This window comes from Marmota monax, unplaced genomic scaffold (genome assembly GCF_021218885.2).
Source record: "Marmota monax isolate L192 unplaced genomic scaffold, Marmota_monax_Labrador192_F-V1.1 WCK01_AAM20220418_F8-fsc00190, whole genome shotgun sequence".
Lineage (NCBI taxonomy): Eukaryota > Metazoa > Chordata > Mammalia > Rodentia > Sciuridae > Marmota > Marmota monax.
The window spans coordinates 1,887,851-2,028,374 of NW_026693010.1; the positions used below are offsets into that span (position 1 = coordinate 1,887,851).

General features: G+C 43.5%; 3 protein-coding genes across 5 annotated transcripts; 1 reads left to right on the plus strand and 2 right to left on the minus strand.

Moving 5' to 3' along the window:
- Positions 1 to 7,381: 7,381 nt before the first annotated feature.
- Tdrd9 (tudor domain containing 9) lies at positions 7,382 to 105,782 on the plus strand. Of its 3 annotated transcripts, XM_046453246.2 has the most exons (36): positions 7,382 to 7,688; positions 27,511 to 27,617; positions 33,387 to 33,484; positions 34,849 to 35,070; positions 35,578 to 35,700; positions 38,910 to 38,990; positions 41,880 to 42,044; positions 48,904 to 49,007; positions 55,952 to 56,016; positions 58,429 to 58,483; positions 58,630 to 58,714; positions 59,524 to 59,581; positions 61,919 to 62,023; positions 64,493 to 64,590; positions 65,988 to 66,119; positions 67,021 to 67,186; positions 67,266 to 67,329; positions 67,402 to 67,465; positions 68,260 to 68,304; positions 69,180 to 69,233; positions 71,453 to 71,569; positions 72,549 to 72,656; positions 74,670 to 74,770; positions 77,695 to 77,868; positions 79,711 to 79,822; positions 80,818 to 81,030; positions 81,263 to 81,352; positions 81,843 to 82,103; positions 83,096 to 83,251; positions 83,855 to 83,925; positions 85,359 to 85,468; positions 85,963 to 86,059; positions 93,461 to 93,599; positions 99,849 to 99,967; positions 104,106 to 104,178; positions 105,082 to 105,782. In XM_046453246.2, the coding sequence occupies exons 1-36, from the start codon at positions 7,480 to 7,482 to the stop codon at positions 105,181 to 105,183; spliced, it is 4,143 nt and encodes a 1,380-aa protein (XP_046309202.1). In that variant the 5' UTR covers positions 7,382 to 7,479; the 3' UTR covers positions 105,184 to 105,782. The 3 variants fall into 3 exon arrangements, with proteins under 3 accessions (XP_046309202.1, XP_058438249.1, XP_058438248.1); XM_058582265.1 differs by lacking the exon at positions 7,382 to 7,688 and having other exon boundaries at positions 27,277 to 27,617; XM_058582266.1 differs by lacking the exons at positions 7,382 to 7,688; positions 38,910 to 38,990 and having other exon boundaries at positions 27,276 to 27,617.
- Positions 16,116 to 17,673, minus strand: Rd3l (RD3 like). Its single transcript, XM_046453249.2, has 2 exons — positions 17,372 to 17,673; positions 16,116 to 17,019 (listed from the first exon to the last, which is right to left on the minus strand). The coding sequence occupies exons 1-2, from the start codon at positions 17,668 to 17,670 to the stop codon at positions 16,722 to 16,724; spliced, it is 597 nt and encodes a 198-aa protein (XP_046309205.1). The 5' UTR covers positions 17,671 to 17,673; the 3' UTR covers positions 16,116 to 16,721.
- Positions 47,047 to 47,524, minus strand: LOC124098299 (protein yippee-like 5). Its single transcript, XM_046453101.2, has one exon. The coding sequence runs from the start codon at positions 47,416 to 47,418 to the stop codon at positions 47,047 to 47,049; it is 372 nt and encodes a 123-aa protein (XP_046309057.1). The 5' UTR covers positions 47,419 to 47,524.
- Positions 105,783 to 140,524: the final 34,742 nt, after the last annotated feature.

The window sequence follows — 140,524 nt, forward strand, 5'->3', positions numbered from 1 at the left end:
GCGCCCCCGGCGGCCGCGCCGGTCCTGCCGGCAAGGAGGAGGGGCACGGAGGCCAGGCGCCGCGCCGAAGGCCCGGCCCCGCGGGAAGCACGGCGCCCGGGTTGTGTCCGCGGGTCCTATCCCGTGACCAAACGTCCGGATCTTCGGAGGCCTTGTAATGCTGAACCAGGGAGGTTCTGGACAAACCAGACGGCTTGCCAACCTGGAAGAAAGGGACCCTTGTTTTTAGTCGTCAATGGACCTTTATTTTCCTTGTTTATGCCCTGTGCTGAGGATGGAACCCAGCGCCTCACGCGGGCTAGGCCGGGCCCTACCGCTGAGCCGCGGCCCGGCCTCTTGACCTGACTGGGAGAGGGGCGCCGTCGGCGGGCTACCCGGCCTCGGGCCAAGCGGCCTGGCCTGAGCGGAGGCTGGCCTTGAGCGTGGGAGCCGTCGGCCTCAGGCGCCCTAGGGCTGGGCTTGCTGGCTAGTGCCACTGCGCCCGGCCAGAAAGCATGTCTTAGACCCGGAAGGACCGAGAAAACCGGACCGAAAGGAGCCGGGCCAGCGAAATGACGGGCGAGACCAGAGCCGACGACAGGGCGCGGTGGGGACTGTTGGGGGCAGGCCAGGCTTTGGAGCGCGCGGGTCCCCGAACGCGCGGTCCCAGTGCGCCCTTAAGGGTTGGCTTGGTGTGAGGACTGGTGAGCCTTTCTCAGAGCCTCTTGGCCGGGAAGGGAAATTTTTCTCAAAATGGTGACTGTCACTTAAGACGGCCATCAAGATGCTAAGCAAGGACCTTACAAAGACAAGGACAGCGTTTAGAAAAAATTTAGCATCATTGTAAGGTCTCAAGCTAGACTTGAGATCAATAAGCTATTTTTGGGGGGGGTACTGGCGATTGAACCCAGGGACAGTGACCACCGAGCCCCGTTCCCAGCCCTATTTTGTATTTTATTTGGAGACAGGGCCTCACTGAGTTGCAAGCGCCTTGCTTTTGCTGGGGCTAGCTTTGAACTTGCCATCCTCCTGCCTCAGCTTCCTGAGCCGCTGGGATTACAGGCCTGTGCCACCCTGCCCACCAGATCAATAGATTTTTAATGGCTAGTTTCAAATCCAAAATCCTAAGAAAAACACTTCAAAAAAACCAAAATGTTTAAGGAAAGCGTCACCCTAGCACATTTGTTTGAAGGATCTAATGCTGTGTTTTGTGGCTGGAAGGTCAGAGAAGACACACAGTGCCCCAAGCACAGTTTCTCTGGCTTTTTGAGAGGGCCACTTAATGGCATCAATAGCATTTGTAAATGCTTTCAGCTGTTGGTTTTCCCTTTAGGACAGAAGTTCACTCTGCTCAGTGAATTTGCCAAGGCTCCCTTAAATATCAAAGCCCAGAGGCCTTCAGCAATCTTTCCTTGTGCTGTGGCCTAAAGGTCTACAATCCTATTAAGAACTGCCTGATATCAAGCTGTCCCCTTTAACTCTGAACATTGGCCAGGAATGCAAGATGAGCTGGGCTAAGTGAGTGGGGAGCACCCAGAACCACTGAATCACATGGAGGAATCTGGGACTGTCTAGGGTAAAGAGATGTCTCTGGAGAAGGGTCCTAGGAGTTCCCAGAGGAGGAGGAGAACTTAACTCAGGACCAGAGGGATTCTTGGCATACCCGATGGAAAAGAATTTCAGCATGAGCCAGACAAAGGCACACAGAGATTTATTTAGGAAAGTAGGTACCCATTTAAGGGGGAATATGGGCTGTCTCCAGAGTGAGAAGTCCTGATTTGGGCTGGGTGTCCAATGTTTATAGAATGGGAGTATCAGGGGCTGGACTAGTGGTGGATCTAGGTTGGAGCGGCCAGTTTTCCTGTGTTTGCATATTGCCTTCATTTTACAAGGGTATGGGCCAAGGTCTACAACTGTGTTTTCTGCCATCTCAGTGGCTTGATTCTTCATTTCAAGCTTGAGAGTGTTTTCCTTAAGATTCTGAACCCCCCCCTCTCTGTTTCTTTCTTTCTTTATACTAAATCCCTATTTTAGGACCACACAGAATGTTTAGTTAGGAAACTAGAAGCAGATTCCAAACTGAAAAAAGCATCAAGACAGTGTCCTTATGAAATAGTAGCAAAGAGGATAAAGGTGCCTCCCAGAAAATGTTTGTGTGAAAAGAACTCTCTTCAGAAGAGCACCTTATAGCCCGCCTGTAAACCCAGCAGCTGGGGATGTTTTGGAAATCACACTCAGCAAGAGACCAACCACCCATTGGGAGGATTGGAGAACTCGGTGGACTTAGATGAGCTAGTGCTCTGGTCCCTGAGCTGAGGTTACATGGGGCTTTTATAGGAAATTTGACATCATTTCTTAACCATTAGGACATTGGTGGGTTTGAATTCTTGGTCTATGTGACCAAAGACAATGAATGCACAGGGAATTTATGGTAAGTAGTTCACATGTGCAGAACAAAGGCAGTAAAATACTTGCCAGTGTTATCTTTAAGTAGTTTTTCTCACAGTCAGCAGCAACTCAAGATGACTTGAATTTACCTTCCTAAGAGCTATATTTCTAAGAACTAAGCCTATGAGGTTATAATTTAGACAGCAATTAATTGACCTAGCAATTAAATGATGTAGCTACATTCCTAGAGTTTAGAAAGTTACAGAAGAGAAGATTCTGTTCACACTCATCAGTTGAATCTCTGGCCTTGAAAGCCTGGCACAGGGGTGTTTACTTTTCAAGTCTAGTCAAACTCCTAGGGACAGGTATTTACAATCCAATGGGTAGGGACCCATGGTTAATTAGGTTTCCTGAAGAAAGGTTGACAGAAGGGGAAGGGAATTAACCGTTTTCTCAGGCATTGTTTTTTCATCATAAGGTTTTTTTTTTTTTTTTTGAGAGAGAGAATTTTTTAATATTTATTTTTTAGTTGTTGGTGGACACAACATCTTTATTTTATTTTTATGTGGTGCTGAGGATCGAACCCAGCGCCCCGCGCATGCCAGGCAAGTGTGCTACCGTTTGAGCCACATCCCCAGCCCCATCATAATGTTCTTAAAATTTCATTTTATAATCAAGTCTTTGTTTTTCAATCACAGGGAGGCTGAAGCAGGAGGATAGAGAGTTCAAAGTCAGCCTCAGCAACTTAGCAAGACCCGATCTTAAAATAAAAAATAAAGAGGGCTGGGGATGTGGTTCAGTGGTTAAGTGCCCCTGGATTCAATATCTGGTACCAAAAAAACAATAAAAATCAAAACCAAATCACCTTCCACTTAAAAACACTTGTGACGTGGACAAAGGATGATAACATGTTGGAAGAGCAACACACCAGGGGTACAAACGTCAGCGAGTTCTGGAATTGCTTGATGTGCTTTTGATGTATTTAATGAAATTTGGAGTTGTGTCTTAGCTTTCACATGAAGCATGAGTTGTAATATTTTCCAATCAGTGTTGAATGACCTACTGAGCCTCAATTGCTTTGTACGTTGGGAGGTAATTTTGAGAGACCACAGTGTTTGGAAAAGTGTTTGAATCTCTGGCCTTGAAAGCCTGGCACAGGGGTGTTTACTTTTCAAGTCTAGTCAAACTCCTAGGGACAGGTATTTACAATCCAATCACCAGTCACATGGTCAGAATATGAGACCCCAAAATTGTAACATAAGTTAGTGGCAGGACTGGGACTTGGAGCGAGGACTCCTGGCTTGGGAGGAGGCGGGTTCATGTTTTGAGACACTAGGCGCTCCACTCTGCCTAGCCTGGCTTCTGTCTGCACTGTTTGCAAGCTGACTTCTTATTTGCCTCACTTTGGGACATTTTCCAGTGTACAACTGGGCTTCACAGTAGTGATCCATGCCATCTGCATGTTCTCTACATATTCATACTTGTGGCTCTTTCCTGAGAGCCCACATACCAGCCTCTGCACTGGGCACTGAGGATGTGATGGTAGTGGGCAGTTCTTTCTGTTGTCTTCCTCTGTATACCTTTGCTGGGGTTTTCATCCCGTCCCATCTTTGAGGGTATTTCTCAAGGTGCGTTGGAGTGAGCCATGGCATCCATAGAGACTGGACACATTTTTATCTTTCTACAATGTGTCTGAACTTAATAAATAAGAATAAATTCATAAACTACATCATTTTCAGAGACTTTAATTCACCAGTTACACATGGTTTCACTTGGTATCATGACCGAAGCAATCACAAGTTCTTTTATCCCATTCTGATCTTAATTACTAATATCCATAACACTCAAGTCCCATGTCACACTTCACATAATAATATGTGTGAGTTACAAAAAGGTGAAGAAAGTTTAAGATGGCCACAGGGGCTGCACTAAGAGCAAAGGCACAGATACAAGTACAAGTCACCGCAGGTGGCCATCAAGGGATTAAAAACTGCTGGGGTCCAGCCTAGCGGGGGAGTCCAGGGGTCCTGAAGGAGGAGTGGTGTCAGGGAAAGAAGAAGAGATGGGACAACAGGTTGCAAGTTACGAGCAGTTTCCAGAAGAAATCTGCTGCCCGTAGAGGGGGCTTTATTTTAATACCTTTTTTAAAATATTTATTTTTTAGGTAGATGGACACAACACAATGCCTTTATTTTTATGTGGTGCTGAGGATCGAATCCGGGTCCCGCCCGTAGCTAGGCCAGCACTCTACCGCTGAGCCACAATCCCAGCCCTTCATACCTTTTTTACAGGTGTTTTTTCAGATAGTTAATGGATAACTTCAAAGCCAAAACTTCTTTGATTTACATAATTTTCAGAGTTACAATGTTTTTGACATACATCAATTACCTAAGATGTTGAGTATATTGTTCAAAATATTTTTCTATAACCTTAGCCAATCATGATTAAGCATTTACGTTTTCACCTCAATCACTAGGTGCTAGGTGACGCAACTAGACTACATGACTCCTGACCTATTATTCACTTTAAATTTTAAAGCATAGCTATAATTATTTCATTAACTTTTATTTTTTAAAAATATTTTTATAATTGTAGATGAACACAATATCTTCATTTTTATTTATTTATTTTTATGTGATGCTGAGGATTGAACCCAGGGTCTCACGCTTGTGAGGCAAGTGCTCTACCATTGAGCTACAACCCCAGCCCTAACCTTTAACTTTAAAGCATACTTATGATTATTGGTAAGCTTTCTTCTAAACTAAAATCTCAGTAAAACACACTTAAAGTAGTGAAAGTTATTACTTAAAAAAACCTACTACTCTGAAGTGCCTCTAAAATATATCTATGTTAATTTTACATTATTTTTAATTTCCAAGGTAATTTCCTTTTTTCATATGACCTATTTGACTGCTTTCTTACAGAATTTTCTTGATCCTTGGTCAAAGCACACCAATTCTTATGTCTTTGTAATCTTTAACAGAAGGGCAGGCTTTACACCTCAACCCATTTGTCATTTATATTAACTATGTGTTTTCCACTTTCATCATAAATTTCTGTGTAAGGCAAAGGAGAATGTGTTAGTGGGGGGAATGTATTTTTATTAACCTCTTGTCCTTGAGGAGGATAACATAAGCTACATATGGTGGTCCTTATTGTTGGCACAGCAATTGTTTTTCCGTAGCTAGATGTTGTACAGGTTGAGGCTTTAGGACGGGGTTGGGGGGTAGTGTAAATTGTTAACCATGGGATAAGTATTTCTTGTTGCTTAGGCTTGGGGAATAACACTATTGTCTGTATCCTGAGAGATATTGAAATGTACCTCATGGCATGTCTCCATCATATCCTTAGTCTCATTCTGGGAATTTTCCTGCAATCTCAGGCAATATGTACTTTTATTATTGATTGACATATGCCCTGTTATCCATATCATGAGTATCATAAACAAAACACTTAACATTCCTGATGGTTTTGGTTTCCAAATGGTGCAGCCCTGCTGCAGCATCCCCCATGTTGTGACCCTGTCGGACAGCGGATGTAGGGTCGCCTTCACTAAAAAACCAAGTCTGGAAGGTGTCAAGGGGCAGAGCTGTCCTGATGGCAGGCAGTTCTAAGTGAGCTCGTGGTGGGATATGTGCCACAGGCAGGAGGAACAGTGATGAGCTAAAGCCTGGGCAGAATTGGAAGTTTGTCACTGTGGTGATTTTCCTGGGCAAGGCTCTTGACAGGTGACCAGGTGATATGTCAGTGTGCTGCCATGCCAGTTTGAGATACCTCCTTTTAAGGGTCTTAAATGGGGGCAGGGTGTTTACATCTGGCGTGATTGGTAAGTTTGTGTCTGGTGTTTCTGATGATTTGATTATGCCCAGGTGTCCATGTGCTTCTGATTTAATTTGATGTGGTTTCCAGGTGGTCATGTTTTATTGGTATAAATAAGTTAAAATCTGTGCCTTATGGTTGTGCTGGGCAGATGGCGGTGTAGAAACAAGGTTTCGTCATTCCACCTTGGCACTTGTACTCAGAAATGGAGAAACTCATGGCAAACCGTTCTATGAGATACAGGGCAACTCAGAGGTAGGCACAGCCTGGAACTGCTGATCTACACCAGGCAGTAACTCGGTGCAGGACCCAGCCTGCCCCAGCCGCCCTCCACCCGACTTCCTGGAGCCAGGCTGGACCATTTCGGCTGCTCTACGGGGGTTACATCTGCCCACGCCTGTTTTGTCCAGCTATGTCAGGACACTGCCACCCGAGACGCAGGTTTAGTAAGGATGAGGATAAATCCCATTGCTTGTCTCAGCTGGGCAGACTTGAAGAAAGGACACAAAGACGGGCAGAAAGCAGCAGGTTACTGCAAAAGCAACCAAGTGGGGAATTCTCCCAGGAGAAGGGCCGTGAGCCAGACGGAGGGCCTGACTTCCGCTGGTGCGCTTTGCGTTCCTTGGTTTTCCGTCCGGTCCCCGCTCTCCGGTACCGTGCCCACACGTCGATATTAGTCTACCGGACGCCCGCAGGTGTCCACGAGTACGCAACTGCACCTAACTGCGCCGCGGGCCAACGTCCAGGGCCACTTTGCTCGGCCAGGAAGCTCACATACCGGGGACCTTCTGGGATGGGTCTGGACGAGGCCCACCTCGCCCGCACTGGGCGCCGTGCCAAACGGCCCCCGTGCCCTGCCCGAGACCTCCTTCACTGCTTACCCTTCAAGGCCCCGCCGAAGAGTCCTTTCTTCACGAAACCTTCCCCGACCCCCTCTTTGTCCCTCTCCCCAAAATGGGTGTGCGGAGGCCTGAGCCCAGCAGCCAGGGGCAAAGTCCCTGCGCGCTTGCGGTCCAGCTCCCGAGGGCCGAACCTCAAGGCCGCCCGCCCTGCACTCAGGGGCCTCGCGCCTGACCCGCGGGCAGCGGCTCCCGACACGCCTCACGCGGCCGGGGAAGGCTGGCGGCAGGAGGCCGAGGGCGCGGCCCCCTCTCCCGCCGCGCGTTCTGATTGGAGGGCTGCGGGTGGGGCGGGGCTTCCGGAACGCCGGCGGCGCTGCGCGGGGAGTTCCTGCCTCTGGCTAATTCCCGCGCTCGGGCAGGCGGTTGAGGAGGCGCGACGCCGGCTTCCACTATGCTGCGGAAACTCACGGTCGACCAGATCAACGACTGGTTCACCATCGGCAAGGCCGTGACCAATGTGGAGCTGCTGGGCTCGCCCCCCGCCCTCCCAGCCGAGGCGGGCAGGGATGAGGCTCAGCGCAAGGACGTGGCCCCCAGCGCTGGCCCCTCGGCCCCGGCCCCGGCCCCGGCCCCGGCCCCGCTGGCCGGGGCCCTCGGGAGGTAGGGCGCGGGGAGCGGGGCAGGCCGCTAAGCCCTCAGGAGCTGCCTGTGCACAGACAGCGCCTCCGGAGCGTTGCCGGGCGTTTCTGCTTTACCCATGGGCTCTGCCCTCAGAACCTGCTGTGGGTTTCCAGAAACGTCGCTAAGTGCCCGTGGGTCCCGCTTCCCAGCGCCCACGTGACCGCACGTGCACCGGCATCGGCTGCGGTTGGGGAACCCGCCCGACACTTCGCGGTCACCTGGGGTCCGTGGCGTACATTAGGGGTCGCGCTTGGTGCCTTGCGCTCGGTGGCCTGCGACTAGCGTATGACGACTGGTGCCCTGCCGTGGGGGGGGGGGGCAGCTTCATTGCCTAGAAATCGGCGCTGCCTGGGTTCCTCCCCCCTCAGCCCTTCGCGCTGGTCTTTTTTTCTGTTTTCCTGGTTTCCTTTGCAGAACGCCCTGCGGTGGCCAGCAGCCGTGTGCCCCCTTTCGCCCTGCCTCCTTTCACTTAGCCTCCTGCGCTTGACCTTCCTGCCTGCTCTCGGCCCGGTAGCTTTCCCCTTTTTAGCACTGATGGGTCATCCATGGGATGTACCACATTCACCTGCTGAAGATTGGCTGCTTCCAAGTTTGAGCAGTTCGTAAAGATTCTATGCAGGTTTTTCTGTGGACATGTTCATTTGGGTAGATACCAGGGTTTGTGAATGCTGGATCTTCGTTCAGTTTTGTTAACCCTCCTCTCAGGATTCTTTGGCTTAAGTAGCTGCTGTAAGTTATTCGCTTCACGTGAATTTGTTGGAAACAAGGCAGGAGGATACTCTTTGATTCAGAGGAGACCTAGATCTGGTGTCTTTAATAAAAACAGCCTGAGAAGTCCCCCTAGCTGAGTGCGGGGAATCTCCATTACTCTGCTGCACCCCGAGTTTAGCACCTTTAAAGTTGGGAGTGTTTTTTTTTTTTTTTTTTTTTTTTTTTGGTAAAGTTATTCTTGTTGGCAGGTTACATCTGATTTGATGGTTAGGCCCAGACTATGGGTCAAGTTCTTGTGTGTTGCTTCAAGCCTTTTTTAGGGTCCTTTCAAATGCAATCTTGGGATCTTTGGTAATAGTTTTCTTACAGCCATGGCAGGGACAAAGTGACCCCTTGTGCAGCTTAGAAGTGGCTGCTGTTTGTACTCTCTTTTCTTGAATGACTGTGGTGAATGATCCTTCTCTACTCAATAAACTGGTGAAACTAATTGCTTGAAGTAACTCAATTAAATTATTAAGTTATTATTGACCTTGTCAGAAACTAAAAATATATATTTAAATGTCATTTTAACTATTAAGGACCATTTTTAAAAATTTACAGTTCTTGGGACTGAGGGTATAGCTCAGTGGTAGATCCTGGCAAATGAAGCCCCGGGGGTTCAATCCCAAGGACTGCAGAATAAATAAATAATCCAGTTCTTCATGGACTAAAATGTTTATAAAAATCAATCAAAATGAATTTTCAGAGCAATAAAATGGGAAGACAAAAGCCCCATTTTATTCTATTAAATTTAATGTGTAAAATTAATTTATAAAATGGCCATAAATGTTTTAACTTTTGTACTTAGTCATCGACAAACAACATCTTTCTCAGTAGTGCTAGCTGAGATGATATTCCTCTGTAAGTGCCTTTCTGGGCTTTAAACATGTATATCCAATGCCAGAGTTTCTATCATATAGTAGACACTCAACTAAATGCAGCTACATTAGTTAATCATCATAACAATTGTTTGGCATTATCATTAATCACCTATGATGATTTTATAGAGGAAGAAATAGACTTGGGTAGCAGAGTAACTTGCCCAACTTCATGTAGCAAATGGTCATAATGGGCAGAATGACCCCCAAAGATGTATGCTATACCCTCTGAATATGTAATGTTACATGGCAAAAGGGAGATTACTTAGATTACCTGAATGAGCACAATATAATCACATGAGCACTTAGGGCTGGGGACATAGCTCAGTTGGTAGAGTACCTGCCTCACTTGCACAAGGCCCTGGGTTCAATCCCTAGCACCACAAAAAACAAAACAAAACAAAACAAAAAAACACATGAGCCCTTAAAAGCAGAGAATTTTCTGTGACTGAAGTTAGAGGTTTGAAAGATTTGAAACATGGCCAGATTCTTTTTTATGAAAACCATTTCCAGTAAGGAAATGAGTACCTTAGTTCTACAGTTGCATGGAACTGATTTTGGCTGACAACCTGAGTGAGCTGTCAGTAGGGAAGGCAGTCTTGCAAACCCTTGATTTTGGCCTACGAGACCCTAAGCAGAGGGCCCAGGTGAATTTGACTGGACTTGTGAGGTCAGTCTCTGTTTTCTTTTTTATACCTTTATTTTGTTTATTTAGTTTTTTTATGTGGTCTGAGGATTGAAACCAGTGCCTCACGTGTGCTAGGCAAGTGCTTTATCGCTGAGCACACCCAGCCCAGTCTCTGTTGTTTTAAACTGCTAAACTTGGGATCTTTTGTTAGAGCACCATTGCAGTTAGGAAACCAACACAGTGGTAGAGCTGGGTTGCAGATTTTGGGTGAGTTGACTCAGGAAGCCTGGCCCATAGTGTGGTTCAAATGTTAGTTGAACTATGTCTTTCCAGTAAAGGAGAGTTCTGGCTGCAATTTGGGCTTCAGTTAGAAAATATTTGACATGGGAAGGTGGCTTTCACAAGCTGGGGCTGTCCCACAGTACTGTGTGTGGGCTAGTTACTTAGTGGTTGTTTGCAGTGAGTGACTGGTGTCCTGTCTGTGAGAATGTTGGTAAATCAGTATAATGAGCAGTGGCCACCAGAATTGAAATAGTGAACAGAAAAATACTTGACTGTATCTCAGGTAGTTCAGAGAACTGCTCTGGGAGGGATATGTGTGGGTGGTGAAGAAAGGGCTACAGTTTAAGTTTATTTTCAGTGGGTAAAACATTGCTTGCTTTCCTTCCATGGGAGGTTGGCGTGCTGGGCTCATAGGGCTTGGTGCAGTGTGTGTGAGGGTGAGTAGTTTTCAAATCATGCTTCCCTCAGCCACGGGGCTCCCCCTTTCTTCTTTTCGTGGTGCTGGAGCTTACTTGTTTTGATTGTGGATTATGCCCTGTTGTCCTTACTTTCCTTGGCATATGAGAAAGGAAACCCTGGAGGCTGTGCGGGGCATTTTGAGCATTCTTCTCCAGGGCTGTTGCTCTGTCTGCCCTCAGCTGTGGCTCTTATGCCCAGTGCTGCTTTGTGCCCTCTGAGTTGGAACCTCCTCTGTCTTCAAGGCTTACATTAACTCCTAGTCCATGACATTCTTGAATAATTCTCACTATTGTGCCTTTGACTCAACATCTTAAAATTGTGCTCTGACCCAGAGGCTTCCCTGAAGAGAGCTTTCACCCAGATTACTTCCACATTTTTCCTCTTTTTGTTTTACCGAAAGCTGAATGCCTGCTGTGTTGGACATTGTACCAGGTTGCAGTCCTTCCCACAGATAGAAGTCTCACTCTTTGAGGGAGTCAAACATCAGAGAAGTTGAGAAACTGAACTCGACCAGTCTGCATACATTGTAGAATACATATCTTTGACTCCAAAGTATATTGCTTTTTTTCTTTTTGCCTTTTGGTATTTTGGCCTCACACAGATGTTAATGTGTACCTCTGTTACTTCCAAGAATTCCTGTGTTCTATTTACTCACTGTTGTAGTTTGGATCTTAAATATCTCCCAGAGGCCCATGTGTTAAAGGCTGGGTTCCCAAGGTGGTGCTTTAGAGGTGGTGGAATCTTTGAGAGGTGGAGCCTATTGGAAGGTCCTCAGGTCATTGGGGGCATGCCCTTGCATGGGGTAATGGGATTCCAATCCCTCCCTCTCCATTTCTTTTTTGCTTCTTGGTCATGAGGTGAGTGGTTTTGCCCTGCCACGTGCTCCTGTCTTGGTATGATGCCATGATGGGGCCTATTGATCATGAACTCAAACCTGCAAAACAATGAGTCAAAATAAACCTTTTCTTTTTATGAGTTAATTACCCCAAGTATTTTGTTATAGCATTGGATAGCTGACTAACACACCACAAAGTCCATGTTTTTTAGATCAAAAACAGATCTTTTGTCTAACAGATGGTTTATTAGGTAAACAATATTCCCTATTGATTAAAAAAGCACTGGAGTATCCTGTGTGTATTAAGTGCAGCTAGAGTAGATTGAAAGGGAGGTAAAAGTTGAGATGAGGCCAGAGAGGTAACAGGGATTATGAGTTGTCTCTTAAATCATTGTGAGGACTTTGTTGCTTCATCTGTGGGAGCTGGGAGCCACTGGGGGAGACTTGGGATTTTGAGTGGAGCTGTACTATGGTTTGACTTATGGCTGCATCAGGATCACTGCTGCATGATTTAAATGGGTAGACATAAAATCAGGAAGGAGTCTGTGGATATTATCTGTGATGGCTAATTTGTGTGTCACCATGGCAGAGTCACAGTGTCTAGACACATGGTCAAACACTGCTCTGGATTTCAGTGAAGGTGTGTTTTGGATTAACATTTGAATTGGTGGACTTTGAGTAAAGCAGATTACCCTACATGATCTGAGTGGGCCTTCTCCAATTTTTTGAAGTCCTGCATACGTCAAAGACTGGCTTCACTTCAGCAAGAAGAAATTCTGTCATCACATGAACTGGTACATGAGATGTGGGCTGCAGCTCTTCCTGGGTCTCCAGTCTGCCCAACAGATTTTGGACTTGCACCTCTATGATGGTGTGAGCTAATTCCTTAAAAGTAAATCTCTCTGTACACATGTCCTGTTCTGGTTCTCTGGAGGACACTGACTAGTACATCATTCAGGCAAGACATAGGATGGTGTATTGGACCAGAAAGGTAGTCAGGGGTGGTAAGCATGGTTGAACTGGGGATATGTTCTTAAGATAGAGGTGAGGACCTTGTAGCTGGGCCAGATACAGGATGTGAGTGGGGAAGTTGTAGGTGGCAAGAAGATTTCTGGCTGAGCAACTGGAAGGTGTTGCTATCAATGGGGAGGGCAAAACTGCAGGAGGATCTGCTCTGTATGGGGGTGGGGGGCTATACCAGAAGTTTGACTTTGAAATGCCTGTTGGCAGTAAATGCAGACAGTCTAGGTTGAGTCAAGTCTGATTGGAATTAAGACATCTGAGGGTTAGGGCTTTGGGCTTAGTGGGGTGAGACCACTCAGACTGCAGGTGCTAAATCCTGGTGGGTGGGTGTAGAGTGAGAAGAGGTCCACAGCCCATGCCATGGTGCTTGGTGTTCAGAGGTTGTGATGGAATGAGCAAAGAAGACTGGGCAGGAGCTAAGGGAAGGGTCAGGAAAACCAGGGAGTGAGACTCCCAGGAGACAGTGGCTTGCTTTATATCCTGAGTGTGAATCTCTTTGTACTTTATGGGAGTATTATATGGGTTGTTTCCCTGCAGAAGAACTTATTTAAGACAAGTTGTCACTAAATCTCTACCACTTAGTGCAGTCCCTATCACATAGTATTAGTGCAGATATTTGTTTGAATGAATGAGCTGCATTAGTAGGTCCTAGGTATTGGGTGCTTACAGTATGCCAGGAGAGTTGCATTGTGCCTTGATCTTTGGCTGTATGTGTGAGTAAGCCAGTGAAAACTAGGGGATCCTGACGACTGTGCTGTACTTATTTCCAGAATTACAGTGCAGCTCACTGTTTCCATACCACCACCCTAGGCCAAACCATGGTCATCTCTTGCTTGGATTATTATAAAAGCCCACCATTTCTGGCTTTTTGTTTTTGCATCCTTGCTTACTAATGATCTGTCTAGCACTTACAAGAATTTTTGGCATGAGGTCCATGTGGAATGATCACACTAGCCGTCTTTGAGTACCTGTGTGACTCTGGTGGGGAGACTGCCTTTCCCAGTGTTGCTTAATTGGTACCTGTGTCATCTGCCGCTCTCTTTCCTGCACTAGGGCTATACTTGCATTTTTCTCTCTGTCTTGAAGATTCCAACTCTATTCCCACCACTCAGCTTGTGCATTTTCTCTTCCTACTGTGTCGATTGTCCTCCCTCTTTATTTTCCCTGTTTTTTTTCCCCCCCATGACAGGCTCCTTGCATCATTGGGGCCCTGTTCAAATATCTGCTCGTTAGAGAAATTTCATATGACTCCCATATTCTTTAATTCCTCCACCTTCTTTTCCAATCTCTCTAGCTTGTTTCACCTTTCTTCCTCTAAGTACTTATCACATGCCAAATGCTTGTTTGTGATAGCCAAAAACTAGTTCTGCCAATCATCTTTGCACTTGTGTGATTATGGCTTGGTGTCCCCTCCCCTACCCAGGGAGACCAGAAAGATTCTGGCTTGTAGATTTGGATGGTTAGAGAGTGTTGTCATTTACTAAGATGGACAGGGCTATTTTTTTTATATTTATTTTTTAGTTGTTAGACACAATACCTTTACTTTATTTTTTTTATTTTTATGTGGTGCTGAGGATCCAACCCAGGGCCTCACACGTGCTAGGCAAGCACTGTACCACTGAGCCACAACCCCAGCTCTGGACAGTGCTACTTGATGAAGTGTTTGAAGAGCTGTACTTATTACTGTGTGTGTCCTGGGCATTGTCTTAATGGTGTATGTTTTGGCTGATTTCTCCCTTGAATTTTGTTCTTTTAGAAAAGAAACCTTTATGATTGGTGGTTTTGAGCATGTTGATTTTCATTTTGTTTTAATTTTGAGACAGGGCCTTGTCAAGTTGCTGAAGCTGGCCTCGAGCTTGCTATCCTCCTACCTCAGCCTCCCAAGTTGCTAGGATTATAGGCCTGGGTTACCTTGCCTTATGGTAATTATGTTGACTTTGAGGAGATGTTGAGTAGGCAACTTGTTATTTTACATTTGGATCACAGAAGGTAGGTTTGGGCAGGGCAGGTGAGATAGAGTGCTTCCCTTCTGTTAGTTAGTTAGCTCTTGCTGGGTGAGCCACTTAATCCCTCTGAGGCAACTTGCTCCTCTCTCAGGTGAGAATAATATCACTCACTGATTTACAAGGGTAGGATTGAATGGGAAGGCACACATGTTCCTGGTATGTAGAGGACTTACTTTAACATTATTTCATGGGTTGGGCTGGTCAGGAGTGCTGTGGTTGGAGAGTCTGTTGAGTCCTGTGTAGAGCTCTTTCCCGTGAATGTCTTCACTTACTTCTCATTGTTCCCTAGCTAAATGCTTCTGTGACTGCTCACACCACCTTCTCTTGATAAAATATACCTGCAGAGTTCCTAGTCATCCTCCCCCTTTGTTGTCCTTTGTATTTTTTAATATTTATTTTTTTAGTTATAGGTGAACACAAAGTCTTTATTTTACTTTATGTGGTGCTGAGGATCGAATCCAGTGCCTCATGCATGCTAGGTGAGCACTCTACTTCTGAGCCACAACCCCAGCCCTGTCCTTTGTATTTTTGACCCTAATTCCTTTGCCAGCTTTAGGTATTATAAATAGTCAGTGAATAAAAACCTTGATCTATTAGTATTCAGGAAATTATTTGTGTTAAAATTTCTATTTTATTTGTTGATTTTTTTCCAGAAACAACTCTATAGTTTTAAATTTCATAAGCTAAGACTTTCTTAAGAAGCACTGTTATTAGGTTATTGCCAATTACAAAATGAGAGAAACTCAAAACAGAGTGTATTATTCTATTCCCTTCTAAAATCTGGTTGTAAGATGGATTTTGGGTGACAGGTGGCCTGGCATGCATTCTCATCCTGGAATGACACAGCTCTCTACCTCTTCAGTCATGATGGTATATACCTGTAATCCCAGCTGCTCAAGAGGCTGAGGCAGGAGGTTCAAGTTTAAGGCCAGCCTGGGCAGCTCAGTGAGATCCTGCCTCAAAATAAAAAATGCAAAGGGTGTGGAGTCGAGTATCCCACACTGATAGAGGTCAATCCCCAGTACCTCAAGGTGGGGAGGAAAGAAATGGTACGGGTTTTAATATTCTAGGTTTTTTTTTTTTTTGATTTTTAGTTGTCAGTGGACCTTTACTTTGTTTATATGCAGTGCTGAGAATCAAACTCAGTGCCTTACATGCTAGGCAGGTGCTCTACCACTGAGCCACAACCCAGCCCCAGGGTTCCAGTTCTTTAACGAAAGAATAAATTTGACTAATGCATCATTTTCTACTTTAATTAAATTATTAAAATGTAAAATTTTTATATATTAAATAATTTGCTATTTTATTTTTTTTGAAGAGAGAGAGATAAATTTAATATTTATTTTTTTAGTTTTTCTGCGGACACAACATCTTTGATTGTATGTGGTGCTGAGGATTGAACCCTGGCCGCACGCATGCCAGGCGAGCGCACTACCACTTGAGCCACATCCCCAGCCCTAATTTGCTATTTTAAATGAGTATACATTGTCAAGATTGAAAGTTTTTCTGAAGTAGGATAAAAAAATCCATTTATTTTTACTGATACACTGTAGAGATGTTTTTAATACTTTCCTTTAATGTTAAGATAGAAAATAAGTAATTAAAAATGAATCTGAGTCAGGATAAAGCACTACTTTGTTTGTAAACTGCAGGTTATTTCCTCCCTCAATGCCCCCTTCCCCTGTCCCCAGCCGAGAATGATATCACATCATGGGATATTTACATCATTCCACTGTTATATTGTATAGATAGGATTCACAGTAATCATTTATTTTATACATAGCCTATTTTAGAATAACTAACTAAGCTAACTAACTTAGAATAACTAACTTAGCTAACTAAGTTTCACACAGAATATATAAAAATCCATACTAAATTGCCTTGGTTCCTGTGAGATGTGTTTGAAGGATAAGAAAACACTTTAAACATTTTAAAAAAATATTTAGGAAATAATTTAGTTAGAAGCATACTGTTCAGTGAGAACATTACATGTTTAGAGTGGTTAAAAAAGAACAGTTTAAAACAGGATACTCATCCATGGGAATTTTAACTTCTGACCTCATGACAAAGAAAACTGAAGTCACATCGCTTTTGTTTAATGTTAGGAGTATTGGTTCTTGGATGGCACACGGAAGCTTGGTTATAGGAACCTTAACTTGGTGGGTAGTAGTACGGTAGGTTCCATGTTCTGTACGAGCATGCTGGGAACCTGTTCTTGCTGTTCCTGTCTACGTAACTTGAGATGGTGGGTATTTCATCTTTTTCTGGACTCTTGGAGCTTTCACCTGGGAGTGCTGAGGTGGGGGGACAGCCTGTGTCCCAGGAGTGCTGTGGGCCCTCCTGCCGAGTCCCTTTGTCAGGACTACTGAGGAAGTCTTTCAGAACTTGCTTGAAGATGTAGACTATTTCCCATGGCAGCACATCATTTTCTGCTAGAACTTCTCGAAATCTAGGGGGAATGCAGGAATGAATATCCAATTCAGACAATTTTTTTTGTCACGTCCCTGCAACTCCAAGTATAGCTTACATAATGTGATCGAGACTAGTTACCCACCTTTTGAGTAATCTGTACGTAGCTCTAAAATTATGCTTCTAAGTAAAGATATTTTGATTCTAATTGAATGTCCTACCAGAGAGATATCCACAGATATTTTTATCCAGCTTATCTCTAGGGATTTTGGTATGTGGGTATTTGGTATGCATGATTAAAGAATTTATGCATTAGGTTACAATTTCTCTAAATATGTGAGGAGCTTAGACCTGGGTGTAGCAAATATCAGAAGAGAACACAGTATATTTACCTGCTGAGAATAGTTCCAGTTTGGCAAGGATGAACTTGTGAACAAAGAACTTCGAGTTGTCTTTGCTCTGCAGCTGGGATGGTTGTATGGGGACTCTGGTAGTTTCTAAGCCAGTTATAATCCACACCTGTTTTTTTCACTTTTTGCTCATTTTCAATCTCTTGTATGAATCTTTCTCGCTCCTTTAGATGCCATTTTAATTCCCGAAGCAGAGTCTTTGTCACTATATCTGAGTCAGCATAGTGTGTAGGTTTGTAGGAATTGTTTTTTGGCCATTTCATCCAACCAAAGAATGGCATTTTTAACCTGTGGAAATAGTCTCACTTGTTTATGTTTATACAGTTTTATAGTTCTGATCAGCAAATATTTGTTTGTTTATTTGAATAATAAAACTGTCAAAAAAGTGCATAAGTTTTTCAGTGGCTAGATATGCAGGTCAAAATAAGATTAGAACATGGATTAAAGTCTTCAAATTTCTAACTAGGCCAGTGCCAAAAATCAAGCTTTGAAAATACTTTTATGTAGCTAAGCAGAAGTTAAATACATAAAGTCAGAGATAATCTACAAACAATAATATCTGAAAGTAACACTTGCTATTAAAAGTTCTTCAGAGGCTTTAAAATACCAATGTATTGGAAAGGGCTGTCAAAGACATACTTTTGGTCTATGCTTTATACAGAAAAAGCTTAAAGCTTACCTTCCAAGTTGATGGATCTGATGTGGGGATGCTGCCACAGTGTACTCAAATTGATGATGAAGCTGTGTCTCATTCAGGCATATCTCGTTCTCCTGGATTTTCCTCTGTCGAATGAGCCTCCTGATTTGCCCCCTGAAACTGTATTTGAAATAAATAACTTTCTGTGTTAGGAATGAAGTTGTGATGTCTTCTTTTGGAGAGACTGCTCATTAATTCACCTTGTAAGTAAGCTAGAAGAAATGACAAAAATAACTTACTATTTAATTTTCCCAAATTATATAATGGCCTGCCTTTTGAATGCAGCTCATTCTATTTGAGAAAGATGCCGGCAGCTATGGATACTGGTCCCAAATGCATTCTGACATGTCTTTGGTAGTGACGAAGAACATCGTCTGAAGCACCACAGATGCGCTCCTAGCTGGAGTGAAGACTGTCGCATGATGTGATGCTTTGCTGTGCATAGCTGTAGGTCACAGTTTAGTGCTGTATTTTTATGCCTGTAGAGCTCTAAAAATAACCATGTTGCTTTTATTCTTCAGCTTAACTTTCAGGCCATTTAGAAGCCAGGTCACTGTCCCCTCTAATGAAAGCAGGAAAAATAGATCAGATTTGACTATCTGCAAAATACACACTCCGAGAAGTTTTGTTGTAATTGAACAAAATAGGTAAAGCATGCTGATATCAGTCATGTGAAATATTTAGCAAATGTTATGTTCAATATTACTTTTCTTGCAGAATAGTTAGATTTGTATACTAAAGCAAGTTTAAATGCTAGAGGACATTATAAACACTTAAGTAGGCAACTTTAACATGCACTTGATAATCTCTGGATATAACATCATAAGGCAATAATCGGTTGTTAGGAAAAAAAGAAATAGATGTAAGAATATTTAGTTTAAAGTGAAATCTTATAGTTCCTCATAGAAAGCATTTTGGTGTTTTGTCTTAGAGCTGCCGATGAAGCATGGGTTAGGTGAGTCTTGGTAGGCAGTGCTTTTTATTGTGCTGATTTTTTCTATTCAGTATTCATCTTGGGGAAGAGTAGATAGAGAAGAAAGGTCTCTGGCTCTTTGTTAAGCAACTACACAGTGATTTTTTTCTTTTGTAATTTTTGTTTTTTTTCTGTTGCTTTTGTTTCCAATGAGCCGTGAAGAACAGACACTGTTCACATCAGACCTCCGTGTGTGGGATGGTCCTGAGAAGCTGGATGTCAGGATCCATTACCCTCACTCAGGCTTTACCTTGTGCTGCATGCAGCACTCTGAGAAGGGAAGAATGAAGTTTATCGTGATAGAAACATCCTGCCTGATTTTGTACTCAAATTGCAATGACCCTTGCCTTCTTCCTTTGAATCGCCTTCTTGTTACCGCTTTAAAATGTCTTTCTTCTGAAATGGTGATGAAAATATAACAGTATATTGAATATGGACAGAAACCAGGTTTCCATTTGAGGCTCTATGCAGCCTTGTTATCCCTTCCCACCTGGCTCTTTCCTTGCTACCACCCCAGTGCCAGGCCTGACTGTCCCACACTTTTGCTTGCTTTTGATCCCTCAGCTCTAATTACACTGACTCTTCTTAAATGCTTATTCTTTCTCAACTATGTAGTCATACCATAATTCTTTTTCAGGGGCCAGTTTGAATACCAAATTCCAATTTAAAAAATTTTTTTGTCAGTACAGGGGATTGAACAAACGCAGAGGTGCTCTATCACTGAGCCATGCTCCTGACCTTTTATTTTTTTTTATTTCAAAACAGGGTCTAAGTTGCTGAAATTGGCCTCGGACTTATGATCACCTTCCTCAGACTCCCAAGTTGCTGGGAGTATAGACGTGTGCCACCATGCCAGGCTCACAGTTCTTTTCTTATCACCTCAGCTCACAGGGAGTAACCTTCTTTTGAACTTACTCATATAAACCAGTTTTTGTAGCACTTGTTGTATGCTACTTGTATTGTTCCAAATTAATTTCTTTCTTTCTCCTGATGTTATATTGAAGTAGAGACCACATATCAATCTCTAGTGTTCCTCCTACTAATATGTAGATCAAGAACGTGTGTGTTTGAAGATTGAAATAAGGAAGTACTTTTAATGAATATTTTCTGTTTATAAGGGTAAAATCAGATTAACATTGGAATTTATTAAATATTTTATTGAGTTAAATGAATTACTTCTAATGAATTATAACACTATTAGGATATTTTATGGGAAGACAGAGCTTGAACTATTAAAAAAAATCAGCTTTTGGTTGTCACAGTTTTCTAGGCATATCTTGTTAAGCTAAATGGTATAAAATTTTTAAAGAGTCCAAGTAAAATAGGGCCATGTTGTTCGTGCTGGGTGTATATGTAAAATTTCTAGAGGTATAAGGAATTATACAGAAAGGTAAGTCTGGAAAAATAAAATTAGGGAACCTTGCAAGGCAAACAGGAACAGCTTTTTAGATGGTATAATCAAAGTCATTAGATAAAGTATTCAATTGTTAGATTGCAAATAAAGAATTTTCATTATGGGGAGACTAAACTTCTGTTTTTTAATTCCTTTGCTATGGGATTAAAAGTTCTGGATTACTTTTTTTTTCCAAGTTAAAAATCATATTTCTGGGCTGGGAATATAGCTCAGTTGGTAGACCGCTTGCCTCACATGCACAAGGCCCTGGGTTCAATCCTCAGCACCATAAAAAGAAAATATAACCCCACATTTTTATGAGGGATTGTTTTTATAAAAACACTTTAAACTACAAGTATAAGGAAATTCAACATAAAAAAATGCTACATATGAAGCCTCTAATTTATGTCGCAATCAATAATGAATGACTGAAAACTTTCCTCTGAGATCAGGAACAAGGCAAGGATGTCCACTTCTACCATTTTTTAAAAAATTTTTTTTGTAGTTATAGATGGAAAGTATGCCTTTATTTTATTTGTTTATGTGGTGCTAAGGATCGAACCCAGTGCCTCACATGTGCTAGGTAGGTGCTCTGCCACTGAGCTATAGCCCAGCCTCTGCCACTTCTATTCAGTACAGTACTGGAAGTTCTAGCTAGATCAATTATGCAAGAAAAAGAATAGAGAAAGTTGTTAATACCAAGAAGGAGTCACTGTATCAAACTCAAAGAAAGTAGAGTCAGGAGGTTCTGTATGAAGGGAGAGCCCTGGTGCACATGCCTACAGATAAGAACTATAAAAGATTATCTGAAGGGCTCCTATGCATATAAGAGCTTTCGCCAAGGCTTTTCCAGATTTTAGCTTGCTACACAAGTCACAAGGACGGCTAGCCAGATACACAAGAACACACACCTGAAATGAAACACTGTCTTCACTAATGAACTAAGTCACTTCCTATGATAAGTGCCTGTAGCCCATGTACTCTTTGTCACAAAATAACTTTCATGTATTCTTCTTTTCATCTTTAAAAACCCTTGTCTTGGGCTGGGGGTTTAGCTCAGTGGTTGAGTGTTTACCTAGCATTCGTGAGGCCCAGGATTTGATCCCCCGTGCCACCAAACCAAACCAAATGAAAACAAAAACCTTGTTTTTCTTCACCTCCCTAAGTAGACCCATACTTTGTGTGTTCATTTTTCATTTGCACTTGCTATGCTCATTTCAAATTGAAATCATTATCATTGGAAAATCTTTTTTGTTATTTATGTTGACAAAATGAAAGTCATTGAATTGAATAGTAAGGAGTAAAATTATCTCTCTACAGTTAATGTGATCTTACATGGAGAAAGCACTAAAGGATCCACACATACAAAAACCAGTGAGAACTAATAACAGGTAACAGGATACAAAGTTAACACACAAAAATCAGTTGTATTTGTATACACTAGAAATAAACATAAACAACACCAAAAAGCATAGAATACTTATGAACCAAGAAAGCAAAAGATTCATCTGATGAAAAGTACAAAAGATTGCTTAAAGAAGGAACACAAGTGGAAATGCCCCATATTGATGGGTTGGGAGATCTAATATTGTTTAGATGTCAGTTCCACAGCTTTATTGCAATCTCTTATCAAAAAATCTTGTGATGTATTTTGCAGGAATAGGAGAACCCATCTTAAATTCATATGGGATCTTAAGTGACTTTAGATAGCTAAATCTGTCTTGAAAAAGAGTAAAACTGGAGGTACTCACATTTCCTAATTTCAAACCTTACTACAGAGCTATAGTAATTAAAAAAATGTAGTGCTAGAATAAAGGCATACATTCCAATGGAGTAGATTAGTGAAAGCCCAGAAATAAACCTTTGCATATATGGTGGAATGATTTCTGTAAGGATGCCAAGACCATTTAAGGTGAAAAGACAGTTTTATTTCCCAACAAATGAAGTTAAAAACAAAACAAAACTGGATATCCATAGGCAAAGAAGGAAATTGGATCCTTGCCTTTTGCCATATAAAAATTAACTAAAAATAGATGAAAGACCTAATGTGAGACTTAAAACTGAAACTCTTAAGACTTCATGTCATTGGATTTGGCAGTGATTTCTTGCATATGACACTGAAAACCCAAAGAATAAAAGAAAAGAATAAGTAAGTTGGATTTCAGGAAAATTAACATTTGTACGTCAAGAGACCGTTGGCAGAGTCAAAAAGCAGTTCCTGGAGTGGGAAAAAGTATCAGAGTCATCAGATTAATACACACACTAAGAACTCCTAAAACTCCATAGCAGCAGCAACAATAAGCTCAATTCAAAAATGGGCAGAGGATAACTGGGGCCTGGGTTTCATCCCCAGCACTGCAAACAACAACAACAACAACAACAACAACAAAAAAAAAACAAATGAAATTGAATGGATATTTCTCCAAAGATGATATACAAGCTCATGAGAAGATGCAGATTTTAACTTAGGATGGCTGTTATCAAAAAGACAAGGAGGTAGAGAAACTGGAACCTTTGTGTGCTTTTCATGAGAATGTAAAATGGAACAGCCGCTGTGGGAGATGGTATGGTGGTTCCTCAAAAAGTTTAAATAGAATTAGCCATATGATCCAGCAATTCTGCTGCTGGGTCTAAATCCAAAAGAGTAGAAGGGAGGGTCTCAAAGAGATGTTTTTACACTTACATTCGTCAGCAGCATCATTCAAGGAGCTAAGTGCAGAGGCAACCAGTGTCATGTCCATTGACAGTGAATGGTATTTTAGTCATCATTTTCAGTGCTGTGACTCAAAGACCTGACAAGAACAATTTTAAAGGAAGAGAAGTTTATTTGGGGCTCATGGTTTTAGAGGTCACAGTCCATAGATGGCTGACTGTGTTGCTCTGGGCCTGATGTGAGGCAGGACATCATGGTGGAAGAGAGTGAAGGAGGAAAGCAGCCCAGTACAAGACAGCCAGGAAGCAGAGAGAAGTAGCTCAGCTCCCCAGGGTCAAAATATAAACCCCAAGGTACACCCCCAATGATCTACCTCTTCTAGCCACGCCCTAGCTTCCAGTTGGGATTAATGTAGTGATTAGGTTAAGGCTCATATAACCCAATCATTTCACCTCTAAATTTTCTTGCTTCGTCTGACATGAGCTTTTGGTGGATACTCATCTCTAAACCATAGCATAGGTATGCAGAATGTGGTTTCTCCTTGCAGCGGAATACTGCAGCCTTAAAAAGGAAGGAAATTATGACCTGTGACAACATAGATATTTTGCTAGGTGAAATAAGCCAGTTGCAAAATAGTAATATGAGATTCCACTGAAATGAGATAACTAGTCAAAATCGTAGAAAGTAGAAGGGTCATGCCAACACTGTGGTAGAGGCAAATGGAGAGTTGCTGTGTAGTGGGTATGGTGTTTGTATTTGTAACATGGGAACAGTCATGGAGCTGGATGGTGGCCACAGTTGCACATTATGAGAGTCCTTAACAGTCGAGTGGTACATTTTGGTAGATATACCACAACAGGAAAACTGAAAACTATAGTTAATGTTTGATAAGAAACCAATTTTTTCAGTATTATTTCCTTCTTAAGATGTTTTACTTGATACCAATATATTTACTTTTTGTCATATTGCTGTGGGGTTGTTATATATTCTTGATTTACAGGAGTTGATGGTGTGCTTCTTTGTAATGTGTGGCAAATGGGCATGTGACCACAGTTCTTGCTTTTTATGTTTCATAGAGGTATTTGTCATAAATTTTAAATTACAATATAGCTTAGCTTACTCATATCTTCCTTTGACTTTCTGTCTCTAGAAGCATAATCTATTACAAATTATCAAATATAGAATATTGGTTTTATGGCCTTAAAAATGGAAGTACCTGGGCATGTAGTTGGTTTGCACTTGATTTGAAATTGGTGTGATGATAGGGGTTAGACTTTTTTGGTCTCCAAATTGGATAACCAATATGCAAAGCAAGTGATCATTGCTCCACCCAGGAGAATTTCCTGGTCTTCATATGCCAAGTAATTTTGACATATATTCTGGGCATTGTGAATATTATATCAAGGGTCTCTGGGTCTTGTGGAAATTCTGTGGGGAGTGCAGCTGACCCATTTGTGTTCAGGCTAAGGTCTCCAGCATCTGGCTGGTTTTCATTGCCATTGCTATGCAGCCTACCTCTTGTCCAGCACATGTGCCCCCTGGTGGTCATTCTGCCCTCAGCCTTGTTTTGAGTCTGATGGCTCTTAAGGGTCAGAGCATGAGCAGCCCAGTGCTGACCCCAGCCTTGGGTTCATTTTCTAAGCCCTTTCCTTCCTGTAGCTGTAGCCAACATCATCCAACTGCACCTGCACCCTGGGCCACACAGGGGGAGGGCTGAACAGGAGAGGGGCAGTAGGAACTGCCCATCCTCCGTTAGCACAGCTGTTCCATGGGAAGGGAGGCTTAGGTTCCTGCTGGCCCCGTGGTGCTGCTGTTGCTGTTGCCTGCCATGGTATTGCTTGTGGGCCAGAATGAGAGAATGGAGAAAAGAGGCAAAATGGCAGTTGCCCTGGTTGTGAACCCTTGGCAGCCTTTTGCTGCCCCTTGAGGCAGAGCTGAAGGTTTCTCCTGGCCCTCGGCCCTGGGCAGTGCTCCTGTGTGGACCTTGCCCTGGAGTGAGTACAGGTCAGGAATACCAGAAGAAACAAGGGACAAACACCCCTGGCTTGGTGGGGCTTTGCATCTTGGCCTTCTTCCCTCATCTGCCTGCTGCTGTTGTCTTGTCAGAGGCCCCAGATCATTGGGAAACCGCTCTGTACAGGGTATTAGGTGCTAGCTTTAATTTTTCCATGCTCTACTCTAATATGTCATAAGTGTGGTTGGCCCTGCCTGTGCAGTCTTCCCAGGGTCCTGTTTCCATTGATCTTTGTGCCACTCTGGTTCATTGCTGCAATAGTTGGTGTTGATGGTGGGGGTCTGCTGTGTGCCTCTTCACCTGTTCACCCTTAAAGCAGGAGTCAGATATTTACACCTCTCTGTGTGCTCAAATCCCATCTTACTCAGAACAGCAGTCAATATCTTTCTAGTTACTCCCTGACCCTCCCCAGGTATCCCCAGTCCTCCCCTGTACCTTTCTGGGTATCACCTTCCTATTGTCCTTTTGCAGGTTCCCTTGACCACATTGGGTATACTCTGGCCTCAGGGCTTCCCAGGATTCTTGGGGAGGAGAGCTTTCTCTGTGAGTAGCTGTACAACTGTCTTCTTCAGACTTTTGCTTCAGTGTCATCTGTCACTGTGTTTAATGTTGCAGTCTTTCTTGCCCAATCTTTCCTTCTGGTTTTATTTCCCCCTATGCCCTTATCTAACCTTCTTTGGTTTTACTCATTTACTCCTTCCCCAGCTGGACTATAAGTTCCAGGAGGGCAGTCTGTGCTGGTGACTGTTCCCAGCTTAGGTGCTCAGAAGAGTGCCAGGCACAAAGTCAGACTTCAGTTACTTATTGAGTGAACTAGTGAACAAATATTAGGCAAACAGTAACCAAAAGAATGGTGCTATAATTATTAGCATTAGGCAAAAGAAAGCTCTAAAGTGAATAGCATTTTATTAAAGTGTATCAGGGCTCTCCAGAGAAACAGGACCAATGAAATGGATGATTATGGTGAGAATTGGCTCCTGGGATTATGGAGACTTGAAGTTCGGTGATATCCTGGGGAACTAGGAAAGCCAGTGGGTGTAGTTCAGTTGAAGTTTGAAGATATGAGAACCTGGGGTTGGGGGAGGTGCTAGTGTGTGTACTGGAGCCCAAAGGCCAGGTACTTCTGCGTCTGAGGGCAGAAGAAAATGGTGATCCCACCTCAGGGGACAGAGATATTATACCCTTCCCTTCATTTTGCTCTGTTTGGGTAGGCCTCATGTGGATGATGACTTCTCACCCATGTTGGGGCGTGTCCGCTTAGTCTGTTGGTTCAAAAGCTGATCTCTTTCAGAAGTGCCTTCACAAGATGAAGCTGGAGGGCTGGGGATGTGGCTCAAGCAGTAGCGCGCTCGCCTGGCATACATGCGGCCTCCGTTCGATCCTCAGCACCACATACAAACAAAGATGTTGTGTCTGCCAAAAACTAAAAAAAAATATTAAAAAATTCTCTCTCTCTCTCTCTCTCTCTCTCTCTCTCTCTCTCTCTCTCTCTCTCTCTCTCTCTCCTCTCTCTCTCTTAAAAAAAAAAAGATGAAGCTGGAAATGGTATTTTACCAGCTATCCGGGCATCCCTTGGCCCAGTCAAGTTACCCATCATACTGAGTGAATCAGTAGCATACACACTCATTCTCTGACAACAGTTGCCTTAAATTAGTCATTGGGAACAAAAATACAATACAATTTAGCGTGCATATTGATAGCATGTTATGGATGTCAGTGTACTTGCCATTTTTATGATACTTAATGTCCTGAGCATTTTTATCAACTGATGTGAACAGAGCTGTGGTAATCTTTAAACACCATGCACATTAAGGATGATCATGAAAAGTGCTCTTCCTCCCTGGAGTTCTTCACATTCTGTCAGTTTTACTTTCTCAGCTGCATTCATAGCATCTTCCATATTGGGTCTTATTCACCAGGATGGTAGTTCTGAGAGGGCAAGGATGTGGCTCTGTTCACTGTGCTGTACCTGGTGTCTTGAGAGCACCTCACACATGCAGGTGCTCAGTTGGTGTTTGCTGAATGCATGTGAGTGTTTACAGGTGTGAGTATTTCACTCAGGGAAGTTTTGATTGTAGGAGCTGTTTAACATTTTAGGAGATACCACAGATTTCCTTTTAGGATAAATGGTCACATTCTACTTACCCAACCTCCCCCTAAATATTCTGAGGCTGTTTGCTCTTTTTGGCAACATTAGTGTGTGAAAAACAGGTTCTCATTGTTTGAATTTGCATCTGCCTGGTAGCAGTGAGTTTGAGTGTATCTTAGTTTGCTTCTTGGCTATTTGCATGTTCCCCTATAACTTAGTGTAAACTAAGGAGACAGGAACTCTGGCACACAGAGGTCTGGTGGTTTTGGGGAATAGTATCCAGGTTTTACTATTCTTTTCAGGTCACTTAGCCAGAGGAGCTCGGAAATGGAGTATATTAACAAATACAGACAACTTGAAGCACAAGAATTTGATATGTATAACAGCGACCAACCAACCTGTGGGCCAGGTAAACAGGCATCTTTAAATATGTATATTTAAAGTATGATGTGTTAGTGTTCACACATTATGTTCTTAAAAGTTTAAAAAATATGGTGTTTTTGTTAAAATAAGAAATCACATTACTTGTTAATGTTTTGAGGCATGAGTGTATGATAGGTTATAGAATGCTCACTTTTTTCTTATAGTTCCTAAATTGTCTGTTTTTTTGAATATTAATAAGGATTCTTTGCTTTATTATTAATTAAAACTACTTAATTTTTTCTATTACTGTAGGAGTTGCTTTTTTTTTTTTAAAAACAATGAACATTAAAATGAAAATTTAACAAAGCATCATGTGTAACGTTTGGAACAAGTTGCTTTAGTGCTTTTGTAGTGTCAGGCCCTGTTCGTGTGCTGGAAGCTCCCTGTTGAGTTTTTGCTTTGTAAAGGTTGACTGTGGTGCACTTCCTATTGATCCAGCCAGGAAGCTTCTCCTCCCTTTTCCTATCTGGTGTACTCACACTCTGACTTAGGAATAGAAGTTGGGGTTACATGAATATTTCTCTTTTCTTTTCTTTGTTTTTTTTTTTTGTACCAAGGATTAAACCTGGGGTGCTTAACCACTGAGCCACATCCCCAGAACCCCCACTTTTTTAAAAAAAAATTTTTTTAGTTGTAGATGGATATAATACTTTTATTTATTTATTTATTTTGATGTGGTGCTGAGGATTAAGCCACAGTCCCCATCCCCAGCACCCCTTTTTAAGATATTTTATTAAGAGGAGACAGGGTCTCATTAAGTTGCTTTAGGGCCTTGCTGTTGGTGAGGTTGGCTTTGAACTTGTGGGCCTCCTGCCTCAGCTTCCTGAGTTGCTGGGATTATAGGCATACACCATAGTGCTTGGCCCCTTTTCTTTTTTAAGCCTTTTTAATAATGGTGATATCTCATCCGTACAATGAGGGTACTACTATATAAATCCTTATCCTTCTTGGGATTTATTTGTATTTTTTATCAGTTTTAGAAAATTCTGAACCATTATCTATGACACATTTTATTTAGTTTTGTGTTTTTAATTTTTGAGGGGCATGGGTCATTGTACTCTAGTCTGATTAATTCATTTATCTTTCACCTTAAGGCAAAAGCAGCCTTGGCTCCTTTGCCTTCCTCTGTGTTCTTGCCTTAGTGTAGACATTGGCCTGATATGTGTTCATTGGATCATTGTCCCTGCAGTGCCTTTAAGGAGATGTTTGTGTATGTCACCTAGCATCTTTAAGTGGCCTCAGGAGAGAGATTTGTCTGAATAGTTGAGTGCATTATTATTAGAAGTGATAGTTCAGAATACCTGTGCCCTTTGATGCAGCTTCTCCTTATGCTAAGAGCAGTACAAGGTTGTGCACACAAGAATGTCTGTTGCATCATTGCTTACTTATGGGAAGTCTAGGAAGTCTTGAACTTCCTCCTCAGAATAGAGGGGTGATGAGGTGCTGTGTAGCCTTGTTAGGGCGTGGAGGAGCCCTGTGAGTTACTGTGGAGAGAGGTCTGTCATCTAATGCTTTAATTTGGGGAAGCATGCTGGTTAGTTTCTAGACAACTCTATGTGATACAGTCTTTCCTATTACACCTCTGCTGGCCTGGGACACACACACAGTCCATTGCATACTGCATGTGATCCCGAAGTCTGCCATCTGGGATTTCAACTGTTAAGAAGTTGCTAGATTACAAATGAATGCCTGCAGTTCAGAGTGTCTGTTCTCCCAATTTATGATTTTGACTCTGCTTATTTGAAACTGCTCTTTGCTTTCTGTCTGTGGCTTTTTAATACACTTGGAGTTTTTCACTGGGCAGTCACTTGACCTGCAGCTTTGGCTACCTGAGGAGGGTATGTTCAGCCACCAGCTGAGGCGTGTGTGAGCCAGCATGGGAAGTCAAAGGAATAACTCCTCCTCCAGACCTTATTGAGGTCAAGGAGTTGCATAAGTAAATGTTTTGGGAGTTAAGTACTTTAAAAGAGCTCTGGGGGGCATAAAATGCTACCAGTAAAGGGACAATTGGGCTTAGAGTGGAAGGGCAGGTAGAATTAAGCTCAGTGGCAATGTGGGGAGAGGATGGAGGGAAGCTTGTGATGGGAGGAAGCCTGGTGCCAGCCCTGAAGGAGGAGGCCGTTATTGCTGGGAGTAGAGAGTAGGGAGGGATGGGAGGGCCAGTGGGGTCAGCTCTGTAGGTTAGATACTAGTGCCCCAGCGAGGTCCACACCCTACTCCTAGAACCTGTGAAAGTACTGCCCACATGGTAAAAGAGACATCGCAGATGTGAGTTGCAGATCTTGAGGTGGGAAGGTTTTGCAGATAGGTATTGTTCAACCCAGGGATTTCCTAAGAGGGAAACAGGAGGGTCAGAGCCAGTGGGGGAGCTGTGGGTGAAGTGCTCTGAGGATAGGTACCAGCAAGCAGTGCAAGGCAGCCTGAGAAGCCAACAAGCCTTCCCCACAGGCATAGGAGGGCACGTTCATGCCTTGATGTTGCCCAGTCAACTGACTGTGGCTCAGATCTCTAGAACTGTGGAGGAAGAATATGTGTGGAAGCGCATTACAGCAGCAACATAAACTCTTGCAGTTGCCTTGGATGAGGTTGTGCAAGATGGCGTGCCCAGAGATGGGACCCATAGCCATGGCCAAGAAGTTTGGTCTTAACAGGCAGAGCAGTGGGAAGCTACTGAAAGTTCAATTTTTTTTTCTTGTCAGGGGAGATGAGTGGGAAGGGAGGAAGGGTGTCACATGCTTAGGTTTGTGTTGGGGAAAGAACATTGTGGCTTTTTCAAGGCTTGATTGGAGTGGTGAGAGTGGACTTGAGCAGCTGGGAGATACTACCTGGACCGGGGGGACCTTTTGCGGACATGCAGTGTGGATAGACACGTACATAGACACAGGGCGATTTCTATTTCTGTCTCCTTATATGAAAACCATGAGATGACACTGCTACCCCTAACTCTAGCCAGGCCTGCAGGCTTCAGCTGAACATTGTGTTATATCTCGTTATAAAATACTTTTGATTTGGTGAAATATTGCTGATGTTTCATTTGTAAGTATTTTAAAAATTGTTTCTAAATAGAAATTCAAGGAAAGATGCTCAGTGAGTTTCTGTAGATTACATTAGAATCATTTCCTGTAGTTAAAGGTCGATCAGTTTTTAGAGCTGGAGCTGGAATGGCATTGGTAAGCAGAAACTCTCCTGTCTGAAAAGCCCAGCTCCAGGTTCAGATCTCCTTGGGGGCTTTTCTGCTCTTGCATGGCAGTTGAGTTTGTCCAGGGTAGTATCTTTGGGTGGTGATGAAAAGCCACAGTTCTGCCTCCTTTTTAATTTGGGGTGTCTTTAGTGGTTGTTCACCCTCCAAGTAGCTCTCTGAGCTTTTAAGAGCTTGGCCTCTGTAGAGTGTCTGAGAAGGGAACCCACCCCCCTGTCAAGTTGGGCTAGTTTTGTGTGCAGAACCATTCTGTCCTTGAAGAACTTGATATGTAATTAGCTGTTTCTAAGATTTAATTTTATGGTTAAGTTAGAAATGCATCAATCTTTTTTTCTGTAGTGCCTACTGTTTGGATTTTAAAGCAAATGCCATTATATTCTCCATATGGCCTGGGGTGCCACTCATTAGTTAAAATCTTTTGTGTACTCTTTGGAATCTCTAATTGTGAAACTTTGGATTATATTTTAAATTGTAGGATTGCTTTGGAAAGAGAACTAGTGATTTTTAGGATTTTCCCAGTTTATATAAACTATTTTAATCTTATCAAGTTAGGATAAAGAGACAATGGAAAAAGCAGAGTAGCAAATTTTGAGGCTGTAGTCTTTGTCCTGCTACTTCTGCACTTCACTTTGTTGCATGTAGTCTGTTAGTTGCCTTAGATTACCCTCATTGCTTTTCCTTTCTGTTCTGATGCTGAAGCGAAGCTGATGGAGTCACGTGTTCTCTGGCTTCTGCCTGCCCTGGAGCTGTGTGTGCAGAGGCGGCTCCCTGTGTGCTGGGTCTGCTTCAGCCAGTGACCTGAAAACGTCAGGTGGTGTTTTTGTGGCACTGGGAGAAGGGCCATAGTTTAGACAGTGCAATGAGGGCTTTTGGCATTTTTTCCCTGTGAAATTTCTATCTGTAAGTAACAACCTTCAAAATTCAAGTAATCAAGTCATATAAGTCACATCAGTATTGTCAGAGTAACAGGGTTCGTTTAGCAGCACAGTGAACTAGGGCTTCAAGTCTCTAAGCAGAAAGATAGTCTCTAAGTCTCCTGTTTTTTTCCTCCTCAAAGAACCTTTCTTCTTTCTTCTTGGAGAGCTCTTCCCTCAGCCTCTGGCTCCACTTTGTCCCTAGCTTGTTTGCTTGTTCCTCTGCCCCTGCTGTGTGTGTCCTTACTCAGAGTGTGTGGCTTCTCCCTTTCCTGATTGTGTTCCAGGGCCTAGGCACATAGGCTGGGAAGGCAAGAAGTATCGGTGACCCTCTTAAAAGCCGGGAGGAGTACTGGATGAAAGCGAGGTGTGATAATGAGAAAAAAAATTCCCTGCTTTAGAGAAGCCTAGGAAGCTGTGCAGGGTGGGACTTGGAGAACATCCTCCATCAGTGCAGGGACCCCTTAGGAGGAGTACTGTTTTCCACAAAGGAGCATTTTTTTTTCTGCTGCTCTGAGTGATTACAACAGATCTGCCTCCTCTCATTGCGGAGTTAAGATGGGTAGAGCTGTTCAGTGTGGGGAGGCCTTGGACTCCATTCCCAGCAGGGCCAAAAATAAAATGAAGAAAAAAAATAGCCACATCTTAATTGTATGTTATTAGACCAATTATGAAAGAAAAACTTGGGTCCATGTTTATCAGGTGGGACAGTGATAGGGAGGAGCCGCTGGAACAGAAAGGAAGAGCCAGCTTGGGGAAGGAGGAAAAGGGCTCCATGAGGAGGGGGCATCCAGAGAGGGGAGCGATTTAGGAAAGAGAGAGTAAGCCTAAAGAGTTTATTTATTTTGGAGATAAAATTTATTTCCCAGTGAATGCTTGTACTCCAAGAATTTGATAGTTGGTCAGCTTGCCAAGTGATGGCCAGAAGTCGTTCAGGGTTTTAGGGCAGCCACAGCAGGGCATATATTGAGAGGGGCACCCTCAGCAGGGTGGTGTAGTCCCTTTCACCAGGCCTGGAGTTTTAAGTTGTGTGTGATTTATTTGTTGGCTTATTTTAGTAGTAAAGTGGGTGTATTCTATTAAGATTCCATTTCAGCACTTTTTTTTTTTTTTGGTTATCAGGGATTAAGCCCAGGGGTGCTTAACCACTGAGCCACATCCCTGCCCCACCCCAACATTCATCCCCCTTTAAAAATTTTTTTGAGACAGGGACTTGCTAAGTTGCTTAGAGATTCGTTAAGTTGCTGAGACTGGCTTTCAACTTGAAATCCTCCTGCCTCAGTCTCCTGAGCCATTGGGATTACAGGCGTGTACCACCAAGGCCAACCATTTAAGCGCCTTTTAATAAGTGACTTGTCCTGTTTTGCAGGAGATTACCTTGGGAAGTAGTATGATTTACTGTGATGGAAGTGTCCTCGATGTTCTAGGTCCCTCCCTCTCTCCCTCTCCTTCTTTTATTTTAATCTAAGGGAAGTTTCTAAGGTGCCTGCTGGCCGTATTAACCTGTAGGAAATGTGCTTTTTTTATTTGCATGTGTACATATACATGCCATGTAGATAGATCAGAATAACATTGGGTTCTGTACTTTGTATTTTCTCAGATAAGCTAGTCCATTGTATTTGTTTGTTTTGTCTGAATCCAGGTCCAAGGCCACCTTTGGCTAAATTAAGCAGTGCAACATGCATCCCAGAGACAACTTATAAATACCCTGATTTGCCTATAAATCGATGTAAGGAAGAGGTAAAATCATTTTTGTCATAATGTAATTTTGCTTGTTGAATAGATGCCTGGGCCCAACACTGTTGGTTTACCATGTGAGAGTGAGCAGATGAACCCACCTATGGTGTGCAAGGCTCTGTGGGTAGAGGCTGAGGAGCTTAGCCTGGGGCTCCATGGAGGTGGCTCCCTGGGACCATGCTGCTGATTTTCCTGTTGGCTTGTGCTCATTGTGCTTAGCCTTCATCCAGATAGCCTTGTCAGCCTCTGCAGTAGCTGTCAGTTATTGTTGGCCCCGCCCCAGCAGAGCTGATTTAAGAAACTCACCACCAGGTCTCATTAGAAATGAGTTTGTGCTCAGCATCTCTATTGGGTTCTCCTTGTAGTATTGGCCCATTTTTGTGCCTAGGATTGATTTTGTCAGTCATTTACAGATCATTTTGTTATGGATGCCAGGCCAGTTCTAGCAGGAGGATGGTTAAGTTTCTGATTACTTACCTGTTATTAAATAAGGTTAAAAGGAAGTATATTGAGACCATTACCAACTAGCCTAGTGGATAAAGCAGTTACAAGGGAAAAACAGTGAAAAATGTTCCAAATTTCATTTTTATTTTGCTTAAGATTCAATCATGTAACTTTTTATTGAGTAGATATACTTTACTAATTTTTAAAAATTTTTAAATTGTTGGTAGACCTTTATTTTTTTATTTTTTATTTTTTTGTTTATTTTTATGTAGTGATGAGAATCAAACCCAGTGCCTCACACATGCTCGGCAAGGCACTACCGCTGAGCTCCAGCCCATACTTTACTAATTTTTAGAGGCCAATATTCAGATTAATTTGTATTCTTTTTTTTTTTTTGGTGGTGCTGAGGACTGAACCCAGGGCCTTGTTCATGCAAGGCAGTCACTCTACTAGCTGAGCTATATCCCCAGTCCTAATTTGTATTCTTTAACGATATATATTGCTAGAAGTGTAAGAGAGCTTCAAGTGGAGGGATGGTGGGGAGGAATCAGCTTGGAGTTTAGAATGTTCTGTATAATCTGTAAGTGGAGATGTAGATGTTTATTTAAAAATTCATCTTGAGTTTTAAATGAAAATTTAAAACCACTTGAGTATAATAACAGCTTTGTTTTCATGTAGAATCACATTTAGATTTATGACAAAATTTTGAATCAATAGCAATTTAGACTTAAGAGCATAGAAATCTAGTTTGGGCTTAAAGGTGGCAACCATTTATAGCTTTCTTACTCTCTCTTGTGATGTCTAGATGGTTAATTAATAAATTTTATTTAAAGGAAGACAAAAAGTCTTCTTAAGATAGATAATACTTTACATTGTTGTCAATTTTGTGCCAATTTTGAAAGGTAACTTTTTAAAAATTTCAGGTTATTTCTTTGATAGAAAGCAATTCTGTGGTAATTATACATGGTGCCACTGGAAGTGGTAAGAGCACTCAGCTCCCACAGTACATCTTGGACCATTATATTCAGCGCTGTGCCTACTGCAACATTGTGGTCACCCAGCCACGGAAGATAGGTGCCAGCAGCATCGCCAGGTGGATCAGCAAAGAGCGTGCTTGGACTCTCGGTGGTTTGGTGGGCTATCAGGTGAGCATGGGAGAGAGAACCGAGCTCTGTCTGCTGTGTTTTCTATATAAGTTGATGATAGTATGTGACTGTTTTCTATTAGCACTGAAAATGAAGCCAATTTACTTAGAGTGGAACCATGGCATAAATTAAAAAAAAAAAGAATTTCTTGAAAGTAATTTTTAATTTCTTACCCTGTTGAGCAGGAGAGAAGTGAGGATTCTCAGGCTCTTAGCTTTTATAATTTTATTCTTTTAATTACACCACTGTTGTCTAGAAGGTGTTTTCATACGCAGTAGTCATAACATGAAAATGTTTTAGGCAGTATGACTAGATAAACCAGCCCCCCTACCCAGAAAGGAAGAAGAAATCAAATTGAGGACTTGACTTCAATTTGGACCCTGTCTTCTGAAATATAATCCTTTTAAATTCCTTACCATCCTTATAAAATGGACATACCCTGTTTTGATGGTTAATGGGAGCCATTTAAACCTGACCTTTCCCCCCATCTCCCTTCCCCAATTTTAGGTAGGACTAGAGAAAATAGCAACAGAAGATACCAGGTTAATCTACATGACCACTGGAGTCCTGCTTCAGAAGATAGTCAGTGCCAAGAGTTTGATGGAGTTCACACACGTCTTCATTGATGAAGTGAGTTCTCTGCCCTTTGTGGGCCTTCAGGTGCAGAACATGGGCAGGTCTCCTGCAGTGTGTCCTCCTGTAATGGGGCCTCGAGTACTTTGTGTCTACAACTGCCCTTTCTACTTATGAATGTGAATTTTTAAATTCTTCCCTCTTTGTTTCAAATTATGGGAGCAGAAAGTTGAGGACTAGGAAAAGATTGCTTGTCGAGGATTGTGGATTGGCAGGCTGTAGCCTAGTCAGGCCTGGAACTGATTTTGTAGGGGAGGTTTTACTGGAGCTATTTGCCTTGTGTGTTGCTCTCTGTGGTGCCCTGGCTGCGGGGGCAGAGACCATCCACATGGGCTCCAGGCTGGGGCTATTCACCGCTCCCCTTTTGTAAGGGGAGACACCTGCCACAGAAAGACAGTTAGGAGAACCATGTGGTGTGTGTATGTTTTCAGTCACATCACAGGCATTTTCTATCTAGTAAATCAAGGACTTTTTAATAAATTGGACTGGGTGTGTAGTTCTGTCCTAACATTTGTAAGGCTTGGGATTCAGCCCCTAACAGTGCAAGCAAAACAAACAAACAAAAAACCACAATAAAATAGAAATTATTGCTCTCTTTACTGTTCATAAAACAAAAAACCCAAAACCCTAATAAAGCACTGTGAACCCTGTCTTTGTGCCTGGTTTAGCTTTCTTATTTTTCTCCTTCTCAGTACATTTTGGATTTCTCAGTAGAATGGGATATTTTAATCGATGTTTATATTTCCAATACCACAATTTTCCCAGGAGCTTTGGAAATGGCTCCACCAAAACTTCCTGTGTTTTAAACCTCCTCAGCAATTCTGTCCTGAGAGGCTTGGCTCATTTCTAGAGGGTAGAAATGTCTGCTAGTCCATAGTTCTATGGAAGGCATGAGGGGAGCCCGGCGCTCAGAAAGTGCAGCTGACTGGGCAGCCACTGCCACCAGGCCCTGCCACTCTTTGGAGGTATGAAAACAGTGGGTACCATAGGTAGGGCTGTTTGGTGTGCTACGCTCTTGCGCATGCTTACTTGGCTTTATAGCACCGTGGGTGTATAGGAGAAGGTGGAAATGATTGGCATTCCCTCAAAGTAGTGTCGTGGACAGCGTGATCCAGAATTTTTTTATTGACAATTTTGAGTGTCTACTTATTAAAAAGTGACTACTTATTAAAATTCAGATTTAATAAGTAGTCACAATAGGCTGTCCCTTATTGGGCTCTACTATGGTCGAGAGCTCATTTTACATGAAAGAAACCTGAAGCTTAGTAATGCTCAGTGATCAGGCTGCTGGAACAGATGGTGTTGCAGGGTTCCCCTCCAGAGCGTCCTCCAGAGCCTGTGGTGCTGAGGCCCACCTTTGCTTTTCGTCTGATGTCTGATCACTAAGTAGCTCTCTCTGCATATACATAGGTGAGTAACAGACACACTGCATCCTTGACCACATTCTTTTCTAATGGTTGAACAGAGGTGGCTGCTCTCTGCAAGAACTCGCCCTGCAGGAGCAGTGGAAGGGACGGCGGGGGTGTGCTGTGCCATCACCCCATGGCCACAGCTGCCTGATGCAGCACCGAGTTGCCAGCATCCAGGGTGAATATACTGAATGTGCCTGGAGAATTAGGTTTATAGATAAAATTGATCACATTCTCTGGAATGATTTGAGTTTTAGAAGCAATGTAAGCGCCAGAGTTGAAGATAGGCAGTTTAAGATGGAATGATAACATTTTAGCTTCCAGCTCTTGAAAAAGAATAAGCTCACTTTAGGCAGGTTGTTTGTTCAGGGAGCATGTTTTGAGTTCCTGCTGTGAAAGAGGGGTCTCATTGGTGCCTAGTTTCTGCTCTCAGCCCCTTGCTGCCTAGGGAGATGGGTAGCTCCTGAGGGGTGTGTTTGTGTCACGGGGAGAGCCCTGCGGTGGGGGACCCCAGGGGCTTGGAGATGGGGTAGGTGAGGTCTGTGGGCAAATGGTAAAAGATGAGTGTCAGAGTTCAGAGGGGAAAGGTTTCCATGCTGGGAGCAGTGGTGGACATAGCAGTGGGGCTGGGGTTGCGGGGGAGGTTGCTCTGGGGGTCCTTTACTGGCTGTAGCCTTGGTTTTTCTTTGTCAAGTAAGATATGGGAGGCTTGCAATGAGATGTCTCAAGGTTGGTGATAGGACAAGGTGAGAATGAAACTTTGTGGTGGGCTGAGGACTTCCAGCTGTTATACATGCTGACAAATGCTTTCCAGCTGCCGAGCTCTTCTTTCTCTGTAGCACTTCCCTGCACATCTGCTTCAGTGGGGAGTGGTGCCAGGAGTCTGGTTGTGAATAGAAGTGCCTATGAAATGACATATTGGGGCTTTTATCCTGAGGAGAGTGCCCCCTTCTTCAAATGTAGTGGCCATCTCTCTTCTTTGACAGAGAAGTGTCTTCAGATGGAAGCTTGCCACCCCCTTGTGTGCAGACATACCCTGACCAAGTGTAGGTTAACTGGATTATTTTTGTGAAGGGGCCCTTTGTCCCTGGCTTGTTCGGAAGGGCCAAGGGGAGGGTGGTGGCGCTGCCATGGATTTTGGGGTGGCTCAGTCTGCACATTTGAGCAGGGCTGGAGGCAGCTGTCTCCTGGAATGCACTTCCATGCTGGTGTTGTTGAAGTTCTGCTGTTGGCCTCACACCCTAACCTTGCTCTGACCAGCCCAGCTTTTCCAGGGCCATCCCTTGCCCACCCTTGGGAGTTCTGCACATCATGGAGCATGACAAGCGGTTCTCCAGCCATCATTAGACTGCTACGTCTTTGTCCCTGTACTTGGCCAAAATAGCAGTGAGCCTTTAGACCATGGCTGAGGGGAGGCAAGGAGCATGAGGGGTTGTCTCAGTGGTTCTCTGTGCTTGGGGAAAATGGGAATATTGTTATTTGTCAGTGACCTGGGGGCATTATTGGCATTCAGAGGACAGGGCCAAAGATTCTTCACATTGTTCTGCCCAAATGCCACTAAGTCCTCAAGAGCACACTGAGGTAAGAGTGGCCTATGTGGTAGCCTCTGGCTTGTGGGCAGATGTTCTTTGCCTTCTCTGAGCCAGGAGTGCTGTCACTCCCCTGAAGAGCTGTGCTGACAGACAGCTGGGTTAGCCCATCTCCCAAGGGTGCACTAAAGTCCCCTCTCCCCTCTCATTTAGTAGTGACATGTTTGCTTGTTGCCATGTGGGGACGCCCCCTTATTTTATTTTGTAGGTACATGAGCGAACAGAAGAGATGGATTTCCTGCTGTTGGTAGTCCGCAAACTTTTAAGAACAAATTCACGTTTTGTGAAGGTAAATTTCATTTTATGAGTAACAGGAATATTTATAAAGTTAAGACTTATTGTTTATTTGTGTTTTTCCCTGTCCTATTTTAGCAGAAACAGTTAGATCCAGCCTCTTAAAACTCATCATTACGTGTAGTATATTCCAGGTCTTCCAGGAAGTGGACTGAGGGGCATGCTGATGTGCACAGTGGGGAATACTTTTTGGTTATTGAATTGTGTTGAATTCTCACACTTTCTCCAGGCTTTAAAAAATGACCTAGTAGTAGTTGGCTGCAGTGAAATGCTGGGTCCTTGAACGGGGACTGTGGTTTAAAGGTGTGTGAGTTACTCTGAAGCCCTATTTTGGAAACAGCACTAAAGTCCTGAGGTGCTAGAGCTGGAGGAAGCAGATGTGCTGCTGTTCAGAGGTACTGACGGCTGTGGGGAGGGAAAACACCCTTTTTTATTTGAACCCAAAGGAGGAAGGTGTGTATGTGGGCAAAATATTGAAGGGTTTAGAATAACTATGCCATCTGCACCTGGTGCATCTGCTGGCGCATGGCTATAATCCCAGATACTCAGGAGGTTGAGGAAGAGGATGGCCAATTCTAGGCCAGTTTGAGTAACTTGGTGAGACTCCATCTCAATTAAAAAAAAAATAAAAGGAATAATTATGTCATCTAAACAAGTCTAAACATAGATCACCCTCTGTTCAGCTGTGCTGAGCAGAGGTCTTTGGGAGACACCTTGCAAGTGTTTGGGATATGCATGTATTATAGTGTGGGACTGCTAAAGGATTTGCTGTTACTGCAAAACAGTTGCCTTCTAAATCATGAAGTGTTTGTCTCCAAGTCTCAAATCTATTCATTTTATTAGGAAAGCATTTCTTTTCCTCCCTCACCCCCAAGGTGACCACACCTTAACTTGGTGACTTTTTTTTTTTTTTTTTTTTAGTTGTAGATGGACAGTACTTTTATTTTATTTATTTATGCTTTATGTGGTGCTGAGGATCGAACCCTGTGCCCCACATGTTCTAGGTGAGTGCTCTACCACAGAACCACAACCCCAGCACCAGCGTGGTGATTTTTTTAAAGAAATGCAACCTGACCTTCACTGTGGGTTTTCTTGGTGCTCTGAGTGACTGGAGAATGAGTGAGAGAAGGGGCTTTTGTTCCTGTTTAGGAACCTTAGGTTAAAAATGGCATTGAAGATAATTCAACAAATTGAGGTGTTGTGTGATTGTCATCTGAAGACTTTTCTCTTTTACTCAAATAAAAATAATGACTAGATTATATAGGTTTTTTAGTTTTCAATGGCAAGGAGAGTTAAGAGTGTTGGTGGATTTAAGAAGAAATTCTGCCACACTGTGGACAACAGTGTTGAGGAATGTGCAACCTGTCCAATAAGAAACAAGAGGTTTTTCAGCTTCAGTGTGTTCATGATTTATTTAAAAATATAGGAAGCAGTATATTTTCCAAACATATAGACATGTATGTGTGCCAAATAATTAGAAGTCAAGTCTAGATTGTTCTGTAAAGTTAAAAAAAAAAAAAAAACCTCATCAAATCCTTGGTTATTTCCTTCTTATGTGAGTGCTGCTGTTAGAGAATATGGGTATAAGAGAAAGGGTATCCAGATTGCATCCCCCTACCCAGACTGTAGAGGTCCCTTGGTTCCCCTGTCAGGGTTCCTCCCTGTCCCCGCTTGCTGTCCTCTGGCCCGCCCATCCTGGACTAGCATGTCTTGAGTAGGTTGCCACCTTGTCTTGTCTGCAGGAGGGGCTGGGCTGCTTGGGGAGGCCAGGGCTTTGCTGAGTCCAGTATGGCTGGGCACAGTGTGCTCCGCCAAACAAAAGCGGAGTGTACCCAGTGATAGAGCACTTTCCTGACATGGTCAAGGCCCTGAGTTTGATCCCCAGCACTGCAGGACAAACAAAAGACAATAACAGAAACCAAAAGCACTGCAGTTCACTAGCCTGCCCTCCTTAGATGACGGCTAGGGATTTTGTGAGGTGACTGGGTGTGTCCCTGGGGGCCACTCTTTTACCCCAAGTGGCCTCTCAGAACATGCTTTTCTAACCTTCTCAAAATGAGTTCTGAGCAGTATGATTTTTACCATTTGTGTCTCATGTCTAAGGGGGAAACCAGTGTTTGTCCACCAGTAACTGCACCAACTTGCCCAGGTCAAGTCTTTACTTTTATGCCAAGATTCAGACCCCTTATTGCCAGATGCAGCAGGTAGTCAGCTGGCAGCCAGAGAGCTGTGTTGCCCACTTAGTCTGTGGGTGCTGGGGAATGGGCAATCCTCAATAATGCTGCCACATTCTCCAGGCACGTTTGATGTGCTGTGGACACTGTTTCTGGCATTTGGGACCAGGATTCTTAAGGGTATCATCTGACATTTGCTTTTTGGCAAACCTTACAACTAGTTGTCTCCTGAGTGTCCATCATCTTGCTCTGGCCTGGGCCAGTGCCTTGTGTCTGCTGCACAGCTTTGATGCAATTTCTTGGGCTATAGTCAAGGTATTCTGGATCTCTTTCTCTTCCTCTTTGCTAGTCCACTGCCTCAGTTTTCTGGAGCATATTATCTAATAACTTATTTTTTAAAAATTCCTTGATGCAAAATTTCCTTTTAGATAAATACTGTAGCTTTATGGAGACATATGATTTCTCAATTGATGAAATAATATAGGAGGAATAGTAAAAGTTAGTATCTGAGCATTCTTTATAATATTATGTATAATACATGACATTAGATAAAGGTTATTATTTAATATCTAAATGTTATTAAATATAGGAATGAAGCAGAAGACAAACCTGGACTTTTAGTTGAGCTTCATTTCAGTGATTGTTATTCTCATTGTTTGTTACTGGAATGACCTCTCTCATCTGTAGGTGGTTCTGTCTTTTATCTGTAGGTGGTCCTGATGTCTGCTACCATCAACTGCAAGGAGTTTGCAGACTACTTCGCAGTTCCTGTTCAGAACAAGATGAATCCTGCATATATTTTTGAAGTGGAAGGCAAGCCCTATTCAATTGAAGAGTATTATCTTAATGATTTGGAGCACATTTATCATAGTGTGGTATGTTGGAATGATTGTTTCTTATGCAATGATTGGACTTTTGTATGTGATCAAACCTGCACTTACCATCTGTGGTTGCAAGGCATTATTAGAATTTGAAGTTAGAGCAGAGGGGACAGAGCAGGTAGAAGAGCAAAGGAGGGAAACTCCCAGGTGGTTGTTATAAACTGAGAACCATAAATACTCATATTGCACATCCCTGTGAAAATTAGTGGGGCTGATTTCATACTTTGTTGATGTTGAAAATAAAATGTTAGATTTTGGTCAGTACAAAGTTGTAGATTCACTTGGGAGTCAGAGGTAATTTTATTTTAAATAAAATTTTGATTGGACTTACATTTTCTAGTATGAGTAAGGTGTATTGATGTGACCGGGAAGAACTGGGGCAAACATTCTCATGAAGGTTGCCATGGATGCAAAATTGCTTTCATTTGGTGGAACATTCAGAGACTCTGAGGTGAAAAAGTGAAAGCAGGCCTGACACTTCTCCTTCCTATTCCTGCTGGGTGCAGCTCAGTGTTGGAGCACTTGCCAGTATGCATGAGGCCTAGGCTCAGGACCCAGCACCATTCATGTGCATGGAGGAGGAGAGACGTTCTCATTCTCCTCACTTTCTCACCTATGTCTTCAGGCACCCAGCAGCGGAAGCCACTCTGCATGACCTCTTGTGAAATCTCCCTCAGGCTTACTCCTGAGGATGAATAAGAGCGTGCTGCCGTTACCTTTCACTGAAACAGGAGCATTCTGTGCTCATTTTGCTTTCTCATCTACTTGTTCGTTTCTTTTCATATCAGTGTGTGTAGTGTTCTTGAGAGCTGCAGTAACCTTTGTTCACGTGGATGTATGCCATTCTTTTTTTAAATAAGCCCTAATGTTTCTGGTCTTGGTACTGGAAGGGAGTTTCCACCACTTGGCTCTACTAAAGGTTGATGAAGGAAAGCAGGTTTATTCAAAGTTTTAGAAATACCAGGGTGCTGCAAGAAATCAAATGTGCTAGGAAATGAGTTGGCAAGGTACCCTGCAGAAGGGTGTGCCCCCAGAGGGAATTCTACAAGCAAGCACACCTGGCCAGGCAGTACGCCCCTTGTTCTGATAGGAGTTCGGGGTTCTGCCCTTGCTCTGGTAGGAATTCTGGTTTACAGTCTACATGATTAGCTAATTTACAACTGGGGAGAGTATGGTGAAAGGCTACAGCTGTGATTGGATGCCCCTTAGGGAATTTAAAAATGGGTACATTCTGACCACATGGTTTCTTAACTTAAAATGGCTCTATTATACATTGTCAAATTTAAGTTACTATAAAAATGTTTGTGGGTTACATTATAGATTTAACTTTTAAAAAATATTTATTTATTTTTATGTTGGGATGAGGAGTGAACCCAGTGCTTCACATGTGTGAGGCAAGTGCTCTGTAAGTCAAGTGCTCTACAACCGAGCTACAGCCCCAGCCCCTAGATTTAACTTTGATAGAAAAGAAAACACTAATCTTCCAAAAGGCAACCTTGAGGAAGATAGGGGAGTCCTTTTCTTTCTCAAATCTCCATGTTGGGGGTTGCTCAGGGGCAGGAATAGCTTTCTTAAGAGGAGAGGGGGCAGTGAGACAAAAGGCAGGGTTTATACACATGTAGATTCAGTTCTGCCATGCTAATAAGAAATATGTTCGTTCCAACATGTTCCAACATGTTTCCTTAGGGGTAACTTTGGCCAGGGGTTAGTTTTCAGTTTTCATTCTCAGCAGGAGGAAATGGAGGATGTAGAAAAGCAGTTATCAGGAAGTTGCTTTTAACTTAAAGGGGTTCAGTTTCAGTCTTAGCACAAATACTGCTGCTCACACCTTAGTGCACCCCTGAGAGCATGTTAGTGGGCCGGGGCTTCTTACCCTCAGCACTATTGGCATTCAGGGTCAGGTGGTGGGGGCAGCCTGTCCATCGTCAAGAGTTCAGTCCCAGCCTCCATGCCCAAATGGAATCAGTGCTCCTCATGCCCTTACACCATGACATTGCTAAATATTCCTGGGAAATAACCCTGCCTTGGTCCTGGCACTGAGGACCCTGCTGGATCAAAGACACATGCATTTGTGGTTTTGGTGGATGCTGCTCGTTGCTCTGTGTAGGAGTTTGATCTGTGTTGGAATATTTTTGATGTTGAACCATGCTTTCTACCACAATGACGTGGTTGACTAGGTTTCACCTGACATAAGAGACAGTTTGTCAAATTGAATCATGTTGGAGGCAGGCCAGCACTGGCTGTTAAATGTAGCATTCCTATTCATTCAATTTTAAATTGACAGTATTTCAAAAGAACAGAAAAGTGGAAAGAATATTGTAGTGAACGCCCACTTACCTATTCTAATCCTAGACTCTATAGTCAGCATTTCCTTTAGAACATGGAGATCTGAGAAAGAAAAGGTCTCCCCTATCTTCCTTTTCACTGTTGGGAAAGCTAAGAAGCAAACATTGGTGTATCTCTGTTAATTGAATTTCCTTCTGATTGTTTGCACAAGTTTTTCCAGTGTGTCCTTTGTCCTGGGACCATATCCAGGATACTGCATTAATTTAGTCTTTATGTCTCCTTAGGCTCCTCTGACTGACAGCTTTTTAGACTTTACTTGCTTTTGATGACCTTGATGGTTTGCAGGAATCCTGGTCAGGTGTTTTGTAGAATGCACCTCTATTGGAATTATTAATTTTTTTTTTTTTGCAGTGCAGGGGTTGGAACCAAGGGCTTCATACTTGCTAGGCAAGCACCCTATCACTGAGCTACTCCCCCAGTCAGTCTATTGGCTTTTGATGGTTATTTTATTTTTTTCCTCATGGTTAGATTTGGTTATGGTTTTTTGTGGCAGAGGACCACACAGGTGAAATGCTGTTCTTGTCATATTAGATATCATGACATCACTGGTGATGTTGATCTTCATCTTTTGCTGGTTTTCTCCACCATAGCATCACTTTCTCTTTCCTTCTACACTGTTCTTTCTCTGAAACTAGTCACCAAATGCAGCCCTTATTCAGGGGAAGCAGGGAGGAAGGAGCACTTATTTGTAACATTTCAACATTTTGCATTTCCTGACAGTTTTGGATTATGAGAGTAATGATGATTTTCTGGTCTTTGGCTAAAGTTTAATTAATTCCTCTTGGTGTTTATTTTGTATTATGTGTCAGAGCTCTCAAATTATTTAGATGATTCCTTGTGGCTGTGCTGAGGAGCAGAGTTGGGTATGGCCATTTGCTCTCTAAGCCCCTTTGCTTGGGACCACCCAGCCTCCAGAGAGCCAGGATCGCCTTGGCTCCAGGTGTCTTATTTTCCGCAGGCTGGGGAGCACCTGTTTGGCATTATTGACTGAACAGCTTGACTTTGGTACCTGATAGGCACACAGTGATTATTTTAATGAATGAACACACAAGACTTAACTATTTATATATATATATTTTTTTAATTTGGTGGTTGGGGTGGCTGCTGGAGATGGAACTTGGAGCCTTTCTCATGCTTAGCATGTAAATATAATTGTGGAGAAAACTTCCATGATCCATAGCTCAGGTCCAGCAGTAGAGCATCCTGTACCTTGACTTACTGTGTGTCAGTTTTGGACCACCCTCCTCCACCCTAAAGCATACCTTTTATGTATCCTTGATAGGGTTTTTTCCTTATTTTTAGGTATTTAATCCAATTAACCTGGATTCCTAGATGTCTTAGTACCATTTATTTTCCCATTGTCTGCAGTGCCATTCTCTCATTTGCCACATGTATCCCTCCTTTCTTCTTGGACCCACTAGCCAGCCTGGGTATGTCCTTGTGATGGCAGATGTGTAAGCCTCCTGGACCTCCACTTAGGACAGAAGTACTGTGATTACTGCCTCATTCTGGGGAGAGAATCACAAGGACCACCCACTTGAGTGGAGGGACACAGAGTGCCCTGGAGTGCCCCTTCTCATGCCATCCCCTCATGTACACACCTATGCTCACTGTCGGTATCTTGGTCCAGGAAAACAGTGATGTGGGCCGATGTTTTGTCCAGTCCATACACAGCAGGGGTCCCCGTGACCTTTTCAAGTGCTGACTTGGAAAGCATGGCTCTATTTGGTGTCTTACCAAGGTGTTTTTTTTTTTTTTCAATACCTTTATTTCACTTATTTATTTTTATGTGGTGCTGAGGATTGAACCCAGGTTCTCCCATGTGCGAGATGAGCACTCTACCTCTGAGCCACAACCCCAGCCCCTACCAAGGTGTTTAAAAATACTCATGGGGCTCAGCTCCTAGAGTTTAGTGGAGTTACTTGTGAATCACTGACACTCCTTTTCTTTCTTTTTTTAAAAAACATCCAACTATTACTTTATTTATATTACTATGCTTAAGTTACATGGAAAAAGACAACCAAGCAGTTCTGGCCCATTTCAGAAAAAGGTTACAATCAACACCAGTTATGTAGTGACAAGTAACTAGGAATGGTGACATCTTTGGGTAGAGACTGACAAGGAAGAATGGGCTCTGGTGCTACGTTCATCTCCAGCAAGAATATGGGCCAGCACAAGCCATACTAACACTGAGCCTTTAGTGCTGGGCACAGATTCAGATCTCTTCTCTGAAGCTAGCAAATCAAGTGAAATAACTGGGTTAAAAAAAATATTTAAAAATAAGCCCAAATAAGTTTAAAAACCATGCTCTTGACTTATTCGCCATTCAAAATTTACATAAAACACACTTTTTTCACTCTAATAGCCCACTATTTCCTCACCTAGCCCACCGTTTAGCTGCAGAGACTCTTCTGCCTCAAGATGTAAACATAGGGAAAAAAAATTAACAGCAACTGCATAATATTCTCTCTACACACTGCTGTTGGATGGAAAATACAAAATTAAAAAAAAAGGAGAGAAAAGAAAAGTTCCATCTTAGATTCTCACAACCTCTTGTTCTGCGGTTCATGAATCTGACTCTGATGCTAAGGTGACAGTGTATGTAAGTAGATTTTTGTTTTCAGTGAAGGAGACCTGGGAAAAGATGGATTTATTTCTTTTTCTTCACAGATGGTACGTGCTCCTCAAAGCCCTCACTCTCTCGAACTAGAGCACGTTCCAGGATCACATGGCCTTCCTTATAATGCTGGCTGTCTTCAGTAGCAAACTCATAGATCCATCTCAGTTTGCTATTGCAGTTTTTGCAGCTCACATCTCGAACCATGTGGCAGCCAGTGAGCATGACCCGATCTTGAACTTCACTGTCCTGTAGGTTAACTACCTTGTTAAAAAGAAATGCTCTACCGGTGGCACCTGTGAACCGAGTGGAGATGAGTTCTGAGCGGTTAGTCAGGATCGTATCACAGTTTGCACAAGAAAACAGATGGGTACCACCAATATGATCAAGGAAAATTCTGCCCATTTTGATAGCTGAAGTTCTAAAAAACCCTGAGTGGCGGTGAGATCAGCACTGCCAGCGACTCTTCGCTCTTCAGCTGGGACGAAGCCCCTCAGCCACCGGAGTCTCCAAGTTTTTCCTGACACTCCTTTTCCATGGCTTGTTTATAGGAAGACTTCTAGGTGGGGTTGCATGCCACTATTGGAGTTTGTGGAACATAGCCTTCTCTCCTCTTTTCCTTTCTTTCTGTACAGTTGTGTTATAGTGAACACTGGTTATTGTTGGCTAGAGAATGAAATTCTTATATGTGGAGGTTGTATGTTAGGAATGGATGTACAAGGCATGCTTCCTCAAAGTTATTAGTGAACAGAAGTCAACTTGTCATATTTACATCACTTCAGTTTAGCTATTAGCTGATTTAATTTACTCAAGTAAAAATTAGAAAAAATAATTTCCATATGGGCTTAACTTCTGATTACCTGAAGACTTCTTTTGATGTGTTTTTCACAAAAAACAGTATTTTACATATAGTAGTTGATAAGCAAAAAATTTAATTATATAAAAGCCTCCTTTTTAAATTTTATTTTTTAAATACATGACAGTGGAATGCATTACAATTCTTATTAAACATAGAGAGCATAATTTTTCATATCTCTGTTTATAAAGTATGTTCACACCAATTCATGTCTTCATACATGTACCTTGGATAATGACGTCCATCACATTCCACCATCATTGCTAACCCCCTGCCCCCTTCTTTCCCCTCTCACCCCTCTGCCCTATCAAGAATTCGTCTATTCTTGTTGGAAAAAATTCAGAAAGGCCATAAAATAGACTGTGGGAATTGTGCTGTAGCTGTCCTGTGGATATTGTAGACACTTAGATAGCTCAATCTCAATTTCTGGAAAGCTGTGCTCACAAATGGTCCTTCCAACAGTGCTGGGGAGATGGTTGTTGTGTGGCTGGTGCCCATTGTTCTGTAGAGGCTCCTTAAGGGAAGTGTTATAGTATCTGGGCTCAGTGTGGCTTTGTTTTAACACATGGTGAAAGGTAGTCTAGTGAGCTCTGAAGCCTTGGCAGATCACTCCCTTGTCATTTCCTTTAGCACATTGGTAGGAATGTGATTGTGCCATTTCCTGGTATGTTTTGCATTTGAGGACCTTGGAATCTTAGGGCTCTTGAAGGTAGGGCTTTGGGTCCCTAGACTTTTGATGCATCTTATCCTGGGCCTTCAAAATAGATTTCCTGCCAAACATTTCATCTCTGAATTCTCTTGACTCCATCTCTGCTCTGACGACTGGGTCAGGCGATTGATGAATTTAGGATGTATGTGCCAAGTGTCCCCCTTGGGCAGTGTGTGCCACACCAAGTGCTCAAGGGTTGCTGCAGAGGGTGTTGTGTTCACTTGGGTATTTGTTAGAATGACATGAAGGTGAGAATTGTCCACACATCCCAGCATTTCCCCTGCACCCTGTTTTGGTGTCTGACTTTCTTCTTTTCTCTTTCCAGCTCTCTCCCCATCTCCTGGAGGAACCAGTGATAACGAAGGATGTCTATGATGTTGCCATCTCCTTAATTCAGATGTTTGATGACTTGGACATGAAGGAGAGTGGGTAAGACCAATGCAGCCGTGCTTCAGTGTGCGCCTTGTGATGCGTGTTGTTCACTTGGAATTCTTAGTGCTTTCACGTCATTAAGATACAGCAGCACAAACTATTGAGTAGTCACTGGATATGATTTATACTCAGGGTAGTTTGGAAATGTTTTACTTATAGTTGTGAAAGCCATGCTGAGTGGTTTTAGGACTGGTAGTTTAATTATTTAATTTAATTTTTTTTTTTTTTTGTACTGGGAACTGGTCCCAGGGATGCTCTACCATTGAGTTACAGCCCTTTTTGTGTTTTTGAGAAAGGGTTTCGCAAAGTTGCTGAGGCTGGCCTCAGACTTGTGATCTTCCTGCCTTGGCCTCCCTTGCTGAGTTTATAGGCTTATGACACTGCACCTGGCAGGACTGGTAGTTTTAGAGCTAGGATCTACATACACCCTGCAGGTGGAATAGCTTTTCTAGACACCAAGTCACATGGCTCCTAATCCTCCAGTAAGACTCTTAAGTGCACCCAGTAGGAACCCTTGGGAGCCTTTCTTTGCCTTTGCTAGAAATATGTATTCCTGTGGACCAGTAGGCTCCTTTTGTAATCCAAATATTTATGGTTTGGCAGATTCTTTGAAACTTGGGACATTTTCCCTTGAGGACAGTCTGGTTTTAAGTGGTCGCTAGAACCCATGATTTAAAAAGAGTACTCTGTAATTTTCTTACAGTTTATATTTAGGACTTGTGTGTTGGAATGACAAGCAGTGAGAATGTAGATCCCACCTCCCAGCGGCCTGGACTGTGTCCTGAGTGGCTTTTCTCCTCTAGGCTTTAGAAGGCCTCCTCCCTGTTTTTGTCCTTAGTTGTGAAATCGGACTTTCTTGCACTTTCATTCTTCCTAAATTATACCCCTCAAATAATCTGCTGCTAAATGTTATCTTTTTTGTTTTGTTTTGTTTTTTTGGTTCTAGAGATTGAACTCAGGGATGCCTGACCATTGAACCATATCCCCAGCCTTTTTTATTTTTTTAAATTTATTATCCTCCTGCCTCAGCCTCCCTAATCTCTGGGATTACAGTGCCACTGTGCCCACCTCTTAGTTTTCATTTAGCTAAAAATTTCCTTGTTTCACACTAATTTAAATTTTAAAAAATTGAAGATAAAATGGCTGTATGTATACAGTGTGATGTTTTGAATCATAGACATATGACTTACTCTAATTATTGACTTAACCATTCACTCTCATTCTTGAAATAGAATTTTGTTAGGTGCAGGTTGAAGATCCCTTATCTGAAATTTGCATAGGCTTCACTGACAGAGCACCTGTAATTCCAAAACCCAAATCCAAAATGCTCCAATATCCGAAACTTTCTGATGCTCAAAGTGAAGTTTCAAATTTTGGATCATTTCATATTTCAGTTTTTTGGAGTAAGAATGTTCAAGCTGTATGTATGAAATGTATGAATTCTGGTTTATGTATTTCTCTTCATACATTTCTTTTCCTTTTTTTTTTAAATTTTATTTTTAGTTATTGATATACCTTTATTTTATTTATTTATATGTAGTACTTAGAATTGAACCCAGTGCTTCACACATACCAGGCTACCGCTGAGCCCCAGGCACCCCCCCACCCCGTACACTTCCTTTTTCTAATTTTCCTTAAATAATATTATTGAGGAATATATAAATACATATAACATGTACACACACACACACATATATATATATATATATATATACACACACACAAGTACATACATAAAATAAGTACATATAACAAATGTACTCATTATTCAACTAGAGTTCCTTAGGGTTGTCTATCTGTAAGATCAGGTCAGTTCTAAGTAGAGATGGTTTTACTTCTTCCTTTCCAGTTTGGATACTTTTTATTTCCTTTTCTGGCTTAATAGCTCTAGAAAGAACTTCTGGTACAGTGTCAAGTAGAAGTGGTGAGAGCAGACATTGGGTCTGTTTCTTGTCCTATTGGAAAGGCATTCTGTCTTTTACTGGTAAGTGTGGTATTAGTGTGGGCTTCTCTGGCTGCCCTTTGTCAGGCTGAAGAAGTGCGTTTCTATTCCTAGTTAGTTTAGTATTTTTATTATAAATGAGTGTTAGATTTTGGTCAGTGCATTTCCTGTGTCTGTTGAAATTATGTGATTTTTGGTTTTATTCTGTTGATATGATAAATTACTGATTTTTGGATGATAAACCAATTCTGCATTGCTGGGATAAACCCATCTGGCCATGGTCCTTTATTTTATGTTGTCTGACTTGGTTTGATCATGTTTTATTGAGGATTTTTGTTGCTCAGAGACATTGTGCTTTAGTTTTCTTTTCTTGCAGTCTCTTTTCTGGTTTTGATATATTAGGGTAATATTGGTCTTATAAAAATGATTGGGGGAAATGTTTCTTCCTCTTCTGTTTTTTGGAGGAGTTTGTGAAGAATTGGAATCAATTCTTTGAATGTTCGGTAGAGTTCAACTGGAAAGCCATTGGTTTCTGAACTTTTCTTTATGGGTATCTTTAAAAAAATTTAATCTAAATTTTTTGAGATGGGGTCTTACTATTTTCCCCAGGCTGGTCGTAGATTCCTGGGTTCAAGTGAACCTTCTGCCTGAGCTTCCTGAATAGCTGTAATTACAGGTGCATGACACTGTGCCCGCTAGGGGTATTTATTAAATTAGTGACTCATTCTCTTTGTTTGTTATAGGTATGTTCTATTGTTTGTTTCTTCTTGTGTTTGTTTTAGTAGTTTGTATCTTTTTAGTAATTTTTCTATTTTGTCTAAGCTATCTAATTTGTTGGTGGTGGTGTTCATAGTATTCCTTTTCTGTGAAGTCAGTGGTAGTATCTCTTTTATTTCTGATTCCAGTAATTTGAGTCTTTTCTTTCTCTTGGTAAAACTGCTGAGAAGTTTGTCAGTTATGTTGACCTTTTTAAAGAGCTGGATTTTTTTTCACTTTTCCTCTATTGTTTTTCCTTTTGCATTTTATTAATCTCCACTGAAATTGTTATAGTTCCTTTCTATTTACTTTAGGTTTAGTTTGCTTTTCTTTTTCCAGGGTCTTGAGGTGGGCATTAGGTTATTGATTTGGGGGTCTTAATATAGGCATTTACAGCTATAAATTTTCCTCTAAGTTCTGCTTTAGTTGGGTCTCATAGATCTTGGTGTGTTGTATGTTCATTTTTTTTTTTTCATTTGAAAGTATTTTCTTTGTTTCCCTTTGATATTTTCCTTGGCTTGTTGCCTCTTTGAGAGTATGTTATTCCGTTTGCACACGTTGATGAGTTGTCCTACTTTTCCCCTTTCATTGGTTTCAAATTTTGGTCCATTGTGGCTGAAGAACATATTTTGCATTCTTTCTTTCTTTTTTAAGTTTTTTTTTTTTTTTGAAATTTATTTCATGGCCTAGAATACAGTCTATCCTGGAGAACATTACATGTGTACTTGAGAAGAATTCATATTCTGCTGTGGTTGGGTGGTCTGTTCTACAGATGGCCATGTCGGCCATGGTGTTTTTCAAGTCTTCTGTTTCCTAATCTTCTGCCTAGTTGTTCCAGTGATGATTGAAAACAAGGTATTGAAGTTCTCACTAGTATTTCATTGCCTGTTTCTCCAGTCATTTCTGTCAGTTAATGCTTTGTGTATTTCTGTCAGTTAATGCTTTGTATATTTTTGTGCTGCGTTAGGTGCATGTATGTTTACGGTTGTTTTAATCTTTCTGACTCATTGACCCATTTATCATAAAATGGTAAGTCTTCATCTCCTGTAATACTTTTAATTTTAGGTTTATTTTGTTTATATCAGTGTAGCCATTTTTCTTTTCTATGGTTACTGTTTCCTTGGAAGATCTTTTCTGTCCCTTCACTTTCAATCTGTTTGTGTCTTAATATAAAGTATATCTCCTTTACACAACATATCCTAAGTGGGATTACATTATATAGTCTAACAGTCTCTGCCTTTTGGCTGGACTATTAATCCGTTTACATTTAATATCATTATCAACATGATTGAATTTATGTTGACCATTGGCTTTTTGTTTTCTGTATGTCTCATATCTTTTTTGTTCTTCTGTTCCTCTTTACTGCTTTCTTTTGTATTCAACAAATATTTTTTAGCTTTTTCCCCTCACTTTTTTTAAGCTTTGCTTTAGGGTTTGCAACATGTACTTTAAGTTATCAAGTGCTTCAGATTTATACTAGTTTAACGCTAGTAATATATAGAAACATTACTGCTATAGAACTCTATTCTCTTTCTTGCTTTTTTTCATGATTATTTTTATATATTTTACATGTTACAAACCCACAAAAACATACTTGTGTAATCATTACCTTAGTGTTCATTATCATTTCCTCAGGCCTTGATAGCTTTTTTAATATATATATTTTTTAGTTGTAGATGGACCCCCAATACCTTTGTTTTATTTATTTATTTTTATGTGTTGCTGAGGATCAAACCCAGTGCCTCCCATGCACTAGGCAAGCACTGTACCGCTGGAGCTTATTCCCCAGCCCCCATGATAGCTTTGCTCCCACTTACTTCCCTTGTGCTGTTATGGCAAATATATTACATGTTACATTTTTATATGTTATAGGCCCAGCAGTGTGTATGATTGCTTTTAAAATCATCTAAGGGAAAAAAAGAGCCAAACTAGATATTTATAATGCCTTTTATAATTACACAGTTGTCTTTATCAGTGCTCTGTGTTCATTCACATGGGTTTGAAATACTGTCAGTTGCTTTTAGCCTGAAGAGCTTCCTTTAGTATTTCTAGTAACATGGGTCTACTGGAAAAAAGTCCTCATTTTTTGTTCACCTGGGAAAGTCTTTATTTGCCTTTATTATTGAAGAAGAGCTTTCTGAATATAGACGTCATAGTTGACAGTGTCTTCTTTGAGCACTTTGCGTGTGCCATCCTGCTGTTTTTTGTCCTCCATTGGTTTACTGAGAGAGCAGCTGTTAATGTTATTGGGGTTTCCTTTGTATGTAGTATGCCATTTTTTTCCTGCTGCTTTTAAGTTATTCCCTTATCTTTGGCTTTCATCATCCATGACATTTGCCATTTCCTGTAGGGCTGGTGTAGTATCTGAGCCTTTAGTGGACTTTTTATCATTCTTCAAAGCCAGCCACTATGGGGCACATCAATTTTATGTGCCCATTGATCACTAATTTGGTCTCCTTGGCTGGAGGCCATACCACACAGAAGACTGTGGGATTGAAAAGAGTACCCGTAGGTCTGTGAGTAGATGTGCGACAGGAACTTTAGGTGCAGGGAAGGGAACTCAGCTGAAATCTGTGTCTTGTTTCCACAAGGGTAAATCATCATCCCTTCAAGATGAAATCATGGGCTGGGCTGGTTTACCTACAAGTGGCACCATATTTGGAACTTGGCATTTGGCCCCTTCTGCAGGTTAGTGGCCAGCAGTGGCAGTAGCCAGATCAGCCTTTGAAGGTGCATGTAATTGACTCCATACCTAAGCCATCATTCCTGCTGCCCTGGGCACTTTGCATTGAACAGCTCTTGAGGGACTGGAGGAGGAGACCACAGACATCCACATGGCCTCTAGTTCATCTGCCAATTAAAAGTCTCCTTCATGGGCTGGGGTTGTGGCTCTGTGGTAGAGCGCTTGCCTCGCATGTGTGAGGCACTGGGTTCAATTCTCAGCAACATATATACATAAATGAATAAAAAAAGGCCTATTAACAACTAAAATAATTAAAAATAAATAAAAGTCTCCTTCACTATTGCTGCCCTATGGCTGTATTTCCTTGGTACCTGCTCTAAGAGACTCAAATGCCTCTTTATAGATTCTTTATCATCATTATTGTTGTCTTGTCATTTCCAAGTCCTAGACCAACTGGCCAACCAGTTAGCTTCCACCTCTTTATCGGATAGACCCAACCTAATGGCCAAGTCTGCTTCCACCTGGGGTGGACTACCAGATGCATGGATTGCCCTCCTTCTTGGGGAGATTCCCTTCCTCGTCATCTCTGAATGGGGTTATGATGCAGCAGGTGTCCAATCCTGGCTGTTACCAGCATCCCCTTCAGGCCTATGCACGAACCAGGCCTATTTTTTTTTTTTTTTTAATATCATAGTGTCTGGGCAATGGGTGTTGCTCAGAGAGGTGGCTGAGTAGCAGGAGCAGGCACCATTGGAGCACTGAGCCACCTTTGTTCCCATCACTGGTCCACCTCTCTTGTGCCCTTCCTTCTTCTAGTTGCTATTTCCAGGCTTTCCCAAGACTGACTTCATATAGTTCCCTTGCTACAGCCTCAGGGAGGCTCCCTTATCATCCCTTTGCACAGACACTCCACACACGTACCTCCCCAGCTTTTTCCCTTGTGTGCCCATTTATTTCCTTCATGGTACTAAGGCTACACTGAAGGGGCTTTGTTCACTTGCCTCTTGTCTGTCTCTCTGGCTAGGGTACAAGCTCCAGAGCAGGGTGGGGACACTTGTCTGCCTCGTTACTATAGTATCCTAACTGCATAGAGGAGGGTCTGGCACAAATGGAGGGCTCGCAGGTTTGTGGAGGAAAGGAAGTTCTAATTTCACACACAAATGTACCCACTACAATGGGAAGATAAGGGGATGATTTGAGATTTTAGTCTTTAGAAATGCTTTTTTTTTTTTTTAAAGAATAAATGATTTCCAATAATAATTTGGTCTCTAATAATAGTTTTCTTGTAGTTACTTTAAATGTTTTGTGTTTTGGGGTTCTGGATTATAGTAATTAAATTTTCTGAAAACTTGCAGATCATGCTTCTTATAGGTGAGCATAATGGGAGTGAAGAGTCCTGGGTTCCAGGGACCCAGGGTGTTGTCTCTGTGGCCTGTGTTTTCTTATGTGAAGTAAAGAGCATTGCATAAACTCTGTGAGTGCTTTAAGGGTAGTGTCAGAGTTCTTGAAAAGCAGTGGCTGTTCCAGCCTTGATTCATTACATAACTCTCATTTTCACAGGAACAAGACCTGGTCGGGGGCCCAATTTGTGTCAGAGCGGAGCAGCGTGTTGGTGTTTTTGCCAGGTGTGAATGTCATGGTTTTGTGACCTGAAATTATCATACTCTGGATAGCACACATTATGAAAAATGATATTTTTCATTCTTTTTAGCCACCAAGAATATAAGCAAATATCACTTTCAATTTAATTTCTTAACGAGAATGAAGAATTTAACTATTTGAAGGAAGTCTTGCCACCTTCAAGATTTTTAGTAAGATATTTAGCTTTGTTTAACTTGTATTCATTTATATGGCTGTAAATGTGAGGTAATTGTCATCAGTCTACATTAAAACTTTTCAGTAACAGTAACATGTAACATCATAAGAATCATCAGCATAGTCTTTGAGTTCCTTTATCAGTGTTTGGGAAGATAGGCTCTTAATTATACCTTTTTGAAGACATTAATTTGTATTGTACTTTTTCAAAATGATTTTTAAATTATTTTAATCAAGTAGTATAGTTTGAGAAAACAACAATTCAAAAATTTTCTGTTGTCGAAAGGTAATAGAGCATGTGAATGCTTTAGTGATGGAGAACAAAAAGCTTTGCAATGAGAAAAATTTGTTTAACTTTGGAATGTAACATGTGAGTTTCAGATCTTTGTCACATTTTGCTTAGGGTATGGATTTATTTTATATTCAGGAAACAACCCATTAACTGACAATGGAGTAGAGTTCCATTTGCTAAGTATCTATCAGTACTAGGTATATAATATTATATTAAGGGAAAAGATCACCAAAGCAGAGCCATATGGAAACTAACTTCATACTACAAATGAGATAAATGCTTTTTAACTGCTGAACATTGCCTGAACAAAATATTTATAAAGTGATTCTTTAATTCAGGTTTGGTGTCTGATATCTGCTTACGTAAATTGGAGTTTGACCTGTGTTTATGTAGCCCATTAAATGTTCTGTCGAGAGCCGCTCTTCATTAGTGTTCTAGGGCTGCTGTTACAGTGCCACTGCTTGGATGGCATAAAACAGTGACTTTTTCCCCACTGTTCTGAGGCCTGACATTCAAAACCAAAGTGCCTGAAGAGCTGTGCTTCCTGTCAGGCTCTGGGTAGCCTCCTTCCCAGCAGCCCTGGCCTCCCATGGTGGCCATCAGTCATCCCTTGACTTGTGTCTACATCACTCTCATCTCTGCTGCTGTCATATGGTATTCTCTGTGTGGGCCTGAGACTCTTCCCTGCTTAGGAGGGCACCAGCCCTGTTGGATTATGAGCAGGAACCTCATCTCAACTGATTATATCTGCAGGGACTATTTCCAAATAAGGTCACATTTTGGGGTTGAGACTTCATATATTTTAGAGTGGAATACAGTTCAGCTGGTATCTGACTCAAATTCAAGACGAGGCAAAAGCACATGCAACTGTTATAGATCAATAAACATTTTAAAAAAACCTAATGAAAAAGCTTTAGTGTATCTTTATGACCAAGTCTCTCTCTCTCTTTCTCTCTCTCTCTCTTTTTTTTTTTTTTTGTTTTTTTATTACTGGGGGTTGAACCCAGAGATGCTTTGCCACTGAGCTACATCCCCATCTCTTTTTATTTATTTTTATTTTTTTTTTAATATTTATTTTTTAGTTATCGGCGGACATAACATCTTTTGTTTTGTATGTGGTGCTGAGGATCGAACCTGGGCCGCATGCATGCCAGGCGAGCGCGCTACCGCTTGAGCCACATCCCAGCCCTCTTTTTATTTTTTGAGACAGGGGCTTAGTAAGTTGCTTAGGGCCTCACTAAGTTGCTGAGGCTGGCCTCAAACTTGTAATCCTTCTGTCTCAGCCTCCTGAGTTGCTGGGATTATAGGCATGTGCCACCTTGCCCAACATTACCATGTCTTTAATATGTGTGCGTGCGCGCACATACATACATTTAACACACACACACACTCTTTGTTTTGTGGTGCTGTGTGGTGCCGAGGATCAGACCTCAGGACCTCATGCATACTAGGTGAGCACTGTACCACTGACCTGTATCCTAGCCCCAGAATGTGTGTGTGTGTGTGTATAATTTTTTTTTTTGGCAGAGCTGGGGATTGAACCCAGGGCTTTTCCATATTGCTAGGCAAGTGTTTTAACCTCTGAGCTATATCCCAGCCCTCAAAATATTATTTTTTGATTGGAAATATCTTGCATGCTCATTGTGGGACATTTGGGAAATCTGAGTGAAGAAATATAATATTGCTCATGTAGTCAGTGCTTATAGGTAGGTAGTCACCTCTGTTGAAAGAAAACATTGGAAGACTTTTCCCCATAATTTCGAATTACTATTTTTTAATGTACTTGTGCATTTTTATTTGTCATCTGATATATTTAGGTAATAAAGATAAAAAGGCTTTCTTTGAAAAAGATGTCATTTAAAAGACTGGATTTATAGCAATAAGTACAAATCTGTTTTTTCTCCTCCTTCCCCTGCCCACTGCTTCCCAGGTCTGGGTGAAATAAACTATATGCATGAACTTCTCACAAACATGGTTCACAAAAGGTGAGTTTAAGTTGACACAGCTTTAGTTTTACTTTCAGACCATTGTGTTGTTTATGCTTTGCATATTTTTGATTATCTGAGTGAACAAGTGTTTTTGTATGTCATGTGTATCATGTGATATTCCACTTTAGGAATTTGTTTCTTAGGTTACAGGTCTATCCACTCCATTCCAGTGTGACTTTAGAAGAACAGAACAATGTGTTCTTAAGTCCAGTCCCTGGGTACAGAAAGGTAGGAAGGCGGGGAAAACGTCTTAGGTTCTTGGCACCTCAGGCACCTTTCTGTGGAGACTGTCCAGGAAGGACGCTGGCACTGCCTGCCCTTTCTAGGCACATCTCCTGGACAAATGCTTGCTGATAACCCAGCTATGTCCCTTGGTGTTGTCTTTTATTTTGTAAATCAGTTTGCTAAAAGCTAAAAATTTTATTTCATTAACTCAGGGCATTATTGCTAATGGGTTTTGATGACTTTTAATTATTCTTGGGCATCTCTCTAGGATTGGGACTGTGCTGATGTCTTTGGCACTACTTTGGTGACTTGGTTAGATGCCTTAGTTGAAGTCCTCCTTGAGACATTATTTAGTCTGGGTCATGTATGAGTGTTGTGATTGCCTTACCATGACTCTTCAGACCCTGAGCTGGTGGCCCTACTCCCTGATTTCCATGGGACTATTTGGAATCTCTGGAGGCAACCTAGACCTTGGATGGTAGTTCAAGGCTCATGGTTATAGCTCTTTCTCTGGATTTGACCTGGTTGTACTTTTGCTCCTGATAATTTCAGGAGCCCTGGAAAACTTCAGAAGCAGGGTTAGGAGCAGTAACTTGCCCTGTGTCTTGCCTGATGCTTTTAAGCCTCTGTGTGTCTGGTTTTCCACATATTAGGGGATTCTTGATCAATTGTGATCTGCATAAAATAGGAAAATGGCTAAAGTTAAAATTTTAGTTCAGTATTTAAGAAGCTTTGAAATTTTCAAGATGGAGATTTATTTGCTTATTTTTTATTTTATTTAAAGCTCTACTTCTCTCTTTGGTGCTCAACAGGTTATTTTGTCTACCAACATTGCAGAGAGCTCTGTCACCGTCCCAGATGTCAAATATGGTAAAGTCCATCTCGCTCAACTCCACATAAACTATGGCTTCCTTTGACCTCTTTGTCTCCTCAAGACACACCTCCCCCCACACAAGCTAATCACTTCCTCTGATAATGGAAGAGAGGCTTCAGAGAAGTAGGGTCATGTGGGTTCCCCATCCTTTCAGTTCCCCAGTCCTCCTCAGGGTGTTCCACATTACTTGGAGCAGAAGTGTCCTCAGGATGTGGGGGCTTGTGGGAGCAGAGTGTTGTGGGTGCCCTGGTGGAATTCTGTGATTGGAGGGAGGCAGGCGTGAGGGAGGAGCCCACGTAGTCTCTGGTCCTGAAGGTGTCTTGAAGGATGCCGCACACTCCTCCATCTGGCCTTCTGCCACTGTGTCCTTAATAGCAGATTCTTCCCTCATGAGTGTCCTAGGTGGATTGGTTGTGGTTGAATGCCCGACGTGTGTGGCTTTAGGAGTACAACAGTGAGTAGGACACAGTCCCTGTCTTCACAGTGCCTACATTCTGGTGGGAAAGACAATTAGCAGGTAAAAAATAACAATTTCAGGTAGAGATGAAAGTGATAGATAAAGGTAAATCAGGATAGGGTTATGGTTGCTGGGAAGAAAGATCTTTTAGCAATGCAGACATCTTCAGTGACTTTGACAAGGGTGGTTTTGGTGGAAGCAGAAGTGCTTACAGTGGGCTCTTGAGAAGGAACAGAGGAGGTGCATCACAAAGCAATGTGTGTGTGTGTGTGAGTGTGAGTTTCTGGGGATTGAACCCAGGTGTGCTCAACCTCAGAGCTATATCCCCAGCCCTTTTATTTTTTATTTTGAGATAGTCTTAGTAAGTTTTTGAGGCTGGCCTTGAACTTGCAATCCTCTTGCCTCAGCCTCCCAAGTCACTGGGATTACAATGTGTGCCACCATGCTGGCCAGATAGCACTGCTGAGGCGTTTTGCTGTAAAGGGAAGGTTAGAAATGGGCAGTACTGGGAGTGGAGGATGAGAGCCTATTTTCCTGGACAAGCACTTCCAGTGCGTTTGCTGGGTGAGGGGAGAGGAGCAGGAGAGGGTAATGTGGACATGTGAGGAACCATTCACAGTCTCAGAGAGAAGGCTGAGTGTGGAGACTGAGGCTGCCTGGGGGCAGAGATGGCCTGGAAGCTCTAGGAGGTCCTTGCAGCACTTTTGCCTGTGTGGTGAGCTAGGAGGAGGACCCTCTGTGGGGATAGGACAAAAAGCCTGGGAGGCTCCAGCAGATGAGGTGGCCATCCCCTGACAAGGGAAGTGCTTTTCCCTCCCCAAGGCTTAGGGGGCTGGTGGGAGTAGAGAGTTGCTATGCTCCTGGGCCATGCTTGCATCAGACACTAGAACAGAGCAAGGTGGTGCCCAGCTGCTGCCTGGACTTGCTGTTGGTGGCCAGCAGGGAGTAAGGCCCAAGGGGTCAGGTAAGGGACAGTGACAGGGCAGCTTAAGGCTCCAGTGGGTGAAGGCTGGCTGAAGTAGGGTCCCAGAGCAGGGGAGAGGGAGGACAGGAGTTCAGTCTCAGAGAGGGGTTCTTGAAGCTATGGTGGAGGAGGAGGTGCTGCTGGCACCATGTGGGTGGAAGGGGCACTGCAAGGAGGAAGCTACTGACTGGGTGGAAGGCCAGGGCGTGGGGGGCAGGGCTTGAGCCCTGAGAGGGTTAATGCAGCTGGTGCCTTTCTTATGGGTATTGAAATCTCCAAAACTCATGTCGGGACTGGTGTTGTGAGAGGACCAGGGAGCCAGGGGCAGGGTGGGGTGCTTCATGGCTCCATCCCTGAGGCTGTAGCAGTAAGAGGTTGGGCTTAGCATGGGAGGATGGGAGAAAGGTGGCCAACCACCATTAAGGGAGGGCCTGTGTGTGTCTCCAGAGAGAGCTTTGTCACCTGTGCTCCACAGATGAGGACTTGAAGCACAGACAAACCAGGCAACTTGCCTTAACCATCCACAGATCCCCCGCACCCCCACCCCGCCACACACACACACACACACATTCAGGATTTGGATCCTGACAGTCCAGAGCATCAGCCACTCTTGTTGAGTCCTCCTGCAGCTGTGCCCTTTTGGGTAACCTTCATCTTTTGGGTACATCCAGGTAGGCCTTTCTCATGGTACATAGGGTCTCACAGGTTATTCTCTGCCCAGAGGCTCTCAGTCCTCAGCAAGAAAGAGGCCTCTGTCTTCTGTCCTGACTGTAGTGCATGGTCAGCATGTTCCCAGGTTCCTGTGAGCACACAAACTCCAGGGGCTTTGACTGAACCATTGTGCACTGTGATTCACTAGGTAGCAGTCTTGTATTCACATGGGGTTTACATTCCTTTTTTTTCAAATGACAGTTATAGATTTTTGTCTGACTAGAACTCTGGTTTGTGATGAAGATACGAATTATCAGAGTCTGCGATTGAGTTGGGCCTCTAAGACCAGTTGCAACCAGAGAAAAGGTAAGGCAATTTGGGTGCACGCTGAGGACTTGGTGGTGACAGGGTGTCTTTGAAAACATTACTTTTGCATTTTACTTCCTTTATTGGTATAGTTTTAAGTCTGCATATCCGCATTGCATGATGTCAGTTCTTACCTTCACATTTCTCTTCTTGCTGTGTGGTGGGGGCGGGGCATCTTTATGCCTAAGGGACCTTATCTCAATACTGTTGTTTTTCATAGTAAAATTTAAACATTTTGGTTGAACAGTCATAGAAGCCAGGTGGATCACTTCACTAATTTTGACAAGCCTTCCTTGAATCTTGATGCTCCTAAGGTGCTTTTCCTAAATGGATTCCATAGGGGCTCAGGGTTTGCCGCATATCTGCAAGTATCCCTGATAGAGATAATGGTGTCACTTTTAAGTGCAGGATGTGTTGGCCACAGTGGAAGTACATTCACAACATGCCTGACATAGGTGTCATCCTCTCCTGTGGCAGGAACTGGCCTTGGGGACAGTCTCTATGGTGTGTTCTGAGGTAGGAGCAAAGGTACCTGCTTGAACCTAAAGGTTGTGCTTATGTGTGCCCACTGTAACCCATTTAGTCCTCAGAGCATCTGACATGCAGAGAAATGGGCCTGAGCTTCTCCTACAGAGTGGTAGGACCAAGATTCAATCCAGAAATCTGACTTCAGTCCTCATTCTTTTTTTTTTTTTCTGAAGTATTTTTAGTTGTAGATGGACTCAATACCTTGATTTTATTTATTTATTTTTATGCGGTGCTGAAGATCAAACCCAGTGCCTCACACATGCTAGGCAAGTGTGCTGCCGCTGAGCCACAACCTCAGTTCTCATTCTTGACTGCTCTTTTGAGTTCTCTCTCCTGATCCCTCATCCAGAGGGGACTGAGAGCTGACAAAGGCGTCATTCCAACTTGGCTATCGATTGCTGTGAAGGCCTCAGGTTGGGTTGTGTATTGTTATAGAGTTAGGTGTAGTGTTATCTGTTTTTGTTGTTGTTGGTTCTCATAGAAATTTCAGTTTTATGCTTTAAATTTACATCCAGGATCCATTGCACATCACAGCCAATTGTGTACAAAGTGTGGCTTTAGGTCATGGTGCTTCTCTGCCTGTGGCCATATAGGGGCTCTACTTCATGGAATCATCCTTGAGTTGAGTCTGTTCTTTTATGAGATGGTCATTCAGGTGCAGCCACAGCAGGAGATGCTGGGGGAGGGCTTGCCATTGCAGGGCTACATGGAGATACATCAGTGGTCAGGGGCATGAAGCAGTGAGACAAGGTTGAGGCCATGCCTTTGTTGGGCTTTCTGGGGGAAAGGCAAGGCAGGCAGGTGGACAGCATAGGATTGGCTAATTTGAATAACATGGGTGGACTTCTGGTCCCCATGGTGATTCCTCCTTGCCTGGTACCAGTCCCTAGATGTTCTCACAGAGCCTCCTGGGTGTTTATCCTGGAACTTTGCTGGATTTGCTAATTAGTTCTGGGAGATATTTTTGTGATTGCCCTGGGATGTTCTATCTAGCCAGTCCTGTCATTTGCTGATAGGGTGGGGAGGGTGGAGGAGGAAGTCCAGCTTGCTTCAGTCTCCTGATGGCACAGGTGCAGAAGAAAAGCTCTGTGGGCTACTCTGTTTTTTTCTTTTTTTTTTTTAATAATATTTTTTGTAGTTGTAGTTGGAAACAATAACTTTATTTTATTTATTTATTTTTATGTGGTGCTGAGGATCAAACCCAGGGCTTGCATGTGTGAGGTTAGCGTTCTATCGCTGAGCCATAATCCCAGCCCCAACATTGTGTTTTTAAAACTGGGTATTTATTAAGGACTCCCCCATCCTTAGAAGATTTTGTTTCTGCTTCATAAGTGATACAATGACTGAAGGATAACAGGTTATGTTGTGGTCTAGACTTGGGCTGAACTCCTGATGTGTGTATTGCTCACTCATTTAGTTTGAAGCAGCCATTTTGAAGGATGCCTTTGTTGAGATGTTAGGATGGGGGCAGGAGAAGTTACAGGCCTGAGTAGCTGGGCATAGTCTCCACATCTCTGCATTGGGTGAGCACAGTGTCTATCACCAGTTGCATGACTTTCCTTTAGTGACCTCTGCATTTCTGTTATTATGAACAGTGCGTTTGCAGGAAATGAGTGTTATTTAAAATGTTTTGGTTTCCCCTGTATGTTGGGCCAAGGTTATTTTCTGTAGAAGCATGCACTGGATTCTATAATGTTGATCACTGAATAGAAGTCAGCACTTACTCTGATTATTCCAGCTTTTTAGGATATATTTTAGAGTAAATATGTATATATGCCTAATGAAGCATATATACTAACATACCCTAAAGTTTTCACTGACCTAGTTTGGGGGAGATGATTAAGTTTCTCCTAGTCCAGGTCTGATGGCTAACTACATGTCTCTTCATGCTGACGCTGAAGGGGTTGGTGCCAGGTGTAGCTGAGCTTCTCTCTTTTGCAGGCCGTGCTGGACGAGTGTCTAAGGGGTACTGTTATAGGCTAATACATAAGGATTTCTGGGAGAGCTCCATCCCTGATCACGTTGTTCCTGAGATGTTGGTAATGTGCTTTGCTTATTTTCAAAGTTGAATTTTACAGAATGGTTTAAGTAATATAATTATGAGTGTCATATACTTTTTTTTTTTTTTTGTGGAGCTGAGAATTGAACCCAGAGCCTTATGCATGCAAGGCAAGCACTCTACCAACTGAGCTATATCCCCAGCCCTGTCATATACTTTTGATTCCAAGAAAATCACTGACTGCTCATCTTTATTTTTCATTTTTATTTTTTGTGGCACTGGGGATAGAACCCAGGGGTGCTCTGACACTTAGCTACATCCCAGCACATTTTATATCTTATTTTAGTGAGTCAGGGTCTGGCCAGGTTTCCCAGGCTGGCCTGGAACTTATCACCCTCCTGCCTCAGCCTCCTGGGCAGCCAGGATTACAGGGGTATACCACCATTCCCTGCTGTGCTCTCTTTAATCATAAAACCAGCTTATCATTTATTAAGCACCAAATTCTTCTAGGGCTCTTACCAGATTTACATCCTAATGAGAGGAACGTTTCTTGGTGTCTACTGGCCTATAGTGGCATTGTCCTTATATGCTGCTGTTTTCTGTTCCTTTTATAGTGAGTAATTGTTCATCAGCGTTTTTCTTTCTGCTTTTCTGTCTCTCTTCTTTCTCCCCCCACTCTCTCTCTTCTATTTCTTGCCCCTCTCTTCCCATTGCTTTCTTTTTCCTCTCCCTGTCTTTGTCTCTTTCCTCCTCCTCTTATCTTCCTTCTCTCTCACCCGTTTATTTGTTTGTTTCTATCTTTCTTTCCTTCCTCCCTCACCAAGAGAAGACGTTTATTAGCTCACAATTCTGGAAACTGAAAGTCGTGGGTTGGATGGGGCTGGGGATGTGGCTCAAGTGGTAACGCGCTCGCCTGGCATGCGTGCGGCCCGGGTTTGATCCTCAGCACCACATACAAACAAAGATGTTGTGTCCGCCGAAAACTAAAAAATAAATATTAAAAGAAATTCTCTCTCTCTCTCTCTCTCTCTAAAAAAAAAAAAGAAAGAAAGCCGTGGGTTGGTCCTTCCCATCTTATTCTACCTCTGGTGAGGATCTCCTTGGTGAGATCACATCATGGCAGATGGCATCATAGTGAGAACATGAGGAGGGAGACTGCACCTGAGGGGACAGGAAGCCAGAAACCCAGGAGGGACCAGTCTGGCTCTTCTGTAAAAGCCATCTCTGGATAACTGAGCAGATTCCATGAGACCTCCCTTGACCTCTCATCAGGGCAGGCTTCTCATGACCTCCTTACTTTGCTTAGGTTCCACCGTTTGTGTTTTACCCTTTTTCCTCTTGATCTTGTTTTTCCTGCTTTTTGTTTCTAGAGTACTAGTTGTGTGAATAGGTTAATCTGGTTGTCTTATCCCTGAATCTAAGTTGTGCTCTTTTCAGCGCTGTCCACTGGGAAGCACAATATTGAAAGTGAAGTTGCTTGGCATGGGTGAGCCCAGAGCTCTCCTGGCAACCGCCCTTTCTCCACCCAGCCTGAGTGACATTGAGCGTACCATCCTTCTACTAAAGGAGGTAGGGTTTTCTGGAGTTTATCAGTGGTGGAGAAAGCTAACGTTTTCTTATTTTTCCGGGGGAACCTTAATTTCATAATCTTCAGTGTATTTGGCTGTTGTAAATGCTAAACATGTGCTTGAAAAAGCCTGTGTAACGACTAACAGGTAATGCCATGTTTCATAGCCATGGTTTAGACTGGCCTTGTGGGTGGTCTTGCTGAAACACACCACCTGTGCTGCTCATCTGTGCCCTGACCCCAGCACTCCCTTGCTTGCTGTATGTTGATGTAGAGTCTCTCTCCTGCTGCTCTTCCTCTGATTTTGGTCTTTTCCTTAGCCCAGCCCTCTGTTTGGTGCTTGTGACCCTGCCCTTCCTACTTCAGTTCCACGGCCCACTCCTGGCTCATACTCTGCTCTTGGAGCTTGTATCCCCCAGCCATGGGACCAGCTATGTCCTTGTCCAAAGTCTGTGTGTGCTCTGTTTCTGACCCTTGAGGTTGAGGAGCTGCCTGTGTTTTACTCTTATATATGGTACCTGCTTGGGTTTCTGCAAACTGAGGAGGTTTTATTCATAGGTGGGTATAACAGGTATCTGTGGTGTGCCATGGGCTGAGGCTGCAGACCCTTTATTCAGTACTGTATGTGCTGTATTTGTTAAGTAGACTTTGGTGGCAATCCTTGAGTGTTACCTCCCATATAAAACATATAATATGTTTTAAAAGAAATAATAAAAGTCAAAGTTTGAAGAGAGAATTAAAGGTTTTGGGGAGCATTAATCTATTATAACTTGACTTGGATATCGTTCAGAATCTTATTCACCAAAATTAGGTCTTTATTTCTTGTTTCGCACTCTCCACCAAAGGATGAAAAGGATCTGAATGCACCCATGCTTGCTAATAACATTGATTTATTTTGTAAAGGTTGGAGCACTTGCCGTTAGTGGTCAGAGAGAAGATGAAAACCCCCACGATGGTGAATTGACCTTCTTAGGAAGGGTGCTAGCACAGCTCCCTGTCAATCAGCAGCTGGGTAAACTCATAGTGCTGGGACACGTGTTTGGATGCCTGGATGAGTGTCTGATCATAGGTGAGTGTGGGAAGCAAGCCCAGGGCGGCTCTCTGGTGCCACACTCTAACAGTCTTCATTCTGTGTCTTCTGTTGTCAGCGGCAGCGCTCTCATTGAAGAATTTTTTCGCGATGCCTTTTCGGCAGCATCTTGATGGATATAGGTATTTAACGTTCATATTTAAGAGGTCACCTGGTCCTAATGGTGTTGAGTGACACTTGTTGTCATTCTGCAGGAACAAAGTGAACTTCTCTGGCAGCAGCAAGAGTGACTGCCTTGCACTTGTGGAGGCCTTTAAGGTGAGTCCCTGTGCTTGCCCATGGAGGTGGCACCACAGGCTGCCAGCATGTCCACATTCATGGAGGCAGGGGTGGAGGGAGGAATGTCTAGCATTCAGCAGCCAACTGTTGGAGGAAGGGCCGTGGGGACAGGAGGCCAGTGCCGGGTTTCTATTCTCGCCACTAAAAGGCTCAGGGGTCACTCTAGTTAAATTGGGCTAATTGGGCTGTGCAAAATAACCACACAAGAGACCCAAATACCTTTTTCTTTGGGGTCGCTGTGACAGCTCCTCTGACCTTAAAGGGTCCACAGGAAGAGAGTGAGAGCATGTGCTGACCCCTTTTATTGAGAAGCTATTCAAATGAGGCAAGGGGTCAGATTTCAGGGGGCTGAGTCTATCTTCATGATGTCCACTGTCAGCAGGTTGACTGACTTCTAGGTAGACCACACACAAAGGCACTTCCATGGAAGATTCTATCCTAAACAGGGCAAGGGGTTATATTACAAAGGAACAGGTGAGCGTAGCTCCACCCATGGGGCTGTAGCAAGACACACCCATGCACAAGACACCTACCCTCGAACCCAAGAAGGGTGGGGAAAGCTCTGCCACATTTCTGTGATTGAGTGCCTCAGCACCCAGCCAGGGATGTGACTCAGTCAAGTGCAAGGTTGGTCTCCTACAGACCAGTGTCACGAAGGTGATTGAAAACATTCAATTTGCAAATTTCCTGTGGCCACAATGTGTTGAAATTGGAATTTTAAAACATCTGGTAGCCAGTAAATTATTCTGAAACTGTGGATCATTGATTTGTAGATGTGGCAGGCTTGCAGACAACGCGGAGAGCTGCGGCATCCCAAGGTTGGTCATGTTCCCTGTTGTTTCCTCGTGGTGGCATGAGTGACGAGGTTTCCTGAAGACTGTGTGCCTGCTTGTTCACTGCTCAGGAGCTGTGGACAGCTGTTGTGTGCTGCCCTCTGGGATGGGCAGCTGTGATCTTAAGTGGCTGGGTCCTTTTGCCGGTGCCCCTGGCTTTAGTCACTGGGTAGGAAGCCATGCATCCTGCAGAGCACAGAGCTGCTGGCTCCACAGCTCCATGTGCACTGATCTTCCTGCCAGTTCAGGATACCTTTTTCTTTGGGGTCGCTGTGACGGCTCCTCTGACCTACACTTCAGCTAAGTGTAGATAATAGGCTTCAGAGGAGTTTAATCTGGTTGCCTGCATTTCGTTTCCTTTAATTTGGTCAAGTTTTTTCTTTTCCTAAACCAGGTAGGCTTCAGAGACTTTGGCAGGTCTGTGTAGATTGACTGTGCTTAGGTGAGTCTCTACCAAGTGTGCAAGCTGCCCTAGGAAGTTGTCTTCTGTACACTCAGCCATGTCACCTGCTTTGGAGCTGTGCTCTTTCTCAAGCTAGTCAGGGTGTTTCTGCCTTTAATGCTTGGGACAGGTGAACCATAAGAGTGGTTCCTGTGTGGTGCTCAATGTGCAGTTAGAAGCCCTGGAGAGGGTGTGCTGTGGTCACTGTAGTACGCTGTTTAGTGCACAGTTGCTCACGTGCCAAGACTTCTGTACAGGCTTGTAGACAGTGACTGAACCCAGGGGCACCGGCAAAAGGACCCAGCCACTTGCTTATTTTCTGTACATGGCCAAGTTCAACTCTATTTTCTGTACTTGGCCAAGTTCAACTCTTATTTATTACCTTGACATTGAATATTATGCTTTTATGTATTTAAAGGATGAACTTGACTGGGGACGGCTGAATTATATTCAGATCAAGAGAATTAGAGAGGTAAGTTTTAACTTCTTTTACTAAATGGACACAGGTAAAACTGGCTTAGCAAATGTTCACTGAGGACTGAGAATGCACAGGGTGGTCCTGACTGCTCTGAGAGGTGGTTCCTCCACCCATCCCATGTCCAGCAAGGCTGCCTTGGTGGCTTCATCCAGACATCCAGTCCTGGGTAGGACTCCCCCATGCTTAGTATAAGAGGAACGGATGTGTGATATTATCAGGTGTCCTTTCAGAATTTTTCAGGATGGCATGTGGTCTCTTCATTGTTAACTGACTGACATGACTGAAAGCACTCTAGCTTCTACTGTTGTGCCATCCCTGGGTCCTGGGTGCCTGCCTTCTCCTGTGAGTGTGTCCTGTGCTACTGGCCTGTGGTGTTTGTGTGTAGATGTGCATGCGCAGGGACTCGCACAGGCACAGTGGGAGTGGATTTTGCTGTTAGGTTTGCGTACCCTTGTGGGATGAGCGTCTTCCAAGCCCAGGGAAGCTAATAGTGCAAACTGGGAATATGTGTCTTTTAAGTTGACAGAATGCACCCATGAAAGCCTCTGGCACCAATGCCTTTTTGAGAGAGAGGTTTTTTTAAAAACAGTATTTTCAGTTTCTCTGGTAGTTGCTGATCCTATCTGATTGCTCGCTTTTAAAAAATATCTTTTTATTTTTTATAGATGGACACAATATCTTTATCTTGTTTTATTTTTTTTTTATGAGGTGCCGAGGATCTAACCCAGTGCCTCACATGTGATAGGCAAGTGCTGTACCACTGAACCACCCCCCTATCCCTATTGTGTCTCTTGATTTAACTTTTTTAGTCTTCCAGAGATGAATATTTAATTTATTGATATTTTCTAATTAAAAACATTTAAAGCTATGAATTTGATTGTAAGCACAGTTTTGGCCACATCCTGCTGTTCCTGTTCATAATTTCCTGAGTGTTTTCCTCTTTGACTCAGCTCTTTAGAAGAGTTTTTGTATAGTTCCAAGGTAAAAAAAAAATTTGCTAGATATCTTTATATTAATTTCTTATTTTATTGGATTTTAGTCAAAGGAAGTGACTGTCATCACTTCAGGATGATTTCCAGTTGGCTCTAGTGTGTATAATTACACTCTTGTGGGAGATATCAGGCTGGCATCTGGACGTGCTGCCCCTTGTGGCCCAGGGCTCTTGAGTTTCTCCTCCCTTCACAGAGATAGTGGTTTTGACTTTCTTCTGTCCTTTCAATACTTTTTTTTTCTTTTTTTTTTTTTTTTTTGTGAATGTGTGCTAGGGGTTGAATCCAGGGCCTTCGGCGTGCCAAATATATACTCTACCTGTAAACTGCCCACAAACCTCCACCAGCCACTTGTAGGGTTGTCCCCTCAGTTGTGTTCATGCCTGTTACTGTATGTTTTTACATTTTGTAACACATTGAGATGATGTTGAGGTGACTGTTGATAGTTCATAGGATTGGAGTTGTGTGGATTGGAGTTGTGTGTTTTCATATGTGTACACGTATTTAAATTTTTTTTAAAAAATGCATTGTGCTCTAGGTTTCCAATTTGGCTGACCTATTATTATTTATTTATTGTACTGGAGATTGAACCCGGGGCACTGAGCCACATCCCCAGCCCTTTTTAGTTTTTACTTTGAGATAGGTTCTCGCTAGGTTGCTTACGACCTCTCTAATTTGCTTAGGCTGGACTCAAACTTGCAAGGCTCCTGCCTCAGCCTTCTGAGCCACTGGGATTGTAGGTGTGTGCCACCATGCCCAGCTCCCTGTGTGTACATTTAAAGTTTGACATTTTGTATAAAACAATTTTTATTACAAGTGGATTTTTTTTAATTAAAAAATTGTTTTTCGTTTCGAAGGACTGTTTGACCATTGGTCAGCTGTCTTGTTTCTAGTCACAAAAGCAGAGCAGGCTCATGGCAGAGGTTGGGGAAGGAATTAAAGGGTTTCAGGGGTGTGGTTGTGGTCACCTGCATACTGGACACTCCCAGGTGAGGCTGGTTTGGGTCTACTGTTGGTGTGCTCTAGCTGAGGTGGAGGTACAGGTGGTTTCCTGTTTTCTACTAATGTTGTGTGTGGAGCATCTCGGGCTTATAGGATGCCTTGCGCAGCTGCAGTGCCTTACCCTGTGGGTGCTTGTGCATTCCGTTGTGCGCTTGCTCCCTGCTGTTCTTGCTCTGAGGAGCATATGCATGGGAGACACCAGATTTCGATGTGTTTTCTCAGGTGGCTGAATTGTATGAAGAACTGAAAAACAGAATCTCCCAGTTCAATATGTATGTGGATCCTCGACGGCCCGTCTTAGACCAAGAGTATCCACATAAGCAGCGCTTCATCCTACAGGTGCGCTGGGGCTTCCTGGGAGTCTTTCCCGACTCTTCCTGCTTGCTTGGGTTTGGCTGAGAAGCTCCCATCTCCAGCTGTCAGCACTTCTGCCCTAGCTGAGCTTCAGAGATCTCAGGGCCACCTGTACGTGCCTAGATGAATGGGGACTGGGAGCCATTCTCACCTTTCCTTATTTCCCACTTCCTGGCACTGAATTGACAACCCAGACCTGCATCTTCCAGGGCATGTTTGTGTGGAGTACCAGCTGTCACTGAGTCTGTTGTGGATTCAGAAAGTGAGAGTGTCCTTGATATCATTGGCACAGGGAGCTGTCCTCTTACCCTGCAGGGACATTTTAACTCTTGGGGCTGTGGGTTTAGATGACTAGCTGTGAGCTGGAACCGTCCCTATAGGGAAGGTAGGGAAGTGTGTCCTGGCAGGTGGAGGGTGCTTCTGCTGTGGGCTTTGAGAGGGGCACTGGCTAATCATGCAGCCTTGGACAGCTGTCTTTGTGGGAATGGGAATGTTTTTCTGGATGTAAAGTTACCAAGAGGCAGGAGAGTCTTCTATGGGTGTGTCCTTACCAAAAGGATGCTTTGCAGAGTGCCTTTGAGAGGTGAGTATTAGATGCCAACCTGCTGCCCTCAGTCAGGTGTCCAGATGGGAGGCTGGGAGTCTCATTTGCACACCTGGGAGAGTGGAAGTCAGTGTGGGGCTGGGCTATGTGTGGTGACTGTGCTCAGCTCCCCGCCGTTCCCAGCAGTGTTCTGGGAAGTGCCTCAGCTCCTTTGAAGAAAGGGTGAGTAGAGTGTGTCTGTTGTGGGGAAATAACCAGTGTGTGACTTCTACCTGGTGGGGGAGAGGTCCTGTTTTTATGCAGATGACACCTATCTTTTGCATATTGGGTGGCCCAGAAATGCTGGGGTGAGATTAGAAAACTGGTGAGAATAACTGATGAAGTGTGCAGTTTCTTCATGAAAATGAGCTTCTTTTTCAGGTTGTATTGGCAGGTGCTTTTTATCCAAATTACTTTACTTTTGGACAACCAGATGAGGAGATGGCGGTGAGAGAGCTGGCTGGCAAAGACCCAAAGACGACCATCGTGGTGGGTACAGAGGACGAGAGGCTGTCCCTGGGTGTAGACTGAGTCACTGGTTTCCAGCTGGAATTACCTTTTGGTTGTGGACAGTGCAGAACACGAGCCTTTCCAATTGTTTCTGTCTTGAGGCTGCTGTGTGGATCTTCCCTAGAGTGAATGTTAGCCTTGATTGGCCTTTCAGAGACTTCTGGTCCTTTTTGGCAGATCTGGGCTTGCAAGAAAACCTGAAGAAATTATGTATTCATGGCAAATGGTGATTTGATCATTAGCTGTTTAGAAGGATTTGAGGCACTTTTCCATAAATTTAAGAACATTTTGTTAATTAGCAACTTAAATATTATACAAAATTAAATGTTGATTAGCAGCTTAGTACTGTGATCCCCTGACTTGGATGCCCAACAGAAAGTCTTAGGGACTTATTTGTTTTAAAATTCAGATTAGAGGGCTTCTCAAAGTCTGAGCTAGAAGGTATGGCCTAGAAATCAGGATTTAAATAACATGTACTGTAGGTGAATCTAGTGATCAGCCACAGGCACTGACCATTAGGTCAACACTGTGGATTGTTTGCACCCCAGCAGCAGGGTGATGCACAGCTGGAGGGAGGCGCTGGAGAACTGGACTTCATTGAGCTCCTTGTTTGGTGTGAGCTGGAGTTGGGCACAGGGTGGGAAGCACTTGGTGAAGAGCAAATGCACACATGGTCACTGCCTGTGTTGGTTCTGGGTATTGCTATGGCACTTGTGCTATTGCTGAGGAAATGAAGATTCACAAGAGAAGGACCACTCTACCAGAGCATTAGAAATTCCAGTCTGTAAAAAGCTATAGCTGAGCACTGTGGGGCACTGGGTGAGGACCAGTGATTTTGTTGTTCATCAGGGATGACTGAGATCTTCTTTTGGCTTCCTCTCTCCCCTTGTCCCCTTTGTGGTGTCCTTCCTTTGGGTCTGCACTCTGGAAGGGCCCTAGGGACAGGACCCTGCTTTAAATGCCTCCTTCTGTCACCAGGCTGCCTTACTCCTCATGCACTCTGAGGGCCAGAACTAACTGTGCATCATAGAAGCTGCATTGTGCCTGGCTTGTCTTAGTTCTTCTGTAAGAAGCCTTGTACTAAATACTTTTTATTCATTCTTCCCTGAGCCTCACAATGACAATTTTGAGTTAAGGATTTGTCCTAATTTCATGAAGTGGCCATTCTATAACTTGGTTAAGGAGACATGAGCTTCAGGGAAGGATGAGATGGGACAACGTGGCCTAAGCCATGCCCTCCCTTGCCTGCTGCCCTCCTGTAGCTGGTGTGGGCCTGAGATCAGGGTTTGGCTTCTGAGCAAGGGCCCATGTGGAGCCAGAGCTAGGAACATGACTGGTCCTGGTGTGCACAGAGGGCATGAAGTGTGGCAGAGCCCTGCAGCAGCTGAGTGTCCTTGAGAGCTCACCTCTGGCTGCTGTGATGAGGGGTCACCCTTCTCTCATTATTAGTACATTTTTCTTTTGTTAGGTTCCCATTTTTCCTTATGTAGAAATACAATGTTTTTAAAAGGATGTGTTTAGCTTGATTATTTTAAGGTAAAATAAAACAGAAGTCAACCAATATTAATTTTCCTATATTAGATTGACCTTTTAAAAAATATTTATTTTTTAGTTGTAGTTGGACACAAGTACCTTTATTTTATTTATTTTTATGTGGTACCAAGGATCCAGCACAGGGTCTCACACACACTAGGCAAGTGTTCCAATGCTGAGCCACAACCCCAGCCCCAGATTGACCTATTTTTATAATGAAGAATTAGCCTTTAACATATTTTGTTATTTAAACTTAGTTATAGATTAAAAAACATATTAGGCTATTAAATATCATTCGGCTTCCTTCACCCGTAGCATACCCACTATGGGTGAAGGTGGTGACCTGAGTCTGTGAGCTAAGAGATAAGCAGCAGCCTGAAGCTGACAGACTCGGTGACTGCTCCATCAGCCCTCGGTGACAGCTCTAACCACTCACTGCTGTGGTGTTGTGTCTTACAGTTGAAGCACATTCCTCCCTATGGATTCCTTTACTATAAACAACTGCAGTCTCTGTTTAGACAGTGTGGTCAAGTCAAATCCATCGTATTTGATGGTGCAAAGTAAGTAGATATTTTTGTAATCAGTTGCACTTGTGAGGGAGGCATGACATTCTAAGTGTTCAGACTCCAGTTGCACATGGACGTGGGTCTTTGTGGGGCTGCTGCAGGTGGCTCTTGGAATGCAGCTTTGCTCTAGCTTGTCAGTAGGGTTCATTATTTCTCTTACCTGAGTGGCCTCTTAAAGGGAGCACTGGAATCTGGTAGCATAGACGAGTTCGTGGCACAGTTGGCTTCTCTGCAGGTGCCCTCACTCTAGTGCCTCATCCCCAGATTTTCATGAAATGTCATGAATTTGTTATTTTATAACCACGAGGACACCCCGAATGGAATTTATTTGCTCTTAATTAAAAATATCTTTCCTGAATGATTTTGATCTGTAGTCCTTGCAGAAGCTCAGATTATTTGGCCCTATTTTGTCAGCAGTCAGAAATGAATAGTTGACGGAGTATCACTGGGAGTTTTTATTTTTAATAGGAAATTCTTACATGCAAAAAGAAAGACTACTTAGAGTTCTTAAATTCACTAAATTTTTGAACTCAGAAAAGTTCTTTTAATGTTTCAGTGTTTTAAAATTTTTATTTAATTTGACAAATCTAGTTAATAAGAACACTTTCTCTTTGACTAACGTCCTGCTAATTGGGTTGAACATATCAAATCCATTTTTAATTTGGATTATTCTTTCCAACATTTTAAGTTCCATTTTTGGTGATTAATATATACATTTTCTTTGTAGGCCTGTGAATGCTTTCTGAGGCAAAGTCATAATCCTAACAAGCAGAACCTTTTTAAGTATACTTAACAGTCTTACAGGTTTAATGAATTGAACTTAGGGTGTCTGAAGAATCATCATGGGAGAGGCCCAGATTGGAAACCTTGTGTATAGGCCCAGAGTGGGGGCAGTGACAATCTGGGTGGGTGTTGGAGAGTTCGAGACAAGACTTCAGGCAGACGAGGAGGTGGTGGAACAGGAGCGAGTTAGGGCCAAGTGGCTACAGAGAGCACAGGACTGATGAGATCTGCGTGACAGCTGTCTTGGCAGGAACTGGCTTTGTGTCAGTGGCATCAGATGGGCTTGGGGTTCGGGTCAGGCTGGTCTTTTGTCACAGACTGACAAGTGTGAACATGAAGAGATGGGCACTTAGAGACCCTGCATGTCCTGCTCTGAGCTATTCTTTGGAGCTTCACTTGGACTACATGGAGGCAGATGAAGACATGAGAGGAAGCAGTCTGGAGACTGAAGGAGCCATAGCAGAGGCACTGACAGGGTCCACCCAGTGTGTTTGAAATGAAGAGGAGGTGGTAGGTGTAGCTCTTGGACTTGACAGTTGGTTGCTCGTGGAGGACAAAGGAGAGAGGAGCTGAGGAGGCTCAGGTTTGGGCTTGGATGTTGAGGGCCCTGGATGCAGCCTTGAGCTCAGGGATGGAGTGGGCTGGGGCAGTGGGAGGTGAGGAGCATGCAGGCTTGTGGAAATGTCAGGATGGATGTGCTCCTGGAAGGTTAGAGGCTTGGAAATGTGGTCTAGAGCTTAAAAGAAATCATTTTTAAAGAGGTACTTAGGAGCCTGCTAAAGAAAGGTGATACAGGCAATTATGCTTCATTGGGCAGTAGGTAGGCAGAAAGTGCATGTGTAGTAGTGACGGGAGTCCCAGGGGCTACTAAGGAGGGCTGAGGGAGAGGAGGGCATGCTGGTGTGAGCAGAGGAGGGGGCTAGGGATGGCAGTAGCTTCTGGCTTCAGGGAAGCAGGGCATCCAGTGACAGGCTGCTGCAGGTTAGCCATCTCAGTCACATACCCACTGATGCTCTGGTTGGCTCAGTGTCCTTCCTCAGCAGCAGGTCTATGACAGCCCACCACTCACTGATCGTATGGCAGGAGGGGTTGTAAGTCTCTTTGCATAGCCATGTGAGCACATCCCAGAGCCACTGGGATCACAGGTATGTGTCACTGCACCCGGCATCTAGTACTTCTTATTGATTAATTAGAATGAAGAGTCACTGGTGTTGTGAGGAGAGATGTACAGTGAGAATTTTTACATCTATGGCATTCATAGCACAGTGTGAACTTGCAGCATGGATGGCTGGCAGGTCCCCTTACTTCATGCTTGGTTCTCGTCCCTCCAAGGAAGGGGATGGACTACAGTCCCAAAATACATGAGGGGCCATGCGGGTAGGATATTCATCACCATCACTGGGTAATAAACTTAGTAGTTTTTGAAGGGAGATCACTAAGTTCTCTGCTCTGTGCACTTGTGCTGTTTTCTGAATCTGTGTTTTTATGTGTAATAGTTAACAAAAATAACAGGTTTGATTTTTTTTATCATTTTGAAAATTAAGATTTCTTGGGGCTGGGGTTGTGGCTTAGTGGTAGAGTGCTTGCCTAGCATGTGTGAGGCACTGGGTTCAGTTCTCAGTACTGCATATAAATAAATAAAATAAAGGTCTACTGGTAGCTAAAAATTATTTTTAAAAAGATTTCTTGGGTGAAATGGTCTTGTGTTATATAAGGATAACACCTGCTTTCAGTGTAATGGCTTATCATTGTAATTTTTATTTCCCCTAGTGAATAAATTTTCAAATCAATCTAGTTCTTTTTTTGGGGTGGGTAATGGGGATTGAACTCAAGGGCCCTCAACGACTGAGCCACATCCTCAGCCCTATTTTGTATTTTATTTAGAGGCAGGGTCTTACTGAGTTTCTTAGTGCCTTGCTTTTACTGAGGCTACCTCAGCCTCCAGAGCCACTGGGATCACAGGTGTGTGTTACTGCACTCTGCATCTAGTACTTCTTATTGATTAATTAGAATGAAGAGTCACTGGTGTTGAGAGTTGTGCGGTAAGAATTTTTACATAATTTCTAGATAAATTGTATGTGATTATTTTTTACCAGATGCCTGATGAATGTACTTGCTTTATATTTGGGGAGCAGAGCCTTTGTGGAGTTCTCGAGGAATCCGACAGAGAGATTTAAAACCCTTCCTGCAGTGTATATGGCAGTTAAGATGTCTCAGCTGAAAGTGTCGCTGGAGCTCAGTGTACATGCTGCTGAGGAGATCGAAGGGAAGGTGCAAGGAGGGACGGTGTCGAAGCTCAGGAACACCAGGTATTTCTCAAAGACTTTGCCTGGACTCAGGTTCCAGATAATGTTTTCCTAGGGCTGTGCAGCCTGGTGTGTGCTGTAGCTTATGCTGCAGGTTTGGTTTGAATGCTGGTTGCATCACTTCCTTGTGTGTGCTTGGGCGCATTACTTAACCTCTCTACACCTCATGTTTTTATCTGTTTAAAAGGTATGACACCCATTGTATTAGGCTTTAAGTTTAAATAGTACAGATTGAACCTAATGTTAATTCCCTTTCTTCCTCTTTAGGCATGTGCATTTCCTTGTGATAGTTCTCTTTTAAGCCAAGTGGAATTTTCTTTGTTTTAGTGGAGAGAGGGTGGTACACAGTGGAGGTGCAGTTGGGAGCACTTGTTGCTTGAAGTGCCAGCTGCCAGTGGTGTCCTTCCCTCCAGCCATGTGGTGTGGGCAGGGATTGCTTTATATCCATTGGCTCAGAGTAAAGCTTATGGACCTTCTTAAAACAGCCTCTAGTGTTTGCAGTGGTTCCTCACTGCCACTTGGGCAGGAAGTCCCACCATTTCTCACTGTGGCCTTCCTAACTGGTGGAGCTCATTAATGATCTGAGTGCTGGTGAAAGAAGGGGTGTGTGTTCAGCTGGTTTCATCCAGTGCCTGGTGTGTTGGCTGCTGAACGCATGGGGACATGGTGGGTTCCATCCTCTGCTTAGAGAATACCGCCCTGCCCTATCAGAGTCCACTAGTACCTGAACACCAGTAAAGGAAAAAGAGTGGGATCAGATTTGTCTTATAATTCTTCCCTTCATTTTAGAATATCAGGTATTAGAAAAGGAAAATCTTGGGTTTATTGAATCTGTCTTTCATGTCCCAGATCTTTGGCACTTGCTGTCCTATTGCCCTAAATGATGAGTGACTTGTCTTGGGCTTCTTGGACAGTTGTGTGTGTGTGCTCTAACTCAGCATTGAACCACGCATGGATTCTTAGCTTCTTAAAGTCAAAGCCACTACTGAAGTCACAAGGTAGGAACCATAGCAGGTCCTACTTAGATTTAGAATTTATACCCTTGAAAATAGATATTCTGTAAGAGTCTTGGCTTTTAGAATATATTCCCAGGGTGGTACATAATTATTATGGCATGCACCCCTTCCAGGGTTATTCAGGAAGCCACCAGAAATTGACTTCTATGGTGAGATCAAACTCAGGGTCTCTGGCTGTGTTAGCTTTCCGTCCCTCTGACAAATGCCTGAGGTAATCAGCTTCCAAAAGAAAGGTTTATTTTGGCTCATGGTTTCAGCCCACAGTTGCTTGGATCTGGAGGCATAGTACACCATGGCAGGAGCACGTGGTGGAGGAGACTGTTCACCTCATGGTTTCCAGCAACAGAGAAGAGCTGTGCTCAGTGCTCCCCTTCAAGGGCATGCCCTCCCTTAGGGACATAACTTCCTCCAACTAGGCCCCACCTCCTAGGGGTTCCACCACCTGCCACAGGAGGGACCAAGCCTTACAGTACATGGACCTTTGAGGGACATTGAAGATCCAAACTATAAGCCAGGTGTGGTGGCAAAGGCCTGTAACCCAGGGACTCAGGAGGCTGAGGCAGGAGGAATGCAAGTTCAAGGCCAGCCTGGGCAACTTAGTGATATCTTGTCTCAAAGAAACCAAAAAAAGCGACTGGGGATGTAGCTCAGTGTAGAGCACCCCTGGGCTCTATCTCCAGTACTCCCCGCCCCAAGATTAAAACTATAGTGCTGGCTTAGATATTTTTTAAAAATGTTCTTTTCTTGTAAAATATAGGAATAGGTAAAGTGAAAACATTTAGAGGGACACTTGATTTTTATGTATTTTCACAACACATGTGTTGTGTAGGGTGAATGTGGACTTCCAGAAGCAGACAGTGGACCCCATGCAAGTCTCCTTCAGCACCCTGGACAGGTCCCAGACAGTGGCAGATCTCCTTCTGACTGTTGATGTCACAGAGGTAAGCACAGTGTGATGAGTCATGAGAGCCTCTCTCCTCAGAACCCACAGACACCATGTGTGTACAGGAAGTAAGTTCACACTTGACTGTACACCTTCATCATCTAGTAACTGTGGCCAAGCTTGAATTACTCTTCTTATTAAATTGGAATGTGGCTAAGATGGAAAGTGAAGCAAATATAAACAGACATTTAAAAAGACACATTAAAATATTAATTGGCATGATGATATGTGCTTGTATAATTCAGTTTATATCCACAAAATAGGTTGGCAACAGTATTATTTGGGTATTTATTTTGCCTCTTTAAAAAAAAGTTCCAGTCAGGCATGGCGACACGTGCTTGTAATTCCAGGGACTCGGGAAGCTGAGTCAGGAGGAAGGCAAGTTCAAGGCCTGCAACTTAGTAAGACTATGTCTAAAAGGACTGAGGAGGTAGCTTAGTGGCAGAGAGCCCCTGGTTTCAATCCCCAGTACAGCAATAAATAATAAATGAAAAATAAAATTTCAGTTAAAATACTTGCATGCTTCCTGGCCAGTCTGCAGCCACTCCTCACTGGGAAATTCCACATGGAAGTCTGGATTCCAGCCAGACTGGAACACTAGTGGTCATGGGCCCTCATGGTTTGTGGCAGCAGTGGTGGACACTGTGTAGCAGTGCCCTTTGACAGAGGTCCACCTGCTGCCACTCAGCTGGTGGGCTGTGCACCTGCCAGGCGAGCCTGTGGGCATCCAAGGCCTGTGTGTGGCTTCTCCTCTGGATGACCTGGAGACAAAGGGATACTCCTCTTGTATGGCCTCCCAGAGCCCTGAATAGTTGGGCATGCTGGAAAGTCTTGTGCCTCCAAGAACAGCTGTGTCACACACATTTCTTCACTGCAGATAGCCAGAACCCTTCTTATTTCCTCACAAACCCACGGAGAGCACATGCACCCGGGAGTGCTGGGAGGTACCTGCTGCACTTTCCAGGCTTCACCTCTGCCCTCCCTGCTTTCCAGGTGGTGGAAGTGGGCCACTTCTGGGGGTACAGGACTGATGAAAAGAGTGCAGAGCTTCTGAGAAAGCTGACTGCTGAGATGAACCAGCTGGAGTTGGCACCCCTGCCCGCTCACCCGCATCCGGACTTGGTCTGCCTTGCACCCTTTGCAGATTTTGATAAGGAAAACTACTTTAGAGCTCAAATCCTTTATGTTTCTGGAAATTCTGCTGAGGTATGTTTTTCCATGACAAATCACTCAAAGGGAAAGGAGATAAACCTACAAAGTAGTTTATAGACTATCTGGTAATTACAGGTGGAAATTGAATAGGAAATCATTACAACTAGAACAGATTGCTCTGGGTATTCTGTGATTAGAGAATTAGAGAAGACTACTGTGCTGCTAGCATCAAGTCAGATGATGTTGTGGACACTGTGTCTGAGCATTTGCTCTCTTTATCTTGTAGGTGTTCTTTGTAGACTATGGCAATAGGTCTCATGTAGACCTAGATCTTCTAATGGAGATTCCCTGTCAGTTTCTTGAGCTTCCATTCCAGGTAAGGTAGAGAAGATTCTGAGGCATGAATACTGAATGCTAGAGGGCTCTTGCTGGAGGTCATGGGGCCCCTGCCCTTCAGCTTATCATAGGGTAGCCACAGCCCAGAGTGAGGAAGAAACTTGTGTCATACTAGCCAAACCTGGTTTCTACTCACAAAAGGTCCAACACCATAGGTGTTTTTGCCATTATTGTTTTTGGAGATCCTCCATATATATTGAGTTAATATATATGGAGGATCTCAAGCTGAGCAAAGAAACATGTTGTTGTAATTGGGTGGTGTATGCTAAGGCTCCTGTTGGCATCAGGCAGAGTGCAAGGGGGCCATCTGTGTGAGTGCAGTCTCAATCACTCCACACTTCTGCTGTTGGTGAAAGCAGAGCCGAGTTTTTTCAGCACACACTTTAATGAGGTCCAGAAACAAGGTCACATATCTGGGTGAGTGTTCGCTCATTGATGAAACTGTCTCAGTGTGCATCTGTGTCCTGTAGGCTTTGGAATTTAAGATTTGCAAAATGCGACCCTCTGCAAAGTCTCTTGTTTGTGGCGAGCACTGGAGCAGTGGGGCCAGTGGGCGCTTTGCCTCCCTCGTGAGTGGCCGAGCCCTCTTGGTGAAGGTCTTCTCAGTTGTGCACAGCGTCCTGCACGTGGACGTGTACCGCTACTCAGGGGCACAGGATGTCGTCAACATCAGAGATGTCCTCATCAGAGAGGGTCATGCGGAACTCGCGGAGGAGTCCTACGAGTCAAAGGTACAGTCCTCTTGCTGTAGAAGAGAGAAGGAGGGGCCCTTTCTTCCCTTCTGAGGTCCCCAGAGGGGGCTAGGGGTGGGAGGAGTTGCTCTTTTTCTGTGGTGGTGATTAAAATATCTTTTATGATTCCTTTGAGACTAAATTATGGTGGCTGGGTATTATTTTTCTTGGTTTCCTACTCAAGCTATTATTTTTGAAATTGAAAATTAGGTTGGAAAATGTTCTAGATTTTTAAAAATGAATTTCAAGAATTATTATCCATAATGGAAGTAGTTAACAAAATATTTATTTCAAATATTTCAAGCATTTTAAAATTTCTTCCAACTATTTCTTTCAAAAATCAGTCATGAAGAGGTCACTTTTGAGTCTGATGTTGAGATCTTGCGTTGAACTTCCATAATTCTACTGGGGATGAAGGATGCTGGGAATTTGGAAAGAACAAATAATCCAGCAAAATATTAACTAAAGATCCAGTTAAATTCTCTGTTTTTTCTCTTTCACTCATTTATTTATTGTTGATTGGTACTTTATAGATATACATACATAAAGGTGGAATTCACTGAAATTCATTATTTAATATGTGAAAAACAGAAACAGTGTTAATGTTCATTATGTAAAACTGAAATTTTTCATCAAGACAGTTGTTTTTAAAAAAGTATTCTGTGGGGCTGGGGATGTGGCTCAAGCGGTAGCGCGCTCGCCTGGCATGCGTGCGGCCCGGGTTCGATCCTCAGTACCACATACAAAGATGTTGTGTCCGCCGAAAACTAAAAAATAAATATTAAAAAAAAAAAGTATTCTGTGATGGCTGATTTTTGAAAAAGCTTTCTTATTTGTTTGAATTTTAAAATGAATTTGATGAACACTCCCTATATCTTAATGATAGTACAGATCTTATGTCCATGAAATGTTTTGGTTAAGTTGGAATAGGGTGCTTTTAGTATGATTTTTTTCCTTTTAATAAAAGAAACTTTTTCTTTTGTTTTGTTCAGCAAAGCCATGAAGTTCTCAAGGGTCTCTTTTCCAAATCAGCAGAAAATGTGGTGGATGCGTCTGTTCCCTCTCCTGGGAAGGATGACGAGAAGCACCTGATCCGGATTTTGCTGGAGAGCTTTTCTTCCAACAGACTGGGTGCCCCCAACTGCAAGGTGATGTTCAGGAGCTGGTAAAAGATGATCTGGACACTGTGCCACTCCACACTGAAGGCTGAGGCTGCAGCGGCAGCCCCGGTAGCTTTCTACCTTGGTTTCCCCATGTAGTCTGGGCAGGTGCAGAGAGTGCTCCACCTGGCTTCTGTTGTGCTGACCTCCCCCTCTGAAGCAGTGCTGCTGGTTCCCACTGGGCCAAGGCATGTGGTGCTGGCTTCTGAGTGAGCTGCCAGGCTAGGTTTCCTGAAGCTCATGAGCCCATCTGCTTGGACTAGAGCTGGTGCTGCCCATTCCATTTGCAGAAGAGGGCTGGCTGGAAGGTCCCCTCCTTGTTCAGGTTCTCCACTTCTATTACCCTTTGCCCTGCATGACCTCAGGCCTGCCTACTCAACCTCACTGGTCTGCTGCCATTAAAAGAAGAACTTTTGCCGACATATTTGGAGTGTTTCACACACCACACATGGGCTTAGTTGTGTTCCTTCAAGGCACAGTTTTCCTTACTGAATCATGAGGATGGTTGGATTGAGCTTCTTTTAAAGTATGGGTTGAGGTTGGGACTTTTTTTTTTTTTTTGCTACTGGTCACACTGTTTCGTGTGTGCAGGCGATGCTCCATGGACCTTTCAACCCTTACGAACTGAAGTGTCATAGTTTGACCAGAATATCCAAGTTCAGGTATGATTGAATTAATTTTCCCATAAATTTTTCTCGCTTCCTCTATTTATAGCCCTCATCAGGAACTAGTCTTCCTCATATCTAAACCGTTAGAATATTTTTACCTTGTCCTCTTTTCCTTCCTAGCTCCATCTCAGAGGTGTTCTATGAAAGCCATTCTCTGATCACACTTTTGAGTGTCTTTCATCAGACTTCATTTCTTCTGTTCTCGTTTTAATCGTTACTCAGCAGGTCTGTGAGTGCCACTCTGTGCCAGGAACAGAGTAAGAATTAGGGGACTGTGATGAACAGGATACATTTGTCATCTTTGCCAGGATTATTATGTTCAGTGGGGGTGGGGGGCTGGCAATGACAACATAGGGTGAATAGGTCTTGATAGGGGCCATAGAACATCATCAGAGTGGCTGGGGCCAGGCCATGCTTTGAAGGCCATGGAGTTCTTCCAGAGAAATCTGACACCAGAAGACTGCAGAGGAGCAGGTGTTTGGGGTAGGAAGGAGAAGGTTAGGGATAGTTCTAGTAATAAGTGCATAGGCCTAAATCTGAGGGGTTGTACTTGTGAATAGTTTAGTATGATGGAGAATTGGTGGCTGGGGGTGGGGGTGGCAGGGACTACAGACCTTGTGGCAGAGGAGTGCAAGCTTCATAAGCCATGTTTAGATTTCATCTCCAAACACAGATGGGAAGCCTTACAATGTGCATTCTAAAATGATCACGTTGTGTGAGTTCAAGCCTCTGCAAGTTCATCCAGTACCAGTAGCTGGGCATCCCTGGGGAGCTAATGGATAAAAGGATGCTCAGGCCCCATCCTGATTTGAGAGGAAGAGTGCATTGTCACAAGCTCTCCAGGAGATCTGTGTGTGCATTGAAGTTTTGAGTAGCCCCATGTGAAGAGCCCACTGCATTTCCAAGTAGAAGAGCCCTCAGGCAGGAGCAGACTTCTGATGCTGGTCACTGGTGTAACCAAGGCCAGGGCAGCTGAATAAACACCTTCTTTAGGAATGGGAGCAGCAGGATGGAGCTTGATTAGGGCCAATGACGAAGGATGAGGAGGAATGCAGGATTCCCTGTGGAGTGGGGCTGGCTTCTGGAGAAGCGACAGGAGGAATGGGGTGGACCACATTGTGTCCCCTCTGCTAGAATACAGGTGACGGCCATGTGGGCTGGAGTGCAGGACAGACTCTGGGTGTAGGAGCACATTTGGACATGCATATGGTAATTAATGCCAAAGAGAGGTCTGGACCACGTGGGGGGTGGGAAGAAGGTAAGGCCTAGTGGGAGAAAGGGTCCAGACAAGCAGGCCAGGAGCCTGGGAAGCCCTGCATGACACACCCGTGGATTGTCACACTTGAGTGCTGGACCATCTGTTTGAGGTGCACTCCTGTAGGCTGGGTATGCTCCCTTGCTTGGTCCAGAGCCCATGTTCCTTCCAGGTGTGTCTGGATTGAGAAGGAGAGCATCAACTCTGTGATCATCAGTGATGCCCCTGCAGACCTGCACCAGAGGATGCTAGTTGCAGCCTCACTCTCAGTCAATGCAACTGGTAAGCAAAGGGCTTCGGTTTATCTGTGGTCCTCCTCTCTTCTCCTTTCCTTGACTTTGGTTGCTAGGAACAATTGCTCCTTATGTGTTACAGTTTTAGACTGTTTTCTGGGTACATTGACTGATGCACATTTAAGAAATGGAGCACTATCACTGTTTGTACAGGGATGTGGGAACTAACCCATACTTTCATCATTCCCTCATTCCTCCATGCTTGGCTACAAAGGAAAATAAATCCAAGTTCTTAGCCCTGGAAAAACTGATCATATAATGAGGAGGAGAGAGAAGAAAAGAACAACTGAATGAGTTGAACACCTACATGTCCTCATGAGGTGTCTTTGGGGACTGGAAATAGGTAGTGCTTCCCTAGGGGGCTCTGTGGGGACCTCTTTGTAGAAGAGAGGCGCTGTGAACAGTAGGACCAGCAAGGTAGGAACAGTACCCTGAGTAGCAGATGGTGGGCCTGACGCTGACTTTCATCCCAATGTGCAACAGGATCTACCATGCTGCTGAGAGAGACCTCTCTGATGCCTCCCATCCCTGGCCTCCCAGCACTCCTCAGCATGCTGTTCGCGCCTGTGATGGAGTTAAGGTAGGGTGTGGGCCTCTGTTGTGTCCCTATACGGGTTTCTGCAGAGTGGGAATCTGCAGGGGAAAGTGGGGGCTCTCCTTGCTCCTTTGAAAGAAAGCATCCACCAAAGAGGTGGGAGGTGGCCCCACTGTGCTCAGCCTTCTTTATTCTTCAGTGTGCTCAACCTGATTGTCACTGATGTGAACCCCACTTCTTATCTCCCCCCCACCCCTTTGAGATAAGGTACAGGCGGTCTCCAGCTCACTGTCCTCCCACCTCAGCCTTCCTGACTAGCTGGGACTACTGTCTGTGCCACCTCCCCTGGCTTTGGCTTCTGGCTTTTGACTTCATAGTGGTGTGAGGGGTGCTCATTCACACTGCACATCTTGAACTTTGGTGTTTCCCTGAGCTAGTGACATGCAGCCTGATCCTCTGGCAATGCTAGGCAGCTCCAAAGAGCCCCGCTGTCCTGCTGTTGCTGAGCTGAGCTCTGTAGTTCAGGTTGCTCAGGCCTTTGACGTGGGATGCTTTCAGCTTGGGTGCTGACAGGGCATGAGAGTGGAGGAGCTCTGAAAGTGGGGGATACCTGTACATGTGCTGGACTTACTTCACAGGGAAGCCCAGAGGGCTTGGGAAGTTGCACACCATATCACAGGCACTCGGGGGGCTAGAGTCCTCCCATAGCAGCATGTTGGCCACATCCTGCTGTCCAGGCTGTGGATTCTGGTGGCTAGCATCAGGGGAACCTCATTAGCCACCTTTTCCATGAGTAAGTCAAGGCCAGGAGATGGACCGTCTGGCAAACTGTAGCTCCTTCTGTGCCAAGATCAAACCAGGATTTCTCTCTCAGACTTTAATGCAGAGAGCTTGAACACAAGGAGCTGCAGAGCCTTCACTGATGGTGAAGTACTAACAGGTGTGGGTGGGGCTAGGGGCTGGGGAAGAAGGAGATTGGGCACCAGGACCCATATTCTGGTGGGCCAGAGGAATCGGCCCTGACAGGCACTGAAGCAGGGGCCTCAGGGCACTCTGGGGACATGGGTGGGTATTTCCCCTTCTGTCCCTTCTATTCTGCTGACGACAGGGCTCAGTTGATAGACTGAGCTGGCTGAGTTGGGTGAAGGGAGCCACAAGGTCCCTGCCTTTTACTTGGTTCCCTCTGTGATGACACCTGCTCAGAATCTTAACATCGTAGCCTTAGAATAGTATTTTATTTTCAGTTGTAAAAATAATTGTGTATCTTCTTATTTTCTGCATTAAAATATATGCTATGTAGAAAAAAGCTGAATGGGAGAAAATTAACACCATCATTTTAAAATTTATTTATATGTTTAACTATTTACATATGATGTCAAATTCTATAAACACTGTATTTTGATTTTAGATTTTCATCATAACTTTTTCACACATATGGAAGCATTCTCCTATTTTATATCTTTGTAACATCCATTTTGGTAATTGCGTCATACACCACAGATTGGGTGTCTAGTGACCAGACAGACGTTACCCTGTTGGATTTGCCTGTGTGCTCTGACTTGTCCAAACAGGACTTGGTCCCTTCAGTTGGAGTATGGCTTGCCCTTATTTGCAGTAATGACTCTGAAATCAGGCATCTTCAGAGTTTTGTAGAGGAGACAGGTGAGGCCCTAGGCCAGAGTGTAATTGTTAGTAAGACAGTGCCATGCAGGCACCTGAGGGACACACCCTGTGTGGGGGTGATGCCTGGAGATCCCTTTAGCTAGACCATGCTTCTGCTTTAGCTCTCTTCTTTTAAATGAAAGCTTTTTGAGGATTTAAATAGCAGTGTATTACTTTCTAGTCTCCAGAGCCAAGTGGTTTTATTGCAGACCTTAAGAAAGTGTAAACTATCATGAGGTACAGTCATTTTGTTAAATTTAAGTGAAATGAGCCAGAAGTGGAACAGGGTATGTGACTGCAGTTATATCCTGAGGAACCCATTGTAAGTGGAAAGTGCATCAAGTACCCCAAGCCTGCCTCACATCCTATCTCAGCCACAGGGTGCTAGCGGTGTCAGTAATTACCTTCATGTTGGTGGGGCTGACAGCTGTGGCTTTGTAGCACCATGCTGGTGTGAGGAGAGGTGAAAATCACAGTAGATTCCTACTGAATGCATACTTCTTGTGCATCAGTGAAAGCTGAGGAATCCCAAGTGGAACCTCCTACATCAGGGACCATCTGTAGTCTTGAACCCAAAGGCTCAGCTAAGTGGCCATCAGGAAGGGAAGAGGTGCCCATTTGTTCAGTCCATAGCAACTATTTTTGAGAGACTTTTGAAAGGTGAGGGAGGCCTTAGATTTGAGAAGAGTGGTTTCCTTTTCTGTCACCCCAGCGTGTCTTCCAGGCAGCAGGATGGGATCTCTGGCCTTGCGGGACCTTTCATGAATTGTATTGCAGCACTCCCTGGGGAAGGCACTCCTGGAGCCCAGCTCCTAGAGAATGCTGTGTGCCACCTGCATCCCTTTCTTCCATCTGCAGGGGGGTCTTCTCCCCTGTTCAGATTGGCATCTGGCTGCTACTCTATAGACTGCCCCAGGACCATTTGTGGAAACAGCACAAGACTCATGTCTCTTGTTTATTCTGTTCTGCCTCCACATCCATCCTGAACTATCATAGCTGATTCCAACTCCAAGATTTGATATCTTGCCACCTTGAACTGCTCCCTGTACAAGAGTGGGAGGAGGATAAGATAAATGAAGAATTAAGCTCTTGGCTTTGTTGTGAAAATCAGGCAAGAAGTGGCAGGTAGCACTTGAAGAGTGGGAGAACTCAAACCTGATTTTACGCTGGTGGGCCCAGAGGAGATCAGACTCCAGATTGTGAGCTCCCCTCACCAGTTTTCTGAATGTTTATAGGTTATCTAGTGTCATAAATTTTTCTAGTCTAAATGATAAAGGGTTTCAAGTGAGAAGCATGTTTATAGCAGCAGAGTAAGGGGAAGAACTGGCTCCTTTTACAAGGCCTTGGGTACATCTCTAGCCTTGGGCCAGAGCCTCCACAGGAGCCTTCACACGTCAAAGGAAAGTAGTTAGATCAGTTCCCCTGACTAGAAACCGGAGGAGACTCTCACTTTTCCAAGCACTTACTCTCAGGACAGTGTTCCTAGTTAGTTTGCATCCAGGCTTGGGTTGTTACCCAGTACACCTATTTCTATTTGAGGAGGAGGGGGCATACATTTCCCTCCCCCCCCCCCGCCCCATTGGCAAGCCAAGAAATCCAAGTAGAGGCCCTAGGCCTTTCTCACCCTGGCCTGCCTGGCTGCCCCCCTCCAAGCTCCCTGCCATGGGTCCTCTGGGGGAGCTGCCCTGGGAGCTGGCCCTGCCCACCCCATCCTACCACCTGGGCTTTACTCCTCTCTCAGCCCCCTTTTCCTACAGTGTGTTCCCTAAAGCAGGAGCTGCCTGTAGTGTCAGCTTCAGCTCAGTGGTGTCACTACTTTGTACTTAATGGTGGTGTCCTCCTGGGTGAGAAAGTGTTCTGGGAAGGGCACACCTGAATAAATGGTGTGACTGTATAGCCACGTGAGCGCCCTCTGTCTGCACTGTGGGGACGCTGTGCTAGGTGGGTGCAGGCTTAGAGCAATGCGTTCTGCAGCGCAAAGAGATTTTTCAAAATGGCAATAACAGAAAATTCTGACCTTAAAGCAGTTACACATTAAATGAGTAACTTGACTTCCACTGCTTGACCAGATGTTCCAACAACTATGGCTGGAAACAAGTTATCCCAAGTGAGGGGGGTATAGCAACCATAATTTGCTCTATGAATGAGGCATTGAGACAAGTCCTAATGGACAGCTGCCTCTGCCCTGAGGGCAGGAGGCTGGGTAGGGAGGCTTTCAGTAGGGGTGGGAGGGGTCTGGCCCTGCCCCATGCCTTGATGGCGCCTCTGTCTCTGCCAAGGACTCCCCCAGGGAGTTCTCCATGGCTAGCTTGGATGTCCCAGCATGATGGCTGGTGCCAAGGGTCAGTGTTCCGAGAGCCAGGTGGAAGCTGCGTCACACAGCGAGTTGGCCATGGCCATCACCCGCTTAGCAGCAAGGTGCAGTGTCCTTGACCCCAGTGGTCCTGGATAGACCCCACCATTGCCATAAGGACAGAGTATGGGTGGAAGTGGGTGCTGTTGCTCCTTGGAAGGGACCATCTGTCCAGCTGTGCATTGCCTTCCCGTTTGCTTGAAGTTTTTACAGTGCATTCATGTGCTGCTTTGTAGTTTAAAAAGCCTTGACCTGAACCCGTGTCTTAAAAAATCTTGGACAAAATTCAAGAATAATGCAAAGGTGCCTTGTTGCAAATGGAGGTGGGGGAGGGATGCCCTCAGGTGTGGCTGGGGACCATGGGAGCAGGTCAGTCCTGCTGGGTGAGAGACTGGTGGGGCCACCTCTGGCTTTGGAGGCCTTCCCAGCTGTGGAAAAGAGCTCCTTTGCTCTCCAGGGCTGTTGTGGGGGTTGAGAGAGCTGTTCCCTGCTCCTGTGCATGTGCTAGCCCAAGTGTTGCGGCCTCAAGGGGAGAGAGAAGAGTCAGGAGGTGCTTTACCACTTCTCGCAGAGACTGCTGGCTGAAGCTTTGGCAGGTTAATCCACGCCTGTTTCTGAATAGTTAATGGGGCTTTTTCACATGGCTGTTTCAGATTGAACTGCATTTAACTTTGGAGGAAGGGTATGTCCTTATTTGAGCCCAGCAGGGAATCCTGTTAGTTTGCAGTGGGTGTTCCTCCTCTCTTGCTTTGTCTTCAACCTGAGTGTCTGAGAAGTCACTCTCCAAACACACAGCAGTCAGCTCGTGCCTACCACTCCTCCTCCTTCACAGGAGCTGCCTGCTCGGACTCTGCGGCTGCCCTTGCTGAGCTCTGCATGGCACCTGCTTCTCTTGTTTCTGTCGTGATTTTGCGGTTTTAGCTTTAGTAGAAAGCAGGTATTATAGATGAATTAAACATGTTTCCATGATCTCAGTGGCTGTTTCTTCAGTTCACAGCGCACAGGGTCCTTAAGAGAGAATTGGACCCACTGTGTGTCGTTCAGCTTTCCACCACTGTGACAAAACACTTGAGGCCAATCAGCTTATAAAGGGGAAGTATGCATTCCGACTCAGTCTCAGAGGTCTCCGTCCTGGCTGCTGGGCCCAGTGAAAGCATGTGGTGGAGCATAGCTGCTCACCTCATGGGACCAAGGTGCTGAGAGAGAGAAAGAGAGAAAGGGCCTAGGGTTCTACCATGCCTATCAAGGGCATGTCCCCAGTGACCTAGTTGCTCCCACAAGTCCCTGCGTCCTAAGGTTCCCCCCTCCCAGCAGTGCCACAGGCACTTTAGCATGTGGCCTTTGGGGACACCTGGGTTCAAACCATAACACTCTGCTTAGGTTGCCTTATCCACTTAGGACTTAGAGCTGATGGGCAGTGGACCACATCCTTGTGCAGATCCGTCCAAGGCACATCCTCAAACGGTCCTTGCTGAAGCAGCCGGCTTATTTCGTGGCCAGAGAGCAAGGGCGAGGAGCCGTGCTGTGCCACTAGAAGTGATGAGATAGCTTCTCATGTCCTTCACTTGTCTTCTAGAAGGGTCTTAAAGGAATTGAACTCACAGCAGTGTGAATTATCTTAATAGTGTAGTCCTGGGAGTTTAGTAAATACAAAAGAAACATTTTGTGACTGTTTTGTAAAGTAGATACTCAGCAACTAATTGGTAAGTCTGAATTCCATGTCTCTGTTCTTTGAATCTATTTAAAAGCAGGATTTTTTTTTTTCACTTTTACTCAATAGAAAAAGGGGAGAGGGAACTAGGTATGGTGGCACATGCCTATAGTCCTACTACTTGGGAGGCTGAGGTAGGAGAATTACAATTTGAGGCTAGCCTGGGCAATTTATTAAGACTATCTCAAAATTAAAAAAAGCTGGGATATAGTTCAGAGTAGAGCACCCCTGGGTTCAACCTCCAATACAAAAAGACCACCCCCAAACAAACAAACAAAAAAACCACAAAACACACAGTAAAACAAAACTCAGGCTGGGTGCAGTGGTATGCAGCTGTTGTCCCTGCTACTGTGAAGGCTGAAGCAGGAGGATCACTTTAAGTCCAGGAGTTCAAGGCCAACCTGGGAAACATTGAGGCTCCAGCTTAGAAAATTAAATTTGATTGGTCTGTGAACTTGCAGTTACAAGTCGAGTCAGTGCTAGGGACCTATTGCACAACAGCACCATGGCAGTGGTTAATAATACTGTGTTGTTTATTTGAGGTTTGCTGTGAGCCGATCCTGTGAGTTTTCACCACACACAGGAAAGGTGAAAAGGTGTGTGTGGCGGGGGTGTTTACAGACTTGATTGTGGTTTACTTCACAAAGCACACGTACATCAAGGCATCTTGTGCACCCCAATTAAATACATGAAATTTTTGTCAATTATACCATGTGAAGCTGGAAAAAGACTAATCCATTCTGATAATGGTAAAAGTCTTGAATGAAGCGTTAAGAAAATTAGCAAAGCATTTTTAAAGGCTTCAGTGCTAACATGTATACGTGCGTGTGTGTGTCGTGTAATTACTTGTTGGGCCTTTTGTGGGTGGAGGCACTGGCATTTAAACTAGTGCCTGGGCTGGTGCTGGAGAAGCAGCTGGAGGCCATGTTCCTGGGTGGAGAGAGGCCTGCAGGGAGGATAGAGAGGAGGCAGCCGGAGGTGCCATGGAAGGACGGAGCAGAGACTGGACTGTACTGTGGCTTGTGTGCCCAGTGGTGTGGCTGGACACTACAGAAGCCCTTAAACAAGGAAGTCACATTGCTGGATTTGTTTGAAAAGCTCCCACTGGTTGCTACATGGAAAAAGATTGGCAAGGGCAGGGTAGAGTTGGGGAGCTTGGTCTGAAAGTTCTGGCATGTGGCTAGGTACAGAGTGGCTGTGGACCAGGAGTGGGGAGCTGGGTGGATTTGGGGGGAAGATGAGAGATGGGAGTGGTGGATTTGGGATGCGCTGTGGGTGGGTGGGGTTGGGGAGTTTGGGACAGAGCTAAGGTGCAGAGCCCTCTGCCTCTGTCGTGTGTTCGTCGTGTAGGGTGGGAAGGCAGGACAGACTCTCAGGCTTTTACAGCGCTGGCCTTGCGTCATGGTCACAGATGTGAATGATCCTTTCTCTGGAATCTCCTTGGTAAGAATATAACCCACTGAAAGAGTTCGGAATGACACATGAATGAGCTATTTGCTATCCTGTCGATGGTAGTGAGAATTAGAAGGTTAATGTGATTAACATAAATATTTATTTTATCTTATGACAATGTTTAGTCTGTATTTCTAATGTGACAATTGGAATAAGTGCACAAATGAGACGAGTTGCTAAACAAATGCTGGCAGAATTTGGCTTGATTTTATCCGTCGATTCTCTAATACAAAAAAGTCAATCGACTCCTCCTCAATGTTTCTTGCAGAGTTGATGGGGAGGGGAAGTGCTACACAGGCGTGCTCTGTGGCCTGGGCTGGAACCCCACCACAGAGGCCCCTGTGCTGCCGGAGCACGACATCGAGCTGGCCTTTGATGTGCAGTTCAACGTGGAGGACGTCGTGGAGGTGAGCAGGGCGTGTTCCGTACAGCGTCAGTGTTTCTGTGGTGTGTGCCGTGGTGCTATGCCCACAGACACATATTCCTGGTCTCTGAGGTGCCTGTTGCTCCTGGGCCCTCCGCACTGCTGGAGGGTGCAGAAGGAGCACTCCTCGACTGGCCTGCTGGTGTCTGCTGAGGGACGTCACTTCCTGATCACTGGTACTCTCATTTGGAATCTGCTGGCACGGGAAGCTTTTCTGGGCAGTCAGATGAAACGCCAGGGCAGTAGGAGCCATGGGTCTTTCTCCCGTCACCTCTTCACTGGTTCACAAAGTGAAATGAGGAAGCAGAGATCCCCGCCACTCCCCTGCCTGTCCTGGCTGACCCTGCTGGGCCCAGGGATGGTACATGGGGACCACATTCAACAGCGGTCCAGCGCTGCACCAGCACCACTGGGGTCAGGCAGGTGCAGGCTCAGGCTAGACTTCTCAGGACTTTTATGAAACTCGTGAACAAACCAGTTTGTCTTTTGAATCTAACAGTGAAAAATGTGTGCTTGTATTCTGTATATTTTTGTTTTTATCCTTCATTATTCTAGTGATTCTTTGTTATTGTTGTTGTTTTGCATTTTTTAAAGTGGGAAAAACTCACTCTTCACCACAGATAGTCTGAAGGGCGCTGCTCCAGAGCACTCAGACTCTTCTCCCTCCAGAAGCTCCATGAAGTAGGCAAGGCTGACGCTGCAGCAGGGGAGAGGGAACAAGGAGTTGCTGGACAGCAGGCCGAGGACAGGGCCTGGTTGCCCCAGGCATTTTGACTTGTTAGTTTAGCTGTTAAGTATTAACTACCATTTCACATGAAAAGGCTTAAGGGATTGAAAATATTCCTTATATCACCAACCTAATTGTAAATATAAAATTCTGTAAGCAAAAGTAGGAGAAATCTGTATAATCTGTACGAATTTGGGTTTGGCATGAATTTGTAGATGTAACACCAAAAGTACAATCTGTGAAAGATAACTTGATAAGTTGGACTTTACAAAAATTAAAATTGGGGGCTGGAGATGTGGCTCAAGCGGTAGCGCGCTCGCCTGGCATGCGTGTGGCCCGGGTTCGATCCTCAGCACCACATACAAACAAAGATGTTGTGTCCGCGGAGAACTAAAAAATAAACATTAAAAAAAAAAATTAAAAATGCATACCTGTAATCCCAGTGACTCGGGAGGCTGAGGCAGGAGGATTGCAAGTTTGAGGCCAGCCTGGGCAACTTGGCAAGACCTTGTCTCAAAAATAGAAAGGGTTTGGGTTGTAGTTCAGTAATAGAGCTCCTTTAGGTTCAATCCCTAGTATTTAAAAAAAAATTTGTTGGGGCTGGGGTTGTAGCTCTGTGGTAGCGTGCTTGCCTAGCATGTGTGAGGCACTGGGGTTTGATTCTCATATAAACAAATAAATGAATAAAGGTCCATCAATAACTAATAAAAATTTTTTAAAAAGATGAAAAAAAATCCTATTAAGAGGATGGAAAGAAAAGCTGCATATTGGAATAAAATATATGTGGATTATAGTTCTGATATAGGACTATATTCACAATACACAGGGAACTCTTAAAGCTCAATAGCAAAAAATAAGCCACTAGATGAACATACGGGTGACAATGAAGAATGAACACAAATGTGCTCAGCACAGGAAAGCGCAAACTGAGGTTCACAAGGCACCACCACACCCAGGAGCATGGCCATGGTGGGGCCAGTGTGGAGCTGCTTGAGGATCCTCAGTTCACTGGGTGGCTGCAGAATGCATCGGCCATATGACTCAGAAATCCCACTACACAGGTGTTTGTCTAAGAGATTTAAAGGCTTAGCACCCTCAGGGAGCCCCTGTGTGAGTATCAGCTACAACTTATTCATGATTATAAAACTGGAAGAATGGAGATGTCCTTTAGTCAGGGAATGAGTGAGCCACCTGGTGCAGCCATACAGTGTACACTATTCAGCGGGGAATAGGAGGGGGTGATACATGCAATAGAATGGGTTCATCATAAGTGCATTTTCTGCATGAAAGAAGCCAGGACCCTGGGCTGTGTGTGTGTGCTGCTATTCATATGACACTCCAGACAGAAAGCAGATGGGTGGTTGCTAGAGGCGAGGAAGTGGATGATGGCAGAGAGCACCCGCAGGCTTGGGAGAGATGAGCTAGCTCTTCTTTGTGGGCGGAGGTGCCAGACACAACTGCATTTGCCAAGGCCCACAGACTTTCTGTGCCCAAAGAGTGGGTGCTGATGCACACCACCCACACAGACACCCCAGTAGGGTGTCAGGGCCCCCCAAATCTGTGTTCTGGTATGGTACATGTTTACCCAAAGGTGTGAGGAGGAAAAGAGCTTAAACCAGTTTTGGCTGGCACAGTAAGACTACAGAGAAGAGCTGCATGTGAACATGGACCTGTAGTTGGCAACAGTTCTGACCCTGTTTCACATGCTCCTGGTGTTGAACAGTGAGGGAGTGGATGCGGGAGCCAGGTTCTCCTTTGGTGGGAGAAGAGTTACAAATAAGCATGAAAGAAAGACCAGAGTGCCCCTGTGGTGTTGGAATGGAGTTGATTGCAGCGTGAACTCACGGTTAGCTAGTGCCTAGGGATAGATAGAAGAAGCAGCAGTTCCAATCTGTGGACACAGGTTTCTGTCCACACAGACTATGTCCAGCTCTGGGAAGGGCGGGAAGCAGTGACACCCAGGAGCAGCACACATGCCCAGCACCCATGTCTTTTTCTTATTTTATTTTTTTTTTAATTTTTATTTTTTTAATTTTTTATTGTTGTTCAAAACATTACAAATTTCTTGACATATCATATTCCACACTTTGATTCAAGTGGGTTATGAACTCCCACCTTCACCCCATACACAGATTGCAGAATCACATCAGTTACACATCCATTGATTTACATATTGCCATACTAGTGTCTGTTGTGCTCCGCTGCCTTTCCCATCCTCCCCCCTCCCCCCTCCCCACCTCTCCCCTCCCCTCCCCTCCTCTCTCTCTACCCCCTCCACTGTATAACCCTGAGGGTCTCCTTCCATTTCCATGCAATTTCCCTTCTCTCTCCCTTTCCCTCCCACCTCTCATCCCTGTTAAATGTTAATCTTCTTCTCCTGCTCTTCGTCCCTACTCTGATCTTAGTTACTCTCCTTATATCAAAGAAGACATTTGGCATTTGTTTTTTAGGGATTGGCTAGCTTCACTTAGCATAATCTGCTCTAATGCCATCCATTTCCCTGCAAATTCTATGATTTTTGTCATTTTTTAATGCAGAGTAATACTCCATTGTGTATAAATGCCACATTTTTTTTATCCATTGGTCTATTGAAGGGCATCTAGGTTGGTTCCACAGTCTTGCTATTGTGAATTGTGCTGCTATGAACATCGATGTAGCAGTGTCCCTGTAGCATGCTCTTTTTAGGTCTTTAGGGAATAGACCAAGAAGGGGAATAGCTGGGTCAAATGGTGGCTCCATTCCCAGCTTTCCAAGAAATCTCCATACTGCTTTCCAAATTGGCTGCACCAATCTGCAGTCCCACCAGCAATGTACAAGTGTACCCTTTTCCCCACATCCTCGCCAGCACTTGTTGTTGTTTGACTTCATAATGGCTGCCAATCTTACTGGAGTGAGATGGTATCTTAGGGTGGTTTTGATTTGCATTTCTCTGACAGCTAGAGATGGTGAGCATTTTTTCATGTACTTGATGATTGACTGTATGTCCTCCTCTGAGAAGTATCTGTTCAGGTCCTTGGCCCATTTGTTGATTGGGTTGTTTGTTCTCTTATTGTCTAATTTTTTGAGTTCTTTGTATACTCTGGATATTAGGGCTCTATCTGAAGTGTGAGGAGTAAAGATTTGTTCCCAGGGTGTAGGCTCCCTATTTACCTCTCTTATTGTTTCTTTTGCTGAGAAAAAAGTTTTTAGTTTGAGTAAGTCCCATTTGTTGATTCTAGTTATTAACTTTTGTGCTATGGGTGTCCTATTGAGGAATTTGGAGCCCGACCCCACCGAATGTAGATCATAGCCAACTTTTTCTTCTATCAGATCTGGAACAAGACAGGGATGCCCTCTCTCTCCACTTCTGTTCAACATAGTTCTCGAAACACTGGCCAGAGCAATTAGACGAAAGAAATTAAAGGCATAAAAATAGGAAAAGAAGAACTTAAATTATCACTATTTGCAGATAATATGATTCTATACCTAGCAGACCCAAAAGGCTCTACAAAGAAACTATTAGAGCTAATAAATGAATTCAGCAAAGTGGCAGGATATAAAATCAACACGCATAAATCAAAGGCATTCCTGTATATCAGCGACAAATCCTCTGAAATGGAAATGAGGACAACCACTCCATTCACAATATCTTCAAAAAAAATAAAATACTTGGGAATCAACCTAACAAAAGAGGTGAAAGACTTATACAATGAAAACTACAGAACCCTAAAGAGAGAAATAGAAGAAGATCTTAGAAGATGGAAAAATATACCCTGTTCATGGATAGGCAGAACTAACATCATCAAAATAGCGATATTACCAAAAGTTCTCTATAGGTTTAATGCAATGCCAATCAAAATCCCAACGGCATTTCTTGTAGAAATAGAGAAAGCAATCGTGAAATTCATATGGAAAAATAAAAGACCCAGAATAGCAAAAACAATGCTAAGCAGGAAGTGTGAATCAGGCGGTATAGCGATACCAGACTTCAAACTATACTACAGAGCAATAGTAACAAAAACAGCATGGTACTGGTACCAAAACAGGCGGGTGGACCGATGGTACAGAATAGAGGACACAGAAACCAATCCACAAAACTATAACTATCTTATATTTGATAAAGGGGCTAAAAGCATGCAATGGAGGAAGGATAGCATCTTCAACAAATGGTGCTGGGAAAACTGGAAATCCATATGCAACAAAATGAAACTGAATCCCTTTCTCTCGCCATGCACAAAAGTGAATTCAAAATGGATCAAGGAGCTTGATAGCACCCATGTCTTGGTGTCTAAAAGGTCCTTCGCTTGAGGAGCCAGGGCTCCCTGGGGGGACACCTGGGGCCAGGGCTGGGCCAGGAAGTGCACAGGATGAGTCTGGAGTTTTGCGCAGAGCCAGGAAGTTAGGGCAGCTTGAGCACCGAGGGAGGGGATGAGTCAGAGGACTTGGGTGCCAATGAGAGGAGCTCCCAGTGGCCAGAGCTAGCACAGTTAGAGCCACAAAAAGTGGATTATAGCCCAGAGTGTAAAATATCCATGTGTCTGTATGGTTAGAAATAAATGACTGAATACCCAAATGGGAAAGAGATGTCTCTCCCTTACATACTTGCCAAGAGTGCAGATAGGTAGGTGCTCTCTGCCCCTAAGTGTGGGAGAGGCAGGGGAACCATGGAATAGTAGGGGATGGGGAACGGAGGAGCCTGGGAGAGTGTGCCTGAGCTGAGCATCCACACCCCAGCGATAGGTCCTGATCATGGCAGGCGCATGGTAGGATGTAATGAGAGGGTACCTCTCCTGTCTCAAGAAAACAAACTGCGCCATTCTACAGAATACCCCACCAGAACTCCACAGACTGCCGGGGTCTTAAAGAACAAGGCTGAGAAGCCCTCTTCACAGAGGAGACATGACAAGTTCAGTGTGGTGCCTGGAAACCGGGTCCCGAAGTAGAAGTGGGATGTGAATGGGAAAATAGTCACATAGAAACTGCTTGGAGTTTAGCTGATAGCAACGCCTGGAGTAGGTTTCTCAACTGTGACAAATGTAAGGGGGACTGGTTGGAGTTGCAAGAACTACCCGTTCTGGTGCCTGTTTTGCCTTTGCAACTCTGAGGTAAACCTAACAACTAATCAAGTTTATTTTCTAAAGTTTATTTTCTAAATAACTGTGACAAAGGCTGGTGATGAAGCAGGGCATTGGTTCCGTGGGTGGGGGCCTCTCAGGCTTCCTTAGGAGCATCATTAAAAAGCCAGGGAGGATGCACGCTTGTGTTACAGCTGGGTCCCCACAAAGTGAGACTGTGGTGGAAGAAGTGTTTCTTAGTGATTCTTCATTTTTTTTTCTTCTGCTGCTGTTTCTTAAATGATAGTAATGATTATCAATGTTATTCATGTTGTTTTAATAATCCTCCTAGAAACCATACTGATGATAGTCACAGATTATCACTCTGAATGCTATGTATGAATTATTCAATGTGAGATGAAACTCAGCTACATGGAGCCATGTCAGTATTTATGTCCCCATTTGTTTACAGATCAATATTCTCCGGGCTGCCATCAATAAGCTAGTGTGTGATGGGCCAAATGGATCCAAGTATCTTGGGCCAGAAAGAATCGTGCAGTTACAGGATAATGCTCGCCAGAAACTTCTCGGGTAAGCTGTGCAGTGACGTGGGTTCTTTAATCCCGATTGGCTTTCCCAGCCGCCTGGATCGTGGATGTCTTGAGTTGTTCAGAAGACGTACCACACTGACCACCTGAAGTGGGACTCTAGTGCTAAGGCACCTGGGAGGCATTGGCCCATGAGCACTGTGCCCCCATGCCATTGAGGGTGCAGTGGCAGAGGTAGCCCAGAAGTGGTGTGGCAGAGGGTCATTACAGTGGTGCTGCAGTGTCCCATCACCAGTGGGCACAGGAGGACCAGTTTGGAGAGTGTGCCTGGGCCTCAGAGGCTGGCGGGTCTCCTGGTTGCAGCTCCCTTGCCCCTTTCTCCTCCTGCTGGATTCTGCATGGCCAAACCCAGCCAGAGTAAAGAGGGTAAGGGTGCCATTGGTACAGCCCAGGGGCTAAAGTCAGCCTGAGGAGCCTGGAGAAGGCTGGGAATAGTGGGTACACCTGGAAAGGGAGAAAAGAATGTGCCCCACACCCAGGGCTGCACCAGTCTCGGAGTCAATGTCCTAGGCCAGGGGCCAATCCCTGCTGCCCCGTGGTCCTGTGCTGGCTGGGAGCTGGAGCTGCATAAGAACAGGTACATCTGGTACCACACAGTCCCACACACTTGGGATGGGTTTTCCTTAGTTTAACAAACACCTCCAAAAAGGTATTGAATATATGAAACTGACTTAGAGATTGTGGGAAAGGCAAATTTTAGTTACTTTCAGTTTTATAAAAAATATTTTTATGTGAAGTTTGTGTTGAAGTTTAGCGTACATAAAGTACACGACCATAAGTCCATGGGGCCAGCCCCCAGGTCATAAGCAGTGGTCCCAGTCACCTGATGGTCCCTGGGCCTCCTTAGAACCACTGTCACCCTGGCTTCCCAACAAGGGTAACTATCCTGATGTGTTAGGCCAGAGATGGGTGGTTTGTGTTTGTGTTTTTAAATGGTCAAGTAGTTTTAGTGAATTTGTGGAGTTGTGCAGAGCATCAGCAAACTCAACACTATAGTGCTCTTATTGTCTCAGAAGTCCACTCTTCTACGTGGCACAAGGAAGTGGTCTTGTGCACAGTCTGCCCAGGGAGAGGCCTGGCCTGGCGTGCCTTCTTAGAGGGATCCTGAGTGCTCACAGCCTGCACTGTGTGTGGCAGCCCCACACTGCAGGAAGTGGGAGGGCCTCTGTGTTAGGACCTGAAGACAGGTGGCAGGCCACCCCCCACCACCATGGGAACAAGCACCTGCCCTTGCAGCCGATCTTGCCCTGACCCTTCTGTGTGTGCAGGAAGCTTTGTTTCAGTGTTTGGCCAGGGTTTTTCTTCACCATTCTGAGACCAAAACAGTGTGCAGGAGGGGCTCCTGAGGATAGGTCTCGGATGCCACGTGCTTGACAAATATTTATAAACAGCATTGTGGTTATGTTTGCAGAACTATAAATTTACTAAAACTAATTAAATTTGTACTTCAAATTGGTACATTTTATGGTTTGTAACCTATACCTCAGTAAAGCTGTTTGTAAAAACCTAAGCTTCTCCTGCCCCTGTGCAGTACTTCCCATCCCGTCCTGACCCAGGCAGCTGGGCTGCTTTCTGTAGTAGACCTGCCTTGTTTGACATTTGTGTGTTCACAGACATTTTTCTTTTAAAATATGGCTTACTTGGCTTGGCTTAGTGTTTCTGAGGGTCCTGCGTGCTGTAGCACGGTCATTCCCTTTTGCTAGATGTTGTCCTGCTGTATTGTGTGTCATGTTTTGTTCTGTCACCTCCACAGTTGCAAGGTCCTTGGGGTGTTGCCAGAATTTGGCCATTGTGATGAAGCTGTAAGAATCCCCGTGCTCTCTCTTCTTGTGAATATACATTTCCATCTCTCTTGACAAGATATCCAGGTTGGAATTTGTAGGTTGTGCCAGGTTTGGGTTGACGTCCCCAGCCATTTTTTATTTTGAGACAGGGTCTCACCAAGTTGCCAAGGCCTTGCTAAGTTGGTGAGGCTGGCTTTGAACTTGAGATTCTCCTACCTCCCTAGCCGCTGGGATTTCGAGCGTGCACCACCCCACGCCCAGCTTGCATTGACTTTCAAAGAAAGGGCCAGATTCTTTGCAATGTGGCTGTACCTTGCCAGTTCCCACAGGCCACATGTGGGTGCTGTCTTGGTGTGCCCCCCCCCTCCCCGTGTGAGGTGACCTCTCACTGGGGCTTTACTTTGCACTTCTTTAATGACTATGGCTGGAGTCTCCTTTTATGTTCCCAGTATCTTTTTTCTTTCTTTGGTGAGTTATCTGTTGAGATCTTTTACCTACTTAAAGATGTTTGACTTCTCACTACTGAGTTGTAGAAATTCTTTGTAAATTCTAGATACAAACCTCTATTAGTATGTAATTTGCAAATAGTTTCCCCATTGTGCAGCTTGTCTTTTCATTTTAATAGTGCTTACAGAACACAGTTTTTAATTTCAATGAAATCTATTTTCTCTTTTTCCAAATGGATTATGCTTTTGTGTTACAATTGAAAAAGTCTTTGTGAACCCAAGGTCATAATGTTGTTCTCTTATATATGCAGGTGTGGAGCCATTTCGAGGCGACTTGGATGTGTGGTGTACAGTGATAGAGTTGAAGGGTTACTCTCCTGTGTGTGACCCTTTATGGTTTCGACATCTCCACAAACGTCTTCCCTTCCCCTTTTGAATTGCTGAAGTACCAGGGCCACAGACCAGCTGGCTGTGGTGTGGGGTCTAAAGGCCCTAGCCTGTGCGCTCTCCAGCTGTGCAAGGCTGAAGGGTGTGTCTGGAGATCACTCTCTTCCCGGGAATCTCGCTCCTCCATTTTCTCTCCTTTCTCTCCTCCCCACATCCCTTCCAGTGCCAGCATGTCAGCTACAGCGGAAAGCCCCATGCAGGGGTGGCAGGGCTGTGCTGAACCTGCAGGTGAACTTGGGGACACTTGCACCCACACATGGAGCCACCCCGTCTGTGAGGGGGGAATGCTGTCTTTCTGGGTGTCCTTTCATTCTGAGCTCTGGTTTTCACCATGCAGGTCCTGTACTTCTGTTGAATTATTTCCATATATTTGAGTGTTTTAGGTGCTATTGTGAATGAAATTGTTTTCTCAATTTTAGTTGTGAATTGTTCATTTGATATTGAACATTATTAAATATTGTCACATATTGATTTGTGACTATTGTTTTTTTAATCCTGTGACCTCCTGAGCTCATGGATTAGTTTTAGTAGCTTTTGTACATTCCTTAGGCTTTCCTGTGTATAGGGTGGTTATCGTTATGTGAGGTGTCTTTCCTCATCTCTAGGAATAGTTCTTGTGTAGGGCCTATTTTGTCTGATTCCTACTATAGCCTCTCCAACCCTCCTTGGTTACTGTTGGAATGGCATACCTTTTTCTGTTCTTTTTTCCTTACAACCCATTTGCATTTTTTTACTTCTTTAAATGTTCTCTCTGCTCCATGTCACTTGTGTTCCTGAGCCTGCCTTGCTCATGGATTCACACGATGCCATCCCTGGTCTCTTGGGCTCTGGTCATTTTTCTTCAGTTTCTTCTCTGTTCTTCAGGTTGGATAATTTGTATTGATCAGTCTTTGTTACTACTGATTATTTTGCTATCTGGGAAATTCTCCATTTTAGTTATTGTACTTTTCTATTCTAGAATTTCCAATAGTTTTTAGTTTTAGTTGAGATTATCTTTGGGTCATTGCCACCAGATGTTCCTTTAATTCTTTAAACATGACTTGCTTTGATTCTCTGAGCATGTGTGCAGTGGCTGCTTTGAGGTGTCTGCATGCTAAGCCCCCCTGGCCACTCAGCTTCTGTCAGCTGCTCTTTTTGTGCTGAGCAGGGTCACATGTCTCTGTGTCTTTGCAGGTCTCCTGAATTTTTGATAAAAAAAATTAGACATTTTAGATAATGTAAATAATAACATCCAAGTCTGCTGTGCTCCATTTCTTTCTGCTTTTAAATGTGTTATAAATTATTCCCTGATCATAACTACATAAATTTTGACCTTTTAAAAACCTATTATAGTTCTAATTTTAAGGGAAATATATAGGATTTAAATATTTTTGAAAAGAATCACATTAGTATTTTAAGTTACTAATGTATCATTAAGATAACTTGATCTTTTTTTCAATTTTAGTTTGTTCTGCCAGTTGAAGCCCAGGGAGAAGATTGTTCCCAAGTGGCACGAGAAGCCCTATGAGTGGAATCAGGTGAGAAGTGGCCATGTGTGGGCAGCTGCTGCTGGTACCAGGGCAAGGCTGCAGAGTGGCTGAGGGTGCAGAGCCTTGAGGCTTTGTGGACAGGACGGCCTGCTTGCTGGCTTTAGGCCATGTCGCCTTGTCTGCCAGGGGTGGGTTAGCTGCAGCCGACCTTGATCTTTTGTGTGCTGGAGGCTGGAAGTCCTGGCGAGGGCTCTTCCTGGCTGTGGTGCTCATCTTCTCACTGTGCCGGCCAAGCCAAGTCATCTCCAGAGGCCCACCCAGCTACCTTCAGCATAGGAATCTGGGGGACACAGTTCCCTTGTGAAGCAGGGCAGGGCTCATCTCGGCCGGTGACATTTCTTCTCTGTAAGACTTAGAAAATTGAGTAAGATGTAGTTTCAGGAAAGGAATGCAAGGAGAAGGTTTAGGTTTTTAATGCTAAGCCAGCTGAAGTGATGTTGCTCACTCCCAGGCCTGTGTTCCCATCCCCAGCTACTGCAGGACTCTCCACTTGCCCCAGCTGGCTCCCGCTGGCTCCCGCTGGGCTGTCACTGCAGGCGGCCACTGTACCTGTCAGACAGTTGGGGGGTGTGGGGTTTATAAAACAGCAGGAAGTCATTTGAAAGCAGAATTTCATTTTGAGGTTGTGTTTTAGAAAACTTATATGTTTACATGAATACTTCCACTGAAGTGTCACTATCCACAGTTACATAGGAGAGTGTGGGGATTTTCCAAGTAAAGGTCACCCTGTTATTAAACATGAATTTAAAAGCTCATGTTGTACAAAGTGTGAATGTGGAGAAGCATCTGACTGGCTGTCACAGTGCCTGGTACCTATTTGCATGGCTTTACTTACTGTAATTCTGGACAAGCTCACTGAGAGTCTGACTGTTTCTTTTGTCTGCCTGCTAGGTTGATCCAAAGCTGGTCATGGAGCAGGCTGACCGTGAAGGCAGCCAAGGGAAGAACACCTTTCTCTACCAGCTGCACAAGCTTGTTGTGCTCAGCCCCTGAGGCAGGCAGCTTGTGCCCAGTTGCCCTGCGGGAGCCGTGAGAGCCCCGACAGGGCTCCCCTGCAACCCTGTTCCCATGCCTGAGCATTGCCATCCTGGCCTGTGGCCCCTGGAGAGTCTCCTCCTTCCTGCTGCCTTCTCTTAGGAGAGGGGGGTGGTGTTCTATTCAGGTGGGAAGGATTGGGAAGTCTAGTTTTTTCTAGAAACAGAAAATCACTGTATTGACTATTTTGGAAGAAGTTGTTCTGAAAGAAGACTTTGTTTGGAAAAAGCTGTGTTTTGCTTTAAATGTATTAAGGTAAACTTGAGTGACCAGTCTTATACGCCAGGTTCCATAGCGTGCTGTGTGCCCTGTCCTGTGGCAGGAAAGAGCGGGATTGCCAGTTAATCACAGGGACTATGTGTGGTTCTTTAAAAACATGCTGTTTTCTAATTTTTTCCCCATGAGGGAAAATACCTAATTTTGGAAAACTTCAGTTTTGTATATTTAGAATTTTTTAAGTTAGGTTATCGTTCTTAGCTCATGTTTTAGGAGTCAGAGAGATGACCTACCTGGCAACTGGTATACCTGTGTTCAAACAATAAAAACCTTAGACGATGTTTCTGACTGTCCTTCGTTAGAGATTAGTAAGTACGTCATGCCATAAAGAGTTGAGTTGATAACCTAGTGGACCCACGTGGGCTTCTCAACTCATCATCAGTCAGGGTTTGTCAGAAGAAGCTGGGGAAGACCCGTGTGAGGGATTTGGTGCATCAGTTGGCTCTGACATGAAGTGGAGAGGACCGCTGGAGGAAGCAGGAGCCCTTGCCGGCCACCTCATGTAGGCCACACCTAGGAGCTGAGTAGATAGAAGCAGAAGTGTGTGTGCTCAGGCATCCGCGAGGGCTCCAGAGCTCGCAGGGAGGTGAGCAGTGCCCTGTGGGGGAGCATCCGTGGAATGGGGGCCACGTCGTGTGTCTGCGGCTGCCTTGCCCCATTTGGTCAGCGGGGCCAGCTCAGGAAGCCAGCGGATTCTGTATGAAGAGGCTGAAACATACTGTGGCTGCCAGGCTTATGTTACTGTGTCACTGGCCTGGCCTCAGCTTCCTGCCTGCCTTCGGGTCCCCATCTTGCTCTAACAGAGCCCTCGGGGTCTGGGGATTTCAGGGGCTGTGCTTCCCAGTCTCAGGCAGGAGGTGGCAGCACCGTGTTAGCACCTGGCCTCAAGATAAGGGTTCATATCTTTCCAAAAGGAAAGCTGCACAGGCTGCAGGTGTTTCCACTGCTGTCTGCTCCTTGCAAATAGTTAAACATTTAAATAGTACCAAGAGGTTTATTATTTTTAAAAAGTTTAAAATTTTTAATTGTAGATGGACATAAAACATTTATTTATTTATTTTTATGTGGTGCTGAGGATTGAACCCAGTGCCTCACACATGCTAGGCAAGTGCTCTACCACAGAGCTACAGCCTAGCCCCTTGAATATCTTCTAATTTTTTTTATTTTTGTTTTTTCCAGTGCTGGGGGTGGAACGCGGGGCCCAGATGTGCTTTGAAACTGCTCTATGTGAGAGCAGCTCTTTGTGCTGAGTTTGTGTCATTTGTCTTTTGACTGATCACATTTTCTTTTTGCCTTTTAACTCTTACCCTCCCGTGGAGTCAAACTTGGTGCCTCCTTTATGACTCTCAAAGTATAAATAGCCTGTTCCCTTCAGCTTCTTTTTTGTCATTCATTTGCATGTGACTGAGTAACGTTTTGAGTGTCAGTGTGAGTTCTGACAATCATAAACATCCAGGAAACCATGGGAAAGGAAGTACATGCTCCTGTTGCCTACAGAGTTCCCCATGCCCACCCTGGCCCCATGCCCCTAGCACAGCAACTAGGGACTACTGGCTTGCTTCCTGTCATTCCAGAGCCAAGGTGCTATCTGGCGCTGTTGGGCTAGGATGTGCTCACCTTGTGATTGGGTTGCAGGGTGCCATCTAGGATGGCATTCACAGGTGGGCTGTGGGCCCTGACTTGGCTGAGTGCTGATGGCTTTATGAGAAGAGGGAGTGACCAGAGTGGGGAGTTGGGAAGACAGAGCGTGCCACCATGATGCCTTCACTACATGCAGACTATTGGCTGGATGACCATCACCAGGTGTGTCCTCCTCCCGACCTTGGACCAGGATGGAGAGCCCAAACCAACTTCTTCCCTTTGCACTCACCCACTGTGTGGTGCTATGCCATTTGCCACAGAAGATGGAGAGAGGCAGGGAGGCTATGCCCCATGGGTATGAGCAGCACCCCTGGCCTTTGCCCTCTCGGTGTCAGCAGTGACCTCCCTCAATATGTCCCTGGACTTCCCCAGGCATGGCCTCTGGACCCCTGTGCTCAGCATGGTTCTGGAATTTGGTCATCCTGTGTATGGACACATTATCAGTCCATTCACTTCTCAATGGTTATCTGGGTCATTTTCAGGTATACCTTAATTACCAAGTGGCTTTGAATCATTTTGTATTGATCTTTGTGTGGACATCTTCATTCCTCTTGGGTGAATGCTTAGGAATGGAACTGTGGGTCAGATGACAACTGTGTATTTAACTTTACAAAGTCTCAGGTGTTTTCTAGAGTGACAGCACCATTTTGTCATCTTTCATTCCCCCACCCCCCCCCCTTTTTTTTCTCAATACTAGATATTGAACCTAGGGTACTCTACCATTGGGCTACACCCCGAACCATTCTTATTTTTTATTTTGAGACACAGTCTCGCTAAATTGCAGAAGGTGGCCTCAAGCTTGAGATCCTCCTATATCAGCCTTCCAAGTAGCTGGGATTACAGGTGTGACCACCATGCCTGGCAATCATTTTGGGTTTCTTCCAGTTATTCCAGACTCCCCAGCACTTGGTACTGGCAGTCATGGAGTTTTGTCTTTGAACAAAAATACTGGGTGACTATCCTATTGATTTTAATTTTGCATTTCCTTGATGAATACTGGTGTTGTGCACCTTTTTTGTGATTATTATTTGTATAACTTTTGTTTTAAAGGGTCTATTCTAAGTCTTCTCATTTTTAGAACAGTGTTGCTGTCTTATAGTTATTTGAGTTTATTAGATATTCTGGGCAGAAGTTCTTTGTCAAAGATGTACATTGCAGATATTTTCTCCAAGTCTGGCTTATCTTTTCAGTTCAAAAAAAGTATTTGGGCTGGGGATGTGGCTCAAGCGGTAGCGCGCTCGCCTGGCATGCGTGCGGCCCGGGTTCAATCCTCAGCACCAAGTGCAAACAGAGATGTTGTATCTGCTGTAAACTAAAAATAAATATTAAAACAGAATCTATGGAAAAATAAAATTGAAGCAAATTCATTGTAAAAAAAGTATTTTTTAGTTTTAGGAGGGACGCATATCTTTATTTATTTTTATTAAATTATTTATTCTAGTTATATATGACAGCAGAATGCAATTCATTTCATATTACACAAGTAGAGCACAATTTTTTAAGTCACTGGTTATACACAAAGTATTTTCACACTATTCGTGTCTTCATACATGTACTTAGGGTAGTGATGTCTAACTCATTCCACCATCTTTCCTACCCCCATTTTATTTTATTTTTATGTGGTGCTGAGGATCGAACCGCAGTCTGGCTGGGCACGATTCAGGAGCCACTTGTCAAAAGAAACGAACTTTATTTTTAGAACCACACACGCCAAACAAAACAGCTCCTCAGGAAAACCTTCAGAGCCCAACTACCACCACCGGCTTCCCACAAGCCTCTCTCTCAACCACAAGCCTCACCACCTCCCACCATCCTCCTGCTCTTGAGGCCGATTGACTGGGTCACGTGGGCGGAGCCAAAAAAGTCCCCCAATGAGCAGCTCTGTGGTCTGAAAGGGCAGGGAAACAGCCCAATGAGCATCACCGCAGAGGAGCCAATCAGCTAGATGTTGCTGGGGCCGCTGTGAGCCAATCATCAGCCGGCAGCTAGAAGTTTGCTGGCAGCTGGAAGTTTGCTGGGGCCCCTTCGGCTGTGGCTCTCAACATCTCCCCCTCTCTGTTTAAACAACAAGCATGTGGCTTAGGGACCGTGCCTGCCTTAGGTTGTCCAATAGTACATATGGTCCTTACCCGTTAGGTTGGTACCATTGCAATTGGATCTTACCCGTCACTGACTATCGGTCCAGTATACAGCCACACCTGTGGAGAGGTCTTTGTACCAGCGGGGGGGGGGGGGTGAGGTTCTTTGCCTCACCTCTGTTGGCCCCCAAATTTTAGCTGAACGATCATGACAAGCAGAAGGGAGGAAGATACACCAAGCCAATTGACGGCTCCTTTTGGAAAAATTGTACCACCGATGACATCATCAGCAAAATACCCCAACACTACCACAAGTCGCTGCACCAACAGATAGTTCACAGTGCATACAGGTGAGTTCACAATGTGTCCAGGCAAGTTCTGCAAGCAGTTCAGTGATGGCTATTGCAGAAGCTGTAGATTGGTTTTATCTTTGACTTCACCAGCACTGGGATGAAGATAGGAATTCTGGCAATAATGGCTAAAGAAAAAATTATGTAACATTCCAGAAGGCACTAAAAGAAAACAATTTTCTTAACAATTTACATTATCTTTAAGAGAATTATTAAATATAATGAAAAGGAAAGGTGAAAGTAAACAAACAGATCTGTTAACCTCCTTTTTTGTTCACATATTAAAACAATCCTCAACAGTTGTTTACCCAATTTAAATTAAACCATTTAAATCACGTGAATAAATGGTGAGCGCTCATCATATATGATATATGGACATACGTACATTCAAATATATAACAAAACACAAGTGTGCACACATAATATAATACATACAACACATAACCTAATAGTAAAGGCCTTATAACTTTTTACAGGTGAAATCTCCATTGCAATGTTTAAAAACTCTATAGTCAAAAAATAGAACTGATCAGCAAAACATTAACCTAGGTCTTATGAGCTCAAAAAACAAAATAGAATGTGGGAAAGGGCAATAATAAAATAGATATTGAAAAAAGCATCCTGGTTCTATCGCAGATGTAAGGATAGCCAAACTGGAGTTTTGGATATCAGCTGTTATGGACTTGAGTCAAATCATCATCTTTTTGGTCTGTAGAAATCGCTTTAGTTAATCTCTCTGGAATCCAAATCGGCTGCTGTTCTCCCTGTGGAAACACACAAACAGGCCTCCGACTCCAGACAATCACTGGGTCAGGACCTTGGTTAATCTCTCTGGAATCCAAATCGGCTGCTGTTCTCCCTGTGGAAACACACAAACAGACCCCCGACTCCAGACAATCACTGGGTCAGGACCTTTCCATTGTCCTGTTAGAATATCCTTCCAAAGTACCTTGGGCTTATGCACATTTTTTGGACACACATGCCTTTCTGCAGCACTAAGTCCTGATGAATCCAAATTTAAAAAGTTTAGAGTAAAAAGGGTTATTTTAAGTTTATCTTTGGGGAATATATACCCCTTCCCAATTCCGTCTTTTTGCTTTAATAAGTACATTTTAATAGTTTGATGAGCTCTTTCAAATATGCCTTGTCCCTGTGGATTGTATGGGATTCCTGTTATATGAGTAATGTCAAATGATGAGCAAAATTGTTTAAAAGAGGTAGAAGTATAACCAGGGGCATTATCTGTTTTTAACTGTTTTGGAATGCCCACAGTGGCAAAATTTTGTAAGCAATGAGCATGAAGGGAGCCCATCAAAAATCCAGAAGAAGTATCAACTGTAACATGCAAATATTTTAATTTTCCAAATTCTGGCAAGTGTGGGACATCCATCTGCCAAATATGGTTAGGTATCAATCCTCTAGGATTGACTCCAAGATTAACTTGTGGAAAAAAGGTCACACAATTTTGACATTGTTTTATTATTTGTCTAGCTTGTTCCTTAGTTATTTTAAAACGCTTTTGTAAAGTATTAGCATTGACATGGAACTTTTAATGAAAATTTATAGCTTCTTCTAGTGTAGAGAAAATATGTATGTCATGTGTAGTTTTATCTGCTAAATCATTGCCCAAACTAAGGGCTCCAGGCAATCCTGTATGTGCCCTGATATGTCCGATAAAGAATGGATCTTTTCTGTCCCAGATTAGACTTTGTATAGTGGAAAGCAAAGAGAAAACAGTAGAGGAAGGGGAAATCCTACCAGCATCTTCAAGGGATACTATAGCGTTAACTATATACTGACTATCGGAAAATAAATTAAATACAGAATCTTTAAACATCACAAAAGCTTGTAATACTGCATTAAGCTCTACCTTTTGAGCTGATTGTTTGGGTACTAAAAATGTAAAAGTTTGATCAGGTGTAACTATTGCTGCTGTACCATTATTTGATCTATCAGTGAATATATTTAGAACATTCATGATAGGTGTTTTTCTTGTCATTTTTGGAAAAATTACAGGATGCGATGACCAAAAAGACAATAAAGGATTAGATGGTAAGTGGTTATCAAATGAAACATTAGATTTGCACATGATTATTGCCCAAGTATTTAACTCATTAGCTAACTCATCAATTTGATTCATAGTATATGGAGTAATAATTTTATTGGGAGAAATTCCAAACACTCCCTTTGCTGCTTTTATTCCTTTGAGTATTAATTGTCCTATAGCCTCAGGATACCTAGTAAGAATAGTGTTAGGAGAATAAGATAAATGTATCCATAATAATGGACCTTCTTGCCAAAATACTCCTGTAGGAATATTTTTTGTTGGTAGTACAATAAATAATAAAGGCAAACTTATATCAATTCTGTCCAAATGCATATTTTCCATGTATGTTTCAATGATTTTTAATGCCTTTCTTGCTTCAGGCGTTAACATGCGGGGTGAATTTGGATCTGATGGACCTTTTAGGATATCAAATAAAGGTCCCAGATCTCCTGTTGGTATACCTAGATAAGGCCTTATCCAATTTATGTCTCCTAATAACTTTTGAAAGTCATTAAGTGATTTGAGTTGATCTACACGTATTTGAATTTTTGGTGGACGGACCATGGTTGAGGATAATAGAACTCCTAAATAATTAATTGGAAAATTTAATTGTACTTTATCTATTGCTATCTCTAGATTATAATTTTTTAATAAGTTTGTAAGTGTGGCATAACATTCTAGCAATGTGTTTTTATCTTTGTGTGCTAATAATACATCATCCATATAGTGAAATATTTGTAGTTCAGGATTTTGATTTCTAAGTGGCTGGATTACTTTGTTAATATAAATTTGACACATAGTTGGGCTGTTAGCCATCCCTTGAGGGAGTACTTTCCATTCATATCTCTGATCAGGACCTTCATGATTCAGTGCAGGGATAGTAAATGCAAAACATGGACTGTCCTCAGGATGAATTGGAATTGAAAAAAAACAATCTTTAATATCTATAACTAAAACATACCAGGTTTTTGGCAAAGCAGACAATTGAGGAATCCCTGATTGAGCAGGTCCCATAATAACCATCTCATTATTAATGGCTCTTAAATCTTGCAATAATCTCCATTTACCAGATTTCTTTTTGATGACAAAAATGGGAGTATTATGGGGAGATACAGAAGGTTGTATATGTCCTTCCGCTAATTGTTGTTTGACCAGGTCATGGGCTGCTTGTATCTTTTATTTAGTCAGGGGCCACTGAGGAACCCATACTGGTCTTTCTGATTTCCAAGTAATTTTTATTGTCTCAGTGGCCCTTTCTGAAAATCCAACCCATGTCTGTCTGTTCCTTGATCTATTTGTATTGGTGCTGCTATACCTTGTTCTTGTTTTTCTAAGCTTTTTCGTTTCCTAAAACCTTGTCTAGCCATAATAGTGGGTGTATTTTGGTTGATGTTATTTGTTAATGTCAAACCTAATTGATCTAGGACATCTCATCCCCATAAATTTACGGGAAGATGATCCAATACATATGGCTGTATAGTTCCTTCACATCCTTCAGGATCCTTCCAATCTAATACCATTGCACTTCTATGGGGATTAGCCGCCACTCCTAGGCCTCGAAGCGTTTGAGTGGCTTGTTGTAATGGCCAATGTTTTGGCCATTCTTGACGAGAGATGATGCTAAGGTCTGCACCTGTATCCAGTAGCCCATTAAATTCATGTCCTTGAATATTTAGTTTTAGCATGGGGCGAGAATCTAAATTTAAAGAAAGCATAGCCCAATCTACACCTGTGGAGCCTAATCCCTTGGAACCTCTTTCTACAGTACGACTGGAAAATTTATCATGTAGGCTGGGTATTATTAGTAACTGTGCTATTCTATCTCCTGGTGAAATTACTGATATACCCTTTGGAGAACTGGCTATAATTTTTATTTCACCTTCATAATCGGGATCAATTACCCCAGGACTTATCATAAGTCCTTTTAGAGTAGAAGAGCTGCATCCCAATAATAAGCCTACTGTTCCTTTGGGAAGAGGTCCTTTTACCCCTGTGGGAATGATTTGAACTCCCATCTCTGGAGTTAGTACTGATCTGGCGGAGGCGCAGATGTCCAACCCTGCGCTCCCTCTGGTTTGTCTGATGAGGGATCTGATGGACAATGTGTCCTGGGCACTACCCTGATGGGGTTGCTGGGTTCCTCCAGTGCTCCGTATATTTGTGGTTTTGGGCCCTGGAGCATTGGGCCCCCCTGTCCATTTTTTGGCAACGGAGTCTGATGCCTTTCTCCATGATATCGTGGATAAACACCTGGTCCTTGTTCGTTTTTTGATAATGGAGTACCCTCTATGGTGGTTTGAGAACAGCATTCATTAGCCCAATGTCTCCCTCTACGGCATCGTGGGCAAATACCTGGTATTCTACTCCTTTGATACCTAGTTTTGTTAAACCCTCCTCCTATGGGGCAATTCCTTTTTAAAATGTCCTGTTTGTTCACAATTGTAGCATGTTCTTGGCCTGGCATCTAAAGCCTGATTTACTGCAGCTGCCACAATTTGCCCTTGTTCATTAATGTCTCTGGCATCTAAAGCCTGTTTTACTGCAGCTGCCACGACTTGCTCTTGTTCATTAATGTCTCTACATAATTTAATATATGTGTTTAAATCTTCATGTTTCCATGGTCTAATGATATCTCTGCACCAATGATTCACTTGGTCATAAGCCAGTTGTTTAGTAATGGCATTGCTTGTTCTGTATTCCCAAAAACTCTGGTAACTGTTTGAATAAGCCTATCTACAAATTCAGCATAAGGTTCATTAGCTCCTTGTATTACCTTAGATAATTGACCTTGTAAACCTCCATGTCATTGTAAAATCTTCCATGCCTTAATTGCATCTACAGCAATTTGTGTGTATACACCAGGATCATATGCAATTTGTTGCTGCTGATCCTCATAAGGTCCCTTTCCTAACAACATATCTAGATTTCTCTGAGGATGACCAGCTGCTGCATTTCGCCTAGCCGTCTCCTTGCAAAATTCCTCATTGGCAACCTTCCATAACAGGTATTGTCCTCCATTTAGCACAGCTTTACACATATTAGCCCAATCTGCTGGCGTCATGTTCAAGTTGTTAATGGATTCGACCATGCTTACAGTGAAGGGTGCTTGAGGACCATAGGTTGTTACAGCCTCTTTTAGCTGCTTCACTGTTTTGAAATTTAAAGCATGGTAAACTCGCTGCCCTCCTGCCTCAAATACAGGGCATGTTAATATTTGAGATCTTGTCTCAGGATCCCAACTATCAACTGCGGGGGTTGGGGGCCTCCCAGCATATGGAGGTGGCCTTGTTAGTTGGACACTTACATCCTCTGGTGATAGAAAGGTGTTAGTAGCAGTCTCCTGTAGAGGTGGTGCTGTTGGTTGGACACTTACACCCTCTGGTGATAGAAAGGTGTTAGTAGCAGTCTCCTGTTGTAACTTTCCCCCCGATGGCTTTTTCTGTTTTACACTTTCTTTCTCTGTCTGACTAGCTCTAGAGGCCTTCTCTTTTACTTGAATCAATATGTCTTCTCCTTCCTCTACCATTGTCTGAACTGAAGGCTTTGGACTAAGCAAACAAGATACGAACGACCACAATGGCAATGTGCCAACTGGCATTGTCCCTGGGCTTTTCTTTTCTATTCTTTTTAAATCTTCACCATGATGGTTCCATTGTGATATATTTAACAACTCCTCCTTAAAAAGCCATGGGCTACATCTTTGTATTGTATCAATGTATGCCCTGACTGCTCTTGATTTTACTGGGATGCCTCCTTCCTCTAACAATTTACTTAATACTCTTTCGGTTTGTTTTTTACTAATTTCTGATCCCATATTTCTACTATAATACAACCCAACAAGATAACACCAAACAAAACCGAGATAGAATTAAATAAAAATGGAACAACAAAAAATCATTATAGCCTTTCTCCCTATCTGTTCCTCAGACGCAAGTAGTTTTTCCTCAGATGTGAGCGGTTTTTCTTCCGTCTCACTCATCTCCAGGGACAGGCAACTTAAAACAAAAGTGAAGCAAAACAAAAGAGGAATCTTAAAATGGCTACTCATCCTCTCTCCCTGCCCTCAGGGGCGAGCAGTTTACCTTATCACTTACCCTCAGTCCCTCCCCGTGCGAGCCACCAAATGCCGCAGTCTGGCTGGGCACGATTCAGGAGCCACTTGTCAAAAGAAACGAACTTTATTTTTAGAACCACACACGCCAAACAAAACAGCTCCTCAGGAAAACCTTCAGAGCCCAACTTCCACCACCTGCCGCAGTCTGGCTGGGCACAAAATCACGAGCCACTCAAGCAGGAACAAACTTTATTTTTTGAAACTGCCACCAATGTTCTATACGCCCCGGGAAGATCGCCGATCCACACATGCCGTGTTCTCCCGGTACCGCCAGAGGAAGTTCCTCCCCTGGAACTCCCTCCTACTGTACTTCCCCAACCAATGGGAACTCTCCAGGAGTCGGAGGTGAACAGCAGGAGTCCAATATCCATATGAACGCAAATCTTAACATAATCATATCATCTCAATGGCTAGCTGGCGTCACCTTTCAACCAAAAATGCCATGCATAATATACTTGGCTCTTAGCAACCACTGGCTTCCCACAAGCCTCTCTCTCAACCACAAGCCTCACCACCTCCCACCATCCTCCTGCTCTTGAGGCCGATTGGCTGGGTTGCATGGGCGGAGCCAAAAAAGTCCCCCAATGAGCAGCTCCGTGGTCTGAAAGGGAAGGGAAACAGCTCAATGAGCATCTCCAATGAGCATCACCGCAGAGGAGCCAATCAGCTAGATGTTGCTGGGGCCGCTGTGAGCCAATCATCAGCCGGCAGCTGGAAGTTTGCTGGCAGCTGGAAGTTTGCTGGGGCCCCTTTGGCTGTGGATCTCAACAGGTAGTGATGTCTAACTCATTCCACCATCTTTCCTACCCCCATTTTATTTTATTTGTATGTGGTGCTGAGGATCGAACCCAGTGCCTTGTGTGCTAGGCGAGCATTCTACCACTTGAGCCACAACCCCACACCTATCTTTAACTTTTTAAAAATTTTTTATTTGTTTTAATTAGCTATACATGACAGTAGAATGCACTTATATACTTTGATATGTCATACATAGATGGGATATAATTTCTCATTTTTATCTTTACATTTTTTAATGGTGTGTTTTGAAGACTAAAATTTTTTTATTTTGATGACATTTGACTTTTATTTTATGTTTTGTTATTTTCAAGTCCTGTATGAGAAATTTTTGGCCAAGCCAAGATTGCGCAGTTTGCCTGCCTGCTTCATTTGAGCTTTTACATCACTACTGATGTAAAAGTTCTATAATCCATTTCAAGTTCTATGTTTTATTTTTTCCACATTTGTTTCAGAGGGAGAGATGGATGTTAACATGAAGTTGAGACTTTGTTTTTCCATCTATTTGTTCAAAATCATAATATCAAAATATTCTTTCCCTATTGAATATTTGTGTGGGTTTATTTTATTTTTAAAAGAGAGAGAGAATTTTTTTAATATTTATTTTTTAGTTCTCAGCGGACACAACATCTTTGTTTGTATGTGGTGCTGAGGATCGAACCCGGGCCACACGCATGCCAGGCAAGCACGCTACCGCTTGAGCCATATCCCCAGCCCATGTGGGTTTATTTTTGTACCCTCTTTTCTGTTCTGTTGATCTATTTGTTCTGTCACCAGTACCATATGGTACTGATTGCTATAGCTTCATATTAAGTTTTAAGATTGAGTAGTGTCACTTTTCCAACTTTGTTCTTTTTCAGTGTTGAGTTGGCTATTTTGGGTCTTTTTATTCTCCATAAGGACTTTGGCATCCGTGTGTTAATATCCATAAAATAACTCTGCGATTGTGTTCCGTATATAGGCCACAATGGGAAGAACTGACATCTTAACAATATTGAGTCTTTCTATCCATGAACGTGTAGTATCTTTATGTTTCTTTAGATCTTTAATGAGCTTTGTGGTTTTCCTCAGGTAGATTTTATACATATTTTGTTGGGTTTGAATCTAAAAATTTCTTTTTTGGCAGTGCTAATGTTAATGGTGGTATATTTTAAGTTTCAAATTCTAATTGTTCATTGCTAAAATATAGAAAAGCAATTTAATTTTGTTTATAAACCTTGCATCCTATGGTCTTGCTTATCTTAGGAGATTTTTTTTTCCTGAAATTGAGCATTCTTTGGGAGTTTCCATATAAACAATCATGACATCTATGAAGAAAAATTTAATTCTTCTTCCCAAGCTGCATGTCTTTTATTTCCTTTTCTTGTCTTGTTGTATTAGCTAGGACTTCTAGTATGTGAAATAGTGGTGAGAAGAGATACCCATGCCTCATGTTTGGTCTCAGAGACAGAAATTTCAGTCCTTTACCATTAAGTCTAATGTTAAATGTATTTTTTAATGAATGTTTTTCATATAAATTCCCTTGTATTTGTAGTTTGCTGAGAGTTTTGATCATGAATGTGTTAGATTTTGTCAAATACTTTTTCTGCATCTATTGATTGTGTGATATTTTTCTTCTTTGATCCTACTGATGTGATGGTTTGTATTAATTGTTTTTCGAGTGTTGTAGTGGTCTTGCATACCTAGAGTAAATATACTTGATCATGGTGTAAGATATTTGAAACACTGTTAGATTCTGTTTGCTAATACTTCATTACAATTTTTTTTTACATCTGTGTTCTTGAGAGATACTGGTCTGTATATTTCCTTTCTTGTGATGTCTTTGTCTGGTTTTGCTATTAGAGTAATAGTGGCCTTATAGAATGAGTTAGGAAGTGTTCTTCTATTTTTTGGAAGAGATGAAAAGAATTGGTGCCATTTCTTCCTTAAATGCTGGGGTGAAGTCACTGAAACCATCTGGGCCTGGTACTTCCTGTTTTAGAAAGTTGTTAACTTGGGCTGGGGATGTGGCTCAAGCGGTAGCGCGCTCACCTGGCATGTGTGCGGCCTGGGTTCGATCCGTACCACATACAAAACAAAGATGTTGTGTCCGCCGAAAAACTAAAAAAAATAAATATTAAAAAATTTTCTCTTTCTCTCTCTTTAAAAAAAAAAGAAAGTTGTTAACTATTTATTCCATTTTTTAGTAGATATAGGCCTAAACAGAGTATCTCTGTTTCTCCCCATATGAGTCATGGCAGGTTATGTCTTTCAAGGAATTCATCTTAGATATCAAATAGAAACAGGATTGTTATTTTTTAAAAATTTTCTTACTGTCCATGGCATCAGTAGTGATGGCCCCTGTTTCATTTCTGGTTTTTATAATTTATATTTCATGCCTTTTTTTTGGTTAGACTGGCTAGAGTTTTATCAATTTTATTGTTCTTTTCAAAGAACAAGCTTTTAGTTTCATTAGTTTTTCTCTAGTTTTGCCTGTTTTAAATTTTATGATTTCTGTGCTAATTTTTATTTTCTTTTATTCTGCTTACCTTAGGTTTATATTGTTGTTGTTCTCTCTGGTTTTCTAAAACTGAGGCTTAAATTCTCCATGTGTGTGCAGCACATGTGCACAGATGCTATGGATGGAACCCAGGGTCTGGCGTGTGTGAAGCACATGCTCCACCTTTGAGCTGCATTCCCAGCTTGAAGCTTAACTTCTTGATTTTATATATATATATATATATTTTTAACTCCACGGCTTTATTGAGGTAAAATCAAAGTACAATAAAATGCTTATATTTGAGGTATGCAATTTGATCAGTTTTGACATGTAACCAATACAACCAATATAAAAAGCATTTCTATTACTTTTTTTTTTATTTGAAATCGGGCAGACTATGTTTCCTACATTGTTGGCAACAGGTCCACCTTGGCCCCTGGAGCCCTACCTCCACTAGTTTGTTCTGCATGCCAGTGTGGCCAGCTCACAAGGCCATGGCGAACTTGCGGTTTTTCTGTTCCTGCTTGTCCGTCTGAGACATATGTATCCCACGGGAATGCCTTGACCTTTTCTGGTCTGATGGACTTATTGTTAAGGGAGGTTTCGGTACCTGACAATAATAGATGTTGAAACTAAATTTCTCCCCCCTCCCTCCTGCTTTTGGGTAGTTTTCCACTTCTGCTGCTTGGGGTATAAAAAAAGGTGTGTTAGCAATAAAGATTATTGACTCCTGGATGAAGAACCTTGGTGTCCTGTGTGTCTTTTAACCTCGCCGTCCCTCGCCGGACTCGGCTCCCTTGGCCGGACGCGGCAATTGGAGGTTCCCACCGAGATCCAGAAAGCAGGGGTAAGCGGACGGGGCTCACCTTCTAAGAAAGAAGGGGGAGGATTCGTTTAAAGATATTTTCAAGAGACAGGGTACGTACCATGGGTAACTCAACAGCAAAGGTTCGTCTGGCCAACGAACTGAAAGAGCTGTTAAATACACAAGGAACAGGAATAAAAACTAAGACTGCAACCGAATTTGTTGAAATTATTGCCCAGGCTTGTCCTTGGTTTCTGACAGGAGGATTTCTTAATAATAGTGACTGGGACCTGGTGAGACATGACCTTCAGAAATTATTGAGGGACCGGGGCTCGGACAGTGTCCCAGTTGCCACCTTTTCCTTATGGAGGTTGGTAAAGGATGCTTTATTAACAGATAAAGTAAAGATCAAGGATCAGCTTGCTGAATGTGAACAGGCCCTTAATCAGGTGCAGGAAGAGCAAATGGCAGAATCCTTAAAGGATGAGGGTCCCCTTGAGGACTCGGGCTCGGAGGGTAGGAAACGCCTCCAGATTTCTAAGCCCAAAAAGGATCCTGAGGACCTCAGTTCTCTCTCTGAGGAAGAGGAGGGATTAGAAAGGGAGATAGAGGAATTAGAACATCGCCTTAAAAGGGCAAATGTGAGGGTGCCTAGGGCCCCCTCAGTTGCCGCACCTCCTCCCTATAATCCTGATTGAAATGAGGACGCCCCTACTAGACGGGCGGGGGTCCACTGGGGTTCTAGAGCGGCTCAGGTTTTTCCAATGATTGAAAACGCCGATGCTGATGGACAGCCGGCCAGAGCCCATGTCCCCCTAGCCTTCAAGGACATAAAACAGCTTAAGGAGGCGGTCATTAATTATGGACCTCATGCCCCTTTCACATTGACCCTCTTCGAGTCCTTCTCAGCCAGTCAACTGATACCTAATGATTGGCAGCAACTTTGCAGGGCTGTGTTATCTGGAGGGGATTTCTTATTGTGGAAAAGTGAATATCATGAAAGGTGCCGCGAGCTGGCTCAGATTAACCTGAATGCGGGCCATCAACGGCGAAATGCTGAAATGTTGACAGGAACTGGGCAGTATGCCACCATAGGCCAACAAATTAATTACGACCCAGGTGTTTATGCTCAAATAGCCTCAGCTACAGTTCATGCCTGGAAAGCCCTGCCCGTTTCTAAGACTGAAGCAAAAATTTCCAAGATCTCTCAAGGACCCTCTGAACCTTATTCGGACTTTATAGCCCGCCTAATGCAGGCTGCTGGAAAAATATTCCCTAATCTGGAACAGGCTATGCCACTTATTAGACAACTGGCATATGAAAACGCTAACACTTACTGCCAAAATGCTATTAAGTCCTCCCGGGCCAAAAGTATAGATGACATGATTCGAGCATGCAAAGATATAGATGGGCCTCATATTACTGGTCAGGTTTTGGCTGCTGCCCTTAAGACTGGAATGCAAAAATCTGATAACAGGGGAACCCGCTCTAAGGGGTGTTTTAAATGTGGGAAAGAGGGACATATAAGGAGAAACTGCCCGGAAAGGAACGAGGGTGCTGGCAGAGGGATGCCTAGAATTTGTCCTAGATGTCATAAAGAAAATCATTGGAGCAGTGAGTGCAGGTCAAAATTTGACATCCAGGGTAACCCAATACCGTCAGGAAACGGGAGCAGGGGCCCGCCCCGGGCCCTGGAAGCCAAAGTGTACGGGGCAGTGCAGGGACAGAACAGTGCCCCAGGGAGTGGGCGTCTCCGCCGCCTCCCACTGACCAACCCCTTTCTATCTGGGAACTCCCCAGGGGAACACCAGGAAGCTCAGGATTGGACCTCAGTTCCACCTCCCGAGCGGTATTAACTCCCCAAATGGGACCTCAGACTCTGCCTCCTGGGGTTTTTGGACCCCTGCCAGAGGGGACCGTGGGACTAGTGTTGGGACGAGGTAGCGCAACTCAGTGGGGCTTGAAGATTCTTACGGGGGTTGTTGATGCTGATTATCAGGGAGAGATAAAGATAGTAGTAGAAGCTACCCAAGGAATTGTTATTCTTCCCCCCCGGGGAGCGTATAGCTCAATTGCTGCTGCTACCTTTAGCTTCCATTCCTGGGCACGCCCTCCGTGGGTCCCGGGGCGACGGCAGCTTTGACTCCATTGGAACTCCCTAGGCCTTTTGGGTAGCTCATTTGGATTCGCGTCCCAACCTGACCATTGAGATACAGGACAAGGCTTTCAAGGGAATACTAGATACGGGGGCGGATGTCTCTGTCATTTCTAAAAAACAATGGCCACCTGCCTGGCGCCTCCAGAGTCCCTCAGCCATATTACAGGGGATAGGACAGACCCGACCAAAAAGAAGTGCTTCCTTTTTAAAATGGAGAGATGGCGAAGGACATAGTGGCCATTTCCAGCCTTATGTGGTGACTGGACTCCCCACGAATCTTTGGGGGAGGGACTTGCTTCATCAAATGTCTCAAAGTCTATAGTTCTATTACTCTTAATGTATATACTGACAGCTTGTATGTAGCCAATCTGGCTCTAGTCATAGAAACAGCATCATTTATTGGAAAGCAATCCACCATCACAGAACAACTACAGGTAGTACAGTTTCTCATTTGGGCTAGACGAGATCCTTTATACATTGGCCACATCCGAAGCCATTCAGGGCTCCCTGGACCTTTGTCAGAGGGCAACGCAAAAGCAGACGCTGCTACTCATGCTGTTGGCCTTTCCTGTGTGACGACCAAATATGATAAGGCCTTACAATTCCATAACAAATTTCATTTAAATGCACAGTCTTTACGCTTCCACACAGGATGTTCACGAGACCAAGCTTTACAGATTGTCTCATTATGTCCAACCTGTGCACCATTTATTCATTCTCCTTCCCTTGGAGTTAATCCAAGAGGACTACAACCTAATGATGTCTGGCAAACTGATGTTACACACTTCCCTAGCTTTGGTAAGTTCTCCTTTATACATGTTTCCACTGACACATATTCTGGCTTCATTTTTGCCACCTTACATACTGGAGAAAAGGCTAAGGACGTTATCAGTCATCTTCTAAAAGCCTTTTCCTCCATGGGCACCCCACGATGCCTCAAAACCGATAATGGTCCCGCATATGTAAGCCAGGCGGTTCAACGGTTTTGCACCCAATGGGAAATTAATCATAAGACTGGAATCCCTTATAATCCACAGGGACAAGCTATCGTGGAACGAGCCCATCAACATTTAAAAACTTATTTACAAAAAACAAAAGAGGGGGAGATATACCGGAATTGTCAAGGACCACAAGCACTTCTAAGCATAACCTTATTTACTTTAAATTTTTTACTCACTGACACTGGAGGGCGCACGGCTGCACAACGCCACTTCTCCCCTCCCACTGTACAAGATGCTCAAATAAGGTGGAAAGATTTATCCACTGGAAAGTGGCAACCCCCGGCTCCACTCTTAGCTAGAGTGAGGGGAGCTGTATGTGTTTTTCCCCCAGAAACTGAGAAGCCCATTTGGATCCCAGAGCGCTGCACCAGACCGGTGAATAAAAATTCAAGACAAAATAAAGTTCCCAAGATGGCTGATCCTGCCACTGTTGTTCTCACCCCTTCAAGTGAGTGCTGAGACACACCTCATGAGCTGGACCCCGCTTGTGACATTCATTCTGGACAGGTTTGCTGAAGGAGGGCTTGACCCCCCACCTGGGAATATTCATGAATATCTTTTTGGAGCCCCTTGTGAGTGTAAGGGAGGGCCCCGGCACTCGGCCCCCTCTGGTTATATCCAGAGCATTGATTGTGGGACTAAAGTAGCCTATATGGCGGCTGAACTCAATAAAAACATGGGAGGATTTAAACAACCAAAATGGGTATGTGTTAATAAGCCTGGACTTGTTGTCCCTAATCCGACCGAGACTCTTGGAAGCTGTTCCGCCACTTGTCATTACACCCCAGCAATGCACATCTCCTGTTATACATCAGCCTCAATTTGTGTTAATAATCAAGGAAAACAATATTTTGAGGCCATCCTAACTAACACCCGTGGAGAATGGGGGACCACTTATAATTATATTCCTTTTCTTGGTGACCGGGGAAGGGAAGGCATCACGACTCGGTTAACGGAGGCGGAATGTGAGGGCGTCGTGGGTAAACCTTCCTGCTGGCCCATGCAGGCCCCCATCAGAGTCTCTGATGGAGGGGGACCCACTGATGCTATCAAACACCTTCAGGTGATTAAGCTTTTAAAGCCAGAGATCCCTAAGCCTACATACCACCCCTTGATATTGCCCAAATCCCAGCTTCCTGATTTAGATGCCAATACATTAGATATCCTAGAAACTACCTTTTCTTTACTTAACAGTTCTAACCCTACCCTTGCTGGTGATTGCTGGCTCTGCATGACGGCAGGTGCAGTCATGCCATTGATGGTTCCCATCAATTATACCATTGATGATGACAACACATGTCAATCTGGGCTACCCTTTAAGGTGCAGCCTCTAGGTGGTTTTATGTCATGCCTTCTGGGCATGATACAAAATAATACCTATGATGTTGATGTTGGAATCTCTTCCTTTGGAAACTGCTCATTAGTAAAGAATTACTCCTCACCTACTCCGCCCATTTGTCCCCCTAATGGTACAGTCTTTATGTGTGGTGAAAATTTAGCTTTTCCCAGGCTCCCAGCAAATTGGACTGGTGGTTGCGTTCTGGCATTACTGCTTCCTGATATCACAATTATCTCAGGAGATGAACCCCTACCCATTCCTAGCCTAGACATCTTAGTTAGAAGACACAAGAGAGCTGTGCAGGCCTTACCACTCCTTGTTGGCCTTGGAATAACCGCTGCTGTGGGTACAGGCACGGCAGGATTGGGTACGGCTATACATTCTTACCGCCGCCTATCTCAACAGCTTATAGATGATGTGCAAACCCTGTCGGGAACCATTAAAGACTTACAAGACCAGATAGACTCCCTAGCAGAAGTAGTTCTTCAGAACAGGTGGGGTTTAGACTTGCTTACTGCCAATCAAGGGGAAATTTGTTTAGCCCTTGGGGAGAGGTGCTGTTTTTATGCTAACAAGTCTGGCATAGTTCGCACAAAAATTAAACAACTCCAAGAAGACCTAGAAAAAAGGAGGAGGGAATTATTTGAGAACCCTCTCTGAACTGGACTTAATGGATTTTTGCCTTATCTTCTTCCCTTATTGGGACCATTGTTAGGCCTCCTTCTAGTAGTGACAATAGGACCCTACATTGTAAATAAGATAGTACAATTCATTAAGGATCAAATTAATATCTTAGCCTCTAAGCCGATACAGGTTCACTATCAACGCTTAAAGATGGATGATCGCCTCTCTAAGATATACTTCAGACCTATCCGAAGATGAGTGTCCTCCTTAAAAGAAGAACTCCTGCCATATCTTTTCTCTATGCATACCTCTCCCTCTTGCCTTCCTGCACTAGGATCTTTGCTGTCTAATCTCTCGGTCCAATCACATCTGCCATTCGGCGGTGAAGGTCGTGGGTTCCGTAGGTGGAGACGGTTAAGCGTTCACCGCAATAATGTCTTGATAGGTCATAACACCTTGAGCTGATCTTGTAGTACCCAGTGACGGGCAACTTTCACGCTTGCTGTGCGACCTAAGCCAGGGAATCGGGGCCTTCCCAGAGACGGGTAAACATCGCAAGGGCTGTGAACGACCTAAGACAGGGGCTACTTGATTCCCACTGGCATACAAAAAACAAAAGATGGGGACTTGTTGGCAACAGGTCCACCTTGGCCCCTGGAGCCCTACCTCCACTAGTTTGTTCTGCATGCCAGTGTGGCCAGCTCACAAGGCCATGGCGAACTTGCGGTTTTTCTGTTCCTGCTTGTCCGTCTGAGACATATGTATCCCACGGGAATGCCTTGACCTTTTCTGGTCTGATGGACTTATTGTTAAGGGAGGTTTCGGTACCTGACAATAATAGATGTTAAAACTAAATTTCTCCCCCCTCCCTCCTGCTTTTGGGTAGTTTTCCACTTCTGCTGCTTGGGGTATAAAAAAAGGTGTGTTAGCAATAAAGATTATTATTGACTCCTGGATGAAGAACCTTGGTGTCCTGTGTGTCTTTTAACCTCGCCGTCCCTCGCCGGACTCGGCTCCCTTGGCCGGACGCGGCACTACATGATTTATTACATTAGAAATAAATCACTTTAAGATACATAGAACTGGAGCTGGGGATGTGGCTCAAGCAATAACGTGCTCACCTGGCATGCGTGGGGCGCTGGGTTCGATCCTCAGCACCACATAAAAATAAAATAAAGATGTTGTGTCCACCGAAAACTAAAAAAAAATATTAAAAAATTCTCTCTTAAAAAAAAAGGATTCATAGAACCCACCTCCACATGTCAATTATTTCAAAATTAAATTGCTGGGAGCCATTAGCCAAGTAGGTATGACAATTTCCTTGCCAGCGTACCCCATGTTGCAGTGACATTGAATGTACGTGACCTTGCTCAAGGACCAAGGCAGATTAGGGTGTTCCCGGTTTTAAGATAATCGTGTTTAGGGCGTTCCCAGTTTAGGTTCCAGGTTTAAGGTTTAAGATTATTCCTGCTGGGAATAGGGCGTATCCTGCTGCCTGAGTTCCCCTTGAGTTCTCACGGGATTTAGACAATATATTTTGGAGATAGAAGCCCAGTGGAAGTGGATTTGGGCAGAGAACGTGGATTTGGGAAGAGAACGTGGATTTCCCCAGAACGTGATTGTAGACGGCTGGTGTGAGTTCGGGAATAAAGAGTTGCTGTTTGAATCTACAAGCTGTGTGGTGGCTCGTGATTGTGTGCCCAGCCAGACTGCGGCATTTGTGCCCAGCCAGACATTGGCATTTGGTGGCCCGTACGAGGAACTTCTGAAGCTTAGAGGTAAGTGAAATTTCTCACCCCTGAAGAAGAGCGAAAGAATGGGTGACCAATTCAAAAAACAATGTGTTATTGTTTTGATTTATTTTGTTTTTATTTCAAGTTGCCTGTTCCTAGAACTTTCTCAGGCAAACTGGGGAAAATGGTTGACTCAAGGTTTGAAGTTATTCGCCTCCGAGCAAAAGAAATTGTTAGAGGAAGGAGGCACCCCAGTGAGACCAAGAACAATTAGGGCATATGTTGATACAATACAAAAATGTAGCCCATGGCTTTTTAAAGACGAGTTATTAAGTATATCAATGGGACCACCATGGTATCCTGTAGAAGGATTTTTCTTCAACAAGAGATGGCTAGTTCTGTTTGCTACACTTGTCTAAGATCTTGGTTTCTACAAAGTTCTGATTAATTTACAAAGCTAAAATGTTGAAACATCAACCACTCTTTACTTATTAAGTTACATAAGGTAATATATTTAAGCATGTGTGTTTTCATAAATTGGTGAATGGAAAAAATGTTTAATATTGCTTTGGTCTGTGTCTTTGCTAAAACAAGGTTACTAAGTGTTAAGATTCTATCATGTGTAATTTATATACAAAGAGTAGAAAAATTTTCAGTTGGGTTTCAATTGTAGTATTATAGTATCATAAAAAACATGAAAGTCTTTCATCTTATTAAAGTGGAGTAATTTGTCTAAATCAGAAATTTTATAAGAGTTGTTTCAAAATGTGAATTTATAAAAAGGGTTAACGGTTAAAAAATAGAGAAAAAGATTCAAGACGTGGAAATATATTAATATAAAAGGTTAAAGGAAAAAGAAATGTTTCTAGATGAGATAATCTCTGTGTGGTAAAGTAAAAAGTTGTAAAATGCCATTTAAAAAGATTTTGAGGAAACTAGACTTACTTTAAAAGCTTGAGAAAGGAAGAAAGAAGAAAAAGGTATTTGTACATGGCAGATTGAGACAAAGCTTCTCAATGGAGTTAAAAAAAAAGCCTTTGGTTGAAGGGCAGCCATGTAAACTAACATTGAAGCGATTTAAACAAAATCTAAGCCTCGTTTAAAAGAGTGAAGTTGTAGGTGGTGAAAAAGTACATTTAAAAGTACAGTATAGATGATAATTAAAAGGCTTTAAAAGGTTAAATTAAAGGTGGTTAAAATGCCTTCATGATGGAGGAAAGAAGCTTAATCTTAAAGGCATTACTTTAAAAAAAATGGGAAGATAACAGGATAAAAGATATTTAGATAAAGAAGATTAAAAATCTAAAGTGAAAAACTTTAAAGACAGAAGTATAGAAAGTTAAAAAGAAAAAAGATAAAGAAGATGTAGAAAGAAAAAAATGTAGGAAGACAAGAATTTTAAACCCACAAAATAGGAAACAAAAGAACTAGGAGAGAAAAAAGCAACTAAGGGTAAATATAAAAACATTAGAAAAAAATTAGAAGATAGAAATAAGAAAAAATGGTTGAAAATGTCAAGTAAGGTATTACAGATAGAAAGTGCAAAAAGCTAAGACAACTATTAGATACAGACATATACTTATTAAAGCAAAAAGAGGGAATTGGAAGGGGGTATATATCCCCCAAAGATAAACTTAAAATAACGCTTTTTACTCTAAACTTTTTAAATTTGGATTCATCAGGACTTAGTGCTGCGGAAAGGCATATGTATCCAAAAAAATGTACATAAGCCTAAAGTACTTTGGAAAGATATTCTAACAGGACAATGGAAAGGTCCTGACCCAGTGATTGTCTGGAGTCGGGGGTCTGTTTGTGTTTTTCCACAGGGAGAACAGCAGCCCATTTAGATTCCAGAGAGATTAACTAAAACAGTTTCTACAGATCGAAAAGAAGATGATTTGACTCAAATCCATAACAGCTGATATCCAGAGCTCCAGCTTGGCCATTCTTACATCTGCGACAGTGATTAACCAGGATGCTTTTTTCAATAGCTATTTTATTATTGCATTTTTCCACATCATAAGGTTCTATTTTTATTTTTTGAGCTCATACAAACCTAGGTTAATGTTTTTCTGATCAGTTTTATTTTTTGACTGTGGAGTTTTTAAACATTGCAATGGAGATTTCACCTAGGTAAAGCTACAAGGCCTTTACTATTTTCTTATGTGTTGTACGTTTGTGTACACTCTTGTGTTTTGTGTTGTATGTCTGTATGTGCGTATGTCCATATTTCTTATATGAGGAGCGCTCATGATAAAATGGATCCGAATTATTATTATTTTTTTTATTCACGTGATTTAAATGGTTTAATTTAAATTATGTAAACAGCTGTTAAGGATTGTTTTTAAAGGTGGTTAACAGATCTGTTTGTTTACTAGTTTAAATTAGGTAAAAGGCTGTTAAGGATTGTTTTTAAAGTAGGTTAACAGATCTGTTTGTTTACTTTCACCTTTCCTTTTCATTATATTTAATAATTCTTTTCAGGATAATGTCTCTTTAGCATCATTGCCAGAATTCCTATCTCCATCCCAGTGCCGGTGAAGAACTCAACAAATAATGCTCAATCAAAGAGTCAACTTACTTTGGGAGGAAACGGATTTGGGGAGGAAATGGACATATTGATAGATTCCTCTGCTTTGAACTGCTTGCAGAACTTGCCTGGACTATGTAACTATCGTTTGGTGCAGCAAATTGTGGTAATGCTGGCATATCTTTGCTGATGGTGTCACTAGTGATGCAATTTTTCCCAAGGAGCCGTCAATTGGCTTGGTGTCGTGGCATTTCTGTATCCTCCTCCCTTCTGCTAGTGATGGTCTAAAATTTGGGGGCCAATGGCTTATGCTGGACCGGTAGTCAGTGACGGGTATGATCCAATTGCAGTGGTATCAACCTAAGACAGGAGGCTGACGCCTAAAGGTCAGTTTTCCGATGACGGGTAAGAACCATATGTTGAATTGGACAACCTACCAGGCACGGTCCTTAAGCCACATTGCTTGTTGTTTAATTAATCAGAAGGGGGGAGATGCTGGGAGCCATTAGCCAAGTAGGTATGACAATTTCCTTGCCAGCGTACCCCATGTTGCAGTGACATTGAATGTACGTGACCTTGCTCAAGGACCAAGGCAGATTAGGGTGTTCCCGGTTTTAAGATAATCGTGTTTAGGGCGTTCCCAGTTTAGGTTCCAGGTTTAAGGTTTAAGATTATTCCTGCTGGGAATAGGGCGTATCCTGCTGCCTGAGTTCCCCTTGAGTTCTCACGGGATTTAGACAATATATTTTGGAGATAGAAGCCCAGTGGAAGTGGATTTGGGAAGAGAACGTGGATTTCCCCAGAACGTGATTGTAGACGGCTGGTGTGAGTTCGGGAATAAAGAGTTGCTGTTTGAATCTACAAGCTGTGTGGTGGCTCGTGATTGTGTGCCCAGCCAGACTGCGGCATTTGTGCCCAGCCAGACTGCGGCATTAAATAGTGCACTTATAAATATCCCTGAGGTCAAGGAATAAAGTACAAGAAAAGTACATAAAAAGTGCTTTTGACTAAGTGATAAGAAAAGCTTAAAATATCAGGATCCCCGGGATGAAACAGTACTAGATGAACATTTATAACTTAAAGTGCTTATATCAGAAAGAGGCTAGAATAATAATCAAATTATTTTTAAATTAAGTAGTAGGAAGGAAATAAGAGTAGGAGCAGAAATATATGAAGCAGAAGAAATAACACAGCTAAAATTTGATAAATCAAACAAGTCTAATCAATAAAACAAGAACACAAATTTAATATCATTGGAAAGGGAGCTATCAAAGTAACCCTACAAATGCTAAAAATACATTAATATTACAATTGTATGTCAACATATGTGATAGCTTACATAATGTGGTCTATATTAGAGAAGGATCTGTGGGGTGCTGAAAAGAAAGTGTATTCAGCCATTGGTGGATGAAATATTCTATGTCTGTTAAGTCTCAACTATTGATTGTATTATTTAGTTCTAGAGTTTCTTTGTTTAGTTTTTGTTTGGGAGATCTACCCAGTAGTGAGAGAGTTGTGTCAGAGTCACCCAGTATTATTGTGTTGTAGTCTGTTTGATTCTCAAAGTTGACAAGAGTTTGTTTGTACTTAGATGCTCCATTGTTTGGGGAATAAATATTTATGATTGTTATGTCTTGTTGATATATAATTTCCTTAAGCAGTATGAAATGGCCTTCTTTGTCCCTTCTGATTAACTTTGGCTTGAAGTCCACTTTATCTGATATGAGGAAAGAAACCCCTGCTTTTTTTATGTGGTCCATTTGAGTGGTATATTTTTTCTCATCCTTTCACCTTCAGTCTGTGGATGTCTTTGCCTATGAGGTGAGGCTCTTGGAGACAACATATGGTTGATTCTTGTTTTTTTAATCCAGTCTACCACTTTGTGTCTTCTCATTGATGAGTTTAGGCAGTTAATGTTATTGAGATATGATTTGTGTTCCCAGTCATTTTGTCTTATTTTTAATTTGAATTAGTTTCTCTTTTTTTTTTTTTTTTTTTTTTGGTGCTGGGGATGGAACCCAGGGCCTTGTGCATGCAAGCACTCTACCAACTGAGCCATACCCAGCCCTAGTTTCTCCTTTTATTGGCTGTTCCTTTAGTCTAGTTTCTCCCTTTGCTGGTCTTCACTTTTTTTTTTTCCATTTTTATCTTCATTGAATATTTTGTTGAGAATATTTGAGGTATTGGTTGCAAATTCTTTTACTTCAATTGTTGATCATGGAAGGTTTTTATTTTTTCTTCAAATCTGAAGCTTAATTTTGCTGGATATAGTATTCTTGGTTTGCATCCACTTTCTTTCAGAACTTGGTATATGTTATTCTAGGACCTCCTAGTTTGGAGCATCTGCATTGAGAAATCAGCTGTATTGGTTTCCCCCTCCACATAATCTGATATTTTTCTCTTGCAGCCTTTAAAATTCTATCTTTATTCTGTATGTATTTTAGGCATTTTCATTATAATGGGCCTTGATGTGGGTCTGTTGTAATTTTGTACATTTGGCATCCTGTAAGCCTCTTGTATTTGATTTTCCATTTCATTATTTAGCTTTGGGAAATTTTCTGGTATTATTTCATCAAAAAAGATTGTGTATTCCTTTGGTTTCTATCTCTGAGCCTTCATGTAACCCAGTAAATCTTAAATCCGGTCTTTGCATGCTATCCCATAAGTTCTGTTCATGGTTTCTTAATATCTTCTGTCTGTGGTCCACTTTATAGATTTTGTATTTTGTCTTCATCCCTTGAGGTTCTTCTGTCTTCCAAGTGGTCTAGTCTGTTGGTGATGCTTTCTATGGAATTTTTAATTTGGTTTACTGTTTCCTTCATTTCAAGAATTTCTGGTTTTTCCCCCCCCCAGAATTTATCTCTTTATTGAAGTAATCTTTCGCTACCCGTATATGGTCTCTTACATCATCCTTTACTTTGCAGATCAGTTTAACTATGTACATTCTAAACTCCTTCTCTGACATTTCTTCTACTGTGGTGTTGGTGGATTCTGTTATTGGCGTATCTTGGTTTGCTTGGAGTGATTTGTTTCCTTGCTTTTTCATATTGTCTGTCTGTCTACCCATCTAACCGTATGAATCTGAGGCAGTGGAGTTTCTATCCTGTGGACTTAATAGTGTCCCTAAAGGTTTCCAGTACATCACTGTTTAGACGGAGACAAATAATAGCAACCAATGCAAACAATTTACAGCATTAAACCAAATAGTTCCTACTATGATGTCTACAATGTTAATTATCACAATAAACAGAAATGATCAGTTATTGCCTATAATAAAAATAGCAAGTTTGTGAAAGGGTTTACATTTTCAAATGGCGGACAGGGATAAAACAAAAGTGATATAGGATGTGATGATTATGAGGGATTATGATTATTAGGAGAGAAGACAGAAGAAAAAGATTAAGAGTGAAAGAGAGAACAATAGAGATTGGCTGTTAGCAGAAGAAAAGAGAAAATCAAGGGAAATAGGTTAGAGGAAAAATATATATAAAGCAAAATTTTTTTACAAATTAAAAACAGGGTTGGGATTGTGGTTCAATGGTAGAGTGCTCACCTAGCATATTGAGGCGCTGGGTTCAATCCTCAACACCATATAAAAAATAAGTAAAAAATGTTATTGTGTTCAACTACAACTAAAAAAAATTTTAAATTAAAAATAGATACAAAAAATTTTAAAAACTAAAATATAGTATTAAAACATCCTAGTTCACAAAAAAACTAATCCATGTAAAATAGCTGGCTTCAAAGATGCTAGAGATAAGAATAAAAAAATAAATGTATAAATGACCATGTACCATTAAGGTCACAATTAAACAGTGAAAAAGAATTTTAAAAAAGAAAAAAAAATCCTGATGAAAAGGTAAAGAATTCTTTCCAATGGAAATCAAAATATTCTCAGCTTCTCTTCTCAGAAGTTTTAGGTGGGGTCTCCTGGAGTGCCACATTCCACCCTTGGGATTCCTGGAGTGAGAGAAGTAATTCCATAGGTGGAATTCCTGGAAGCAGGGTTTAAGCTTAGGCAGGCTCCAGGCTCTTTGCTGAATGCTAATTGGTCTGGAGATTTTAAAGAAGCACACTTCTAGCGCCTAGTACTTGCTGGTCCACACTGGAAGACTGTACCCCAGGGATCTCCCCTGAGTTCCACTCGTGGTGGGGGATGCAATTCTTAGTCCCTGTGTCACTTTCAAACCCCAAATTTCCTGGTCTCAGGTTTAATCTCTAAACAATTTGTCCTGCCCCTGCCCTTCCAAGTTCCCAGCCAGATGCATCTCTCCCCAGGAGGTTCTGCACCTTCCACCATGAGCTAAAAATCTTATAATTTACCCCGATTGTGCTACTCTGTTACCGTAAAAAAAAATAAATAAATAAGACAAGTTCTTTGTGGATTTAAATTGGGTTGTGTTTTTGTTGAGTGTCAGGAGTTCTTTATATATTTTAGATGTGAAACAGATCAGATATGTGATTTGCAAATATTTTCTCCTGTCTTAAATTTTTTTTTTTTGTACCAGGGATTGAACCTGGGGTGCTTAACCACTGAGCTATATCCCTAGCTCTGTTTATTTTTTATTTTTTGAGGGAGGATCTCACTAAGTGCTTAGGACCTTGCTAAGTTGCTGAGGTTTGCCTTGAACTTATGAACCTTCTGCCTCAGCCTCCTGAGTTGCTGGGATTTTCAGGCATGTGCCACTGTACCAGGCCTAACTTCTTGATAATGCCCTTTGGTACACCTGTGTTCTTTAGATTTGGTGAGGTCCAATTCATCTAGCCTTTGCCATCCATGTTTTTGGTATAAGATTCATTGCCAAATCAAAGATCATGTAGATTTATTCCTGTTTTTTTTTCCTTATTATGGTTTTATAGTTTTAGCCTTTATATTGAGGCATTTTGTGCTAATTTTTGTTGGATGAGGTAGGGATACCAACTTTTAGCTAGACTAAGAAAAACAGAAGATGTGAATAGCTCAAATCAGAAATTAATGGGAGCCTTTCTACCACCCATAAGGATCACTACCAGGACTGCAAGAGGATGCCAGGAAGGTGTATGCCAACAGACTAGACAAAACAGGTGATGTGGACAGATTTCAGGAACACAGTTGCCAATGCTGAGAAGAAGAAACAAAATCTCAACAGACTTGTAGCAAGGAAAAGAGAACTGGATCCTTGGTCAGATCCTCACACCAGAGTCAGGAATAGGTGGCTGTGCAAAGCGTTAGGAGGAACTGACAGCAGTCCTGCTGCGTCCCTTCCAGGCACCCATCCTGAGCTGTTCTGTGCCAGACAGACACTGTTTGTCCTCCGTGGATCAAGATGGAGAAGTCCCCAGTGAAAGCTGGCAGATGGCAGCCAACAGCACCCTAGAAGATTGGGTACCACGATGCCTGGCTGCGCTGCGGCTCCAGGGTTGGGTCTGCCCCCAGTGTGCTGGTGAGGTGGCCATCCTTACCCACCAGGACGAGGGAGAACGTGGAGCAGGGTCTGCATCTTCCTGGAGCACAGACTGGTGCCAGTGTAAGTTTGGTTTTCAAAACAGCATTTGTGTGTCATAATTCAGCCAGAGGTTTTTTGTGGATGAGGATTGGTGGTGACATTATACCCTTGGTGGTGAGGTATGGAGCCATGAGCCCCTGATCTTGCCTAAGTAACTAAGGTTGTGAGTGAAAAGAGCACAGGTGGTTGCAGCCTGGCGCTCTGGAGGCCAGGGGCCCCCCCCCCCCCCGCTATTGTCCTGCACAATGACAGCTCTTCCAGAGCAGGCTTGGCTGGCAGGGGGATGTTGTGGGGACAGGTGGTGAACCCATTTGCAGGCGCCCTAGTTTTGGCTCTGCTGAAGGTAGCAAACACCTTGTATTTGGCACCTGGCACAGCCCACTGGCAGATCAGCTGGGAATTAATACAGCCCCCGTCGCTGAGAAAGCTAGAGTGAGTGTTGTCAGTAGAGCATGTGACAAGACAGCAGTGTAGATGGGATTGCAGGGTCATCTCTGATCAGTGGTAGTGGAAACACTCATTGCTCACCTGGCAGAAGAAGTCCATCCAAAAGCACCTTCGTGACCATGTTAGTATTAAGACAAACAACAACCCACTGTGTCGTATTTGCCTGGGAAAACAGTGGCTCCAAAAAAAACCCACGGTGGAGCGAGTTCTCATTCACAAAAACAGGGAGAACCACTCCCCCAAACCTGTCTGGAAGAGAACTAACTTTGATGAAAATGTTTTAGAAAATTCAAGCCAAGAAAAGCTGGGTGTGGTGGTGCATGCCTATGATTCCAGTGATTCAGGAGGCTGAGGTGGGAACATTGCAGATTCAAGGCCAGCCTGGGAAATTGAGCAAGACCCTGTCTCAAAATAAAAAGGGCTGGGAATGTGGCTCAATGGTAACTGCACCCCTGGGTTCAATTCCTGGAACCAATAAATAAATGAATGAGAGGGAGGGAAGGAGGGGAGATAGAACAAAAGAAAAGATTAAGCAAAAAGTGAAAACAAGTTAACTGGGCTTTGTTCCAGAAGCTGAGGCAGGAGGATCAGCAATTTAGTGAGGCCCTAAGCAATTTAGCAAGACCTTGTCTCTAAATAAAGGTCTGGGGACTGGGTCAGTGGTTAGGCGCCCCTGGGTTCAAGCCCTGGTATAATATTTTTTTTAAAAAAAGCAGAAGCTATTTTGTTTAGGAAATTGAACAAGGACATATACTGATTTAGTGAAATTCATTCCAGAAAATACTTGTTCAGTGAAAACTCATTATTATAGATATAGTACCACTTGATATATTTTAAAATATATCACTTGTTTAAAATAGCAGGGTGGAAATTTTGGAGTCAGGACACATTGTAGCTGAAGTGTTCCAACTTGATTTCTGAAGGCATGTCTCCCTCCCTCCCACTGCTGTGGCCACTGTCCTGTTTCTGGGTGCACATCAGGCCAGCACCACCGCAGCATGGACAAGGCCGCTCTAGCTGGCAGGGTGGACTGGGGCTGCCTTTCATCTCCTGCCAGCCTGGTACCCGCAAGCTGCTCCTTTCTCTCTGCACACTCTGTCCCTTGCACTTGGACTTCTTCCCCTCCTGAGTCTTCATCTTCCTCCTCAAGCCCCCAGAAGGGTCACTTCTGCCAACTGCTCTGGGCCTCCGGACAGAAAGAAGCACCCCTTTCCTGTTGTACAATCTGTGTGTGCTACCAGAATTGATCAATCCATTTGTTCACCAAGCATTTTCTATAGTTAGCAGGGTTTCTAGGTGAGTGTCCCAGCCCCTGGGCTGGGGCTAAGCCTCCTGAGATAGTGGTTTTCATGCTGTGTAGGTCTCTGGAGGGCTGAATTTTCAATTTGTTAATTTCTGAATCTGAGGAACCCGACACCTAATTGATATTCAGATATGGTCTGAATAGATCCGCAGGAGCTGGGATGGGGTTTGCTGGTCTGTATGGATGTGTGTCCTGAGAGCCTGGAGGATTCCTGACCAGAGTGGAGGGGCAGGAGCCTAGGAGTTAAGGGGAACAGCGTGACCCCACCATGGGGGTAAAGGCAGGCCTTGCTCCCAGGCCTCTCAACCCTGCACACCCACCCCAGCCCCTTGGTTGTCATGGGGCTCGTTGCTATGGCAGTGTCAAAGTGCTGCTTTCAGATGTGAGAGCGACCTGTTAAATGTAAAATGGATTGCTGAGTTGGAATGACAGCACTTGAGTCTCAAAATGCAGGAATAAATTACTATAAATGTAAATATTTTTAGGGGAAAACTTTGTAAATAATTGAATATCAGCTGGGTCCTGGGTTACTGGACAAATGCTAGAGACAGAAATGAGCCTCTTGCCTAGACACACACAAACTGTGCCATAGGGCTGTTGACCATGGCCTGGTCTCTGCCTCCATGGGGGTAGGATGTATGGGAACCTTTCTTGGGCATTTTGTCAAGAAACTTAGCGTCTCATCTGACCTCTGAAGGATGAGGAGGGTCAGGTAAGGAGTGCTTGGGGAGGGCCAGGCACTGCAGCCCTTCTGCAAGCTGCGGTCAGGGTATCAGGCTGTGGGCCACAGGCAGGGAAGCTGATAGGTTGAGAGCACGTTTTTGTCTGCCGTGCACCACCCACTTTCACCCTGAGAACTGATCCTGCACACCCCAGCTCTTCTCCTCTCCTGTTGGGAACACCAGTGTGCCAAGCAGCCTGTGAGGAGCAGCATACACAGAAGGCTAGAAACACAGGACTGCGCAGAACAGGGATAAGGGTGACCTCAGTGTGCACCTCTCTTCCCTTAGAAGACCCACTTAGGACCAGGGATTGAATGCTGTAGTCAGTAGAGCTGATATAATGTAGCAATAGAAGTCAATTTCCCTTGAATTAAAAGTATATTATTTTTTGTGTGTGGGGGGGTACTGGGGATTGAACTGAGGGGCACTCAACCCTGAGCAACATCCCCAGCCCTGTTTTGTATTTTATTTAGAGACAGGGTCTCACTTTGTTGCTTAGCACCTCGCCATTGCCGAGGCTGGCTTTGAACACACAATGCTCCTGTCTCAGCCTTCTGAAGCACTGGGATTACAGGCATGCGCCTCCGCACCCAGCCATATTTTTCTAGTTTATGATGAATTCACAAAATAGATGGTGCTTGACTACAAAGAGATACATTTTAAAAATAAGAGTACTTTAAGGCTAAACTTATGATCACAATTCATTAAAATGACACCACTGAGTTGACCTCCCTCTTCCAAGTTTTAACTCCTGAAAGTTAAAAAAAAAAAAAAAAAATGCTCCTGAACACCTTTTGGATCAAAGAAGAAAATAAAGAGTGTAACTATGAACTCCCCAAGGCAGCAAAGAGAACTTCACACCACAACTGTGAGAAAAAAAGTAGCAGGTACTCATAACAAATCAGAAAACAAAGGCTCTAGAGGAGAAATGTATTGTACCTATAGCATCAAGAAAAAGAAATTTACCAGGATTAATAAGTCCAAAAGCTGCATCCATAAAAATAAGCCTCTTATAAATCAGATCTAAGACAAAAAACAAGATGAGCTGAAGGCCTCACAATCCTACCACCGGAAATGGCAGAGCATCAGACAGGTTCATGGTCTTGAGAAAACAGAGAACTCAAACTCTGCTTCACCTCTCCCAGGCCACAAAACTATCAGGAGCCTTCAGTTCTTAAAATGAACCGAAGGTACAAAGTTAAGCTGGCTTTTTAACTTGATGGCAGACCTGTTGGAGACAGTATCAGAAAACTGCACCCCTGCTCCCGTGGTCTCCATGAGGAAATGGATTGTTTCCTGTCCTTTCAGACACTGTGTCAACCAGTGAGATCCCATTCTTGGTCATGAATGTGTGGAGATGTGAAGGCTGGCACCATAATTCACCTCAAAAACTTTGAGAACTGGAGCCCTTTGACACTTGGTGATGAGCTTGTCAACAGTAGCTAGAAGGGTGCTGGCCTTGCCTTGAAGGCATCTCAGCAATTTATGAGACTGTACCCACCGCAGGAACGAGGATGTAGGAGGGAAGATCCCTTTAAGAGATTGTGGGCATCCTGCTTTCACAGGCAGAGCCACACCGGCACTCGGAGGTCACTGCGGCCATGGTTCTGGGGGTGATGAGCTGGTGGCAGACGGTGGTATCTTCCACGTGGTGCTGGTTCTGCAGGGATCCAGGATGCTGGAGTTAAGGGAGCATGGAGGCTCCCACAGAGATTTCAGAGGAAGGCCTGGGAGGCCAGGCAAAGTGTAGGGTCAGAGTCTCTGTGGTCAGCCGAGAGGGTGATGTGTGAAACTCTGAAGGTGAAGCTGAAGCCAAAATGGAGACCCCAGGAATTAAGTGAGGCCAGTAACATGTTGTCTGCTGAGAAAAGCTGCTGGCTACATAGAGAACCAGGCTAAGAGAAGCCCGTGTGCACTGCAGAGAGCAAGGCCCAGGGGCAGGTCTGCCCAGGCCCCCTGGACAGCACACTGTCCCCTGTGTGCCCCAGATTCAGAGGTGGAGCTACAAAAAATGTCTGCCTGGCTGGGTTTTGGCCGCACCCTTTCTTTCCAAGACCCCGTTCCTTTTGGAGTGGGGATGTTTACCCTTGGTGGCTGTACACTGGATATATATAACTTGCTTTTGATTTTTACAGGGCTCACAGCCAGGAGTTTGTCTTGAGTCTCAGAAAAGACTTCAACGTTGACTTTTGGGCAGGTCTGAAACTGTTACGACTAGGGACTCTTGGAGTTGAACTAAATGCATTTTGCATTGTGAGATGGACATGAACTTTTGGGGGCCAGAGCAGAACGTTATGGGTTGGATATGTGGTGTCCCTGAAACTCCTGTTGGTGCAGGAATATTTGGAAGTGGACTGATTGGATTAACTGTAGACAGCTGGAGTGTGGCTGGAGGAGGGGGTCCCTTGGGCTTGCCCGGAAGGGTACATCTACCCTGTGGGGCTCTCTGTGCTTCCTGACCCCACCATGAGTGAGGAGCTTCCCTGCGCTGGGCCCTTCTGCCATGATGTGTGGTGTCATCTTGGCCCAGAGCAGTGGATTTGGCCATCCATGGATTGAGTCCTCCGAAACTGAGTCACAAATAAACTTGCCCTCCTCCAAGTTGTTCTTGTCAGGTATTTTGGCTACAACTCAGAAAGCTGACTGAAACCAGCCAAGGGGAGCTGGAGGATGGAAGCCACTCGCAGTTGATGGCAGAAGCCAGTTCCTGCCAGCGCTGGCAGCTGCAGGCTTGCCTCGTTATTTTTGATAGGTGAGTCCATCACTCATAGATCCTGTTTGATAGAGTACATACTGAAAGAAAGAGATAGTAAAAGGAATTGCGTTCAATTAACAAGCGATATACTGCAGAGAGAATATTCAGAGTCAAAACTAGACACCAAAGCACATAGATATATCCTAGATGAAGTGTGGCCATGAACACATGCTTGTAGGCTATTTATTCAGACTCACCTAAATTCAAAGTAATTCTTGACCCAGACCAGCTGGCCACTCGGAAAGGTCTGGGCTCGCTTCCTTTAGAAGCACGGTGGGTCTCCATGCCGTTCAAGGTCACGCAGATCTGAGCAAGCTGAGGTTAAGCGCCTTCTCTCCCCACCATGAAGTAGCTGCACTACTCTAGGGAACAAAAAGGATGTGTAGGGCTCAGGAAGAAGCAGCAGCCCAGTGCAGAAAGCAGGTAATTACACAGTGTGGTGAGAAAGGGCACAGAGATGTGCCCTGCGTTTGGGCATGTTCTTGATTATTCTCTGGGCTCACTTCTGTATTGGAATAATTAACTTAGTACATTAACTTGAAAAGGCTTTTTGTAAGTAAAAGAGAAAATTACCATTTTAACCTCAGAAAAGTAGTGTAATGTTAAAAGACCACAG

Excerpts from the sequence above, each read along its gene's own strand:
- Tdrd9 (XM_046453246.2), top strand. The coding sequence starts at position 7,480 with ATGCTGCGGAAACTCACGGTCGACCAGATCAACGACTGGTTCACCATC. Across the intron at positions 42,045-48,903 it reads AGCACATTTATCATAGTGTG|CTCTCTCCCCATCTCCTGGA; the intron begins GTATGTTGGAAT and ends TTCTCTTTCCAG. Across the intron at positions 83,252-83,854 it reads TGGGTGCCCCCAACTGCAAG|GCGATGCTCCATGGACCTTT; the intron begins GTGATGTTCAGG and ends TCGTGTGTGCAG.
- Rd3l (XM_046453249.2), bottom strand. The coding sequence starts at position 17,670 with ATGCCATTCTTTGGTTGGATGAAATGGCCAAAAAACAATTCCTACAAA. Across the intron at positions 17,020-17,371 it reads ACTGGAACTATTCTCAGCAG|ATTTCGAGAAGTTCTAGCAG; the intron begins GTAAATATACTG and ends CATTCCCCCTAG.
- LOC124098299 (XM_046453101.2), bottom strand. The coding sequence starts at position 47,418 with ATGGGCAGAATTTTCCTTGATCATATTGGTGGTACCCATCTGTTTTCT.